The following is a 144,179-nucleotide window of genomic DNA, read 5'->3' as shown; positions in this document are numbered from 1 at the left end:
TATTTATTCTGGATCCTACGTTACACCATTCACGTCGAGATGAAACTATTATTAGTTTAGATAAGTATCCGAATTAGGAGTTCTGATAAGACATAAGTTCCAAATCCTCAAAATGTGTTTCAAATTCACCATTCAATAGTTTGACTGTATGTCTGATGAAAAACATTTTCATGTGATGTCGGGAAGAAAGTCATGTTTCTGAAATTCATCTTTCTACTTACTAATTGTTAATGATATTCGTCAATTGAAGAGAACTTTCATACATAATTTATAAGTTAATTACACACTTTAACATGCAATAAAGTTTGGGTTCATGTGTATGAAATCATGTATCGTGTATCATGGGATGTACTTAAGAATGCATAAAAAAATTAAATACGTCCATTAAAGTTTCCTTTGATGTACTGTGAGCCTTTTTCCATTATATTTGCTAGGCTTCGTACATCTCTTGGAGAGCTTCTTCTTGAAGTCTTCCAGGATAGTCTATAATGCCTCTCGTATAATATTCCATATGTAACAACTATCGCGAACCTTAACCACACTTTCAGAGTTTACACCAAAGTGAAAACTATGCGTATGCTTCCACTCCTACTCGCAGGCAAGATCTTTCCCTGCAGAGCTGTACCGCATAGAGCACAACGGTAAGTTTCATCAGTACGGGTATCTTCATCTCCTCTCTTCCACTCACCATGAACCGATGAAAGACGCGAGTAATTAACGACAGACCAAGATGATTGGCTTTGCGGTAAGCCGATAATCAACTGCTGCAGGAAAAACATGCTGGCTGGAAGTGGCACCAGCGCCTTCGGTGGGATGATGATACTTCGATGGGGGCAAAGAAAAAAAAACACACACACACAAGTTGTGCCGATTGAATGTACTTTGAAGGCGTTTGAAGTTTTGCCTAACTGTGCGGCACCCTCTACCCCTGGTGTGCGTACACCGTGGTGAGTCATTATCCGGATTAGGCTACTTCATGACTCCCGGTGACGGCCACCGGGATGCTGATGGGGTTGCGTTTCACGGCGGGACCGGTACGGTGGCTAATCGATAATGGACCTACCGCCGATTGGAGCAGGGCCGGTTCGCGACACACCGTTGCGTTGTTACAATGTCCATCCGTGCCGCGGGACGAACACGCAAACTCGCACAATGGCGCCAGTGTGTCTCAGTGGGTGGTGTCGGTGGTGCTGCACGCGCGTGTCATAAAACGATGGTTTAAAAATTGAATTAATTATTTGTCTCTTTCTGCATGCATCTTTCGGTGTCGCTGTCCATTTTTAAAGCGTCTGGGAAGGGTTTGCTTTTAAAAAAAAAATAGAGTGTCTTGCATGTGACAAATGATTCCACTTCAATGATTTAAACATTTTGAATTGAACTGTTTACATTAAACAAATTAGATATACTGTTTACGTAGAGACAGCATAACAAAGTAAAGGGTTAGTTAATCCACAATTTATCACTACGCACTGGTGCCGACGTTCGAGACTTTCTTCGCTTACTATTTGCTACTGTAAATGGATTGACGTACGATTATTTCCACGAACGGACGATTGAACGGCGGGAAACCAATTTAAGCGGGATAATAATTACACTCCCCGGTTCTTTCTCCCATAGCGCTCAGCCCCAGTTAAGTGTTGCCGAGATTGCCGTAAGAAATCTTTCTCGCGTAGGTCGTTGGAAATGGGTTGGTAGGATGATGTTAATCTTGACGTTTACATTCACCCGGCGCCGGAGGATGAGCTGCCATTAAGCATCGAGTGTGGGTTTTCTATTTTTTATCATCGCTTTTGATTGTATACCGCGTGTGGTGATCGTTACCGTACTCGTAGCCGTGCGGCGTTGCGGTGTGCGTTTGCTATTGCAAGATGAAAGCGGGTAAGTTCGATTCTCGATGAGATGGAAGAGTGAGAGATAGAGAGAGGGAGAGAGAAAGCGCTCCTTGAATTCCTCGCTCAAAACTTTAATCATTTCATGCCAAAGCGAGAAAGCATTATTTGCGTGCAATATTGACAACATTTTCATAACACGCACTGTCACATCTTACCTTTCCGTTTGGATGCGAGAACACCTTTCGCTGTTGGTGCGTTGTGTTTAAGGATCTATTTTTTCCCGGTCATGTCGTGAGGGCGATTTGATTTGACAAATATCTTCACCAACTGTCGTAAAGGGGTCGTCGGATAAAAGGCTTCCCCTCACATGTTTCATCTTCCCTCCCGGGAGAGATGCATAACCACCCGGTTCCGGCGCCCTGCCCTGTGGACATATTTATGGTTTTGACTATATCGTAACAGCTGCAAAATATGTGCCGAGTGCGGGTGACGGTTTTGCGCAATGGTTTTGCTTTTCCATCTTTGTTGTTTTTCGATATCCATTCTTTTTTACTTATCTTTCCACGTGCGTCATAAGGGTGTTAAATTGTTATCGTTATTAAAAAACTGCTGCCTGCGCTCATGGTGTATATTGTTTTTTTTTATTATATTTTGAAGGTTTTGTACCATTTATTCATATATTCGGGTGTATAGCTCGTAACATAAATATGCGATGACTACTTTTATGACTACTGCGATGAGATTACTAATTCCCTAAAACTAGTGATGGTATGGCTATGTTACTTATTGTATACCATTGTTTTGTCGTTTTTTTCTTAAGAATATTAACAAAGAATAAAAGTTCTAACAGCTTTTGATAAAATAATTTTATAAGCATTTTTTATTCCATATATTCAACGAGTTTAGTTAGTTAGAGTTATTTTTAATTCATTTTATAAACTCAAATAAAGAATATTAAGATATATGTAGATATGAGAACAGTTTACATTCAGTTTTAGCTTAAACATCATGGTCAAACGTTTACGCAGGAACGATATGTCTTCAACCCCAAAAGGTTTAGCAAAATTAATCTAACTACTGCCAAACGACCGGAAGTCTTTGCGGTTTTGCAAATCTACCGCCCAAGCCTACGGCAGGAAAAGGGGACACTAATAGATTTGCTTTAATAATGCACTTTTCGATGGCGCACGTACACGTAAGAAGATCATATCTTAGGTGCGGCTTACGGAAAGGAGTTCGAGTTGGGGAAACATAAAGGGATAAGCTCCGGAAGCATAGGAACGCCTGATTTGACCCTCCCCGATTGCAGCGTTCCAACGGAATTGCATTGTTGCAGCGCTCAGCCGATGCAAGGAATCGGCAAACGGTTTGGTTGGAAAATAATTTATTTCTAATCCCAAAGCAATCGAAATCGAGAACGAACCGGCTGCCGTTATCCGGTTTTGTAGTGCGTTGCGCACATGGGTGGTAAACCGTCCCCTCCGTTCTCCGGTGGTGAATAGCAATGGAAATGCATTCTGGCAACCAGTGGTGCGCCAGAGTGTCCATGATTTTTTTTTTCCATTCCGATTTTCGATCAGATTTTATTTGCCCACCGTATTATCATCCGCTCGAACAGGCTACTGATTGGTTACAGGGCCTCTGATAAAGCTTTCTATGTTGGGAAAATTATTCCGATCACATGGTAACCCTTTATTTGTGAATAATAACGCATTGTCTCTGCTATATTTTGAAATATTCATTTTAAACTTTTTTTTGAATTATTAACCATAACACTTTAATAGCTGGCAACGTTAGCCTTGATGTAGTTTTACTCTATATCATGTTTTCTTGTTGATGTCGATTTTTAAATGTTTTATCCTAATATTGTCTAACTTACATTATTATAATTGCAGAAATATTTTCCTACTTCCTCTACAAAAAAAATAAAGCACAGTTTTTATTCTCAGAAGCGAAAGGTTATGGAGTATGGGAGGCAGAATCTATTCGCTTCTCGTTTCTTCATCCCTTCCTTGTTCCCTTCCTCCTTCTCCTTTCCTTTTTTTCGGTCAAATGCGTCGATGTGCCAAAGCCGACAAAGGCGTTTGAATTTAATTACTGGCAAACAAAATGAATTTTAATGAGTATTCCGAATTTTGGTTTTTTATGCGTTCTAACACTCAATTTTTTCCCATTTTCTCTCAACTTTTCTTATGCTGTAGTATTGCTTTTCTTCTCTTTTCGATGGCAACGCCAAAGCATCTTTAAGGACGATAAGGAAATTTTGGTTATTTTTTGCCGAGCTTTTGTTCGGACGCAAAATGGGACGCATCTCACGAAGGAATAAGTTATAAAGATGGTATATAGAAGAGAAAAAAATCATACACCTTAAACGCTTCTATAAGGATATTAAAAGAGAAAGGTTAAATACATGGAAATGCATTGTTTTTCCCTCTACCGCTTATCGAGCGCGCCGCCATTGGCAACCTTCGGTTGGATTTTCGAGGAGGTCAGGCTATTGTTTTTATTTTGGTAACGGTTCCGTTTGCTTCGAGCCGTCCCCAGCATGCGTGCTTTTTCAGCTGGGGTCGATTTTTTGTGGATCTTTGTGCCTGCGAGAATGTACCAGGACCGGGTCCTGGGGGCGAAAAAGGCGTACCGTTAGGGTGATGGATTGCTGATGGATGTTTAATTAAACTTTAACCGATGGTCCCACCAGCGCTTTTAGGATGTTTGTTGTTATTGTTGCAAGTTAGACTAGGACAAATTTTGCTTCTACTCAAGGAAAAAAAAAAACTTGCTAAGGATGGTTCGGCCATTTTTCGTTTAGGTAGAAAAGTTGCGAGTTAAGAAGAAGAAAAAGAGTATGTCCGACCGACCGGATACTCAAAATCGGGCGACTCCGGCAGTATGGAGGAGTGCCACTCTCATTTTTTTAACCGTTTTTTTTAGTTTCGCAGCAAGTTTGGACCGGCGTGCAAACCTCCTTAATGATGGCTGATGGCTCTGTCGGTGTTTCAATATTTGCAAATAAACAAACGCTTAAGAAGCGAAAGGGATTTATAACCCAGCATCCAACCCTGCTGTAACCCTGGTGGACGCAGAGGAATGTGAAGTGTGGGAAAATGGGGTTTCCATATTAGAAAAGGAAAGCGATTTGGTTCCATCAGAAAATTAACCTTAAAGTTTGAAGTAGTAGCTGACTCCGTAGTGGTTTTCGGAACTGGAAAGGCGGGTTAGATTGAAGCTCATTATAAATTAATGGCTTGCTTCTGTTGTTTTCCAGCAGTAGGAAATTGTTGGTACCTTCCTAAAGAAACAAATAAGTAAAACATAAAAGAGTAATATATTACAGGGCTCTCGAGTCCACAATGTAAAATCAGAGTTCAACTAGAACTGGAATCAAATTGAACCATGGTTGTTCAGGAATTCTTCCACTTTCCGGATCTAGTTCAAAAAGGAAGATCAGTCTGTATTCACATTAAACATGTAATGTAATTAAGAAAGCTTTGAAAATAAATGAATTCAACTACCAAAAGTCTATAAAAGTGGGAAGAGTTCCCGATCTGTCTCAAATTCTAGTTCAATTCGTAACTTCTGTAATTAATTACAACTTGAAATGACTCTAGAGCAACGTTAACAGAACAAAGTAATGGTTGGCGAAAAACCGGAACGAAAAAAGAAATCTTTAACTTTTGAGGTTTGAAGAGCACAAATGGCCAAAAAGAATACTTGTTTTGCTGGAAGAATGGAAAGATTTCATTCTCACGACCTTTTTAGATCGGTTTCGAACCTCGATGTTTCCAAGTGTTCCTTGCTGAAACAATTGTTCCGCCTCGGTGATCCTTCGCAATAAATTTGAGATGTTTTTTTTACAATTCCTTATTATCAGTTTTCCATACTGATCGAACCGACAAAAGAAATCATTCAAGCATTGCGTGTGTATGTGTGCTCAATATTTCCAAGTCACTTGACCGTCACATGAAAAAAAAGGAAGAATACACACCATAAAACATTACTACCTTCCCGAAACCAAGATCGCAGAGAAGATGCATCAATGTTGTGCGAAGATGTTGTGTACCTGCAACGGTTCCCTGTCACTTTATTGTGCTAAATATAAGAAGAAAAACTAAAACGCAACACAAAGACCGTTTTGCCGACACCGGAGACACGCTGTCTGGGTGGAAAGGTCGAACAGATAATCGGTGTTTGGCTGTGCATAACGAACTGTGCCCGAATCTCGGCGTAGCATCCTTCCCATTGTGCGGGTATTCTGCCGAATGTCCTTTTCCGTTTGCCGCATTTGCGTCCAACACGATCCCGGCCACCCCTTGGCAAAAGGTGTGAAGGTGTGTTTGGAGAGAAAAAAAATCAAGCAGTGAATCTATTTCATTTTTCCCTGAAAGAAAGCCGATATATGCATACCCAACCGTTCGTTAAGGAAAGGGGGGAGGAAGCGAAACGGGATGCAGCAGGGTGGTTTTCGTCCTTTCGGGTGTCCCGGTTTCTCCTTCCATCGACAGCGGGTTTTTGTTTGATTTTGCATCGAAAATAACGGCATGTCCTTTTCTGTCAGCCCTCTGTTTTTGGTCCTTCCGTCCATGCATATTGGATGTTTGCCTTTACTCTCGTCCTCACACCCTGTGGGGGTTTTCCTTTTCTTTTTGTTTGACGAGTACTACCACTGTTTATTAAAGTTAATTCAGCCAAGGAGGACTCCAGGCGAGTGCATGATTACGTGTGAAATGGAACTGTTTTTTTTTTCGGTGTTTTCCAAGCGTGAGAAATTCGTTTTTTCGCCCCGTCACAAACCGTTGGGTGTGTGTGTGATGGAATGTTTCCACATTCCTTTTGTTTACACAACTTTTATTACCTTCGGCTATGCTCCTGCTCTGTGGGCTATTCTTTTGGAAATCCGAAAAAAAATAGTTATTGCTTGCAAATGGGTTGTTTTTTAAGCAGATTTTGGTATTGGGGGCCAAACATAAAATCCTTGATGGTGATAGAAATTACATTATGGACATATGATTATTGCGATAGTGAGCAAGAACAAGAGCAAATTATGGCACGATACGATTTTATTTCGTCTTATTTCGTGTCGGCTTTATCTTCATTTTGATGCACAATGTCATCTTCTTTAGTAACTGTTACTGAGCTGTCATTCCGCAGTAGTGTAAACAATACAGTTTATGTGTTATAGTTTAAGATTTTTTTTTTATAAAATAGCTCACATTTAGGAGTTTGCATAGAATTCACAGCAAATTTTGCTACTTGATTATGATTACATATATAGTACATATGTTGTTAATCATGGTAAAATAAAAAATATATATAAATGGAACATTTTAATTTTAATTAATTTAATTTAAATTCCAATATCAACTTCTTTAGTAGCTGGCTTTGAGCTGTCATTTGGCTGTCATTTTACTGCAGTGTAAATAAGTAAGTCGCATACACTTTATAATATCGTTTATATTCAATATTAAGTGTTCGAATACTTCTTTTCACGTTACGAAGCACACACAACATTAATATTTCTTCTTTTATTTGGACAATTAGAGTAAAATTTTACCAAAAGTCATTTTTACAATAGGAAATTATAGAGAGTTTTTGGGAAATTTTTAAATTAAGCAAATACAAAATTTTCATACAAAATTGCAATTTTTGCAGACCTAGAATATTAAAAGCACTACAAAATATTTACTGCTTCATATTTCGTGTTTTACTTTAGGAAAAAAAATCTTACAAAAAGCTGCGTCTTGACATTTGCAGCAAGTTTAAGCGTTCAACTTTACCAACTGTTGTCGTTGAGAAATCAGAAAAGAACAAGAGCGATACCGTAAGTAAATTCACCTTGCAAGACAACAAACCTTTACGCGGGTGAAAATTGTGTAATTCAATCTGTGATAAAGGATGACGAGAATAAGTGGAAAAGAAACAAATAAAGGAAAAAAAACACAACAACAATTAAAGAAACGAGAAGAAACCGTTTAGTCTTTGCTCGGGTCGAATGGGGTCGGAAAATTTCTCCACTTGGAAGAAAAAGTAAGCAAAAAAAAAAATATCACACCCATATTCACAAGGATGTGTATAAGGAGAAGTGAGTTGGAAGGAGGCAAGGAAAGCACGGATGGAACATGCTCGAAAACGTCTATTTTCATGTCACAAAATCTGTTACCAGTCCGTCCCAGTTTTCCCGTTTCCAACGCAAAGCCTCCTCCCTCCCCACCCAGTTAAAAAAATCACCCCACCCGGTGCGGATAAGAGAGTATGAAAAGTGCACACGAGCACCGAAGATGGACGATACCAGCGTGTAAAGGCACGGAGCGCGTGGTGGGTTGTGTTTTTTGTCCTGCAAATCGTTAACGCCCGCGCGGTTCTGTAGCAACCGTCACCGGTATCCCAAACCATGGTGTGGTTGGGGGAGGCCAGTGTTTTTCACGCGCATTCGAATCGTCACTTTTTTTTTCGGGAAACGTTTTTATTTCGCTTCGCAGCTCGTTACGCCGGCGGGGCTTTCGGGGCTCGCGCATCGACAAACGGTTGCTTCCCTTGGCCTAATATACGTGCTCTGCAGCAAAACCGAAAACCTTCCACGATCCCGCCACGGGTGATGCCTGTGCCGGGTGTCGTTCTGGGGGCGATGGCATAAACATAATGCTATGCCGTACCGCGCGGCACTTCATTGTGAGGCGGGCGGTATGAGCGCTTTTCTATGCGACGCGGTAACATCTTGAAACATTGTACCAGCGTGCGCGTACAAGTAACGCTGGGGTGGTGCAGTGGAAAGTGGTGGAAAAACTTTGTCCTGCACCCGTTTTGTTACAAACCGGGTGCCGAGGTTTAGAGATTACATCGGAAGTTTGCCATTGCTGCTGGCAGATACTTTCACATTTCTTGTCGGGTTTCGAGCTGAATTCTGGCGCTGGAGGAAAGCGAGCGCGGAAGGTGGTGAATGAGTAAAAGCACAGGTGTTGGGTGGGGTGGATGGGTGTGCGGTACAGCCCTACCACTGTTATTGGGCGAGATCTGATGCTGAGTTTCGAAACAAAACAGAACGCTGCGACATGTGAAAAGATAAATTAAGAAGAGAAAAGACAAAAACAACACTTTGATTTATCAGAAGCATAATTGAAACAAGGACGATTTTGCAATTTTCACGAGAAGTGGTGACAGCACAGATACACTGTATTGTGTCAAATGGAAGTACGTACACGGTGAAGAATATGTACCGAATGGGATGTTAATGTCATGGGATGTTAATACTTCATTTTTAAAGCCTGTTAGGATGGTCCCATCAATTGTCAACAATTCGCCTCGGTATCATGTTGTTGACAATAATCTTGTGTTTTTTTAATAAATCTTTTATAGTATAAAAAGTAAAGTAACCCAAAAAGTACAGAGTACAAATACTCGGAATAACGTTGTAGTTGTAAAATTTATAATTGATTTTAAAACAAACTTTTGTATGCCTGGATGTCGATTATTAGAGGGCTTCAGTCATAACTTCATGTCATACAGAGATCTTAGTAACTTAAGCTGCTCTAAAGACTTTTGAATTATCTGAAGACTAGAAGTTCTGAGCTTCATGATTTTTTGACGAAATTGATGTTGGGTACTGTAAGAAACCTAGATCTTCAAAGAAAACTTTGCTCCTCCCTCGGAGACAACACAGGTGAAGACTAATGTGCTTCAGTAATTTCTCAGAACAATGATTCTCCAATAGGTGCGTAATTTTGGACTGAGGAGACGGCACGAAGAATGCAATTTATTCTCCTCTTCTGATGTGTCTACATCTATGGGATAGTTGAAACATACCTTTATCTTCGAAAATCTTTCAGGATTTGCTTTTTATAATGGATGATCTGATTAATATAACTCCCTGGGACCTCACTATCGAGGAATAGGTTTAGACACCAGATCTTAAGTTATTCATTGTCACACGTACCTAAAACATTGGACCTGGAATAGTCCGAGTGAAATATTTCTTACTATTCCTTTGATGTAACGTTAGCGACTTATTTATTAGTACCTCCTTTGGGCAGTAGTAGACAAGATTAGATATCTTACAACATGTCGTACAAATAACGAAACAAAAGTGGCTGCTATTCTCAAACTTCTTTAAAGTAGCTATTCAACGACTCTCTTATTCTGGGAAAATACTTTCAGTCTATCCGTTGTACCTCGGAACATTTTTCGTCCCATCCGGTTCAATTATCCGTCAGGTCTCCGGTGTCAGGTCAGGTGTCAGGTCTTAGCAAACAGATTTATTACACGTCATTTATCGGTTGTAAAGAACCACCCCCCCGAAATATATTGTCACTTTACCTTCATTATCCATCCTAATGCTGCGTGCAAACGGTTTCACTGTTTATCGTTTCGATCACTCAACTTTACGAGCTGCAACTCTGCATTGATAGGCGCGATGAAATAGGTGTCTCGAGGGAAGAAAAACAGCCTTTTGCTGAAATGAGCTCCACACCTAATCATACGAACGGAGACAAAAATTGAACAGTCGAACAAATTGAAGTGAATGGAATAAACCTCAGCAAAATTGAAAAGAAACAAAACAGCACTGGCAGATGAAGAATGAGATGAAATATTTTACGTCGGGAAGCAAGTTTTTTTCCCCCCGGTGGACCGTTGGGTGGGTATGAACAGAACGAAAAACACATCACCGGTGGTCGTTGGGCATTGGTGTCAGGGGTGGGAAAATGCAACCCACCGCCCGGGCGGGAATGGAATTTATTTTCGGTACGAGTGAAGCGCGAGACCGGATCATAAAACTGTCGAAACGTGAAACAAGTGAAACGATTCACGTTACCCCAGCGTGGCTGTGCCCGGATGGTCGCCCGCACTGGAAAAATGCAAGAAGTTTCGTTATGTGTGTGTGTGTGTGTGTACCTATATTTGTTACTTTTCCTTAGGTCTGTCAAGAAAACTCGCTCGTTTGATGCAGCCGTACGTCCGGAGAGAAAAGGTTTTCATTTTCCGGGAGGAAAACATGAAAGAAAGATATGAAAAGCGAAAGATAAGGGGGCTGGTGGGAAGAAACACGGCGTAAGGAAAAACCGAGCCGACCAGAGCAATTCGATATCCGGTGCCATAAATATGAAACGAGAGATCCCGGACACAACGGTTGGGCCGGGCATTTGCCACCACCGTGGTACCGGGTGGCGGTATGGCCCACATAAAAGGGGGAACCGTTTTTCGCCTCCGCCCGTCTTGGCAATAAAATGAAGGAGTGACGGAAACACGATGGTGGTCTATGGGTCGGTTTCGCTAAGGAACATTATTATTTTCATTTATATTCATGCTTGGAACGTTTGGTGGGGTAGGAGAAAATTTCGGACAGTGGAGTGAAAGGTTATTACAACTGTTTCGTGTGCGGGGAAATATGCACTTGGGAAGAGATTGTGTTGCCGTCTAAGGTGTGGAACGTGGGTTTTAAGATATTAAGGTCATATGCGACAGAGAAACATATAGACTTAAAGTTCATTAACACTTCCGGGCGTTACAGAGCAGCAGAAGCTAAAGATCGAGTACATTTTGAGCACTTCCGAAGGGCATGGGAGTTGGGTACTTACATTCTTCATGAAGAAGATGCGCCTCTACGTTAGCATCGATTTGTTTTACGATCAGTGAAAAGGAAATATATGATTCTTCAAGGCTTTCCGAGATTTGGAATGTGGTCACAAAAAGTCTTTCAGAATTTACTTACATTAGAGTTCGATGTTAGCTGTTAGATCTCTCTTTTGATCCAGGCTCAATATACCAATATACTAAACCTCAAAGAGTCCCTGAGATGTCGCTATCTGCATCTTATTTTATCGGGAAATCTTCAATATGGTTACGAAAAAGATTACCCAAGTTTTCCAACATTTTCTTTTTCGTCGACCATAAGACCATGAAAAATGTTTTTCAATCATGTATTTTAGTGCTTTTTTATTGAGTTTGGAGTATTTGTCAATAGATATTCTTCTAAATGAATACAATCTGATGCTAAATGAAACACATTCGCGTATTCTCATTATGAGTCATCTCAGCCCCAGTTTTGACACACTTGCCGCATCTTATCCCTCATCGCCTGGCCGGTAATACTTTTCTTTCAGCACCTACAAAAAAGGTTAATAAATAAACACTTTCACAGCCCCAAAACGGAGAGGTCAATAAAGCACACGTCGTTACGCGCCGGCCGAAGAATCCTTCCGTAAATGGGAAACCGTCCATCGCGGGGACTCCGGTCGGCCATGCCCGGTGAGCTGTTGAAGTCGATGTTTGATGTACGACCGGGCGTGGGGTGATAAAACCCCCGACAACATTGCCCCAGGACCGTTTACTAGCGCTTTGGCGTGGATATGCCCACGGCCGAAACAGCAAACGGCAGAAGTTTTACGAGCAGCAGCATCCGCACCGATTCTGGACATCAACTTTCCCGGGGGCAGGTATCGTAAAAGCTCGTCCGGCGAAGGTAAGTGAACTCGGGTTGATGGTCGTCCTGGGAACTACGAGCGAACGACGCTGCGTGACGTCCACAGTGCCGGTTGGATCCGGTGTGGAATCCTTTGGAACCGCGTTACAGCGCGTAATGAAGGGTAGTGTTTTGGGTGGGTTTTATGACGCCATGCATTTATTCACCATAAACTGAGCGGACCACGGGAGGAGTTCGTTTCTGATTTTGGAGGCCCGGGAATCTATGTTTTCTCCCCGGATCCCTTTTGTATTTCCCCTCCAAAAAAAGGAAAAGAAAAACATGGAAAACTCCAAATGAATAATGAAGAGTGCTCCATTACGAGCGGCACTAATTAGCGATGTTTTACGAGTGCTGATGTCGTATCCTGGCAAAAGGTGTGTACCGTTCGAATTGGCGAGATGATGCTGTACTGTCGTGGCGCAGTAGAACCGTCACGCTCAAGGTCGGGTAGGCTACCGACCCCACGGCCTACAAGCCAGCGTGCTCGTCAGCGATCCTAACTAGTAAAATGAAGTATCCATAAATCGGACCGTTGTCTGTCAGTAGCTGGTGTTGGGATGAACTTCCGAAGAGGCAAGTAAGTATCATCTCGCTGTTCCGTATTAGCCGCCCTGCCCGAAACATAATCAAACAGCTGTGTTTAATTACCGGCACCGCTTCGCATCCTTCCAGCGGAAGCACCATCGTTTGCCAACCGAAGGGGGAAAAAAGCAGGCACGGGTAATTGTGTGTCCTCTCGACTTTCGCGGTTTTGCCCACTGGCGCGGGTGAGCATGGTAGTCCCTTTACCCGGAGAGATAAATTTAATTTACATAAATACACACACACGCACGCGAATGCCACACAATAAACCAAAAGCAAATCGGCATGACGGTGTCTTTTTAGTGTCTCTACCGACCGGGGGTTTTGTCCGGTGACAGATGACATGTACTAGGTTGATACGATTGTTTTGCGGGGCTCTAGTGCGTCAAACGGGTGGTTTTCCCTGGGGCAGTTGAGGTGAAGTTAGGGACATGCAGCTGGTGCAGAGAAGATGAATAGCTAGAAGGGGAAATTGAACACAACGATATTGTCTGCTTGAGAGGGTTAAGAGGGAAATTTAGAGTAAAAATTGAAATAATTAGAAGAAATTGTTTAAATATCTGGGATCTTCAATTTACACATTGTGCAAAACTTTTCCATGATTAGTTCAATAGATTTAAATGCAGAGAAAAAAAGACCTGATGAAATGATAAAAAAACTAATGGTTTTGTGGCGGGGTTCGAATTAATAGCCTTTAATCTTTGGTTTCTTAAGGAATTTCCTTCTATTCTCCATGAAAAGCTCACTTCTAGTCAAAAACTAGGAAGTTCCTCATAAAGTAGCGCTTGCAACCTCGCCATTAGAAACTTATCTTTTGATTTATTATATATATTTTAAATCAAATGATTCACTCAATTGATTTTCTTTTAGAATATCCCGAGTTCTTGTTGATTTTCTTTCATGCATCTAGAAACACTTGGTGTTGTGTTTCAAAATGCGAAAGCTGTTTATAGTTTTTACGTCAATTTCAGGATATCGGTGCTAGATTCTGCGTATGATCGGTTCCCGTAATATAGTGTGCGTTCGTGCAAACTCGCTAGCACGCGACACAAATTTCGTTAGCATCCGCTCTCGAAAGCAGGAACAGATGGAACATCAACTAAGCTGACAATACGGCGTGACGGAACAAGGCAAGTAAAGCTGGGAAAGTATTAAAAAAAACCCGTCCCCACACACACATACACCGCGTACAGCAGGATGTTGGATTCGGGAAGCGCACGGACCGTTTTGTCCCCTCCGCACCGTACATCCTTTCCAATAACAAATTTTGCTCCGAGCAATTTGCAAAACAATCTGTTGACGAGCGTCCGCGCCCACGTTTCACCCATGTTTTGCTGTGCCCCGCCATTTTTTGTACCATCCGTGTGGGGTAGATATTTATATATATGTATTTTTTATCACTCAAGTGATATGTGCGTATGTGTGGTTCGCGTTTTGGATTATCCGTTCCAATTTTGTGTGCCTTCCGTGGGGATCAATGCTTTCGCTCAGTAACCAGGATCCGGTTACGGCAAACGGCGGTACCTTGACGGAGTGGCTTGCGTGAGCAGATTGCCATTGTCATACACGCACAGTTGCCTTGCGGGCTTTGTATTGCGGGATGTATGTGTTCTCAATCTCTCTCTCTTCATCTCTTTCTCCCTTTCTCTAACTTACACCGCACCGATTCGACATTGTCAACCCGTTGTGCTGATGATTCAGTTTGAAGGACAATTGCGATGGGCCAGCGGATGCTGCAGGCGATGAACATTGCCCGGCAGCGGTTCCATTGAACCGCGGTGAAATGTTACAGAAACGGTTGGAAATAGTGTTTTCCAGAGTGGATGTTCTGCCTAAGGTAATGGAAGATATTTTAATTAAGTCTCACTATTTTGAACTTCAGATGCTGTTGACCAAGTGGTCGCACATTCTGCTAGGCGTTGCGATAGGGCTAAAGCTTAAAGCATGTGCAATGTTCATTATTCTCGCGGACAGGCGATCCCAACTAGCAAAATATTGTTTAAAACTCAGACATCAGCATATCCAGACTATATTCTACCTCCATAGAACCTCTGCATATGTTTTTGAAGTCGTCAGAGATGACTCATTTTCCAGTTCTCCAGAAAGATAATCTCGTCTAACACTGAAATTTCAGGTTTCAACTCTTAGCAGCCTCCCTTCAGCTATATCTTTAAACCACAACTTCTTCCATTCGATAAAGTTTAAATTAAGGTTCTAAAAATTGCTCTGAGGTGGATTGAGGTTCTAAAAATTAGATATTCAAATGAAATATCCCAAGTACTCCTAGAACTCTAGGAAGAAAGACTTATCTTTTGAGAATCTTTGACCCTTACGATAGAGAGGCAGTTCGGTATATTGATTCATTCAGATTCAAGAATCAAATCCTAAAAATAGTGAAGTATTCAGCTACTTGCTAAAGAGGTGAAGATGAAATTAGTTTATGATTTCATGAATTTCCAACTTCCACCTTTCGCAAGCTCAGATATTCACTGAAGGAATCTTTAAAGAATCAATGTCGTTGAATTCTTAGCAACATCACAGTACATTCATCACGATGAACCGTACCGTCAGCACGCTGCACAGTTGATTCGGAATGTCCGGGTGTTTCCTAGAATTTCAGCAATGAGGGTGCGAGATTATTCCAACTTTACGCCAACATATCCTGGCCGCTCCCGGCAGGACGTCGCTCGTTTCCCAGTACCGTCCACGGTCCACGGTGTTACTGCTGCGATAAAGGAGTGCTTGTGCCGAGCCCAAACCAAAACACGCCGCCAAGTGGCGTGGCGGGTGTCTCATGGGTCGGCGCGATAGGTCCCTGTCGGGATGCGTTAGCGTCCGAGCGGTTGGCAGCGAACAGTAAACGTTGCGGTGTATTTGCATCCTCCGATGGCGTCCCATGTTGGCAAATGTCAGTGCCACAACAGCTGCTGCTGCCGGTTTCCGCGGCGGCCAAAGGGTTTACCCGCGGTTGTATCCGCTCCGCATCGGAGCGCATTCATCAGTCTTCCTCGGTTCGGTTGGCTATGTGAACCCCCCTCCCAGAGCGCACTCGTCCGGAATTGTTGGAATGTGTCCAATAGCCAATGGGTCCCGGGGCATGCATCCTGCTGGGTAGACTCACTCCTGTCACATGGTTGGCGCGCGAAACGCACGTACACGCACCGGCTGGAATGTCCGCGGGCAACATTTCTGGATAGTGCACCTTCCTCCAACTCCGCCCCGGCAAATTTTCCACCCGGTTTTCCACCAACCCAAAATTTGACTGTGACGGACGAGCCTCTGGTACGGCTTTTTGTGGCTCGCGGTAACCATTGTTACCGGTCCGGTTGCCACGATGGGTTTACGGGTTTTCGGGGCCAGAACCCGGGTCGGTTTCACGCACTGATAAGCATCCTGGGCATCCTGGGCCGCTGCACATTGGCACCGAAACTGCACCATCTAATCGAGCGTGACAGCGGCGTCGACTGCAGGGCGCTCCAGTGCAGGCGCTGTACGCAAATCGATACGCTCGGGATGTTCTTTTTTGGTGCTTGGTATACCATAATTTGCCTCCGGTGTTTGCTCCAACGCAGAAAAACGGGGGAGGTAAAAGAGGAAGGTTAAAGAAAATTTACAAATGCAACACTGGGAAGGTACCGTCAGCTAACCTCATTTAACGCGAGGCAACCATTTGTCCGTCCCGGTTAGCTCGGTTGAGCAATGATGTGGCCTTGGAAAATGGGAAATGTTTTTCATCATCACACACACCCCCAAGAAAAGGAACATTACGTCTGCGGTGGGGGTTTCTTTTTGTTTTCGATTAATTTGAAATTTTAAATGGAAAAATAATAGATGGCACTGTGTCGCCGGTGCCACTTTGTTTACATTCCATTTCACCGGATCCGGATCATGGTTGCCGTGCGCGCGCTTGTGTGTGTGTGTGTGAGTGGGTATTTTTCCATTTGTGTCGAGGTTTTTGATTTTTGGTTCATGCTGTACTTCCGTTTCTGGTGAGCGGTGCAAGGATTTACGACGCTTCGGTTGTTTCGTTTGCAAACGTTTAGGATTAGAATTTATTTTGCTCGCTATTGTCGCTGTTCAAAGGTTTGCAATCTCGCGGAATGTTTATGTTTTGTTGGTGTTGGTTTGTGTAAATTGAATGTTGAAGGGTGCTATATTGAGACTGGAAGTATTAACTGGTTAAAGTATATAATGCTTTTTTGTACATTTAAATCTTTTTTGTATTTTTTGTTTAAACATTACGCTAATCTTTTCAAAAGAAAAGAATAGTTTTGTTATTATGTTCATTGTTTTGTTGTTTTATTTGTTGATCTTTGTTTTCTTGTATAGTATTGTTATTGTCTTGTATGTATTTTTTGCTTGTTTGTATACTTAAATTTTTTATGTATTTTTTGTTTAAACATCAAGCTTCTTTTCTTTTGATTAATATTGTTTTTATGTTTATTGTTTTGATGCTTTTCTTTCATTAATCTTTGTTTTCTTTCTTAGCGCATTGCTTTTTTCGCGTATTTACGAACAATTCTTTGCTCAATTATATTGAATTTTATGTTTTTTGTAATGCCATAATTTATTTTGACACATTGTTTTTAATTGTTGCTGTAAAAGTTATAGCTTTTTTTGAAAAATAATTGATTGTTTTTCCTGGATTTTACTTACGTTGCAGAAATTCTTCAAGGCAGCTCGCCTTTGCATTCCTTACTTTATGTGATTTGCTCTGGCTGGTCAAATTTTGCAATCATCGTAAAGCATAATTAGCAGTACCGACTGGCTCGTTAGAAAGGAAATATAGGAAACGGCGACTATCCACTATAATCTCATAAACATTTCAGGGCCACGGTCACGGATTAGCGACGAAGAGCAACATTGGAAAACTCTTTGCCACGTGCCGGTCATTATGTGCAGCAATCACAAATTAACTTTTATTCACACTTTTACACACGTACTCACACAAGCAAATGCACGCACACATAGACGCACATGGTGTAGGCAGCTCCAAAGGGGGATGGAAAATGTGTTCCGAGGGCTGAAAGAATCAGAGCGCTTTTCGCCTTAAAAGGATGGCAAAAGGCGCAGGATGTGCATCGTGTACGGTTGGAAAATGTGAATCCCCGGGACGAACCATCCGGACCGGGGCGTCCGGGGCCCGGGGGTGTAATGCGCATCCCTTGTTGTTTATTACATTTTATTGTAATTTGGTTCATAAATTACGTTTCCCCTTAGCCGAAGCAGGGCGGAAAAGGAAGGACATTCCCGCCGCCTGTAAATGGTGCCTGATTTTATCAAAAGGGCCAATGCCGGTGACCGAAGGGAAAACAGGGTGCCGGCGTTGGTGGCAAAAGAAAAAGCGGGGATGAAATTACGCAGGGGATGCTCTCGAGTTTTCCCTGCTACCTTCGATGCGGCACTGTAACCGAAAGTGCCATCAGCTCACCTCTACAACGCCGAACAATGTCTCTCGTGCAAGCATCGTCTCAGGGGGAATCGATCAACTCCCGTTGTCTTTCCTTCACCAACCTTCTTACACGCACACACGCGCACGCAACGATAAACGATGGAGTGTGCGAAAATCATAAAAATAGCAATTATCCACCCTGAAAGCCGGTTTTCCACCCGGTGGGTAAGAAAAAACAAAATTTAGGCCGGGAAAACGGTGCACGTCCCGAAGGGCTCGTGAAACGATGATCGATGCTGGCCGAAGGTGAGGCGGGATAGGAACACGAAAAGTAAAACACCAATGAAGAAGACGTGATGTGCGATTTGGCCATTTGGTCGCTTGCTATAAACAACCACACCGTGCGTGCCACCCGGGGTCATCCTGAGCGTCCTCATCCCGAGTGTCGTCCTGAGCTGTCAAGTATGGCATACATGTCGGCAAGGACACGTCGGAGCGTAGCAGCTTATTTGATTAAGTCTTCTACCAAAATCGAACGTTGAATAGCATTTTTAATTGTACGAAAGATCATCTTGGGAAAGAACATGGAGTGGTTTACAGTGCGGTTTAGAGAACTCCCAAAGCGGGCTCAGACCGTGAAGCAGCTAGGAGTAAGAAAGCTTCCTCCAACTTAATTCGTATTTTTGTAAACTTCTTGCCATTTCTATTGCCCAGAAGATACTTTCGTAAAGTGAGGTTGTAAGGTACATTTCAAACTCTTACAACTATCATCTGTTATTGACATGATAGCTATCGTTGACTGATTTGCTTCTCGGATTTGAATTATAATTTGCATTGCAATCAATTTTTTCGACGCGATGACACTGTTCGAGCAATCTGGAAATTCTTGGCGTAATAATTGATGAAAAGTACCGCACGAAGCGTTTTTGCAAACGAACACAGTCAAAGGAAAAAGTTCCTCTGGCACAATAAAAAAAAAAAAACGAATGCATCTGAGCTTACTATTGATTTTGCTTTTACAACTTTGACAAAGAGGAAATGCTAAAGTGAGAACACTCCGTTCCGGCGCGGTGCAGTTTGTCTGGCACTGTCAGGCATCCTTACAACCTTCCTTGTAATAAATTCACTTCATGATTGCAGTTTCGGTCGGAAGTGTTGCCCGATGCCGGACGGGGTTCGGCTCACACTTCGGGCGGAAAACTGTGCGCCCGTACCCCGGCGGGAAACACGCTAATGCATTCGGCATCCATTTGAATATCTAATAGAACACCATAATTATGTTTCCCAAAATTGCAAGTCATCTGTCGGCGGTTGTGCATTACACGACACCGCTAAACCCCACCGTATTCTCATGGGTGTACATCTGGTGTACACGCAGTCCAATGCGGGTTGATGAAATGAGGTTATGGATTTTGCTTTCGGTCGATCGTTAAAAAGGAGTCCTTACTGAGTTTTCCCCTAAGGAGGGGAGGGGTGGTTTACAAGGAACCTTTCTTCCGACTTAAAAAATAAGGCAGAGCGAAGCAGAAAGAAAGTAGAGAAGGTGTCGTGTAGAAATAGCTTTCAATTTTGTGTGTGTGTGTGTTGAAAGTGCGTCTCCCTAGAGGGAACCTTCACCAGTGCCGCAAGCAAACAGTTGATGGTCAAGAACCCTCTCGCATAAACGGAACTTGTGAGATTTTTGTGTGATTGCTGATTTAATAAATGTCATGGCTTGGGTGAAAGTGCGTGGCCGGAAGTTATACGGGCGCACGGTTGCGAATCCCCAAAATGTTCGATGACGTGGCTAATAATACGAGATACGTTTTGATCGTGGGCAATGGTTGGTGTTTTTCTTGGGACTTCAAGTGAGAAGGGAAAGTTTTTACTGTGCTCGGGAGGGTTACAGTGCAGTGAACCCCTCTTCCTTAGTGAGGTTATTTCGTTTCATTTGTTCTGCGTAGGTTGTTGTCTTTTTGTTTCGGTTTTGCTTGCTTCCTATCAGCCCTTCCAACGGCAATAAAAGCATGTCCAGAAGGATGGACGCTGTAATTGCCACACGGTGGTCGTAATATAGAAGGGCCGATACCACCACGAAACCCCACGAAACATGTGCGAAAAGAACAGCGCCTGCTGGCGAAACATCCCGCACTGAAGAGTTTTCCTTTTTCGGGTGCCATCGAACAGGAAAACTTAGCTCAAAAGACATAAATTAGGGGTGTAAACAATAAGGCAATAACAAAAAAACGCGCCCAAGTAAGCGGGAGTGTTTTGTACGGGGATAGTTTTTATTTTGAGTGCTTCAAGCACGTGTTTGTTGTGCACACAACGAAAAAATCCTGATAATAATCGATCGGAAAGCACGGACCACCGGACGCTAGATAACGCTTATTGTCACCATGGTTGATCTTTTTTTTCTTAACTCTCCAAGTAAAGTCCAAAGGGTGCGGAAATCAAGGGAAAAGCCGGACATCACAACGGCTCACAGCTACCAGCACCTGCTTTCAGACTTTTGGTGGGATTCGATTTACTTTTTATTGGCTGGCAGGGCTTAGTCCTTCCGGACATCAATCAAGCGGTATGCGCTTGATAGAAGTCTAGTGCAAACTTTCCAAAACCCACTGAAGAGTGCTCACAAAGAGGGGGCTTATTCGCAAAACTTCGGAGTCAAGATGTAGCAAACGATACCGGGATCTGATGATGTAAGGTAAGTGTTTTCTTTCCCCATTCCATAAACCCTACTTACAAAACTCATATCAAACATCTGAAGCAAACATATATGCGAGCGCCAATGTGTGTGTGTGCATTCGGAGGGTGGAGGATAGAGTTTCGCGAAATCGAGATTGAAGGGTAAATATTCATGAGGCGATATCTGCTCGAAGTTGGATAAAGATGCCGTCAACCTCCCTGGCACACGCCCGGCTAGAAACTATTGGATTCGAAGATTGTTGGTTTTATTGGGTTTTTTTTTGTGTGTGTGCTTCTTTTCCTACACATTTTCATCGGCTAGAGGGGGAAAATTCAAGTGGACAGATTGGATGTGGTCGATGATGAGAATAAGCGCTCGGAGGTTTTTATTTCTCGTTTCACCAGGAATGGTGATTGGAGGGTGACACGAATGTACCGAGGGAGCAGGGATATGTTTTGAGTGAAAGCATTACTCATCGATTGTGAAAGCATCTTCCAGTACGGGTTTTGATTTGCAACGTTGCAAAGAATATGTAATCTATTCGAGTTCACGCAGAGTGATGCGTGGAAACTTTTCAATGTCAGAGAGAAGCAGTGTTTCCTTTTTGGAAGATGGAGTTTATTTTCTATCTGACGTCAAATCAGTGTTCCTTTAAAATAAAATTTCCTTCAAGCAATGGTGCATTAAACCCCTTGGAGGCCCTGGACGGAATGATAGTTGGGACCTCTAATTATCCCGGGAGGGTGGCCATGGTCTAATTTCAGAAATTACAGTTCTGGGAGGAGGGACTTGGGTTAGTACGAGGCCCATCAAATGAGACGAAGCTAAAAGCGTGGTTGAATGGGGTCGCCCGATAACATCCTTATCGGGCTGCCCGATAACATCCTTATCGGGCTGCCCGATAACATCCTTATCGGGCTGCCCGATAACATCCTTATCGGGCTGCCCGATAACATCCTTATCGGGCTGCCCGATAACATCCTTATCGGGCTGCCCGATAACATCCTTATCGGGCTGCCCGATAACATCCTTATCGGGCTGCCCGATAACATCCTTATCGGGCTGCCCGATAACATCCTTATCGGGCTGCCCGATAACATCCTTATCGGGCTGCCCGATAACATCCTTATCGGGCTGCCCGATAACATCCTTATCGGGCTGCCCGATAACATCCTTATCGGGCTGCCCGATAACATCCTTATCGGGCTGCCCGATAACATCCTTATCGGGCTGCCCGATAACATCCTTATCGGGCTGCCCGATAACATCCTTATCGGGCTGCCCGATAACATCCTTATCGGGCTGCCCGATAACATCCTTATCGGGCTGCCCGATAACATCCTTATCGGGCTGCCCGATAACATCCTTATCGGGCTGCCCGATAACATCCTTATCGGGCTGCCCGATAACATCCTTATCGGGCTGCCCGATAACATCCTTATCGGGCTGCCCGATAACATCCTTATCGGGCTGCCCGATAACATCCTTATCGGGCTGCCCGATAACATCCTTATCGGGCTGCCCGATAACATCCTTATCGGGCTGCCCGATAACATCCTTATCGGGCTGCCCGATAACATCCTTATCGGTTCTGTAGTGAGCTGATCTAAGAGATTCAGCATTTGTTTTAAAGTAGAACAAGTGAAATTGTAATCTGTTCAAGGAAAATAACACCAGGAGACTCTTTTAATGTCTAAAACTCTTTGAACTCCAACTCTTCACAGAAGATTAGATAATTTAGAGTGTTCAAATAACTTCAAGATCGGCCGAGCACACCCGGGATAAGGTGACCTTTCACGGTTTGGAGAAGGAAATGTCTTCAAACGTTTGTGAATTGTATCTTAGATTAAGCTTCCCCATTAGTTGTAAGCAATACGGCCTGGCCGTTCTTATTGAATAAAAAAAAAAAATAACTTCAAGATCTTCAGTGGTGTGATGTAATAGTAAATCGGCATATGCCACAAATTCTAATTTGTTTCAACGAATAGTCATCAATATATTTGGTGACGAAGTTACTCTCACAGACATGGTGGAAGGGACGTATCTCATGGTACTCCTCCAATAGAAGCTCCTCTCAAGAGCACCAAAAGCCAGATATTATGAAGCGTAAAAATACTTGTTCGATTTACGCTCTGTTGTGAAACGCCACCACATGCGAGATGCTTCCCTGCACGTGGTGTCATCGGAATGCTAGCGCAAATGGTACCGGCTGACACGTAGAATGAAATGTCCGGGCTAGATTCTAGCCAGCAGGCGAATGTACCGGTTGCACCATGAAATGAATGCAGAAAATTAGGACGCACTGGAAGGAACGCTTCTCCAAAAAGTCTTGTTCCCGTGTGCGCGTCGGGAGCTGCAGTCGGTGAGAATTGCAACAAATTGCACCGACAGCTATCCTCGGCCGTGACGGCCAGATCGACATCCCGTTCCATCGCCCGACGGGATGCAAGAATGTCTGGTTAGTTGTTGGAGTTTATCCTCCAATTCGAAATTCCCTCCCTCCCCCCCGGTACAACTGGCTGACCGTATCGAATTGAAATTTATATACATGCTCCGGGGCGTTCTGGTCCAGCAGCAGCATCCCAGAGCTAGATTCTTCCGGCGGAAGCGCCCGGAGGGGGTGGGCTATGAGCAGCAGCATCGTCTATTACGCTCGCGTTTACAGCGCTCATTTGCAACCGAAGCGAGCCCCGGCATCACAAACTGCTGGTGAGAGTTGCTTTATTTGAGTTGCTTTCCTTTTTTCTTGTGTTTCTGCCCATTCGTTGCATTCCATCGGTGCATTGCATCGCGCGTATGCCAGTGTGTGTGTGTGGTGGTGGTGGAGCTGGCACGGCTGGAGTCTTCCAGGACGGGTGTCCAAGTGATTAGAGACCGGAACGAACGACTTACGTACGGCAAATGGTTGGCCGTGTCTGGTGCCCGGGATAGAGCAAATAGACAACGGTGTAAAATATTTCAACCATTCTTCTTCCACACTCTCGCACCACGCAAACCGGGACGTGTTTCTAGCTGCAACTGTTGCAACTTCGGTGGCATCCGGATCGAAAAGAATCGAGCACCGACGGGTTGGTTGGCCGGATTCGGTACGGTATTTCCTTAACTAACCTGTCCGCCACACGCTCTGGTGCCCTCTGGTCCCCCTTCCCTCGCCGGCTTCCAAGAGTTCGGAGACTCGTTAGTTTTTTTTGCTGTGCTCTTCTTGGTTTCCACACTAGAAGGACCTGCACATCACAAAAAGACCACCACCGGGCTGGCGACGCACGGATCAGGGGATTTGCCGCCGTCATTAGATCTGTGCAATAAATCTAAATAAATGAAGTGAGTACTGGAACTAAATGATAAATAACTCGCCATCGTTAGATCCTGCCATCCGACCTTCACCGACCGTACCGGGGGGGGGTACCGTCGGGATTTCACTTATTAATGGGACATCCCGGTCCGCTGCCAAGGATCTGCCTGTTGTTGCTTTTTTTTATGTTTTGCACGGAAGGCAGACGGCAGGACAGCAGAACAAAACATACAACAACAGAAAAAAAAGCGAACTTATCTCGATAGTGAGGCAGTCGGCGGCTTGGGGCGGATCAACGATCCGGACCGGAAACGATGCGAACCATGGATGCGAGCGGAACCGGGCTGGCAAGCTGTTGTGCTGAAAAATTGCACATTCATTAGAAGTCGCGTCCTCTGCCGGTGCCGGGTTCCCGTGTGCGTCGGAGGACAATCGGACACGTAAAGGACGGTGTCGTTTACACTGTCTGCTCGTATGCACAATTTATTCCCAAATGGGACCAAAGGTACGCAGCAGCATACGTGGGCGAAACGCGACTAGAATCTATTCCAGTCAAACCGAGGGTATGTTTTCAATGGAATTTTTACGTGGTATGCTAATAATGATAATAATTTAATACCTCTGCAGGTGATGATTGAATGCTGGAGAAGAATTACAAAATATTTGTTTTATTAACGGCTATATTTTAATCGAATAAAGCTTAATTCTTAAGCAAATAAAGTGTAGATGGAAAGGAGGATGGCGAGGGAAGCTGTACATAAAAGCATCCTTAAGAAAAGTTCGTCTCTTTTAGTCGGTGGATACGAAGTATAGATATTTTTGAATAAATTATATTTTAACGCCAATTTCGAAACTCATGACGTTTCACGCCTAAAATTATGCAACAAAAATACATTTTATCGCTTTTTATTATTGCTGTTAAATGATTTTAGCTGTTAAAATATAGCCTTAGTAGAGGGAAACTAGCTTTAACGCCTAAATAATTGAATATTAATGAAAAGAACTCGCAGAATCATTGGTACAGGCTCTTTTGAAGGGAATGTCCTCAAGTGTCATCACTTTAACGTTAGAAGAATATTTTTTCTTCTTTCTTGGCTTCATTGTAAACCGCTTTCTATCTGCAATCGAACTATTGATTTCGCAGCGAGTCAGTCCAACAGTTGCTTGTTTCCCCCAATATCCCTCTCGAATTCGGACTGACAACACTTAATCTAGGTGTATCCACATGATTTATAGCTACCGAAGAAGGCATTCGGCCAGATGGCAAGGGATTTTATCTATGCCAATTGTCAAGCACGGTTAAAACGAGGGTCGCGCGAGGGGTTTCAACGACGAAAAGTAGCAATTTTAGACCAGTCGGTTAATGGGAGAGAAATATCACACCCCGATTGCACTGGTTGAGCTCACCAATCAACAAAAATTGGTCTTATTTTTAATGCCTTTTGAATTTATATAAAACTCAGAAAGAAATACCTGAGTATCATAACAAAAATGTCTTTCTTTCAACTAAGTATTAAACCGTTGATTCGAAGCGATGCCAGATAAGCTTCTGTAGAGCTTGAGTTATAGACATCAATTTAGTGCGTTAGAGTTCGTTATACTTTTCCCTAACATCGCACTTTGGCAGCTCGTCCAAAGAAACCCATCCATCTTCGAAGCCAAAGTCAGTATAAGCGAAAAGGGAACTTCCTTGCGTAAATTGCCAACACCGAACAGTATGTCTCACTTTCCGATAACGAGCGCTACGTGTGCCGGCCAACGGAAAGCAAAACCAAATGTAAGAATCGCACCGGGCAGCGCCCGGAAGGACACCGAAAGGACACCGCGGCCAAGTATCGGTGTATCGCGCCAGGTTTCGCCACCCCATTCGATGCGATACGCGTGTGCCGCATTGGAATGATTTATCGAGCGGGGCGCTTTGATTAGCTGGTGTTGCCGCGATGGTGGACGGGGATCGATTTACTTCGCCCGAAGGGGTGGTTTACGTGAGCCCGAAATGAGCTCACATTTGTCACGGGTTTGGATGTGAACGTTTCGCCTGCTACTTGTACGCTTCCGCGTGTGGGAAACTGGCACCGAGATTTTCCTGTGGTTGACTACGCAGCCGTTCGGCCGTTCGCAAAGAAGAAACCCCGAAGCAAAAAGGTGTTAATGGAGCTCGTGTTATGACAAATTGAGTTCGGTTTTTCCCCTTTTTTTCCACCCGTGCTCGTGTTGCGGAAGTAACTTATGGAAAAAAGGGGTTAGCAAAGTTGGGGTTTTTTTTGTTATCGTGAAGAAACAAAAAATGCGTGACACCCGATCAAACCATACCGAGGTACTTTTGGATGTTACTAAATCAATTGAAAGAACCAAATACATCCAAGCTGTTTGCGTTAAGGTCTGTTAAAGGAGAATTATATTCTACTGCATAAGCCTATTATTAGTGAATTCTTCGTTTTCAAATGAACCCATATTTATGTTGCATCGCAACCCCTGCGGTAACATGTATCACTGCACGTCCCGCCTGCATTAGGCACTGATCCGTAACGTTCCAGGGCTATAGCTTTACAGGGGCGATGCATTTACGATGGTTCGGCCAAGTGCAAACCGAAGTGCAGCTATGGGAAAGCGAGATCATTGTAGGGTGTGTGCTTTGGGGTACGAATTGTGATTTATTTCGACAATTTTGTGTAACATTTGTTTCGGGGAATTTTATCATTGACACTGTTTCGTTAATGGAAGATTTATCTGACCACCGTAAACACCGCGAAGCGAGAAGCTTTTTGTAAATAGAGCTAGCTGTATTAGGGGACGGATGCGATTTTTTTTGCATCGTAAGTAAGTGGCCTTATTATTATGCTACACACTGTAAGGGTAATATGGATGAGCAACAGATAATGTATAGAACGTTAATATTAAATCACTGTTGCTGAAAGAATGCTATGCTCATTTAATAAAATATGTTGGAATGTAAATTTGCAGCAATATATCATAACTGTCGCTTAATATGCTTGAATGTTTTGAGGTTTACAAGGACTTTGAGAATTTGATGTGGAGCTGGAGCATCCTTTTCCACCAGGGTTTTCTATAGAAACTAACATCATCACTATTACTGCATTATATCCACTCATGCCAGCATTGACTGTCGCTACAACTCAAACCAATTCCACCATCTATGAACCCGGGCAAAAGCACTCCGGTGCTCTTTATCCCCTGTTGCAAAGAATGCATTACAGGCTGATCCACATCCGGACGCGCTGTACGTAAAGTTTCGCCCCACAGGAAGCCCGCATGCCGTTCGAAACCAGTGCGCAACAGTCCGCTTTTCCGCTTTCCGGCAAACCAGTTGGTAAAATACCGATGGTGAAATCTGAAATTTTAATGATGCTACAATATTACGTACGTTACTTCAGGCGACGGCCACCGCTAGGGGAATTTCTTCACAAGATGCATCGACGGGCGGCTATTTGTGGTGCCCGAGAACGCATCCAGGGAATACACCTTAAGTGCGTTGAGTGCCCCTCCCCCCCCCCCCCAAAAATGGGTCTGAGTGCATCGTCGGTTCGCTGTTCCGTGCTTACCGGGCCGGAAATAAACAAGTCATCCAAGGCTAGCACCGATTCTGAAACGCGGACGTACAACCCATCAGAACCATGTCCGGGCGACTGTGCGGACTGGGCTCATCGGTGCTGCGATATGTACCAACTTTCACGAGTTCGGTGGTTCGTTTGGGAAACACTCGCATCACCAGCAGCGTTGGATCATGCCCAAGCAGTGTACTTGAAGCAATTTTATTTTCGACTGTGGGGTGTTGTGGCGGTTGGAGAATTCGTGGGCCTTTCTCGGGGCGGTGAAATTCATTTGGCGAAAGTTTCCTTTTCATTAAAATATGCGGAAAAATTGACCGGCAGTGTGCTGGTGCAGTTGGACTGTTGGTTGGACGTTTGTTTCCTGCGCTGAAAGATGAAGGAATGTTTTGGGCGTATTCCACCGAGCGGTAAAGAATTGTTGGGTATTTCTGAGAGTTTGCTGGAAATTTCACTCTCAAGATATACACATCTTCAGCAATGTCCTTCAACATGAAATGTATGACCAAAGTGAATATTATTATTATTTTTGGAAAGGAAAAAAATCTGAAGAAACAAGAAGATACTCAAAAGGTTCTCTGGTTTATATCCTATATGACTTCGAACACTGGCTAGATAAAATAGAAGAAAACTTCAGAGCCAGTGCAACTGTTTTGGGTTCAATTGTATTGTCATAGCTCAAAGTATTTTTAAATGCAGTAGTAAGGATTGTTCTTAATAAATTTCTCCTTATGTTTTGACTCTACATCTTCGGTTTCAAAGGTCGAGGCAAAGAGACGAATAAAGCTGCCCAGCTCAAAGTCTCTATAACAACAACAACAAAGGTCGAGGTTGTGCCTGGGGATCTCAGACGGGAATAGAGTAGCTCAGATTCTCACGATCGAGCTCATTATTGGATATCTTCATAAGTTGAAGCTATTCGTGATAGACTCATCGAACAGCCTATATCTCTATGGACATTCTGCAGAGAAGATGCTAGAAGTTAGTGTTGTCTTCTAGCAAAGTTCAGTATACGAAGACTGATACATCAGTAGAACGATATTCAAAAATATGTGTGAAAATACGCTACATATGACCAAAAACATTCATATATTTCTATGGATATGTTCTTCTCGTTTATATTGTCCAATGTCTAAAAGGGCACCTGGTTCTATAGGTAAGACTTTTAAATCCATTTTCTTTACTCTTATGGGGGACATGGATTACAATGCCCAAAAGCTGCTTCAAAATGAGTAGTAATCTTTACTCTTCATACTCCGAACTAACTCATACACCCAATCAATAAATATCAATGGACCTTGGCCCTTTAGCATCCGAATGACTTTTATTTAGATGCAGCAGCTTGTCGTTGAAATTCATTAACTGTGCCGTATGTGTGTTTGCGCTTCTAGTTAGAAAGCTGTATGTGTTTGTTTGTTTGCTTTTTTTTGTTGTTGCACGCTTCCTTGCATGCTCTACACTCGGTGATGTCCTTGCTTCATACGGGGTTTACAAAGTAACAGTGACGGTGCGCTCGTAAACAAGTGTCCAGAAGGCAGTGGAGCATAAATATTGATAAGCTGGAAAGAGCCCGGAAGAGTTGGAGATCTGTGTAATGGAGCTACTTTCCTGATCGAGCTGTACGGTGGATATACGTATATGTGAGTGTGTGTGTTTGTGTTTTAAATGGAGCCGTTTCATGTTGCTCCGCCAGCTCTTTCTCGTGTGTTCTTCGCTTGAAACAATGCATCCGGGCGCCTCCGTATATTGGGAAAATGGTCCGAATGGGGATGGATCTCGTTCGCAGGCGGCTCATTAGTGTGGAGTAAAAACTGGACACCAACATCACCGCATCCCCCGCCCCTTCTCCCCCTACCCCCTCCTCATACTCCCCAGTCCTTTTTCTTCTGGCCTGTTTTGTTACGCTTCAGCTCGTTCGTCTTTACCGGAGTTTGAATTTCGGCTTCCGCCATCTGTCGGCATCAGATCAAAACCCACAACCGTCGGCTCGAATTGATGTTCGAAGCCGGCACGAGGTGGTGAAGGGAAGGGTTTGGTGCAGGCCGCTAAAGAGGGCGAAATAAAAGGGCAAACGTGGGATACAGAACGCCGCCGAAAAGGATGTCACCGCAAGCGCAGTTCGAGCGAAAACGAGAACAACGTTTGCGCGAGGTTCTAAGGATGGCTAAGGTACCGTGCGTTCGTTCTACTTCGTCGCTTGATGCCCATGCCCAAGTGCCCGACCGGTACCGACAACAACGGAGAGAAATGGCCGCAGCAGCTTGAATTATAATTATATGCATATTGAGAATGATTGACGCATGAATGGCTAGCATCTTGTGCAAACAAATAAATAAATCTCATATCAATTGAATAGTTACCCCCACCCGAACCACCCCTTTTTGCCAACCTCTCATTTTGAAAAGAGCGTTTCGTTGAACCGAGACCGTCTTCTCCACCGCTACCGGACGCGGCTTCGTTTTCGCATCCTTTCCCGAGCGCATTTTCCCTTTGACTTTCCGATACGATCCCATTCCCGGCTAGACAGACGAAGAAAAGGAGAGAGCGAAAAAAAAAGAACGGAACCGAGCGTTTTGTTTCTCGTGCACAGTGCAACTCTTCCCTGCTCGTGCACGCATCCGCATTGCCGCTTCCACCTAGCTAGGTCGTGTACTTGATTAAGCGCATAATCGCAATTGCGTATGCACGCGACCATCCGCGGCTGACCGTTGGTCGTCTTCTAAGGGCATTTTGCCGACTGACAGCACCGGTCGGGATGGGGAAAAAAGGGAACGACGGAAGGTACAGCAGCAGCAGCGGGCACGGCACGCGGCAAACCTTTAAAGTATCGTGCTGGGTGCGTGGATTCTGTAGGTGGTGCAATTTCAGTTGCAACAAAAAAGGGAAGGTTGGAAAAGATTTGAAGCGTTGGATTGATTTCATCTCGGTAGAATTTTAATTAAAAATGTCCTAAACGTTTCAAACTTTTGGAAAAAGTAGCAAACCCTTATAGAATCTTCGAATTCTTCGGATTCAGAAATGTTTACTCTAATCCAGTGTCCTTTGTTCAACTAGGGTAAATATCAAACCTATTGCACCCATAATAGCTTTTAAAGGCACGTAAAATGTGCTAGTTTGTTCTGAAGGTGTAGACTAATTCTAACAATCGGTCCTGGATACATATTTCCCAGTGATGTGACCACTGCTGGTTGAATGACTCATAGTCATTCAAACAGATTTCCTGTAAGAAATCACTCGAAACAAGAGACAACTCACAAATGCTCTTTGGAAGTTTTTGAATTTGTAATCAAAGCTCCACAAATCCTTAAAGAATCATGAATCTCCAAAGTATTTTAATCGTTGAAGATGCAAAATTTCCTGGGGTTTTAAGAAAACCTTATTCTAGGATATCTAACACCTCATGGTAGAAATAGAAAATTTAATTCCTAACTCGGATTTAACTCCGAGTTATAGAGTTCGAATAACGAATTTTCTAAATAATGATATAAAGATATAAATAAAGGTTAAAGAAAGTCTTTAATTCAATCTTAAAGATTTGATTAATTTCAACTCATGATTTAAATAGTGAATTTACTCTTGTGGGAGTTAATTAGGGATTTAATGCTTCACGGCGACTTTTAACTCATGATTTAAATGGTGAGTTAACTTGGGCTTCAACTCATCACGGTTACCTTTAACACATGATTCAAATCGTGTATTAACTACTCTTCACTATACTATACTCTATATTCTATGCTCTATTTCAGTACCAGAGTATCTCAGTTGGATGCGGTCCATAAAGTCTCATTTTTTAAATGAATTCTCTTAAGCTCCTAGTCACACAGCTAGGCAGAACATTGTTAACAATGGCATCGGAATTAAAATGAAGGTACCGTTTACAAAACAATATATGAAAGACAATTGAAAGAAGAGATAAAAAACTCGTGCACAAAAAAAAAACCGAATCACATCACGGTAAGAAAATGCTATCTCCGTGCAGTAGGAAGAATGAGGCGTCATACCGACAAGCGACTCGCTACGCTACTATAATATTAAGGAAATAGGAAGGATTCGGGTTTCCCTTCCCACTGGTTCTACCGACCCGCACAATAGTAAAAGGCAAGGAGGAAAGTGTCAAAAAAGAAAAATCCTCACACACACACACACACACACACACACGTACATGCAGTGTGCAGAAGGGTTAAACAATTTTAGTTTACAGTTCCGACTGTCGGGATGTTTCAACTTTGCGGCTAATTAGCCCTTTTTAACACGTTCTACCAACCCGGCCCGAAACGGAAGCAAATGGAAACCGGATGTGGGGTACTTTCGTCGCGAATCAGGTTCCGGGGCTTTTGCAACACTGCGGCACAACGTACAACGACCGTGCCATAAGGATGGCATCAGTTTTGTTTTTTTCTATTTATTTTAAATTTTTTTTTGTGAAGATATTTCTAGCGGCTGAAGAGGAGATATTTCGTTTGCTTTTAATTTTTCCTGTCGCGTAGGGAAAGCGGATGGAGAAATTGGATCTTGCGAAAGGGGTGAATTTTCAAGCTCAATTTAAATTGTGTGTAGTTTTTGTTGGTTGCGCTAACGCAAAAGGATTCCCGCTTGTGGAGAACGATAAGCCGCTGTGCAAACGCGTTGGTGAGGTATGGGGAAAATGAGTTGGAAAATTCATTTAATTAATAGTGAATGAAACGATCAAGTGAGAGCAAAATGCCAGCAGGGAAAACGTCCTGTAGCTGGAGTGGTATTTACCGGATTTTGGGTTATGTGTGTTTTGTTGAAAAGTTCGGTTTAATCAAATATAAATATGACACGTAAAATTGCTATTAACGTGGAAAAGCATTTTAAAAATTTGGTTCGATTTAAATTTGGTCGGAAACTTTAGATATTACATCTCAAACGTTATGTAGGTTTCGCTCATATATATCTTGTCCGTGGGAAAAAGACGCCACAGACTACATTCATTACCTATCGGTGTAAAAATGACATTTTTGAACCGTAACGGAAGCAAATAAAAACTCGAAAAGGAAAATAAAATGTGAACATACATTAAGCACAATTAAGCAAACATTTTTTATCCACCCGGGGTGTTTTATTTTTGTATCCTTGCCCATAAAATGTGTTTCTGTTGAACCTTTTTGGTCGTCCTTTCAATTAAGCTTCAACAGCTCCTTCCCGTTTAGCCTTAAGATGAATGGTGATTGAATTTAATTTCCCAACTCATCGTTAACGAACCGCAAAAAGAAGGGCCACTATCCTTACTTCTAATGGACATTGGATCGGACCCCTTTTTTTTGTTGGTGCATGTAACGTGCGTAACGCGTTTTTTGCTTCCTAGCTCAACTCATTTGCCTGCCGAGTTGACAGAAAGAAGGCGATAACATAATCGGTTATATCAATGCTGAACTCTGAACTCGGCTTCAAGCAAAGCTGGGCAATGAACCATTGTACACTCGAGGTTAACACGATTTTCAATCATCTTAGTCACCTGCTGGTAGGACGCTAACAGCATTAATGCCCGCTGTCAGCACAAATCACCCATGAAATTGTGTCCTGTAGGATTATTGGTTTGGCTTATTAGTGTTTCAAATCCAAAATAACAAATTCCAGCTGTGAAAACAGCCCATGATGATTTGATTTGCGTCCCATCGCGAGGAGCAATGTTCGTTGGGATGGGATTTTTCATACTCCCCCACCGTAAGGTAAGAGAAAAAAAGCCGAGAAAAAAGGAAACGCACGCACAAAATGCATCACACTGGCTTTCCTGTTGCCGTCCTGCTGCGCCAAAGGTCAGTGCTTTGGTGCGTGAAATAGCTTACCGTTGATCCCGTTTGACTCTCGTTTGAATCTGGCCGTTCTGGCAAAACCGTAACCCACTTCAAACAAACATCAAACGCAATGTTTGCTTCTACCGCCGATACAAGCGTGCCGCAAGCACCGCAGTAGGGCCAGAGAAGATTGTAGCACATTTGGAGTGGATTCAATTTTCAGCCACAGTAAGATTGAGTGGTGTGAGAAAATGCTGAGGGGCAAATGAAGATGAGATAAAAATATAGGAAAATTGGCGTAAAATAAAAAACAATAGCAAATGCCAGGGGGAACCGATCGCAATAGAAATTCTCGGTTCGTCGCCTGTGCTTAGTTGAAGTCTTTCGTTTTAAAAATTAGAAAATTTAATTTCACGCTTTAATAGAAGTGAAAATTAGCTTATTTATGTAAAAAACTCAAAATTAGGTAACAACAAACATCAATTTGCGATGGTTTTTATTGTAACAAAGCACTTAATTAGATGTGAATTATATTTAAATACAAAATTTAAAAAAACCACAAAATATACAATTTTTAAGCAAGCTTCCCTCATCAGCGTACCAGACAGTTACACGTTACGTGAAATGCAACGTTCAAATTATGTGACATATCACCATATTTTGATCCAGTCAAACTTCACCGCACACACACACGCGCAACCACTGAGCACCGGGTGAATAAATCATTCAGCCTTCCTTCGTGCTGTTCTGCCCCGTGAATTTGCGTTGTTGCCTTTGCCCCCGGTGCCGTTCGCTTTTGCGAGGACGAAGTGACAATCGGTAATGATGGACAGCGGAGTTTCAGCTCACAAATTCGCCTGGCTTTGACAGCTGGTGCGAGCGATTTGCATAAATTTGTTCCCGTACCGAAGAGGGAAGCGTGTGTGTACGGGTGCCGACCGGCGAGGAACGGACAGTAAGGGAAGAACGAGACATTTTCCTTCTCTCATACCCATCCATACCATGTGGGGTCCGCTGGCATGATGTTGCATGTTACTCAGAAAGGAGGGGGGGGGGGGGGGGGGGGGATGAGTTTTATTTCATTCTGGTTGCACCTTATCCATCCCTTTGTGGGGTTGAGCGGTGCTGCGACGGGGTGGATGGACCGCTTCGCCCAACTCGAAGCAATCTGTCGAAACTGAACAAATATCGTGTTTGAGGTTTTATTTTCTTTAACGAGAGCATATGCAAATTTTCGATTGCTGCATCAGCGGTCTTTGGCTGCTGGATAAGTTTTGCCAGTGCTTATGTTTATTTCGCTGCGGGATGGAAGGCAAAGCGTAAGTTTTTACTAAATTTTTCCTAGAACAAGGTTTCATTCGAAGGGAAAGAATAACTGGTTTTGTTAATTGAATAATCACGATAACTTTAAGCATATTTAATTTTTATAAGCTGTAATGTTAAATTCATTTTATATGAGTAATTTAACTTAATTTATTCAACTACATCAAAAGGAGTTAATGGTGCTTGCGATAGTAAAGCGAAATATACTATCCCGTTCCAGTTGCAGGACCATTTCTAGCCAAATTCGTAGCAAATGCGCAGCACAGCATCGAACATACAGAAACAATAGCAACCCAACCCAACACACACGTATGAATGAAATAAATAAATGAAATAAACTATGCTGAAGGTGCCGTACGGGTACCAGAAATGTCGTCGGCGGGTTCACCGTAACGATGCCCGGCACCCGGGCGGCATTCTTAATCAAGGGTTCTGCCCGGTTTTCTCCCTTTCCCCGCATTCGCAGAAAACCTCTCTCCCCGTTGCATCAACAACAACAACCGCACCGAATGGGTGCTGCATTTGCTGCCCGGACCGAAACCCAAGAAGGGCAGCAGAAGATAATGTATAGAGGCATAAATACTGCTGCTATATTTTATATTAATGAATATTTAATCACATTTGCATGCATAATGGTGCATCGCGCGAAATGATAGCACTGCTGCACCCCGCATGCACTACGTACCTTCCCCCTCCGCCCCCTCAACCCCTTCCCCTTCTCACCCCATCATCCATTGATGTTTGGGGGTAGCTGTATTTCTTTTTGTTTTTTTTTACCACCCTTCCATCTCCCCACCACCAGCTCTTCCACCCTTCTTTCAATCGTTTCGAAAAACGGGACGTTTGCTGAACGTGTGCTGCCAGCTCGTCTGTACTGGGATGGAATGGGTAAAACAAAACAAAACAAAAAAAAATGGAAGCTACACGCAAAATACACACACTTTTCTCCACATTTGCGTGGCCCGCGCCAGGTTCTAGGTGGTTGGCACCAAAAAAAAAAAAGGGTAGCACAGATAACAGCGATGGGGCATACAAATTGTACCGCAGCGAAAGCAAGACAGCGTGCGCTGAGGTAAGTGATTGGGATACAGTTGCAATCAAGGAGAGCGCATGAAGAAAGGGTGGAAAAAAAGCGATGGTAAAATACAACTACACAAAACTCATAAGCGGTTTTCTCCCTAAACGGTTCCCTCTTTTCTAGCGCTTCGGGAAGGGGTTGGCGGGCGTAGTACAGCCAGGGCCAGTGAGGTGTTAGGTTGGAATGCATGGCGAACCGTCGGCTGTGCAAGTGCATCTCGGCACGGATCCATCCGCTCCCGATGCTTTTGCTCGATTCTGCTTGCATTCCGGCGCGTTTTTATGCTCCTTTTATGGATGTGCGTGTGGAAGGGTTTGGGGTTGGTGCAGCAGGTGGATCTTTTATGTTTATTGTTATGCGCGTAATTGCAGGGAGCTGCAGTTTGGGTCCGTGCGAATGATGGATGGATGACTGCAGCAGCCGTCCGTGCAGCGCCTCGACGAAGCCGAATGGGGGTTTTAAATGTGTGTGGGGTGCGAAGGGGAAGGGCAGGAGGGGATGAAAAGAAGATAGAAGCAGTAGAGAGAAAGAGGTAGTGGTAAAAAATAAAATCAAAGCGGTAAAAAGTTCACATGTGGAATTTATAACAAAAAAGAGCTAGGAGATGGCCTGCAATGGCACGCCGAAGGGAATGTGGAGCAAGTCATCTTCGGGAAGATGCTCTCACGCTTGATATTAGATATTGGGTGTTGCTGTACATGTGCGTGGTTTTGAAAGCAAAAATGAAGAGATAAATAGTTTTAAGCTAATTTTATCACTACAATTATTCGATTAAAACTGTAACGAAAAAGGACTTTTTGGGAATAAATTTTAGGAATAACGTCTGCAAGAAAAAAAAAAACGCTGGAACACAGAGACTCCCAAGGGGGCTAAGCATCCGTGAATACTTTTTTATTTGTATAAAAGAATATTTATTTCTATTTTTTTATTGTTTCTTTAAAACTAACTTGTACACCTAATGGACTTTCAAAGCTGATTTTGGTATCAATAATTTAATTAAATTATCCAAAAATAGCCCGTTAAAACTATTTCCAGTAAGCAAAACCGATAAAAGGTAATAAATTTTCATGTTTTTGCTGCATTTCGCCTGGAAAACCATAACCTGCAATAAATGATGCCCATTTTGTGTAATAGCCGTTCGATAATAGATTGATGCGGCGGTACTAAACTTGCGAAGCTGTTTAAGCGATTTGGACGAAAGCAACTGTCAGCGTAGCAGTACATCTCGATCGATGACTCAGTAGTGCTGCTCCCAACCACCCGCCAACCCACACCGATACGGTTCGAATGCGGGAATTCGCTCACTCAATTGTACGCTTCGTTTCGTTGCTTTTTCTCCCGGTTTTTACTAATGCGACAACAGCAACGAAAAATCGTGCACTGATGTCGAAATAAGCCGTCAGCCAGAGCGGTCCCCGTTTTTGCGTGGGGTTGAGATTGTATAAGCTGCTTAGGGAAAACCACCCGGCAACCATGCTCTCGCCACCCCGTTCCACACCACACCGGTGCGATAACAATTGTTTCACGAGCGTCCAGCGTCAACCGCAAGCCGGACGAGAAGTGGAAGTGGCAGTCCGGTGGCCGAAAAAAAAAACCTTGGTACACGGACCCCATCGAGCGGCGTGGACGGGTGAGAAAAACGTCATAAACGTAAAAGTCGAAACGAAACCGAACCGGACCGCACGTACAGAACGTTTTTCCCCCCGTTGCACGGATGGGGGTTGGTGGGGCCGTTCGGCGGGCGGTGGCAGAAGTTTTCTCTCATTTTCATCTTCAATTTAATTTTATGACCAATTTAATAAGATTATCTTGCCGGTCTTTCGTTTCGCTACCATTTCTTTTGCCTTTTTTCCGTGCTCTCACGCTCGCTCTCACTTGTTCTTTCGCACCGTTTCGTATCTTATCTTAGTTGGTTTGGTGTCCAGCCATTGAGCGCATCGAGCTGAACTGTGTACTACTGGACGAGATTTTTTTCCTCGTCCTCGAAAGTACGTGGAGGGGGGGAGTTCATTTGTCGATGAAGAAAAGAACCAAACACCAAGGCTTTCGTGTGGTGGGAAAGGATTTTTCCCATCGTTTTTTTTTTGTACCGCTAGTAACCATTCCAAAGCACTAGCCAGCGTTCTTGACCTATTTGATTACGTACATCGAGGTCGATTTTAAATTGAAATGAGTATCCTTTCGCGAACAAAAAACCTCACAGGGCAATAAAAGGAAAAGAACTGCAACTGGATAACGCATTATGTTTACGACCGACCGAAACAATTCCACTCGAAAAGTTGTATGAATGTTAGCAAAATGGAATGAGCAAGAGAATTCTTATTTTTTGTCATGTACTTTGGCTACGTTTTTTGCTCATTTGATGCTGATATTTTTTCAAACCATTGTAAATATTCTAAGATAAGTATCTTGCATCTTTTGTTACCACATAAATTCGGTTTATTTGCTTGTGAATGTATTAAAGAATATATAATATTCATGACGCCATTTGAACTCAGTTTTGGTGTCTTTAATAACTACATAAACAGCTACTTCGAATGCCCTTTAAGACAATTTGTGAGCTTCGTGTTGTTTGAAAGCTTCTATTTCTTAAAAATATTGTTTGTCACCGAATCTTCCGTTTGCTCTTTTTTTTTAGCAGCTTCGTGTTGAAAACTTTTTGATCGAAGCAAGTAACGAATTATTGAACAGCGCTTCAATCCTTTCAATCGTCTCGCCGTACACGTGAAAAAGCACATCGATTGTCGCATGCGAAGCGGAAGCAACGGTTCCCGGTCCTGGACTGTTGTGCGCATTTTGCTAAGCAACATCGAAGTAAAGCATTTTCCACCCGATTTCCCACCCAACGAGCCATTGTGTTGAGCAACCGCAACGGAACTGTATCGGGAGGGCCCCACTACGGTTTTATCGTCCGTGTTGGTCCGATAAAATATTTGCGACACCGAAAAGGATGGTTCGATTGGCTACGGGGCAGCTAGCCATTTCTTCCTCCCCATCCCAACACCAACCCTCACCTTTCCTTCCCCATTGTCGGCTTCGTCATCGTTGGCTACGAAACGCATTTGTCAAATTATTGGCCGCACTCGGAGCACTCGGCCGGTTGGCTGGATGCGTGAACTTTGCTGATAAAAATTTCCTCACTTGAAATTGATTACCCGACCCGTTGGTATGGGGCGGTGAGTTTCCCACTGCCATCACCAGGAGTGGAAAAATCGTGAACCGTAAATAAGCGAATTGCACAACGGTGGACTCGGGTGGACGGGACGGTTTGCCGAACACACAATCTTTCGTGCCCGCTCTTTCGGGTGCGGAAAGTCAATTGCTATCAGCATTGGAAGGTTTTGCGCTCTGGCAGTAAGAGCACATTTTCCTTCCAAGTGACAAAAGTTTACAGTCAATTTGAGAACAATAATGCCGACAAGTTGGCCGATTGCAGCGGTACCTTCCAGTTCGGTCGCTGACAGCCGGTCGCACTAACGAACGGCTCTCGGAAGTGGTCTTCCAGTTGGGTTGAGTTTAAGAATCATAAAATCAGCTACAGTCGATGGCGATGTGACTTGATTTCGTGCCAGTAGCACAAACGATGTGCGATTCGTTAGTGAAATATATTTTACACTTTATTGAGCGATTAGTGTGTTTTGCGCAAGTTTAACATTACTAACTAAGGATTTCTAATTTTAAAAATATCTAAAACTAATTGTTTTTCTCTCACCACTGTGACATGAAGTCTATAAGTTATCAATGTTTTGTTTCAAAAATTTTGAAAAAATATTTTACAATTTATCGAAAGAAAACTAAAACAGTTGACGAGAAAACTTTATTAGATATTGAGGGTTGCATATTTTGTTTCATTAGTTTCATTGGTAGGAAACATTGAGGTAACATATGAAGTGTTACACTGATTTGAAAAAACATTAAAAAAATTCAACTCAATAAATGAAACACAAAATCTCAAGGAAACTATTGTCATCAAACAAACAAATAAGCAGCCCTTTTACGCGGAAAAATCAATAAAAAACATAACAAAAGAATAAAAGTTCAATAAATAACATAAAAACACCGTTTAATAACAACAAATTGCAAACAAATACAAGCTGCACAGGAAAGTTTTGTAAACGAATTGGTGAAAAATAAAAAAAAAACTTAAAGCTTCATTTAAAAAAGCAAAAAACGTAAAAAAAATATATTTAAGTGAAATACTGGAACAAAAGACATCTTATAAAAACACAATACTTACATAACAAATTAGAAACCGAATAGTTAAGGAAAATAAATTCAAAATAAGCTTGCAAATAAACAACTTAAATAAGAATTGAAGTAATAATATCTACCTTAAAAAACCAAACAAAAAACAATAGAAATTGACAGTAGAATATAGAAGAAGTAAAACTGACATACAAACTTGCAAGCAAAACAAAAGGGACACAACACTAAAAATAGAAAAAAATACGACTATCCGCTCTGGACAAACCATGCGGCTCGTTCATCAACAGACCAAACTCATCAAATGGAGACTCGTTGCGATTTGATTGGTTTACTCTAAACTCGCTTCCGGAATTTAGCATTTGCACACCGCACACAGCCACAGCGCATCAAACGCATTGATCTATGCCTTTCCCGGTTTGTGAACAGTGCGTCCGTGTGTATGTGTGTGTGTGTGGGAGTATTTGTATTTATGTTCTGCTCGCACAGGTTCCGTGAGCGCTTCTTCCGTTCGCTTTTATTAGCCTTAGCCTCATTGTTCGCACCAAAGCCAAGACTTTGAGACCATCGTTTGATCTTACGGGGCAGGTAGCTGGTTTGCGTTTTCACATCCGCATCCGGTTCCGTCGTTACGGGTGCGCACGGTTTCGGTACATACGCTCCGGTGTGGAATAGCAAATCAGTGTGTAGCAAAACTTTTGATGCAAGGGTTTTGTTGGATCGGTTCTGATTCAAAGCTTACTCACATCCTTCATGTTTGTGCGCCTGTTTTATTTCTATCCTGTCCTGTTTGTTGTTTTTTTTCTGTTCATTCATTCTGTGTTCTTTTGTGAAGGCTAATGCGTTTGATTCGGGTCCCGTCAATGGTGATAGGTTTTGTAGAAATTTTGTACATGTATATGTGTGTATACGTGGGTATGTTTTTTTCTGTTTATAAAATGGTTCTAGAGCAACGAAAGGATCCTTCGGGTAAGCTTAGAGGCTTAGCAAACAAACCCATCCTTTCGTGACGGCATCCCTGCACATGGTCGGTTTGTTAACGGATCCACCAGGAAAAAAGCCGACAAGATACAAGCCAACGAAAGCAAACCAGAACAAAACAGTAAGAAAAGCAGAGGGCAACAATGAAAAAAAAAAAAGATTTCACCATCGTATCGATCACAATACGCTGTACTGTCAAAAAAAGGGCCCAAAAACCCAGCACAACGTTCGTACCTGCTCGTATCTCGTTACCGGAGCAGGTCGCGAAAATGAAACGCAGATCCAACCATCCAGGGAGTAAACCCGCAAAAAAAAGGACAAAGAAGAGCTAATTTTGCTAATTGAATAGTGACGGAAAAAAAAGAATCTCCTCAGAACAACCGAACGAAGAACGCGTATGGCCGGGAAGGAGCCCCGGAACAACGGCCTACAAAAAAAAAAAAACTACACACCGCACATATCCTTAAATCAAAGCAGCACGAGGTAAGATTTTTGCACTGGAGCAAAAAAAATGGCAAGATTGCAAAAGGAGAAGTAAAAGCGAAGGAAATGCTAAGTCCTGCAAAATCCCCGTCAGTTTCGCTGATGGATCGATAGATCTTTTTTACTCTTCTTCGAGAATTCCATTCTTGAGAAATGGGTCAGAATGTACAGTGTTGTTCCGTCGCGGTCTACACGGCTTGGGCGGCGAAACTGTGAGCTAATCCTCCCGGGGACAGGTGGATCACCGTCGAGGCTTCGAGAGCGTGTAATTGATTGTAATTTCAACTTCAAAACAGTTGGACGGGAAGTGCCCGGATAGGCTTAGGCGTTTGAGCCGAGCATGAGTCGGACATGGTTAAGCTCATTGCAACTTGCTGTTGCAGAGGCGCTGCGTTTTGAGAGAAATTTTCGAGGGTTTGTTGTCTCATAAGGTACCATAATGTTTAGAAGAAATTCAATTGATTGTTAGAACTTCTGGTCTAGGGTCTAAGCGCGTTTGTTTTTAAGGTTCATATTTTTACAGATGGGAGTGAAAAAAATACCGACAAAGTAGAATGATTGTTGGCAATTATTATTCTCACTATTTGCAGCTTATTTGTGGCTTATTAATAGGTTCACATTGCTCTTACACTACTTTTATGGCATAATGAACAAAAGTCATATTTACTCTTCAAAAGGAGCTTCATTTAAATTTCATATTTGTGCCTCAATTTATCAACGCTCACTCACACAGACACACCTTGAAAACCCATTACAGAGCTGAGCTTCATCGCTGAATACGTCCAAAAAAGCCGAAACAGGAGAGAGTACGGTAAAAATAAATAAATAAAAAAAAACCTTTTAATAAACAACATTCATTTGCATTTTAATAAGCAAAGTGTGAAAAACCTCATTAATGTCACCTATTAATAAACATGTTGAATGTGAAGCAAGAAAACGAGGCGACGAGTACGTTGCGGTAGAAAGAGAAAACAAGAACTGTTGAAGAAAACCACACGAGATAAGAGAAAGGGGTTAACAATATCAAACTCGTAAGCAGACAACGGTGAGAGAGAAGAAATCCGTGGGACACAGGACACAACGTTGAAGGTTGTTTGGTAACAATTTTCTGGAAGTTTGTCTTTGGAGGATGACTACTCTGCGAACCAAAAGATGCATCAATACAATTTACTTTCCGCTGTGCAGATGGAGTCACTTGGTGATAGTGAAGGTATGGGGAGACTCTCCAAAAGAGACGAGTCTAGATATTCAATATAGTTATGGACTGTGTCATCAGCAGGGCTCCGAGATCCAAGATTCATTGAATCCTCAAAGAAGTGGCAATAAAGCTTGGTACAGTAACAAGCGAATGCGATCTTCTTATAGTACTTACAGTACTGCTGACGACAGGAACTCTTGGACAACGGAAACCAAACAATGCTCCGTCTTCTGGAAGACATTCAAAAATTATTCTGTCACTTCTCCAATAAAAAATTCCCCTTCTATCGCGCCGGGTTCTGTGGAATTTCCATAAATTGTCGGGCATCCGGGTCTCTCTTCTCCGCAAGGCGAGCAAGAAGCATTCCAGCTATTTCGATTCTAAATCTGGGATTGCTCGGGAATGTGACGCGCACGGCGACGGTGATTGCGTTGCGTCCCGGCAGCCGGCCACTAATGGAAGGTTTCAGGTGTTCGGGCAATGCGATGCAATTGGGTCAATCGGGCAGGTTGTAGCATGCCCGAGCCGTCCAGCGTAGCGTAACGGAAGTGGACTCCTTTCGACCGGATCATCCTCGCCATCGGTGCCTCGATAGCGGAATATCCAATTACTTCACGTACCGATGGACTCGCAGGTCGACCGTGGAACTGGACCAAGCCCGGTGTTAGAGCATAACCGGGGGAGGACCTATCCACCTACCGCCGGTTGGATGCACTGATGCATGCTTACACACGAGTAAACCTTTCCATTCGGTTGGCGTGATGTGGGGGGGAAAACGATGAGAACGAAAAAAAACGTATCGATTTCGGGACACGATTCACATGATGGAATACCGAACGCATCGATCCAGAAACCCGGGGAAGATGTAATCAATGTGCGTGTAGCTTAAAGCGTACCCAACATGACAACGATCGATCGGCACCGTACAGCCGTAAGGGAATCTTTAGCTCGTCAGGGTAACAAGCTGTACAGCAACCTGTTGACGGGTTTCAATAACTCCCAAAAGAATATCCGCCTGCCTCCTTTTGTCGATGAAGCGGACTGGAAGCAATATTTTGACAGGTGATAACAAGTGTCTAGCCGTGCTCATCCACTCGACTGACGTTGTCCGGACGTTTGTCTTCCTAGGGTTGTTCACAATTTGGTGCCCATGTCACAGGAAACTCGAAACCAGCGTTCGGATGTAGTCGGATGGTAGACGAGGAAATTCTTATCCTCGCAGCGCCTTGAAGGTAGGGAGATCTTGCTGATATTGGTGATTTTATTATAACCAAGCGTAAGCTATCCTCGCGCGGGAAAGAGCTAGATTTGTTCCATAAATGTCACCGTTTTCCAATAACACTTTAAATACAAGCACACCATCCGTAAACATCATCGAACATTATATAGGCTAGTCTTGATGGGAAATTTTTCAGTCCACCTCAAATATGGGCCCCTAAACTACATTCTGACACCTTCGGTTGTGTTTTGCTGATCGTATCGATTACCAGTAACGCATCCAACGGGCAGTTTATGCCATCATTTAGTCTAATTTCATCCAATCGCAGCGCGGATGCCTAGATCAGATCTTCTGAAGATACCTCAAGAAATCCCAACTCTCCCCCAAGAAGCAACAGCGATGAAATCCAACCAGCTTTTCCTGTGTTTTATCGTCATCCAATGTCCAATGGTTCAAGAGCGTTTTTTTTTTAATTTGATACAATACCTCGCCCTTGTCACCGTAACATCCCAAACACCCGCCCGGGTACCACCAACAAAGGCACTGCGCGGAAAGAACCACGCGCGCGTGGTACGGCCAATCGGCATTAAAAACTCGTCATCGACGTTTTCGGACAATCTAACCATATTTTCTCTGTCAGCTTCGTTCCTTCCATCCCTCGCAACCCCTTCCCACAAGCCCACCCGCCCTCCACATCCCGTGGGGCATTCCATCACTCCCGGGACGATAACGATCACGTAACCGCCGTGCGCCGGTCGTGATTTAATCTTAACCTTGCGCGAGTTAAACTTCCCGTCGGCAGCAGCAGGAGTTCCTGCGCTATTCCCGAAACTTCCCCACCTACCTTGCAGCACGGAACGCACGGGAGGTAATAAAATAAAAATAAATGCAATAAAACTGTCTCACTGTGGAGACCCATTTCTCGTCCCTGTGGAAAGGGGTGGAGGGGGGGGGGGGGGGGGGGGGGGCTAGGGGGACTATGGGGGCTGTGTATGTGTAATTTTCTTCCACTCTTCCCGATTGGCATTTTCCAAACATAAAGGCAGCAATGGAGCATAGTGCACGGGTATGTTGAGATTTCCGACCCGGGGTCACCCGTCGCCTTGTTTTGGTTTTTGTTTTCGGGAGTTACTGCACTGTGCATCCTTCCCGCGGGGACCCGGTAAGAGCGTCCAGCTTGTTGTTTTTTTTTTTTTGGTGGGAGAAAAATGGCGTCATAAAAATCCTAATAAAATCGTACCAGGAAAACAAAACCCACCTCCCAAACCCACCGCTTCCCAACCCGGACGAATAGAGCGAAAAGGGGTTGAAGGTTTTCCCATAACTCATGCTTCGATTATGGGTGCCACGGGGCGATGTCTCCGGTGTTTCGTTTGCGAAGAAATTCCACCTGAGCGGTGCAGAGAAACTGATCGCTATTCGAAAAGTAAGCAGGCTAGAATGAAACAAAACCGTGAAAACAAACCACAACAGAAGAAAACAAAAAATGCTCGAAACGGAATAGAAAACCCAAAACCAAAAGTGATTGACTAGCAATTAAAATGCGCTGCCCCATCAACGATGGCGGTTCGGGGCGTCTTGCTGGTTTTATGTTATTTTTATTTTGTCATAAGTATTCGCTATCGTCTTTCGAAAATTTACGAACCGAACGCACACACCGTTCGTCGGTGGCCATGTCTTTTCCGGCAGGGTGATGATAAAAATCTCGAAAAGCACAGCACCGTCAACATTCCCCAAAATCGCTCAAAAACAACGGTGACAATGTTTTTTTTTTCGGAGAGCGAACTGCGTACACTTCCCGCCCCGCGATACGTTCGATTGATGAACGTGAGGTCGGCGAGCGCCCACGATGGAGCTGATTAGATCTGCCACAGGGGAGTAGATCGGGCCTCTTTTTATTGATCGGACCGGACAAATTGACTCAGCGGGCGTTCTGGTTCTGGGCTTGTTTCGACGGTTTTGGGCGGTGCGGGCGTGCGCCGGCCAGTCTCACGGTGTCGCACGGTGTGGGTGGAAATAGTGCTCATAAAACATGAACTTCCAATATTCATGCCGAATGGTTTTATGAGCGAAATTGGATGTTTTAGATATAGTTCAGACCGTTTAGATTTTGTTGTTGTTGTAATGATTTGTTCGCCATTAAATTATTTTGTTTTGACTTAGAATTGGTTTGAACTTTACCTGTTCTATTGCTGATGTTCAAGTCTATTTGAGGAACCTTGAGAAGAAATAGCGAAGTTTTAACCGTTCCGAGAACTCATCGCGGGTTTTAATTTTATTTTGAGAAGAGTATGGTAGTTGTGGAATCTTTTCCACCATAAGTGACCTTTTGCTATGCAATTTTACTCTAGTCTTGTCGATATTTCTTCAATTAGTTATGGGAAAGTTCCATTTTTTTCGGAACGGAACGGAATCAGATATTTCTTCTTAAAGGAGCGGAACGGAACCTAGTAGGTTCGGAACGAGATTCTCATCATTATCTTGCACTTTACTTGGACTATAAGTCTGGGGTTTAAAAAGACACATTACTGGAGGAGACAGATAAATTTCCGGATATGTTTTTGAAGATCATGAAATCACTGTACATGCTAGTTAATTCATACTTTACTGTGGCTCAACGAAAGATTGAAACTGTCTGCAACAATTTACAATGCTTCATTTAATTCTCTATAATCTAATCGAATGGCTATTTTTGAGGGTACCCGGTAAATGTTCGTGATAATTAATACAATTTCTTGAAAAATTCTCTACGGGGTATTATTCACCACCGATGAACAGACCGCTTTCGTCAAAATGCTATTAGCAGTGAAATGTTCTTTGCAACATCCTGTCCCTTTCCATCCCTTCCGGTTTCTCGCAGTAAATCCCTGGTTGCACCGAACCAAACTCCAAACCCGGTGCTGTGGCCCTCAGCGCCCGGAGGCGCTGGTGTTGGCCGATCGTGCATCGTGCCAACATCCGGCACCGGAAGTACGAAACCCACATCATTTCCCATCGCACTGCACGGGCAACCCGGGCAAAGAGCACCCAATATCCGATTGATGAATTAGAAATGAGAAAATACGTCAGCACAAACCCGCACCGGTACGAGGCAAACCGACCAGGGGGGGACCATTTCGAGACGGGGCTAATTTATGCTAATTAATATTTCACCTGCACAGGCAACGGTGGCCGGATACGTGCCGGGGCGGAAATTATGCACACTCCTTTACGGTTTACATCCAAATTTCTCCACCCGATCCTGGGACGGTGCTGAGAAATGTGCTGCTGGAGAGGATTTTAATCCCTTTCTCGCCTTCCTTGCGATGGTGCAAAATGGTTCGGGCATGGTGAATACACATGAGACTTTTAGGCGAGTGGATGTGCTTCATTCAATCTTCTGGGTTGGCCGTATTTTTCCTACTATTTTTGTACTTAAATAAAAATCTTCTATTGAAAAAATCGCTTCTCATCTCATACAACTTCATGCCCAATCGTAGCACTGCTAGCAGTTCGGGTAATCGATCGAGATGATGCACAGATAGAACCATCTAACCGCTTCACGTAATCAAAACTCATTGCTGACGAGTTCGTTTTTTTTTTTACAAAAGGTGTTCATCGCAGGATTCCATAGGGAATGGTGACTTACAATGTATAACAGTGGGCAGCTTTGGGGATCGAAGTGCAGGAAGTGAAATCTGTACATATTGGGCAAGCGAAACGGATATTCCTCCTGTTCTCTGGAGAGGGAGAAGAGTTGATGTGAAATCGAAGAAGAACGAAACTTGATATTGGGTTGTTTTGAAAGTTTTTTATTATTATTTTTGTGTGAAATATGATTAGAACTTAACTTTTTATTAGAACGAAACGGATTGTCTTATGCCAAGTATTAAACAATTCACGATTTGTTCTTCCTCTAGGTTCAAATTGGTGCTAGTGTCACGAAAATTTTCTTGAAAACTAAAAACACACTTTTTGCAACAAATTTTTCCAAACAACCAACGCCAATCTTTCCTCTGCCGGTTGACGAAGAACACGAACACCGGCGACGAGCCAGTGGGTCCGACTTTTCGCAATTGAAAATTTAATTTATTTCCTACCCCCAAAAACCACCTCCCAATCAGGATGTTCGCCCTTCCTCTGCCGTGATAACCGTATCCGGGTGGAAAAGCTGATCATGAAGAAAAACTTTCCTCCCCCAAAAAAAAAAAAAAACCGGTGAGAAACGCCCGGCGAGCAGTGAAACGGAACCGATAACAAGTCAAGGCGAAATGGCTGAAAGACATCCTTTGCGTTTCGTTCGTGGTTCGTATGTGTGTCGTCGTCCGCAACGTCAAGTCAATCGCTGTGCGCATTGTTCGTGTGTTTTGGTTGCCTCTTTGTATTAATTTTCAACTTACAGATGCTCCACGGTACGGGATATCTATTACATAAAACATATCGAATGACGTACAGATCGCCCTTTCGGTTCAATTTCGCCTGGTTCGGATCAGGTGCAGCAGCAACGCACCTAGCTTTAATCGTTCAAAGAAATACTTTTACGTTGTCCCACGTCCGTTTTGCAGGGTTTGTTCTGGTGAAGTCCATAACGTTGCTGTAAATTTGTTTAATTAATTAATTTATTTATTTAATTTAACATAGCGAAAAAAAAATTAACGGTGTAATTATATCTTAACATAATTATTCGTTAAAGATATTGTAGATGTTTGTGTAGGAGATAAGCATTTGTTTCAATAATATTTTTTATTCAGTTTCTTTCCATCAATTAACTACACTCAAACGAAAGATTTCAATAAGCGTCACGCGAAACCCTGCATCAGATTGAGGAACACTCGTTGCCATTTGACAACCGGCGGAACTGCAGCTTGATTGCAAGATATCATGCACTGTCGGTTGCTCGGACCGTCCAAGACGTAATCGCATTTGTTACGTGCCGGAGGGACTCGTTGCATTATGGATTTCCCGAAAGGAATAGAGATCGTAAGACGACGAACCCCCTTCCGGCCGGGCCCCCGGTGGGAGCATGCGCTAAATGCGACCTCATCAGTCGGTTGTAAAGCTGCAGCGCGCGGTTAAGCCGCCGCTGCGAAGCGTGCAGGGCGATTGGCAACCCCCGGCGGGGTTCGTTGTTCGTTGGTGGGCGACTCTTCCATCGGCTCGATTCGCCGCATCCGAACAATTATCTAAGTGGACGTCGGACGGTCGGCACTTAAGCCGGTCGCAAAAATAAAAGCCACCCGGCGAAACCCGGGTGCAAGCAAATGATTATTAATGCATCCGAACTACGAAGAATCCGTTCGGCGCAGCAGCGCCCCATGCTACCCCGCCCTGCGAGTCGGGCGAGGGTGGTTTTTATAATAAATTTTTCCTTCCCTTCATGGTCATCATTATTAGATCATGGGGCTGGGTGGGGGTTCTTTCGCGCGCTGCTTTACACCGCGTGACGATTGATTCGAGACGCATATCGTCTGGTTGCTGAATTATTCAAATGGCTTTGGAATACATTGGTGCCATCCTGCAAGCGGCAATCGAATCATCCGTCCGCTTGTTAGCTGTCAAGCGAGCGTGCGGCTTTTCTGGTCGATCGAGCGCACATGCGAAGAGGGTGAATGATTTAGCCGGTGCTGGTTGTGTTAGATCGATCGGTTCGCTTTCCGCCACATGTGGAACGATTAACTGAACATCAAATCGGTTCAAACGAGTGCATTGAGTAACCGATGCTTGGTAAAAATGATGTAATTTCATAATGAAAGTTTTTCTGCAGATTTAATACAGCTATGAATAATGTGTTTATTACTAAAGTGTTTCTAGTAACTGTTGACCTTAAATAAAATAAAAATATCTTCTAAAATGTAGGAAATGAACGAAATGGAACCAGTATTTTTTGAAAGTTGTGAGTTATCTGCAAAGTTTTATGTACTTTATTGAATTTTTCTTAAATAATATAAACTGAAAAATTTGCAGAATCAGTAACAAATGAGCTTGTTTGGTGGGATTATCTGAGAGGTTGTTCGTTGTGAGCTGCTAGATATTTTTTTCCATAGAAACGTTAAACGTAATTTAGTACAGTACGTGGAAAGCTATGAGAATATCATCTTCGAGCAGGATAACGATAGATGATACAACCATTTAAACGACTCACATTTTTGTTGAGTGGTGGGAATATCTTAGAGATTGTTCATTGTGAGCTACTAGATAAACTTTTCTTTTAAACGTCAAATGAAATATTATGTCTCACTTTTCTTACCGATTAGTTCAGACCCACAACAACCTCACGATCTAAAGCTAATCACGAGCTAAACACTAGACAAATTTAACGTTCAACAACAATTTTTACAATTATTTATGTTATACACCTTAAGGCTTTTTCATAAACAGATTTAATTTAGACACATAACGTTGCAGCAATAATAACAAATTTAGCCCACAAAGGGCTTAATCACCAAAGATGCCTATAAAACCAATATGGATGTCATACTTGACTCATTTCGAACGTCGATATTTATCTTCCAACCGGCGGTTTACATGTTGATTCCGATAAGTCCACAACCGAGGCTATTAATTTCCTGGTTGCAACAAACCGACAAACGCTACGCCAAGCTAAACCAACGCAAACAGAAAATGAGACCCGAAGCGAAATGGGTGGTGGGGTGTGGCCAAAACCGCAACAACCCCCCTCCCCCCTCGATCGATCCATCCATCCGATCCGTCCTGATGTGTCACTCGGTCACTGCTCGCGTCGCTGTAATTGGATAAATGGCGCATCATGGCGAACATGGCGGGCACGGCGTCACGATCCGAACCGAGGGCTGCAAAATCCCGTCGGTGACCACCGCCGGCGTACAAACAAATAGATGTAAATTAATTACAAGCTTAAGTTCAAATTATTTCAACTATCAAATCAATCACGGTGCGATGTTAATCAATTACCGGCGTTCGCTTCGGGGCGTCGCTTTCTCTCCTTAGTGACATCCCGCGCTCCAGTATGCCTTCCCCTTCGACCCCGACGCCAGACAAGGCCCGGTAACTGACAGTTCATAATTTTCATAGCCCGTCTCGCCGAGAAAGCGGACCCGTTACGCTCCTGCTGGGGTTGTTCGATTCCCGGGGCAAACCGGGGATTGATGGAATGTAATACCGCGGCGTTTTGCTTTTTTCCCGCTTCGCTCGAGCGCTGCTGCTGCTCGGATACGGTTTTTGTGACGCGGGAAAAGCTCGTGGCAAAACCGATCGTGGACCGAAACCCCGGGACCGGGAACGTGTTCGCGGGCCGACCGGCCGGAACACCCGCGGTTTCAATGTCCCGGATTTCGATTCGGTGTGTGATTTCCCTCTGTGTGAAGGTGGGTGAAATGTTAGTTCCGAGATTTTGCTACGGTTTGTCTACGATGCGTGCGGACAACGGTGTTGGTGGGAGCGGCCGAGTTCCCATGATCGCGAGATAAGATGAAGTAATCTTTATCGCACGTCACAATCTGGCTCACGCCGGGAACCCTTGTGTGTTTGCAATGATTTATCGATGCATAGCAGCAGTTGGAAATTCGATGCCCTACATACACTCTGCCACGCTGGTAGAAACTAAGTAGTTTTGGTTAGTTTTTGCTTTTTCGCTAATAAATGTATCGAATGCTCCGAGCTGCTCTTCAAACATCTTGACAGGCGTATAACTTCAAGAAGAATTCTGAGATATCATCAAATAAGCTGAATATTCTGAGTTCTATAGACATTGCGTACAAAGAAGCAAGGTACTTCTGATCAATGTGCCAAAAAAGTAGGAATGATTCTCATCTGATACGAGTCATTATGGGATCTAATCGGAAGCTCCTGTACTTAGATCTTGGACTTGTATTCATTAGGAATCCTCAAGAGATATATTTTTTGAAGTAATTCTCAACAATTGGGCCTTATTTTTCGGAGCCTACGATAGACTTCATATTGGCTGGGAGTCATTTTCGGCTCCAAATCCTGAAAGGTCACTTTATTCTTGGTACTCTGTGCCGAATCTTTTTATTCACTTTAAATCTTCAAGAGAATGTAGGTTGTTTTAGATTAATATTTACTGTTTTAGATAAACAACACCATTTTTGGCATTACTTTTGAGAAAAAAGAGCTTTGATGTGTTAAAGGATCGTGAGAAAACTTATGATTTATTTGAGTACTTTAATGTTCTGATATTTCGTCCTTAACATAATATAATTTCTTAATATCCAAAGTACCCTATCAAGAACGCTCTAAAATTTGTTTGGCTAATTGCCTCAATTACTCACAACTCCCACTTCACCGGAACCAATCGAACTATTGTAAGTTGCAGTGCTCGGCCTTGCATTTCTGCCACTTCTTCGCCTGTTTTTATCCCACTAACACACGCATGCATGCAGGCACTAAATCAAGGAAACCAACAAACCAACACAAAAAAAAACACACACAACCCCCAAACCAAAGGAAGGTCGAAAGGCCTCGATTATGGCTGCACATCCTTCATTTTTATCGCCTGACCGCCGGGCTCGTATTTCCACCCGGTAGTGGTAATCGTGCCGTGCGCATAACTCATGCCAAAACCCGGTGTCCCTATTTTATATTCTTCCCTAAGTGTGTGTGTGTGTGTGTGGGCATGTTGGGGACACCTCAGTTTTGTCATACAGACACCACCACCGGTAAAAGGGGCAAGCCGGAAGCGGCGGAACAGTGATCGAATTTATTGTACACCGAATGTTCAATGTCGCCTTGCGGTGGTTTGCTCTGCCCGATGACAGGCTTAGGAAAATTGGGTGCAGGAAACCATCTTCTAACCTCCCGGCCATTTTCCTTTAGCACACACACACACACTGGGACAAAAAAACCACACTTAGACACATGCCCGATGGCGGATGGAAACATAAAGCCAATCAAAGGATAAAGCGTACCGAGGGAGTTTTGCCCTTTTCGGAACCATTTCTTTTTGTGGGGAACGTGTAAAAAAAAAGAGAAGGTTTGTCGCTTCTGTCATTTATTACCCGCAATGCACACAGGATTTATACGTAACCGATTTTTCGTGCGCTAGCTTTCACACGGCCGTTGGAAAAACAAATTTTCCCGTTCCGGTGCTTTATGGGGACTGGGCCGTGTGTGGGACACCTTTTTCGGGTGATTATTTCTGGGCGGGTGGTGATTTATGGTGTGAGTAATTTTGAGCGTCTTCAGCCTCCCCGCACCCCATGACGGTGATGTCCACTCCACGGTATAAAGGGGGAGACAAAAGAGGGGGGGGGGGGGGGGGAGTTAAGGAAAAAAAACAACACGTCCGTTAAACGCCTATTAAGCGCTAATCGGTACTCGAGCCGCGCAGTACCGCGCGGTGAAGTGTCCGTCCATCAAAACCTACGCGCGAACCGGAGCGCCTTGGCAACATTGCTCCGAGCTGTTGACTTAAGCACTCCAGAAGGGGGGAAAGCGAACAGGCAACAGGCAGCCAAACGAGAAATCCATCGACGACCCACTCCAGTAGTCGCTTCCGAACGTGGCGGTAAATGTGTTGCCGTGTCTCCTTGTTTCGTTTGGATGTTTCTTGGTGAACCGCTAAAGTAGGCAGGCAATTCCACTAGATGCCTCGGTTTCGGCACTCACGCGGCCCCGCGACTCCTGGCGGGCTCAACCAGGAGACACCCAAAAAAAAAAAAAAAACGGCACGTCTATACCGCGCGATGAAGTACCCTCGACAGCCGAACGGCTGATTGCCAGCGGCCGATAAACGTCGGTACCACTCCACAGGCCACGGAACTCGGCAAGTTCCGAGGGGATCTGTTAGGATGAGCAGGGAAGTGGTCGGCGTGTGAGTGCAGATCGCTATCTGCTCGCGCTCGTAAGCTCGAATTAAGATTACAAACTACAAACAGTGAGGGACCCTAGTAAAACGGGGGCCGGACACCCATTCGGAGTTGATGGTCATTTTTGTTGTGGTCTATCTCTCCCATCCCGAGTGCTTCTGCGAAGTGTTCCAGGTTCTCGGACGGCCCCTGAGGGCGCAATCTCTCGAAAAGCGGCCCCAGCTTGGCAGCTGCCAACGGTTGATGGGTACGGGACTGGACGTCCGATTTGGGCATCGGGCGCATAGTTCGCTTCTTGAGGCAGCCGCTGGATAGAACTGGAACACCGTCCCGGTGCGAGCGTGGCGGGAGTCACCGGGAGACACCGCGCGAAAACTATTGAGACGAAGGTTACTCAAGATGTACGGTTTTGTCCGGTGCTCTACCGGTAAGACTACCACTTCCAACAACGCTGCCCGACCGATCCGACAATATTGTGACCACTGGTACCGGGTCGGTGGCTGTTGCTCACCGGCACGCCCAGTCTCTCAAGAACCCTTTACCGCACACTATCGGGATCGGTGTTACCCTACTGGACTGGCGCACTACCCGGACAGCAAACAAGACTCGAGTACAAACGTAGCAAAAGTAAACAGTGCGAGTGTTCCTTTGGCAAACGATTTGATTTTTATCTCGGGCACATCACACTTCACACACAGACACTATGCTTTTTTTTTTAGTATTTGTTTTGAAGCTAGAAGCCACCGCTTCCACTCGGTGGGCCTCGATAAGATAATCTCTCAAAATGGATAACACACTATCCACAACTACGTGCAAGAAGAGGGAAAGGAAGACAAGAAAAATCACACACACACAACGAACTAGAAAACGAAACGTTCTTGCCGCCTTGACCGTGTCGACAGTGGCAGCAAGTTCGTGACTCGTAACTTTAAACATTTATCACTCGCGCCGTTGAAGCGCAGAAGGTGAAGGAAGAAGGCTTCTGCTCGCGGTGGAACAAGTATGATTTCCTCTCATAATGGAATGGTTGGGGGGGAGGGGGGGGGGGGGGGATTGTTGTAAGCTGCACTTTTGCTGTTGTTGTTTTGTACCTTTGCTTTCTACTCCAGCGAAGCGTTTTGGTGTCTCGTTTTTTTTCCTTTCGTTGGTTGATTATTTCCACCCAGGAATGTGAAGGCGGCGACCGGTTGATGTTTTGTTCGGTGGAGGATTCGGTCGAGCAGTGGATGTGGATTATGTTTAGACTTTAATTCCTTCCCTCTTGCTCGAAATAAAGAAGATTAAATGGGTAACAGATGATCAGCGAGGGACCATTCTTAGCGAAACGGGTCCGCACTCTGTACAGCGATCCGTTTAACCTGAAGTAGTATAGCAGTAGTAGAATTGCGTGTAACAATTAACAATTAGACATGTGCCACAACTTCAGCAACTTCATAGTCATCAGTGCTCAACGCACATCTTCAATCACTGTAAGATAGGCTAGAATCAATTGTGAAACAAAGCAAAAACCCCTGCACGCCCCACACCCTCCCATCTGAAGACACCTCCCCAGGTCCTGTGAATGTCTTGTAAGCCGCGATTAAATTCTTCCACTAGAAGATGGGAATTTTGTTTGTATTGTTTTTTCTTTCTATAATTTTGTTTTTGGTTACACCTCACCCGCTGACGGTGGATTATGTCGTTTGGTTGTAAGTCTTGCGGGCTGGCTGCTAAGAATGGCCCTGCATTCTACGCGGTGTAAACCTGGGTTTGCGGAAGACCTGTGGGAAGTGCTGGAAGATTTCGTAAGGATTACATCTTCCGGTTTACGGTGCCTGATGTCGCTGGTGTTTTGAGTGGAAAGTGCGACCAGCCGGCTCGAGCCGTTGATAATGATGAAGATTACAGCGAAGAGCTCAAGAGCCTTCCACGATACTGAGATGTTTGGTCGGCGGGAGGTTTTTTTTTTTGTTTCCCCCAAACGCTTGTACCAAAGCTGATTAGTGAGCTGCACGCACAAACATAAGATCGTTGGAGCTGTGTCAGACTGGATTTAATTAAAGGCCCATCCGTGACAGGTCCTCGTCATCGCTGGGGATTACTGAGCGCGTTCCGCGGGAAGGAGGGGGGGGGGGGGGGTAGGATGGTGACCAACGATCCAGCGCTCCCGGTCTGTGGCTCCGGCAAACACGTGTTGCTGCGTGTCGTCAAGTGGAACCACTCCGCACGCGGGAAGCACCAAAGGTACTCGACCGGATGGACAAGACACACATTTCTTCTTGAACAAAACATATTAACACTCAGCGCTGACGAGGGCTACGGTATTCTCGCATTTACCATCCGATAAAGCTCTAGTGCCATCGTGTTTAGAGGTTTGTTTTGCTTGCCAGTCTGAGGTTATCTTCAATTTTGTTTTAAACAATTGTACGATTACGTTGGTCCTTTTAGGTCCTTTTTTTGCAAATATAAATTTACTTAACAAGGGTAATTATTTGGAAAATTCTTTAATTAATTTATATTATATTTTCAATTCACATTAAATTTGTATACAAAAAAGTTCAAGTGGATAAAAAATCTTCAAAATTATCACCAAAGGCAATGTTCAAAAAGAAAGATATCCTGTGAGGAGTGTGAAAATGACATAACTGAGTCACATCCCAAACTTACTACAGATAGCAGAGCACCTCCATCATACAAGAATCCCGCTCAGAGCACACTTCATACGAATCAAGCACCTGATCCTGAACGGTAAACAAGACTCGAAACGCGATTGCTTGAAATTCAAAAACCTCCAGCATCGTACGGTGGGCCCGCGGTACACTTGGCCGTAAACCGAGCTGCAAACGGATCCTGACAGTGGCAGGTCCTTCTCGGCGAGAAAGAAAAAAAACGAAGCAGAAGAAATACTAAACCTTTCCCCGTCGCCTGATGCTACTTGCGTGGATGCGTGTACGAAGTACGGTCGTTTACTGAGCCCGTCTTCTTCGCCTACGAGCGCAAAGAATGTACTTGATATTCAATTATTTTCATTTCAATCAATCGTTCCCCTTCGCTAAGCTGGTAACGTTGGGTATGGTTGCGTGTATGGCTGTGAATCCTTAGCCTCTCGGTGGAGAAAAAGTCACCGGGAAAAATTGAAAACGGAAACCGAATCGAATTCGAGTCGTTCGTATCACTTTCAACGCTGAGATGGGTGACGGTGGGAGTGGTTGTTCTAGGGGGGAGGGTGTGGGGGGAGGGGGGTCCTCCAGATGAGGCTCCAGAAAAGCTGATTCGAATGTGATCCTTCGATCCCGGGAATCAAGGATGAGACCGAGGGTTTGATGCAAAAAATAAAAGCGGGAAAGTAAGTAGGGAACCGTTGGTACCAAAAAATGCGACAAAAGCAGTGAAGAAGTGAAGAAAAATATTCCCGCGAGCGTTTTAGTAGCGAGAGTATATCGGGGTTTTTTTTCTACTGCTGCTCCTTTCCAACTCTCGATGAAGCAGAGCAGAAATCACACCGATGCATCAATTGGATGGGTAATTTGAATGGGCAGAAAGGCGAGAAGACGGTCGAGAAGGAAGGATGTAGATTCGAGCACAAAAATTGGCATCCGGCGACTGGCTTCCATAACCAAATTACGTACCCCGATAAGAACCGGCAAACGCGAAATTCGGCATGCGGAGTTTTATGGGGCTGCAAGGTTAGGGAATACATTAAATAGAAGCAAGAACCTTAAATAAAGACGATCTCCTAGATGTTATAGTTTAGCAGCTCCTGTAATATACCTGTTATATGGAGAGCACTGAGGAACTATTTCCTGTTGACTTCCTCACTGAGCTCCACAAGTATTCAGATTTACTTAAAGACATTGAGAGCCATAACTTCTACGAACTTTCAAGCTATGGTTGGGCAATGTACGTTCCAAAAATCACACAGTTTCATTTATTGCTGCAGTTTACGACGATGACGAAACTCTTCTCGCCGTTGTTTCATACACAAAAAAAAAAAACGTAAACGCACAGCGCGCGTAAAAGTCACAAGAAACGCATCCGGAGAAATTCTGAGGTCACCGCGACCCACTGTCGCATGCGTTTGGAGTTTTGGCTTTTCTTTTTTTTGGTTACTTTACACGGGACACACACTCACCCCTCCCTGGTTCCATCGTGCATTGATGCATGGAAACTCATAAACCGAACCATAAAACAATTGACGCATAACGAGCGACATTGCATTCGCTGCTTGGTTTGGTCGGTGGTTCGGTTTTGCGGGTGGCAAACCGTGAAGGTGAACGTTGACGGCACTCATATAAGGAGAGGGAGTCGTAAAAACGCCCCGAAACCCTGGGGAACAGCATTTGAAGGTGGGTAAATATGTAGGCAAAAGAGAGAGAGAGAGAAAAACGAAACATGTTACCTCGTACCGTGGAGTTGGAGCTGTGTCGGTTTCTTTCTCCAAGTGGGCGCCAAACCAATGTCAATGTCTGGAAAGTTTACGATCACCCGAGAAAGGTTATTAAAATGCCGGAGTTCTCTTCTTAGCAGGAATTGGAACTTCAAACCACATCTAGTTGTCACTTTATATCCTTAAAATATAAATCAAGTATAAACTTCAATCAAAACACATCATATAGGTCTTTTCTTTAAGCTCATTAAAATCCCTGGCATTTTAATCCAAGATTTTGCAAAAAAGGTCTTCATTCTCCGTGGAAAAATATCTCCATTCGTGGGACAGATCAAGAGACTGATCGATAGGGTAATGAAGACAGTTGAAGAAGAGTATATCCCTCAACTCGTTTATTGATTCTACTGATGTAGAGACTGTACTAACTATTCCTGACATAAATATAACGAAGCATTTGATCAGAATTCTGACATAAGTACTTAATGGTAGTTGTTCATTGCTAATCGGGTTTTTGCCGTTTTTTTAAGGATGTGGTGTGAATCGACGAATTCAAAAGAATTAAAGATACTCTACATAAAGTCTAGCTTCAGGCAAACAAACAATGAAACGCTCGCTTAATCAACCATATTGAAATTCCGTTTCCAGTTCTGCCATATCTACCGCAGGAGTTCATGATGATGTCTTTAGCTCATTGTTTTCGACTGCTGCTAAGCTCGTCTGGGAAAATATACCGCTTCTCGAAACTGTCGATTAGCATCACAGTCAAGTATCGTTTCGTAGTGTCGCCCTTGCATTTCCCGCCCGCTTGCGCCGACACGGTCGCCGACTGTAGGAGATTTAGTTTTATGGCTTTCCAACAGCATGGAAATCAAAACCGAACCACAAACGGCAGCAATCATAGCGCAAACAGCATAACAAACTCATAAACCGTATCCTGCGTCCGCATCCCGACCGTCCGTCACCGTCACCAGCAAGAGGATTAGACCAAATCCCGTACCGTCCATGGTAGCAATAGCACCATGGCATCGTCCCGTTGTGTCCTGATGGTTAGCTAGAAAAAGGGGTACTAATTAAAAAAAGAAAACAATCGTCTCGTAACACACACGCAAAAGCAATGGAAAGTAGAAGGAAGGCTAGTTCATAATCGGGAGCTCGGTATTGTGCCATCGGGCCAGGGGATCTGTATCAGTGCGTGGTGGAGAGATTTCCTTTTTATAGCGCTATGATTTCTTGGGAGATGCGTCGGAATGGCTGTAAAACCGTGAAGGGTGACAATTTGATGTTGTGGCAGTGGAATGAAAATAGAATGAAGAATTGAAGATGATGCTGTACCAGTTGCAGTTGGATGGACGGGTGTGGTGATAGAGGTTTTTTTTTATTTTGTTGGGACAGGGAAGATTAGGCATTATTATTGACTATTCTCAAACTTCTATCCATGATCTATCATAACACATTGACGCACGGATGAAGTCATCACGCGGTGTAAGGCGGATTCGATTGATGCTGGTTTCGGATCAATTTTCTGGTTGAGTTTCCAATTAAATCTTCCCAAACAACCGCCATCAAAACGCCAACCACCGATCCAGACAGCTCGTTTATGATGCTCACGACCATAAACGATGCGTTTATGTGAAATATTTTAAAACACAAACACACACGCGAGAATGCGAATGGAAATGAGCCGGGTGCAATGGGGTGTTCCTAACGCTTGCCGAAAGCATTTTAATGTATTCGCTTTAAGGCGCAAAGTCCCCATAAATCAATGGCCTCGGGGCCGTCTGTAAGCCGGCTGGAAGTTGTTGCTTCCAAACGTTCGAGCGCATCGCAGACGGTGAGTCATCTGGTTTGATTCTACCCGCCCGAGAAGCGGCACGTGTGGATTGGAACCGTCTTCTATTGCGTTTGCATTGTGTGCAGTTTGCATCCTTGACACGGTCAGTCACATTTTCACCATCGAACGGCTGCAACTCAGTGAAGGAATGCATTTAAACCCTTCTACTGCCCATCTTGGATGGAACGAAAAAGTGTTTTTATGACTTCTGGAGCTGCTCGTGATTTTACTTGGAACGGTCAATTGTAAAATGTACAACACGTCGAAAGATTTTATCACCGTCTGTCGATCTTAAATCATTATGTCTACCTTACCCAGACAAATTTTAATCTGCTTTGAATAGCATCCTCCAATAATCTTCTTAAAAATCCAGCCTGTATTAGTCGGGTTAGTTTTCCTGGAGCATGCCTTCGATCAAGTTTCGTGTTTTTGTTTACTATTATTAACCATTCGCTAGTTATCTCAAGGAGCGGCCCAGTGGCATGATGGTAGCAGTGCCGGTCTTCACACGAACTGACTGGACCAAAATCCCATCCGGACTAATCCCCCGTACGCAGGACTGACTATCCGGCTATGGGTAAATAAAGTCACAAAAAGCCAGAAATAGCAAGCGTAGACCTCTTGAGGTTGTTGTGTCGATAAAGAAGAAGAAGCCATCTCAAGACAAAAGTCATCTTTATCTTTATTGTTACTATCTCTTTCTCACAGCAGAGTCTATCAAGATCGGGATTAACCTAATCAAGCCAGTCAGCCAGAGTTCTTCATAAGTCATAAGGGTTCTCTAGAACGTCTTCTTAGGCAAAAGATCTCCTTTATACTGTCAAACAACTCTAGTTTCACTTCCTTCATTTTCTAATATCTCATTGGTGTAGTACATCAGTTAAACAGTTCATTAGCAGATTACCTCTGCAGTGATTCTAAATATAGCAAAAGCTAGCAGTAGTGTATCAGTTGGATCTTAACTGTAGGTTCTTTTTGTCTATTAGAGCAGGAACTAAATCATCCTATGTCTGGCTGCACTATGTCCATCCGTCTATATTCAGAGGCTTACCCAAGCTTAATAATGCCTCTCGACTTCTGAGAGTCATAATGGCGCCACTGTAGGTTATTATTGCTAATTGGTTCAATTTGTGACGTTCACAAGTCCATAACGACTGAGGACCTCCAATATTTTTGAAATAAAATTCAGAATCGTAACATACGAGCCTCAACATAGATGATCGATCTGGCGCACACTCTCATTTGTACTTCGCGTTCCTTCTTCGACATTTATCGCTCTCCTCTCTTCGTCTTATCCGTGATTGTACCCTAAAGCTCGAAGACAATGTATGACCTCGTCACCGTCGGGGCGAGGTTAGACTTTTTGTCTTTCGTAACCATAATCAACCACCAAGAATACCTCCAGCGGTTTTTCAGAGGTGTATGGTGATGTAGGCGAAAAGAACGCGAGGAAGGAAAGAAGTGTAAGTCAAGCACACGGTACTACGGCACGGAGACGGTCGATTGGGGGTGAGGGAAGGAACCTCCCGAGCAAGGGCGAAACCCACGTCACCACACCCACACGCGGTACACAATCAGCTACACACATCGAAACTTCATCTCGCGGGTCCGATGTTGCACCGCCCGCTGGGTTGTATCAAACTCACCCCACCCTCCATCCCTAACCCCCACTGCCATTAGTTGACCCCATCAGAAACGAGGGCCCTGAAGCGTTGGTGGCTTTTCGGAGCAAAAGCGCGCGGTACGGATTGTTTACACGATGTTTCCGCGAGGTCCTAGAGCTTTTCCCAAACTCGGCATCGGATCTCTTTCACTCCTCGGTTTGCAATCGGGCAAAAAGCCCGCTTTTTTGTTGCAACTCTAACGCGATGCGACCTACCGGGACCGCCGAGTGGCGGGAAACCCCTCCCGCGGAAGGAAACACACCGGTACAGAGCGATCCAGTTCATCTATACCTTCGGCACGCCGTCTCGCCCGCCCCAACTACTCGGGGGTCTCCTATTTCGGAGATCGGCCCCACCCTTCGATTGGAGCACGGGCTTGCGGCCGGGCCTGGGAATTCAACAATCAAAATCAAATAATAATTTATAGTACATTGTTACGTACACACGGGCACACGTATCGCCACCATCACCTCCTTCCCCACCTCGCCTTCCATTCCACTGGGCGACAGGCGGCAAGCAACACATAAACATACGTCCCACACTTCCCGCGCACCGGGGCGGTCCCGGGTCATCGCGCTTACCGGATACAATGAGCGGTGGACGACATACCTTTTGGTTGTGACGGCGAAGGAGTCCGGACAGTGGGTAACCACCCGCGGGAAAGCTGAGCGCACTTTTCCGCGTACTGTCAGCGTGAGGTCGGCCCATTTGGGTGAACGAATTATATCCGTACCGGGATTGGGCAGACACCATGAAACCAGCGGAAAAGAAACGTGGACGCAAAGAAACGACTAGCAGCAGTAGTAGGAGCAGCAGCAACAGCAACAAGAGAAAAAGCGAACGGAACGGACTGTAAGAAGGGATACGAGGAAATGCTCATTGAATTGTGTTGGGCTGGAACCGTTGGACGTCGGTGAAACGTCACATATTGTAAGGGTGTTTATATTTCTACTTCTTCGCAAGTCGTCTAATAGGCTCCAAACTAAGGGGATGACTTCAAGATTCGCACAAAAATCGCGCCTGGAGTGGGTGGATAAGGATTGGGGTTGCTTGAGAACGAGAACCTCAATTGTTTCAGGCTGAGTTCACTTTCCTAAATATCGGAAGCGTCCCGAAACCCGCTAAATGGTTCGAATGGGGAATTTAACGTTTAAGAACATTTAAACTTATTGGACTTTGCAAGGAAATTCCTCCTGGGCCAACTCCAGACAACTGAGTTCTTTAAGTCTAAATTGGCACATCTTCAAAGACTCTCAAAACTAGCCTCACAAAAATCGGTAAATGGCCTCATCAGTACTGGAATGAGATCTTCATCTTCATGATTACGCTCCAAACTCGTCTATTTCGTATCATCTTGCAGCTCTGCTAAAGCCTCAACGCGTCAGTGACGTGACAGATCTTGAGTTCCAACATTGTTTGATCGGTAGCAGAGACTTTGACGCCGTCGACCACACTTATTCAGCAGTTTGATTCAACACCCTTAAGGTGAGGAAGGCACTTTCATTATGCCTGATTTAATACATTCCAGCTGAATGCTCAAAGATTCATCGCTTATTCAAGGACTGAATTGAAGCAGTTCTTCCCAAATCCGTATTAGACATACGTAGGACTTCTGGAAGATCAAACATTCGAAGTTTCTATATTCGACCTCTTGTTCCTTCATCATGAGAATTTGTCGTTATCTGGTTGATTAGCAGCTGTGTTTTCAGTCTAAGTAGAACTCCTCTTCACTTCACTCCTCATTCCTGGATTCTGGTTCGACTTCTTGTTGCTTCACCATGAGAATCGGCGTTATCTGGTTGAATGACTGCTGGTGAATCTAGTCTAAGCCGAGCTCCCCTTCACATATTTCACAGCTTCTCGAGCACCAGACATTTCCAGATTTTACGTTCGGTCCCTTCCTTTTCCACTATGAGATCTGGCATTATCTGATGAAATATCAGGTGATATATCAAGTCTAAGTAGAACTTCTCAATGTCTGTAGCAGCTCTTTAAATTTCGCAGTTCTATTTTTTTTTCTCTTGAAGTAAGGGCTTTTAAATATTTCTATACAGACTTTTATAAATACTTTGTCCATTTTGTTTCCAAATTTGTTAAAATTTGCGTATGAGGAAGACATATTTATTCGCGCTTCTCTGCTGCTAAGAAAGGGAAAAACCATAAAAATAAAACTATATGACCCATTCGTCATGCGCTGTTATATTGGCTTATTGACAGGAAGTGTTAGCCAGAAACGGTTGGCCTCGCATCGTGCCTCCGTTCGTACGCTTATCATGCGCTCACAGTCCTGCACCTAGAGAAAAATGCATCTCTCACCAACACGGTTACCAACGATGATCATTGTAATTGCTTTTCCCGCCATTAAACGTAAACCGTCCCCCCCACGGGACGGCTCGGTCGTGGGCGGTTAGCGTCAATCGAAACCGTACCGTTCGGAATGGCTTTGCGCCGCTCGCTTATAACCAGCCAAGATGCATCCCAATTATTGCATGAAAAGGGCTCATAGTTTCATCTCGCAAAAAAACAAAACCTTCGGAATTCCGCATTTCGTCGTCTTGCCGGGCTCGTGTCACGTTTTTTCGCTTTGCGCATTTTCGCTTCACCTCCACGGTGTCCCTTCGCGTGGCCCTGCACCAATGGACCATTTCACGACAATTAACACCTCGCGCTTTATAGCGGGTCCAAGCAACCAAGGAGGCAGCGATCTTCTGCTGAATGCTGGTAATGGGATAAAATTAAACAGCTAGAGAATACACCCCGGTCCACCTTCAATGTCCACCGCCCGTTGCATTACATCAGCGGGAGAAACTCCGCTTTAGTGCGCAGCGACAATCGGAGACAAAACCGCAGCAACCGAACAACCGAGCGGATTCGCTTTTCGCACTTAGCCGCAATAGCTGTTGTTTTTCCCATAATGTTGTTTTATTTTAATGCTTTTCGCTGCGCTGTTGCCATCCCTATCGCGCTTGTACGCTCCCGGCACGCTGGCTTTAAAACGCACCCATTTTGCATTAATGCTGGCAACAGGCTGCAACCCTTTTGTCCACCCATCCCCATCCCAGGGTGAACGAATCTTTAGCAGCACAATTAAATTAACACTCAAACGATTTGTTGCGCGCCCGGCCCGGGGAAAAAGGGGTGCAGGGTGCAGCCGGTACGGTGCTGGGATTGCATGCGATCGGGATGCATTGATGCATCAATTCTTGGCCAGGGGATGTTTTTTTTTTTTCGTTTGCCGACCTTTCGTGCATCGTGCCAACACTAGCCCGGCCCGCTCTCACTCGTCCGGACGCGTCCAAAAGCGTGGAGTGTAGTCCACGAATTAGCTTGCTCCAATGCAAAAACATAATACAAAAAAAAAGCACAACACCACCCATGGCCATGGAAGGTAATTTGGTGTTTTTAATTGAAACTCCTGCAAAGCGTTTCCCTTTTTGTTTTGCTCTGTTCGGGAGTTTTCGAAACATAAAGCAGTACCGAAGGGTGTAGGAAAGGCGAGCAAAGGGAAAATGGAGTACAAACATCATAAAAAAGGGACGGGGTGTGGAGTGAGAAGGAGGCCGGCTGGGGGAGGAGGTAAGGGTTGACGATGAAAGATTTTAATGCACTCGTGTCCATGCACTCGTGCAACATGCATATGCACACTCTCACCCAAAACCAACGGCAACTGCGAGCGATAATGAGCAGCCGAGTGGGCGTTGGATGCGGTATGCAACGGCGAGGGGTCGGGGCACAAAAGGGGCAAGCAAGTGTTGAGAAAAATTTAAATCTCGATAAGTACGGTGCAATTCATTTGCAACAACGCGCGCGCCCGCATACAGCAAGCAGACACCGTACGGGTACAATGGCCGATGGGAATGCGCGCCATTGGCGATGGTGGCGTTCTTGCACATTTACAAGCTTGTTATGCAATGGTTGTTTTTTTCTTGTTTAGTTATTTAAAAAAAAAATATTTTAAAATATAAAATAGAAATTTTGGAAAATTTTACTAAAAGCAAGAATAGAAAATGGCAGATGATTCGGAGGCTCCTTATTTGGAGTTCGGCTCTTGGAACACTACTCGAACACGGCTTGAACTTTCTCGCACCAACGAATAAAAAGAAACCCCACACTCACGAATCACACAACGGCAACGAGGGCACATTTCGAGAACGTGCGGGTGAAGATCAAGATCACCGGACACGATCGCGTACACTCCAGCGAGGGCGAGGGAAGATTTCTTTCGCGCAGAACGAAATGCACTCAAATTTGTACATAATTAAAGCGAACCGGGGCGCACGGTACGGGCAGTGAGGAAGATTTAAATACGGCACATGGGAAACAGAGTGGTACAAAACACACCCGCTACGGTGCACATCGATAACCTTAAGCACCCGCTAAATCGGCAACCGTGCGTCTCCATTTGTTTGCGCGAAATGCGTCCAGTTCGCAGATAGCGAAAAGAGAGAGAGAGAGAGAGAGAGCGAAAGAGGGAGAAAAAATGGGGGGCTATTAATCCAACAAAAGGTGAGGGAAAAAACAGAAACGCTACTCGCTTTGTAACTTCGCACCAAATCGTGAAGCTGAACCGGCACGGTTAAGGTATTTTGCCAATTCCGCGGGCGACACGCGACTCTCGACGCTGCTCGCTGGGCGCAAGGCAAATCGATTGACGCAGGTCAGGAGAGTGGCGCGGCAAGGTGAATTGTTCTTTGGCACTTAACGTCCTCCTTCACCAAGGAGCTTCCTTTACCCAAAACCGCATTCAAACAAACATGGCCTACTAGGTGGATGTTTTGTACGGTTTTTTTTTTGTTTTGTTTGTCGTATATTTTCCCGTGAACGGTAAGCTTGCATGCGCTACCAACATTAATGACTGCGGCTGTGCCGGCATGAGCACACACGTTTTGTGCAAGCATCGAAAAAGATGCCACCAAAGACACACACACACACATGCACATAAATTAGTTCGTTCCTGTTGATCGCGATGTTCTATCCCCGAACCATCATCAATCGTGGGTTCGTCGCTTACGTGCGCATTTCTTCGCTCGATCTCTTACAGCCGAAGAACGCAACAGCTCTAGGCGTGGTGTTGTGGAGGAGGGCATGGTGATCAGTTTGTTTGGGCATGTAAATTAATTCCGGGAAAGTGGTAAACTTTGGCACGATCAGTTAGCTCATGTACACCGGCTAAAGGTGGCTCCTGTTTGCCCGACGAAGGTGAACGGTTTTATGAATGTTTGAAAATTATTCGATCATTCTTCGCAAAAGACAAAATGAACTTTATTTATGTATAATTAACTTAAAAATCCAATTGTAATTAATTTATCAGATTTATCAGATTAAATTTCTTAATGTCGGGAAAGTATATTTCTCAAAAACCTGAGGAACTCTGGAATATAGTGAGGCAATTGTCTAAAAAACATGCTTATTTTATTTTTTTGTTCTAATACTTGGCCCTCAATTACCTCATGAAAAGGCATGTTATTTACGGTATGCTCGGGAACTCAAAGTAAAGATTATAAGTATGACGATGAATAACGAAGTAAGAATATTTTAAGCCTTCTTATAACCTTCCATTGTAAAATGGACTACCTACCTATCTCCATTCCTTCAACACACCGAGTATCTCTGGAATTTCACATCTTCCATCTTGCGAGCTTCATCTCTATATCATATTTAATGCTGGCTATCCACCTTTACCATTGACGTCGAAATAAGCAGTTCTTACACTCCCGAAAAGGGCTTTATTCAGTAGAAATTGCTGAATATTTTAGCTACTTTTTTCGCCCAATCCCCAAGGTGAAAAGAAAACAGCGACACTTGCTAAATCATTTCGTTTCCCACGAACCTTTCCGTGAAAGAGTTAACACAACAGCAGCCCACACAACAAAAAATCTGCATAGCAAATAACTTAAAGTGCCGCAAAAGAATCGCACAAACAAAAAACAAAACCCCATCGTCACTGTCAGCAATGGGAGACAGTGTCCCGCACCGGAGTCCCGACCTAATTAAGCGGAAGTTTGCTTCCTTTGCCACATTAGAACGCCCTTCCGGGCTTTCGATTACATCGGTTCGAGAGCGTTGTCCATGGCCCAAGCCCTGGCGAATGGTTCGACATCCGGATAGATCCCGACCTGGGGCCTCTTGGTGCATGAAGTTGAAATTGAAGGAGGACAACAGGAACAACAGCAAAAAAAAACCCTTATCATAAACTAGTGAAGCGACCGGCGAGCGAAGGTCAAGCTGCTTTTTTTCTTTGCGTTTGGTGGGTTTTATACGACCCGAGGATTTTGGAGCGATTCGCCTTTTTTTTTGTTGTGTCCACCTTTACCCAGGTCAGATTGCACATTCTTCCCGTCAAGGACTATTCGCAAGAAGCAAAAATGCGCATAAGAGAACCACTTCTCCCAAGCAGGATGAAATGCGCGACACCGGCCATAGTTGATTCCGGGAAGGAGTTGTGCCCGAATTTGTGAAAACCAGAATGAAAACCAGCCAACGGTGGGATTAGAACGTTGGACAAAAAAAGAAAGCTCAATCGCAATGCAAACCAACGTTGAAGGACCTTCAGCAGGCAGCGTGAGCGATACGATACCGTGCCAAGTTAACCTGCTGCAACAAGAAAAGGAAGAATGAACGCAACGAAACGGTTTCTTTAAATAAATAATCTGTAAGGACGATGAGCGTTACCCTTCCGTGGGTTTCGGCAGAACGGTTGACCCGCCGAGATTCGTTCGTGACCTCGCGGTCGCAGCTAATGATGGCCAACACTCAACACCCGACGCCATCCATCCATCATCTTTGTTTTTTTTTTTGCGCGCCCGGATCGCGGATCGTCCGCCAATGGGGCAGTCACGGAACATCGCTTACCGCGCAAAATGGCTCGCGGTCACCGGTTGGCGGGCAACTATTCGACCGGCTAGGAAGCGAAACAATCGCCCTCATCCATCGCTAATGAATCACGACCGAAGGCACGCAAATTGATCGACGGTGGATCCCTGCGCTCTTGATGGGGAACGGGCGCGGCGTGTACAGCGGGCTCCACGAAGATACATTAGAATTTAAATGATTATGTTTTTTAACTGCAGCACAATTTTTGAAGTATCTATCATTTGTCTTTTCGGCGCTGAAAGAAGGAGCGAAGATGGATTGGGACAGCGCTCCAGACGCCCAATCTATATTGTGACTCCATGTGTCTAGAATGCGTTACAGATACAGCTAGAAGAGAATGCTCATCATAACTTGTACTAGAATATAGACAAACTGATTCTGTTTTGAACAACTTGCCAGTAAATTTCTGGAAGATATCCCTAATGGAGAGCTTTAAGCCTTGATTGTTCCAATAATCCATTCAGTCAAAAGATCTCCAGCATATGGGAGACTACCGGGGCGAGTCTCCAGTAATGCCTTAGAATTACTGATGGGATGCTCCAACATAAAATTCTTCAGAAATCAGTGCAAATGGTGGGTCTGAAAATTTATTCCATCGAGTGTAATTCTTCAAAGTTCAGAGCAATTTGACGTCAATAAATTGATGACATTTTTGCATAGCATCAAATAAGCAACCTCAACATCAAAAAGAATTCTGTTAGGCCCAGCCGGACTCCAGTAATCCAGTTCCAATAGGAAATGGTTTGAGCGTGCCAGTGCTAAAGTCCTTCTCAATTAGACCACTACTCCAGAAGTGCTCAGTATCTCGTTCACTTCACCGTCCGCCGTCAAATCGATGCCGTGTCGCGAGTTCACCGTAAAATCTCCCGCATCGATTCGGCTTCGGCTGTCTGCTGCCGAAAGGTGAACTTAACCCCGAACACCGGGCTGAGTACAAAAATGGGGTAAATCCCATACCCGGCGCACGGCACAGGCACAAAACCAGTAGCACCAGTAGCGTACACCCGGCATTAGCTATGCTAATGTGCGGCAGAGACCGAAATGGGATAAAGTTTCCCGGACGTCGGATATCCTGGCACTCCTGAACCCTTGGCGGGTGCCTTGGTGGTGGTGCAACAAGATTAGGTTAGGTGTGATGAAAGAGAATATTTGATCACAAACGAAATCCCCGGAAAATGGCCCCGGATGTGTGCAGTTGAGACAGTACGGATGAATGTGCGTCAGCCACTAACACAGGCCCTCGGTCGGTCAGGTTGTCTTTCGTACTGCTGACCGACGGGGTGCATTAGCACATGTAGACCTTTCGGGGGACGGGCTGAACCTTGTGGTTTCGATGTTGAACTGCTGGAAGCAAGTTGCCAGCACGTTAGTTACGAGGCAGATGCGATTGCAATCAGCTAACTGGACCTACGCCTAGGCGGATGTGAACGAAATCTTGATATTCCAAGGCAACTCCTCACTTCTGTTTGCACATACAAGATGCATTGGCAATTGCCTCAAACGCACTTTGCAAAAGAAAAAAAGTGTATCATCCTTTCATGGGAGAGCATTTTAATGGTGAACTCTATCGAATTTACTCACCATATGTTGATGGTGTAGTGATAGTTTCATCCCTTCCCACCACGGCCCCTCCACGGTGATGGTGGTACTCGAATTTTGATAGCTACACCGAATTCGTGCCGATACCGAACGATAAGCTCGCTGCGCCCCTCAAACAAAACACCGGCCGTACGGGTGGCCCCAAACTGGGTGTCTTTCGGTGCACCGTCTGCTATGCCAACAAGCTCCACATTCTTGCCATGGCTACATGTACGCCGATGCGCTTCGACCATTAATGGCCAGCAGCAGGAAGCGACAATTCCACCCCGAAACCCCTCCCCCCTCGCATCTCAACACCGTGGTGCCGTAGGTGAGCGTGAACATCCGCGAACGACCACCACTTACCGGGCAAACACACACAGCAAAACCCGCCCAACAACAAACAGCTTCCGAAGAATGTCTTCGCGCGGCTTCGAATCGAAGGTTGGGTTGGTTTGGCGAGACAGGGGCTAGTGAGGGGGGGGGGGGGGGGGGGGGGGGGTGGTAAACATGATTTCCGTCGCCATCTCAATTCCGCTCGGTGCATACCGTCGGATTGCGCGAAGGTGCACGAAACCCATGGAACGCAATCCACCGAAATGTTGAGCACACACACAGGCAGTGAGCAAATGAGAAATTCCAGAATAAAATCTTTCTAATGCAAAACAACCCCGTGCCGGCGAAGGTTCTTTCGGAGACTTTTGGAAATTCTTCGACTCAATAATTGATCAAAATAGTTTAAAAAATAAAACACTTCACCTGTAATTTGTGTGCTGGCATTCGGTTAGTTTGAATTAAATTTCTTTGAAAGATGTTGAGAAGTACTTCAGAAACGAGATGAATCAGAACTTTTCAAAGTCTAATAACCAACAGAGCAACTATCTTAGTCTTTTAGGAGTTTTCCCATTAATTCTGGATGATATTTGTGGCAATATGGATAAAATCTCTTGAGCAGACCGCATATTGGCAAAGGATTAAGGTCAAACAATGTCCCCATCGTCACAAACATCTGATGAGTGGAGCTAGAGAATGTGAAAGAGAATTTTTGTGAAGACCAAGAATTATATCCTACATAACATAAGAACCATAAGTATCATATGACATAAGAATCCTACTCTGTAAGACAGTTTTTAGAGTACCGATTTTGAAGATCTTCCATAAATAAAAGAATATAGCTCTAATTCTTGAAGTTAAAAGAAGTTGTTTTCGATAACCAAAAAAAAAACAGTTAGACTTTGAAGAACTAGAAAAGGAAGACTTTTTCGGTTATTTTTGGTTGAGAATTTGTTTTAAAATACTTTTGTAAACATGTTGAAAGGCTTCACGTTGTTCAGCATCTTCCTGCCATAATGCTGAAATTCAACAGCACTCTGCAATCGAGCAGTTACAGCTCGAATGAGTTCCATACATTTCTTTCACCGACCGCTCTCTCTCTCGCCCGCTTTCGTTGAAAGAGGATAGAATAAATTCAGAAAAGAAAATGAGACCCACCGGCCGCACGAACGGGAGAGTGAGTGCCGGTATGAGAGTGAGTGGCGAAGCACGTGCGAGCGAAGCATCGCGATCACTCGCGCTCCGTGCGCCGTGTGCAGCCGTAATCGGAGTCTGCATCGTTCGGCGACCAGCAAATAATACGCGGCGGAGCAAAAACCCCACCGAACTGAGCAGGCGAGAGCATTCAAAGCACCCCGCAGCATCCAATCCCCGGTTTCGCAGCAGCCCAGATATTTGCATGCCTGTGTGGGAGCGTCATGCGTTCTCCAGGGCCGGAGCAAACCGATCTCGGCTGGGTGAGTGTGTGCGCTGTTTGTTTTCTGTGCGTCGATGCTGTTCGACCTCCTTCGTTATTCCCTCCGTTTCGATGCTGGGTCCTTCCGCTTTTCTTTTTTGGCATGCTTGAAACATGCTGCACGTAGAATGAGAGGCTTGGGAGGAGCGGTGGAAGGGGAGGATGGGGAGAGATTCGCACGGGGTTGGAAGAGGAAACGGTGGGTGGCCGAAAAACAGAGCGAATAAAAAAAAAGCAGGTCGGGAGCAAAATCGCTCGCCGCACACACATCGAACGCCGGAAGGTGCGCTCAGTTCCGACCGAAAGGTTTGTTGCTCCGGACGCGTTTTCGTGAAACTCGTAAAAGGCCGCGCCGTTCCGGACGAAAGGGGTGTGTGTGTTTTTTTTTATTCCACCGTCCGTGATCGTGAGGGTGTATGGTGATGTTTTGCTTCTAGTGCATGTGTCGTTTAAGCTAAATAGTGTGAAACAAGTTTACAACCGATTTTGAATTATAAATTAAAGGTAAATTACTTTTACTTTTACGTCCATATTAGTTTCCTCCCTGAACAACAACAATGTACCTAGCAACCTACAACATTACAAACACACACACACACACACACACATGCAAAAGCCTTTGAAAGGAGCATTGAGATAAAGTTGTCGAATGTGTTTGTGTGTTTCACGTTTTGTTTGGCTTATTTTGGAGGATTTTTGGGGGTTAGGTTTTTGTTTTGGCCTCTCACCATCTCACGGCTTCCATCCGACGAGATTAAGCTGGAGCATCAAAGGAAGAGAGCGAGAGAGAATTCGCTGGACAGAGATGGACGGAACCACAACGCAAGCAGTGCGTAAGAAAGAGAATGGAAGCATGCTGCTTTAATTTTCTCTCCGCTTACTTTCCCACCTTTAGACACAAACACACACACAATCGGAAACACTCACACACATTCTCTCACTCTCTCTTGTACTCGTCACAATATGGGGTGGCTTTTGTTTTCGGGTTAAAAAAAAAACACACACACACACACAAACACAATGACAGGGATCCTTAAAAAGCAAAACCCATCCGGGTGCGGTTAGGGATTTTTCGCGCGAGGAAAACTTATCTTAAACGTCTTGCAGAGATTCCAAAAGTGAGGGAAACCAGCATATAAAATGTGTTTTTATATTGAAAACTAATACAAAATGAAGGTAAAAATCTAAAACTAATTAAAAGTAAACTAAAGTAAGGAAAGGTAAACAAAAAACATGTTGTTTTTATGTAGAACGAAGCGTGTATAACATGTACCAAACAACAGCAAAAACGAATGAATAATTCACCTCATCAGTGGTTCCTCATTGCGATGTTTATCGCACTCTCTCATACAGCCACGCGCGTTTTTTTCTTCTGTGTTTTGAATCAATCTGTACAGTCAACACAGACACACACACACAGGGTTTTCCCGATTGCTGCTCTTCACCTTTCCCGCGTACCGGTGCAACCCCCGTTGCGAGTTTCGATGAAAAATGATGCAATTAAATAATTAAGCAGCCTTTCAAAATATGTCTGCGCCTTCTTCGTTGCATTCATGTGTATTTTTTCCCCAAGTCCTTTGTGTGTGTGTGTGTGTTGCTGGTGGCAATTGTGTTTGCTGTTACCATGTGTTTGTGGTTTGTTTTTGTCGCATTACGGACATTTCAAGCTGGAAGCTATCCGTTCGCTGTACGCTTGATCAGCAGAATTTTGGCTGGGATGCTTTAAAGGTTTGTTTGTTTTCGCTGTTTGGCGGTACACTAAGCCAGCAACGGAACGGTAAAAAGTGCGGCAAATTACCTTTTTTTTGTTTGTCAATCACATGGAGTTATTGAACATTGTGTAACTTTATTTTCTTTCTATACATTTATCTCTCTCCGTAGTACATTTTCCAACATTTTTATGCGGAATTAGTGTAAAGGTGAACTTATCGACATCTTACCAAGACCGGGAATGTTCTTCCATTCTGCCAGTGTAGTTCAAAACACTAAATATAAGGTGGAGAAGACGTAGAGCCTAGAATTCAAGTGTTTCAGTCCATAACTTCAGGACTTCTAGTCTGGAAGTTACGCAGCAGGAAGGCAACGGGAAGGAAATGGCGCCAGTACGCGACACACGGTGGCTAGGGTTCGGGGTGACATTACTAACCCTGGCGGTACTGGTGGGTTTGGGTGTGGAAGCGACAGAGACAACTGACAGCTACCGACTGACGGGGAGCAGTCGCAGCAACAGCAGCGCATCGACAGCGTCCGCAAAGGAGACGGTGTCAACATCAACTTCATCAACCTCAACCGACGCTACTATCAACCGCTGTCGCGAAGCCTGCCTGACAAAGGTAATTATAATCTCATTAAATTATAGCCGAACTAGGCATTCGCGCCCTCCGAACGGGCGTCGGCGGGGGGGCAGGGGTGAGGGGAGGTCCCTTTTGCGCTGTCAACTGCGGCGCAGCACGATCGTACGTGATCTGTACCAGAGCGTTCCGATACTCCCGTGGGACATCGGCTCAGATCTCGGCAGCTATCATTAGATGCCGGCGAGGCATCCATCAAACCGGGGCAGTGATGTCGAGAATTGATGTCCCCGAAGTTTCCGCCACGTTCACGGAAGGAGGAAGAAACAAAAACTCCAACAACAACCGCAATCGATTGGAAGCGAGATGCTGTTTAAGGATCTGTTGAGCTTGTTTTGTTTTTTCTTCTTTCGATCAGTTTGCTGCTACCATCATTTCATCATCTTCCAGGGCTCTGTATGTTTGTGTGTGTGTTTGCTCAATTCCCAGCTGGGAGGGAGACGGTTTTGGAGTGGCCTTGCTGGAGACCAGAACTTGCCGGACATGATTCACCGTGATTAACTAGTTTTCTGATTCAATCAAGATGCTGTCTATCATTTCGATTGTTGTTTTATCTCGTGTGCCCCTCTCCAGTGTCTTTTTTTTGTGGTTGTTATTGGGAGTGTGTGCTTCTTCTTCTACCCGCTTCCCTGCCCAACTACTGGACAAAATCGTCGGCTGTCGACTTTCGTTCTTTCAGCCGCAGCGCGAAGGAGGGCTCTCGAACCCGGGGACCAACTCACAGCGGTACGCCTCAAGCATTGTTTTGATGAGTTTTCTCCGTTTTGTTGTGCAGTGGAAAGAAAACAGCAACAACAATCCCAACACAAAAACCTCCACTTCATTCCGGCCAGCAACTTCCGAAGTCGCGTCAGCACTGCCCGGAGTGCTGGAGAGCCCTCGACTGCGCCATACACTTAGCATCGGAACGAAAAAAAAAAAACAAAAATCGAAAGAGGAAGAAAAAAAACGAAAACCAAACAAGAACCGCGCGACCGGTTCGACCGGGCTAGGAGCGCGGCCCCCAAAACCCGGCGAACGTCGAAGCGCAGAATAAAGGCAGAAAAAAAGGCATCCCGCTTGATCCCATTATTAAATTTTTCGTTTCAACCGGTACATCATTACGATCAGATAATCAATTAAATCGCGACACTAGAAGCAATTAAGAACGCGAAGAAGATTGACAAAGCGACCGTTGCCGCCCGGACGGTGCGGGGACGGGTCGGTAAGGTGCGGGGGAATTCTGGAGGGTTTTCGCTTCTTTGCCTTCTGCTGTTTTGTTGGTTTCCCTTGGCCTTCTCGTGCTGAATGAACTGCCAGAAGGAAACGGTCGATCCTGCCCGGGGTTCAGACGGAGGTGCAGACGTCGATGACGCTCCGTGCCATTGCCTCAATGTCAAGATGCTAAGACCCGGGCCGGGAAAATGGTTTTACTTCCGTTTCGATCGGTTTACTTCGGTGGCAACTGGGACATTTCTCTCGTTTTTTTTTCTCGCTGTTGGTTGTGTGTGATTGTTGTTTGCTATAATTCTACCTTTATGCGGTGCTACTTTCGGGGATTGCTATTTTACAGATATTTTGCGGAAGGATGGAACGAGCAAATATAGTAAGCTTACGATAAATCCCAACTACCGTGAAAGGTGTTCGATTGTTAACGGAGTTACTCACATTTTACGGTGAGTTTCTACTCTAGTTGTTGCACCAAAAAGGAATAAAAATGGAAAAATTTGTCTCATTTTAGAAAACTTATGATATCTGCAATAAAACTATTTGTGTTGAAAAGCTTTAGTTGTCCGGTATCATTCTCATGATATAACCGACATTTCATGATTAGGTCGTTTTATTTGACAATTGAACTTCAATGCTTTTTGTTACAATTCTAAAAATATCTTCTACTTCAATACTTTTATAAAATTTGGAGGATTTTGTGTAGATGTCTAAATGTTTTTATATGCCCTCATCATAAGTTGGCTGGGCAGAAGAAGTCATCAATTTCTGCAATAAGTTGAATAGGTGTTTGTAGAATATCAACCAAGTACCTCCGATGAACTCTGTCGAATTCTTGAGAATTCTTGGAAAAATTGGATTTCTTCTGTTGATTTACAATGATCGAATTTTGTTTGCAGATGTGAGTTACGGTAGCACACAGAATTGCTCACATCTGATGTCATTTTCTATTTCAAGATAGGAGAATGCACGAACAATCTGCTCTGGAACGCACATCTGCACATCTCGCCATGAGATGTTTGCACTGATTGTACTGGCAAAACGGCAGCTAATTATATCTGAACGACTCACTCGCACGCTATTCATTTTATCGCTTCACAGTATGGCTTCCAAACAATCGGCGACTAATCGCTTTGTCGCGCCGGACCCACGACACGACCATATTTTATCGCTTCAGCTGACCTATCCTTCCAGTGCTATCTGCACGGTTTCCGCAGATGACTCAATGGTCTCCGAATCGATACCCGCGCAGCTTTAGCGACTGATGATGCGGTGTGTTTTTTTTTTAATGTTTTGCCACGCACGGTTAGCCAGACGCTCGTTAAACCGACCCTTTCTGTGCCACAAAACAATGGCATCCACTGTGTGTGCATATGTTTCGCGGTTTCGGTCGCGACACGTCCAGTGTCCGCGCCGGCTGCGCGCTGCTACGCACGATGAGTTGTCTCGTCGCGTTGTGACGCGCCCATCCAAAGGGTGACGCATTCACAGGTTCATCGGCCCCGATGTACTGGGGGGCCGTTTTCCAACCGCTCCGGTTCGGATCGAGTAGATCATCAGCGCAAAAGCAAAAAAAAAAAAAAGATAAAGAAATACTGATCCACCATTTGGGAAATAGTTTATCAACCACCAAGCCATGCCCGGGTTAAGGCTGGGAAGATCGGTATGTGCGGCCGGTGAGGCAGGGGAAGGTAATTACAGGCTAGCGGTAGTGGCGTCCGTGCATGTTTGTTGGTCGTCGCACATCGACACGCGGCGGAAGGTGCGAATTAGATATTGTTGCAGTAATTACAATGATTAGCCGTGAGACGTGCCGGAATGTGGTCGGACTAGTGGACGAACGTGCGAATGACGTCACGGAATGGGGAAGAACTGGTGCAGCTGGACGCACACGTCGGTGGCAGCGGTGGTATCACTTGCGCACAGTTGGTCCAAAGTCGGTTCGAGCACGCGTTAGAATTAGTTTTAAAATTAAAAAAAAATAAGATTTAAAAAAAAATTCAAGACAAAAAAGTCGATTTCGATTATTTGAAGATCACTTGGATTTATTCAATATTTTTACATAAATATTTGTTTTATGTTTTGCTAAATTGTACAACCAGTATGAATGCTCATTGCCGAGTAAATTTTATTGATTCATTTGAAAAATGACATGCACTGTTTAGCTAGATTTATGTTAGTAATTATTTTATCTATACAACTTATAGAAAATACCATGAAAGCTTATTCCATCCGTTTAATAATTCTTAAAGAATATTTTATTCAAAGATTAAAATAAAATAATCGCATTCAATAAAGCCAATGTCCAACATTCATCCCACCGTTTGATGTTACCCGGTCCGGTAGCTGTACAAAAGCGTCCACCTTTTGAGCCTAATGGCAGACGACACTGCGATGCGCATCCTTGACTTTAGCCCCGGCTGCACTCGGTGCGCGTCCAGCCAGCGTCGCTAGCTCTGGATTAATGTTACCTCTTGCCTGATGGATGGATGGTTGGATGGATGGATGGATGCCGCACTAATGTTTCCACTCGGAATGTGGACCTGGACAATCGAACCCGCTCCACTGTAGTCTATAATTCTCCCTTCCCCCAATTACCTTTTGACCCCTTCTCCCCTTTGCCAACCCTTCGTGACAGTGTTCAAGATCAGCTGAAGGCTCACGTTTCGCTCTTCAAGTTTACCGCATGTAAGTAACTTGACATCTTCCGGACGCGCGTCGTTAACGTTTGCGGTGCGTTGTGGCAAACAGGGAAAATTCTTCTCCCAACACTACCATTGGGTGGTGGGTTTGTTTCGATTGCAGGAAGAAAAAAAACATCGCCCCCCCTCCCCACACCCTTCAAACTACTTGCCAAAGAATGAAACCTCCCGGCGGGCGTTGGGCGGCGAAGGGACAGCAACAAAACACAAAAACGCTATATATTAATAACGCTCCCCGGGACTGGCTCATAAATCACTGTGCCCCTGTGCGGCCGGGAGCCACGGTGCACTTGCGCGAAACGGTAGTAACCCGACCGGACACGCCTAAGTCCAAGCGCAGTTGCTCGACAGTCTTTGAGGGGGGAAAAAAACGATTAGGAAAGGAGTTTCCAGCAGCGAGCTGAACGTTGAGACAGAGCAACTGCAAGGCATTTTCAACATGCAGCATGATTCAGATGTGTGCGATAGTTAGTTTGTTACATTTTGTTTTAAATTATTTTACTAATATCAAATATTTTTCTGGAAGATTAGAATTAAAATTATATTAAAATATCGCGAAGGAGGACTATTTAACAAAGGAACTATTTAAATCTCAATTAATGCTCCAAAGTGTCTTGGTAAATCAAACTCAGGAATAATTGTTTAAATCATTATGCAAATTGAATGACGCTAAAGCTCTGTTATGAAGCTGCACAATTCATTGAATGTTGAATATTGTAAATTCATTTCCCTCCAAGGATTCGTCCAAACGATGAAGAATTGAAACTGCATATATACATTAACATTGGGACATTTCTTATTCTTCAGGAAGTCTTGAATGTTTTTCCTACGAGAGAGTCTTGCACGTTTTGCCTAAATTGGTACTTAGCAGACCAATGATTCTCCAAAGATTCATGAACCTTCTAAGAGTCGACTTGACTTGTTGGACATTTTGTCATCGAGAGAGTTTTGAATGCTTTGCCTAGCTTGACTCTTAGAAGATACACGAATCTCAAGGGCAGATTCCTGACTTCATAAATAAATCAAAAGACTCATGAATCTTCTACGAGTCGACTCACGATTTGAATCACTCCTCACTGAAGATGAATACGAATGGTTCTCCTGAAATGCGCACGAACTCCGTCCACTGTACAACAAAATTGTTTGATGTGTGGCGCGTGCAATCGTTCGACCGTAGCTAAGTCGGATCGTTTGTCGGCTCTTTGCAAGATGCATTTTCCGGTGCATCCGATGCGTTTTGGTGTCGCGCGCGCAAGCCACACGCAACCGAAAGCGATTAAGTTGCCGCCCCGCCGCTGTAACCGGAGGCGTATCGGGCCACCTTTCGCCTGGCTGTCGTTCCAACCGGGTAGATCCAACGCCCGTCTAAACCGTCATCCGTATCCGATCTGATTAAAACCTAGGGCAATAGACATTAAGAAAACACACACACACAGATGCTAACAAAAAAAAACATTAAAGTAAACTACTAAAACAAACCAACAAGACGCAGTGACAAAGTGACGTTGCATTGAGTTGCTTCAGTTGAGCGTGCGGTACGGTAAAGTACGACGACCCGTTTGACGACGGTTGATGATGAAGTGTCTCCCCCATTGGGCCCCGGCACCCTTTGCCCCTTTTGGAACGGCGTGGAAAATCAGGAAAAAATGTCTTCGCCCAGCAGCCGCCATTGCCTACGATTGTGCCGCATTGTGGGTGCGCGATGACACTGATTAGATTATGCGAGCAAAATATTGCACGAACGAGCCGGATGGTCTTCGCCTTATGTCGCTACATGAAAGCGCCAGAAGTCATTCGGGAAGTTCGGTCGCGTTCTCCCAATTTTCCTCCCCCTTTTCTTCCCGAGCGCCCGCGGGCCCTTGCGATATGGTGCGGCCATCTTTCCTTTTGGCGCGGTACACACAATTTCATGCCTCGGTACGGTTCAATGGTGCGGCTTAAGTCAAAGGAACGGTTCCAGCCCACCCAACCCTCCCCGGCAGTGGCTGGCGGTGATGGGAAAAATCAAAGAAAAGCAACGAAATCGAACAAAGCCCGCCGGAAGAGGTGATTGAAATTGTTTTTTTTTTCTGTTCGAAGCGCATCGCAGTAAGCTCGTAAAAAGGGTTTTGAGTGCTGGTGGGTGGTGTTTGGGGTTGGGTTCCCCTTCGCCACCTTTCCACCCCTCCGTAAGCGAGCGTGAAGCAATAAAATTATTATTTCAAATAAAATTAATTTTGAACTCGTTCCGCTTCCGGTTTCTTCTGTGATCTGGTTCATTTTTTTCCCAAAAAAAAGAAAAATATTTCCCAAAGAAAGCAGGAAAAGAGCGCGGAAGACAGAAGGAGAGAGCGCGAATGCGCAAACATTCCATATGAAAAAAGTACGGGAAAATTCCGATACACGCTTGTGCGGTCCTAGCAAATAAAAAAAAAATAACATCATGGCTTCATTTTCCACGAAAAGTGTCCATCAGGGGGAGGTTTGTTTCGTGGGGTGGGTGGTCGATGTTTGTTTCGTACGTTTGTTTGTTTGTTTGGTTAGGGCCGCTTCCGTCTTACTTCCTCTTCGTCTCTCCCTCACACACATCACACGCACAATCGCTCCTTCCCTTCACGAACCGATTTATTTCCCACAATTTTTCCCGCTGGCAACACGCCCGACCAACTGTGTTTTGGCCGGGAATGGGAAAACGGTGGGAGGAAAACCCGTTTTCCACCGGCAGCAAACATCAGCCAGACAACGAATCGCTTTCGCTGAAATTGATGAATGAAATTTGGTTGAATTTTTTTTATGGATTTTCTTTCATCTCCTGCGGGCAGAGTGAAACATCACAATGTGTTAAAGATGGATCATATTTTTATATTTATTACTAAGTCGCGGAAGTTGCGAGCCCTGTATGTAAACCACTCACCAAAGAAAAGTCACATTTGTCCGCACAAAACTCTCGTTGGATGTTGGAAAGATGGTAAAAGATGAAAACTCACGTAAATTTTTTAAAAGAAAATAAAAACGCCAGCGAAAAAGTGAAGAAAATGAGCTGAAAATGCGGGCAGCCTGGTTTTCTGTCTTGCCTAGCAAGCTTCAAAACATGGTGCGGAAAATCAAATTATCGAATTAGGTCATCTGTTGGTGGGAATTGCATCAAGTTTTGACTGGTAATGGCTGGCGTAAATCTTCAATTTGTGCGTGTCAGAAGTGCGAACAGATTAGTAATGACTGGCCATTGAGTAAAATATTGGGTAGAAATGTATCCTGCAGCGTGCCAAATTTTAAACTTCCATAATAATTAAAAAAAATGAAGTTCACTTTAGTACAAAATGTAGAAAAATACGTTAATTTTGTAGCTTCAAAAAAATAATTTCGCTATTGCATATTGCTTTTGTTTCATGTTTATGTGACTACAGCTGGAACCTTTACCGTGGCCATGTACATCAACATAAGATTTAACACATAAAAGACCCTAAATTGATTCACATAAAATTTTTCCTTTAATCTTCGCGATGAAAACAATATAAGAAAGGAAGAGTAGATTCAGCCAAACACATGTGTTGTTGTTAATAGTGTTTTTACGCCTGACAAAGGACCAACCTGCGCTGTTCAAATTTAACAGCAGCTAAAGTAAAAATTGAACAAAACTATTCATTCTTGCAAATACATATTCGAAACGAAATAAAAACACACCCCGACAGGCTCCAATAGCAACGGCATTAAGCGCACAATACAGCAAACACAATTGCTTTTTAGTAGACATGCTGCGAACATCGCAATTCGATGCCATCACTCGTAAATAAATGATGCTGCCCAATAAACATGTATCAATTTAATGATCGATTTCATGGACGTTTCTTTTGAAATGCAATCGCCAGTTTGTTGCATTATTGTTGGTCTGTAATGCTTCTGTTTTAATTGCGTGTTCAGTTTCAAAGGCCATTGCAGGGAAGCGTTGGATGCTATTGTCATCGATTAATCTCCCCTACCTTCGGGCTGTTCATTATCATGTTACTTGCATTTAACTTATGTGTTTTTTTTATCAAATGTTTATAATGTAAAATTGACGATCAATAATGACACCGGATAAAGTTAAAAGCTAAAATGTTATGGTAGGAAAGCTGACTTAAAAGCCTAGCTACCATGTGAGGTGTTTAATGTAACATAAATACATTAAAAATCTTTAACACTCACTGAACGCTAGCGGAACAAATCGCGGTGTAAGGATGTGTTGGCGGGTTAGGAAGCACGTCCCGAAACCACACAGCAGGAGGTCGAACTGGCATTAAGATCTCAACCCCGCGTTTTCGGACCATGGCATGGTTCTCCATTTCCTGCGCCCGTCATGCATGCCGATTTCTCACGCGATTAGCCCTAGCGCGATACATTCATTAACACTCCGCTCCAAAAAAAGAAAAAAACCGATGGCTGAAGCGGTACGTCATGTCTGTCTTCTTTTTTTTTGGTGCCTGTTTGACGACAAAACAAAGCAAAGCATTATACTGGTCGCGAACATGTGCCACCCGAGACGGCGCTTTGCGGGCGAAACATAATTGGAACATGTTGGGCACGACAGGGCGAGAAAGACCCGAAGGGGCGAAAACGAAACGAAACGTGTCGCATAGAAATTTGTGTAGGAGGAAGAAGAGAAATAAAAACCGGGACCAAAAGGGTCGCCTCGCATGCTACGAACGGACCGGCACGGTTGGAGCATTTCGATCCGCTCCAGAAAAGATTCTCAAAAAGCCCGGAACCGAGGGGCACACCGAACCAGCTACCGATCGGTTACGCTCGCTCGAGAATCGCGCGCGCAGAAGGCGAGTTTTATGATCAATTATAATTATCTGATTAAACCTACTTACCCCGGGCGTGATCTACGTGGCTTCGTGCACCGCGGGTGTACAACCAGGGGTTGGCAACCGATTGGAAGGGAAGTAAGTAAGGAATAGTGATGGAAGGATTTTTTGTGTACATTCTAAACGCTTTTTGAAACTTGATAACATTGAAAACAAAACAAAAATATCAGGTGAAAAATATAACAGTCTGTTTTATTTAATAACACAAAAGTGTCAGCCATTAAGGCAAATGAAGCAGATGATAGTACGAAACTACACACGTTGATCATAACAGTTTGGGATGTTGAGAAATCAGAGAAAGAATTGTTATAACATGCGCCCACAGGGCAAACATCTGCTATCGTTCTGCAGTATCTTATCATCTGGCACAATTATCTTATCATCTGCCTCAGTAGCGTTCACAACTTGAAATGTAAATATTGGACAACAATTTCTAGCGCAATGGGTAATTCTTGGTGCAACGAAAAGATAAATCTACCCATCCCTGACACCAGCACGATCCATCCAGACACAACATGACGATGACAATGGGCATTCGAATTTGTTACGCTATCGCGGGCACGACGGACGGTACGCTCGGTGCGCTTTCTCCTATGCGCACGATAATCCGGCTACCGGCACGGCCGACTTCTTCATTACTCAAACAGCGTGAAGTTGTTAAGCTTCCGTCCCGCACCACCCATTCCCATCACCCAGGTCTTATCGCTCTGACACTCCACTTTCCACTTTCATCGGGGGAAATTCTGGTGCGGCTGGACAGCAAACACGCTGGAGAAGGTTTAGAACGAACGCCGTACCGTGCCGCTTTTTGCTCGTCTATCGCTGTGTGTGTTTACTTTACATGTTCCCGATCAAGTGTGAATGCATGCTCACGACTATCTATTCGACCCTTGCGAGGCACGTTGCGCTTCTTGGAATAAAAACCCTTAACAGTGAGAAAGCGTTTGGTTGATTCATTTCCGGTACTCGGTCAAATGTTTTAGAAACCCTTCAATTAGTTTATACTGCTGTAGGCTCATAAATTTATAACCATGCTTATCACAAAATCAGAGTCCGTACAGCTCTCCTCGACGTGTTAAAAGTGACTCTGCGCTTAGAAATATAGTAAAAAACAAAGCAAAAACACCAGATGCAAAACTGCTCCACATGCAATGGATAAGCAAAACTCCAACGATTTCCATCTCACAAGCAAACAGCAATGCTTCCAGCGCAAACAAAACCATCACACCATCAGCACGGCGAACATTCTCAATTCTCGCCCCGGCCTCCACTCATCACCGGCCAGCAGTCGGAAGTTTTGCGCCAACTGTCAGGTTAGCTGTCTGTCGGTGCCGTTTAGAAAAGTGGACGTGTTTGGAAATTGATTTCGAAAACGCTTGTCCAAATGTTCTTCCGGTGCCAAACAGCGAAAACCTGGCACGTCGTGTGGGCACACCTTTGAGGTGAGACTGATGAGTCTGCCTAAAACATAACTAGAAATGTTTATTATCTTTGTGACTGCCGATGGGAGTGGGTGCGTGTGTATGAATAAGCTCTCCATAGAGAATATCTTCCTGAAATCCTTCCAACAATATGTCTAGGATGGATCGCTGAAGGTGCGTCAGTTGTTTTTTCTACTGTTCCCTCCATTATACGTGTTTGATGACTTGGTTGTCTCATGTCTAAGACTAATGTTTCAGCGCTCTGAGGGTCTTTGCAATCAGCTTTCATTGTGTAGTATTTTGAAGATTTCTTCGCTTGGAAATCTTCAAGGATTTCAATAGACAATTCTGAAATTCTTGTGTTCTTGGTAACTACCTGATCTTAAGCTAGAAGGAATAGCCTACATCAATCCTAATTCTTCTGCGTCTAAACATTTGAAGCTTAATAAAACTCTTCTTCAAACCTTTACCTTTCTCCCAAAAAAAAAAACAATCATCCATCCCAAATGTCATCATCAATTAAGCAGTAATGTCAACCAACCAAACCGATTCGCAATGGTTCACCAGCCGAAACCAGACGAACGCGTGTTGAGGATTTATTTTAAGCACGTAGCCGCGGTTGCTTCGCCGCAAATAAACGCACTCGCACAGCTATTTCCGTCAAGTCTTTGTGGCATGCGCAACGGCACGACATGTTCGCACCGGTGCGAATGTGAAATTGGTGTGTACGAATGGTAAACACCCACCTGGGACGCACTTTAGCACCGTGCAACCACGCCCTCTGGCAGTTGGACAGCATGAAATTATAAACGCAAACAAAACAGATATAACTCCGGCACGGGACAAAACCAATAGGCGAACTGCGAATCAATTTAGAAACGGGGAGGGAGAAGCAAATGCTAATTGCACACCGAGCAAGGTGGTCGGAACGGTGGTTCTACCGTACTTCATTTTCATTGTCTCACAAGAGACAATGTCTCTTTAGCTTTTCCAAGGATTTGTGCGATTTTAAAGAGCTGAAGTCTTGGGCAAACCTTGAAGATATCTTTCCAATATCTGTGACATCTCGAGTTATCTCTGAATGTCTTTAAATATAGATCGTTTTCATGTTACAATCGTGAAGCATCACTCACAACAAACGAAAGCAACCCAAGATCTTAACAGACCACCATCAGCGATCGTCCGAACCGGTGATGCGTTCCGGCAATAATGCTCTGGCGTTTGTTTCTCCAATTAGCATCGAACGCTCCGCTACGGAGTCACTCGTGTCCGGGGTGTTAAAGTCACGCAAGATCTCCCGGACCATAGCGTATTCCAAACAACCTGCTCTGTTGACTCTTCTCACCTCGGGCCAGCCACTGAGTTCAATGTGGTTGGTTTTTTTTTCCTTTACCCTCGGTTTTTTTTTTATTTTACACGACTCACCGAGGTCAAAACAACACGCGGGTGCTTCGAACACATTGTAGAATATGTTACACCAGCTGCTAAAAACAAAAAATTGAGAAGAAAAACAAGCGACCCGGGAGTGGGTGCGTGGGTGCACCAACCAGAACACGGACCAATTCGTTCGAACAAGCGTTGGAGAAACTATTTTCTAATTTCGCTGTCACCTCGTCCACCGATCAGACATCCAGGAAACAGCGCTCAGAACCCATTTGTTTCGGGTGGGCCGCAAAGGAGTTGGCTGGAATATGTCAATTGAGGGAATCTCATGGCCCACACGCTTCGGGATGATTAGCTGCACAGTACCATACCATTGCGATGCTGTACGTGTTGGTATGCGGTTGAGCCGGGCTCTGGACGGATAGGTGGGTGGCTTCCGATTTGTACCACGCACCAGTATCGCATAGTTGTGCAGATGATCGGTCGCTTTCGGTGCGAAGATATTACACATCTCGGTATTAGAACCGCGCAGTGCCGAAAACTGTCCAAATTCACGACGTGCCGATGACGATGATGACTTTCACTTGGCTGCCATTAATCTTTATTTCGGGCCGCGATCTGCGAAGGAGGAAGCGATCCGCGTCCCTACAGCCGTACAGCGTTACACGCTCGGTTGCCCCTCGGTGAGTAATTGCCGGGTCAGAGGAACGTAGGCTTAACCCTCCGCCACGCGAAGACTTATTTGACAGTTGGCTATCGTGTGGAGCGACCCGCCATATGCGATCGTTCCTGACGTGTGGTACGCTAAGGAAGGTTCGGCTCTGTCCCCAATACGGGCCATAATTCTTTCACTTAAAGTGGAATTCCTACCCCTTCGGGGGTGACTTGCATTCTATGACGCTTCGTACTAGCAGTTAGTGTCTCAGTGATACATTCACCATTCCGAGACGACCCTTCAGTCTCATCTGTCAGGTGTGTGTTTCGTGTATAAGTGTGCGTTTGTGCAAGAAGGGCCCGACAAACTAGTAAAGATCGTTTGTCGTTTTTTTTTAGCTGCCGTGCAATATTATCCTCCATCACTATCGGGGAAAAACGTTACCAAATTGCATAATTATACAGCGATGAATGTTTATGGATTGATTTAACGACATCTTTTAACGACCCACGATCGCTCGATGGAGATGGGGCTGGTGGTCCCCGTTTTTTTTATTGAGCTGTTGAGTAAATCGTTGCTCACTACCGAACGCGTCCACTAGGATGATGGTCGACTATTGAAAACAACATGAACTACACGAGAGGAAAAGAGCGAGAGAGAGACTCGAATAGATGGTTATGGTATACAAGGGCCATTTGATGGCAGCAAGTCGCAATTTTTCGGTTTGCTTCGAATTCGAAATTTTATTCCACCATTTTTCTCTCCCTCACTCTGCCTCTTTTTCTCTATTATTTTTTGTTGTTGTTGAAAATGCCTCGTCCCTTTCCTGATTGCCCAACCCAGGGGACGGCATGCTTTTTTGTTGTTTTGGGGAGAAATAGTAGCAGAATTTATTACGTATTCAATTGAGCTAATGGGAAGCGATAGCTTCATTATAGAAATGAGCGTAATAATTTAGCGGCTAAACTGCCAGCGCCTAAAACCATCGCTGCGAAAAAAAAGAAGACAAAAAAGCACACACACACAGAAATGAAAAATAAAGCAGGAAGAAATCTACACCCGAGCGAAGTTCCCCCCGGGGCTATGGGATTGGGTGGAGGCGTAAAAATGCTCAATCGCTACGCTACGCCAGCGCAACGAATTCAATGAAGGAATCACAACAGCAGCAAGAGCGGGATGACGAAAATGGGGGGAGGAAAAAAAACACACACACCGAGACGAAACACAACCCCCGAATGAGAAAACGTCTCATTCAAAGCGAACACTAGACGCTTCGAACTAGGCGCTTCAGTTTCGGTTTTGTGATTAGTCTCCGCTTACGGAGAGACCCCGCGACGCAGTGCAGTACCCACCCCAGAACCCGGATAACCGCTGCAGGTGGAGGAGGTGGAGGGTAACGGTGGTAACGGGTAAAGGGCAAGCCGGGCGCAGTGGAATAATACATTTTCCGGTCGCTTCGTATATCTTGTTCTTTATTTTTATTTCCTCGCTTTGAGCTGTCAAACTGCCGACGCCATTTTTCTTTCGTATGGCGCGAGACATGCCGTCAGCTTAAGTTACTGGCTGGCGGAACGCTTCTATCATTCGGGGTGTGTGTGTGTGTGTGTCCATGTGATGGACGACCGGCAGCGGTTGATCGTTTGAGAGGCGTTTGACGTGCAATTGGAGTTCGGCGCTTGCAGTGCTGCAGAGCCGCATGGCTCTCGGGCCCGAGATGAATGTGTGCGGGAGTGGTCGAAGAATGGAGTGTAGCATAATTGGGTAAATTGGTGCTGTTTGCTTTGTTTTTTCCTCCCCAAATACCACCAACAGACAAATTGGAACATTTTCTTTCGCGAGTACAGGGAACTTTTGTATTTCTGTTGCCGTTGAGAACTTTGGAACCTCTATCTTCCCCCAAGAGACAGAGTAAACCCATTGAAAACGAACCTCAAATGTCAACGATATGAAAGTGAAAGTATTTCTAGCGCTTCTGGGCGCACAGACCGTTCCCCCCACATGCACGAATGTGCAGCAAACCGGACGACCTCCATCGGATGAAGGTGATGATTAACCTTCCGACTTCCGGTCATGCTTCCGATCAATCGATTCCGGTCTCCTTCATTTCACACTGCAGAGGGGTGTTTTTCGGTGTGCTCGCTTCTACACCGCGTCACGATTCTAGACCTGATCTCCGATGGCCTTTCGTATGTCACGGTAGACTTACCGAGTGTGAGAGAAAGTTGATTTTAGATAGCGTTTCGCTGTGATGTTCTACTTTTCACTGTTGTGGGCTAGGAGAAGTCCAACATGTGCATCTTAGAGCAATGAGATTCTAAGACCCTGAAGAAATTGTCCAAATTTTTTAGAAGTATTGAGCGAATAACAGCTTAAAGTAGTTAATTTAGAGGTATTAAGCATCTAAGAGATGTTCAACAACTGAGTCGTATCAGTAGCCAGGTTAGACATTGAGCAAACACAAGAATTATTTGTGCACAAACATTCAAATACCTGAATTCTTGTCATTTGTCTCCAAGAATTCTACGTTCTCAAAAGTCTTGCAACCCCCCCAAGGAATGGAAAGTGCTACAGATCGACAGTCTCCCAGCACGGCAACAGCTTGAAAGTTGTTTTAATTTATTGGTGCATATGAAAAGGCATTCGGAATGCCACTGCTAGACTCCATTACAGAATGCCCAACCGGCGTGTATGCTCCACCTTAAGTATCAATTAGCCCCCTTTGCGAAACGTTACATGCACGGAGCCTGTCATTGCTTAAGGTTTTTGGCTTAAATTCCTTGCTCCGAACGAAGTGGCAAACCGTATGACGTGCATTCCGCACTGACCAGGCCAGGTAGGCAACTGGCATTAGATTCGACACTACCGGTGTCTCTGCTCAGGTGTTTCGCCCCTTCTTGTCCTGCTCGCAACTCCCGGAACAACTGCGCACGGTGGTGGGATGCTTTAAACTCAACCTTGAATGCGGTGTACGCAGCGTGCAGAGTGGGTGTGAGATTTCATCGTCCAGTCCACGAGGTGATGGTTTCCTGTGCTAGCCCTTATACCACGGTTACACCACGGTTAAAGTGCCGATCGGTAGAATGAGATATGGAGGTGAGATAAGTTCGTTCGCCTTATCGAGATTTTTGCTCACTTAACAGCGTTGCAACAGTGACAGTTGCGAGGGTGCGGGTTGCGATGTTACCGGTCCGCCGGCTTCTGGTGAACCTTTTCCCCGGACCAGCGCTCCACACCGTCATAAATAACTTGAAGCTGCATTGCGCGCCACAAAAGGATCGGCAGGATAATGGAAACGCACAGTGAAAAGGGCACACACCAACACGTACATCCGCACACACGGCTAACACGAGATGAAGGTAAAGGTTCACAATAGGCAACATAATTAAATTACACCTCGCCTACCCTTCCGCAACCCATGCCCAGTTCGCCACTCCCTCCCCCTTGGGGGGCTTCCAACACGCCGTGAAAGGATACAACGGAATCCGAACACATAACATGCGGGGTGCGCACTGATAATGCTGCTGCACCACTGTATTGGTGCCGTCCTCGCCGGCATCACCCATCCACCCTCCGGGATCGGTGAGGCGTAAATCGAGCAAATTTTACACCGATTTCATGGGTGTTGTGTTTACAGAAGTGAATAATTAATCTAATTAATTAGCAAACCCCTTCCTGTACGCAACCATAGGGATGGAGGACAATGCGGGCGGTGTGGGTAGTGTGGATAAAACCAACAATCCGATCGAAGATAGCAGTGAAGGATTTTTGGAATGTCTGTACAATTGGAATGCTTCGAACAGCCCGACCCGAAGCTTCCGAGAATAATTTCCTGCAAGTGGGCGAGAAACAGCAGGGAGCACGGTGTGAGCAGATGATGTAAAAGGACACACGCTTCTGGTCAGATTTATGGCCCGAATCCTTCCAGCCTGTTGTGGAAAACGAGCACCGATTCGGGTTGTCTAATGTGTGAGGCTTTAAGGGAAAGTTTTTGCACATCCCCCCCCCCCTTCCCCCCCGCAATCCCAACTACATGGGGAAAACTCACACTCGCATTGGAAAACTTTGCCTCGCCTTTTGCAGGTGGAAGACACAATTTCAGCAAACCATCCACAACCGAGTTTGATAGATGTTCCGAATCAAAATTCGCTTTTTCACCACCCTTCATATCATGGTGTTTGCTTCACATTTCGGGGTAAGCTTCCGAAGCCCTTACTATCGCGTTAGATTTATCTCACATCTTCCAGTGCTAAGACGCCACCCATTTCCTGCAAAGCATTTTCGCTGCTGCTCCGTGCGTGCGTTACTGTCACCGATAATCCTGGACACGGCACCAGTCATGGTATTGCACTGTGGAGGTTAGCGTGTATTATTTCGGGAGGGGGAGGGGGAGGGAGTGGGTTCTTACGGTATTTCCGATCCCGGAATCCATAATCTAATTTATATGCATATTAACCCCCGAAGAAAAACGACCGAATGTGGTCGGAATATTTCATCGGAGAATGTGATTACGACCGGATCTCTTTAGCACTAATCATGTCTATCTTTTAGCAATGGGGAAGTCTTCACGCACCCTCTTTCGAACAGGCGATATTTGAGGATTTTTTTTTTTTGGTTTTGCTTGCACAAAACTGTAGTTATTCTTGAGGTTCTTTTTAACTGCTAAATGAATCAGTGTGAATGAGAGCAACAGAATTTCCAGTCAGCAGCTAAAAGTTAGTGTAATGTTGTGAGTAAAAAAGAGTTTTCCTGGCAGAATGAACGTGGCTGAGAGAAGTTGGAAAGGAGCCGTCATCTTTCGCCTGCCAACAACCCACCAAGTTTGTCTGGCTTCTGACGTTCGGCACCAAACATTCAACCCTGATTTCGTATTCCGTTTGTGTCCGGGTGCCGAACTCCTTGATTGACACGGTACACCATCCCCGGCCCCAGCCAGCACGCGTACCGGTTCTGCAACGAAGGCATTTTCGGCAGCGTAGCTAATTTCCAGCACGAAATAAACCGCAGGACGGTACGCAACCTGGACCGGGGTGCACGTACGGATGTACTTTCGATTATTCATCCGTCTTTTTTTCTCCCTCTCTTTCTGTTTTTCCGCCCCATGGTGTGGAGAGTTTTCCGCTCGACGAAGCACCAGCGGTAAGTTTGGCCGACGGCCATTCGGTACCGAACCAAACAGCACTAACAACAGGAACCAAACGCCGGTTCGGGTCCGGCATTGCAAGAGATACATTCTTACGCAGCAGGAACCGCCTGTTAGCGTCCTTGTTTTTCAACGGGTACGGTTCGGCTAAAAGAATTTTGGCACGTTTCGCCACCCGAAAATAATGCGTTCTTTGTTGTTTTTCCTGTTCTGTTGCTGTGTGCTTTCCCTTCGAAAAAAAAACTTCTCCAACAACAGGAAAAAGCATGGCTTTATGTGTGTGTGTGTTGCAAGGAGGGGATAAAGGAAACAAACAACGAAATGCGGCCAGCCAACTTTAGCACTCATTTTCATCCGATGCGCTCCAATACGCATTCATGGCCATCGTTGGAACAATGAAACGGTCGGCAGAAACTTCTTATCAGTCCTTTGCCCGCTGAAGGGAAAGAGGGGTGGGAGGAGTTTCTTATGTTTTTTGCCTCCCAGTTTGGCGCTTTGTTCCGTGCAAACCGTGTCCGGGGTGTGCTTTCGCTTTTGGAAATGCGCGGAAAAATGAATACGGCAGCACTGCGTTGTGCATGATAAATTGGTGCGGAATAAGGAACGCGAAGGTACGTGAGATGTTAGACAGAAGATTTTACGTGTTATTTCACGGGGAGAAATGAAGAAAAAAAAACAATACTCGAGCACAAATAAAATTGGAACACGAAACAATAATGGTCCAGACGCGACCGGAGGTGAAGGTGTTGAAAGTGTATTTTCCCCTGTTTTGTTGAGGACAGCACAGTGGTGCGAGTTTCGGAAAAGACTTGTAAGAAAGTAACGAGTTTATAAGTTCTTTTTTTTTGTATAACAAAACCAAACAAATGTTAGAAGACGGAAATATATTTCCTGTCTTTGGAAGCATCTTTAATATTCGAAGGATCTTCAGTAACTTTGAAAAAACCATCAATATCTTAATGGCTCGCACGTGTGAAGCTGACAGGTACGTCAAGTATGCTTGCTTTTTTTAGCACCTTCTAATACGCATCCTTCTCTTTGACCGGAAAGTCCACTACGAGGACCATCTCCACCATTGCGGTACCACTCCAAGTACCCGTGGGCGTCAACTCCCTCTTGGCAGGTGCTTCAAAATTTCCAGAAAGACGCTTTTTTATTGCCTTACCACCGAATGTAACTGTTCTTTGATGTAAACAATCCTCTTGCACAAGTTAGTCGGACACTTTCCGAAAAGCGATTTTCTTTTACATCCCTGCTTCCCCCTGCCCTTCCACCTACTGCTCACCTGTCCAGACGTCATCATTCTCGGTAACGCGAACCTTCCTCCCCCCGTCCATCCTGGCAGACCCGCTCGAAAATGAAACTGTTTTTCAGCAACACATCAACATGAATAAAATATAAGCTGCTTTACTTCGTCACACTTCGCACCGTGTTGTTCGCCGTTTCCTTGGGTGTCCTTCGCCCGCACCGATGCAAACCAATTCTTCTACGTGTCCTTCGGCACGGTTGGTTTTGGTTTTCGGAGGTTTTTTTTATTTATTTATGGCCGAGTTGGTACCGTTTGCGTGCTGTGTGCAACAGCGGAATTCGGTTGAGTGGCGGGCGGCAGAAACAGTGAAATGCGTGGGGTGACGTGGGGTAAGATGAAAATCAAAGCCGGAAGAAGCGATGAAACAAGTAAGGAAGCGCACCTCACCCAATCAAAGACGGGTCGACATGATGATGCGGTTAATATTCCATTCTGCACTTTGTACTTGGTCAGGAAACAAACAAACAAACGCATCTTTCGAGTCTGGAGGTAAAACTCAATTCTTAGGCGAATTGATGAAACTACGTAATTCTTCGGTAAAGGAATTATTTTTTTGTTTAAGAAAATCATAACCGTTTTAATAGTTTATTTAATAACAAACTGTGCCAAATATTAAACTATGAGCTACTATAAGCAAGCTCAAGCGTTTAGTTCTTCGAGTTGAAGTGTGTTACCGGTGAAATAACACGCGCTAGTGTGAACAACCGCTCGTAAAATCTTTTTTCATGTGGAAATTATCTTATCTCTACTATAAATTTTCGTTTACTTGTTTTATATTACTTTCTCTAAGCTGCCATACAGTATCACGCTGTAGAACGTGTAATATTTTCGTTTGGTTCGTACCAGCTCATAATACAACACACCTTGCCTGGTCCCACCAAGTCCCGCCAAGTAATATGAAACAATGCCTAACATTTGCATGGGTTACAATGCAATGTTAATGCCCTTTCATCTTTGCCGTAGAAGCAGTGGCGCACAAGTCATCTCAAGGTATGCATTGTCTCATGGGTTCTGTTGGAATGGAACCCACATTTCTTTATCCTCTCCATTGCTATTTTTAATGATGGCAAACGTCTTGATGAGTTACTCCAAAATACTTTGTGGGTTATTTTTCTATTTGTGTACGATCTTCCTTGAGTCATAATTCTAGTTATCCATTTTAAAACTTTCGTGACCTTCCAGAAGCTTCTTCGTCTTCTAAAGCAAAATGATCCCTTCCTTCTTGAGGATTTGTTGCTTAACAGGATTTACAATTCAAACAAAATTGCATTTGCAACGCCATCTGACGGCAATTTCAACTCAAGTTAAATGATAAATTACATTTACAATACTCAATTGGTTTCAATGTACCACCAATGTTCCAATTAAGCAATTCAGCACATAGAAATGATTAACAAAAATATTGCATAGTAAATCTAAAGCACAATCTCTCGAAAGTACAGAACATTTTGATGAAAGTCTCCACAGCACAACACGGTGGTATAAATTAAAGCAATTTATTATTGTTGCACGGTTCAACATATAAATGAATAAATTTATAATCCCACCGTCACCCAGTAGAACCATCACCACCGCCACGCCCCCACGTTCGTCGCAATCCGTTCAATGTGTCCCGGGGTTTTCTTTTTTCGCTTTATCTTACATTTCCATTTCCTTTCACTGGCACAAACCGACCTATGTAGGTCGTGGTAAACAATGGGCACAAGAGCACAACTTACACTTGGCCCTATCCAATTGATCCCAGTTTGCTTGCTGATACATTTGCATAAGCTCACGTTCGTTTGGTAAAAGGGGGCGCAAAAGTAGGAGTGGAGGAGGGAAGGGTGAAACAAATACAGACAAAAAAAAAAAACCGACCACCCATTCGTTGCACATCTGGAATGGAAATCATCATCCATTTTTTTTTTGCTGCACGCGCATTGTACTGCCCTGTGCCGGTGGATGGGACGGATAGAAGCACGGATCATTTGGCCAGAACCTGTTTTGCCCAGTGCACGAGGTAGCTTTTCTTTCGCAGGATTTACTACCGTGCGAGGCGGCAACAATGACCGGCGATGATGATGATGATGGTGGACTGCGTTGCATAAAAAAGCTAAAACCGTTTACACATTCCGCGGTTTTCACTGTTTTTTTTTTTGTTTGTAGCTCCGTTAGAAGGAGAGTGCATTGGATGATTCATCCCTTAGCAGTGGGTTGGTGTGCGTGTATGCGTTTTTTTCGGGGGGGAGAGAAACCCTTTCTACCGTTTCCTAACCAGAAAATTCCAATGGTTGTACCTTCAACAACGTGAACAGCTGAGCCATTCGATCCGGTAAACGCGAGAAAGCGTTTGTTACACTTCTGCCGTCACGTTTGGTACCTTGCATTGCATTTTTTCTCCTACTCATTGTGATTTTCCACGTACACGCATCAGACCGTAGCACTGTACGAGTCAAAACGAGGTAACTTTTACATGGTCGTTTAGTGGAAGAAGAGAACAACCAGCCCGTTTTAGAAAGATGAACAATTTTTCCGCACCTGTTTTCCTTTTTTCTTCGCCATTTTAGTCCTTTTTTTCATTGACTACCAGTGTTTGTGGTGCGCCTTGGTTCGTTCACCATGGTTTTTCCTATTTGGTATTCCATTCTGTGTTACGCTTTCCTTTAAGTTTGTGTCCATACGTGTAGCTTTTCTAGAACATTCTTTTTTTTTTCTACAGTAAAAAACAAGCAAAATTTAAATTTATCCATAGCCCTTTTCGCAACGGAAGCTATGCAAACCGATTGCCACATCGTATCAAGTTGAGTGCCCTTCCTTCCGCATCATAGACCGCACCGGCATCGTAAAATTCCTTCCCTTGGCCAGTGGCACTTTTTGTCTATTTGTTTCGCCTTTACTGTTTTTTTTTTGTTTGCAAAACTGTTTCCCTAAACGCTTAAACGCTGCGGCATTTAGCTGTCCCGCAGCCGATTTTCATTTTACCGTTTTGTGCATTTTCTTGCGCTTTTTTTTACACACTCCACCGTCCTATTGTTCCTTGTGGCCGCGGTTTTGGGGCATGAGTTATCGACACGACACATTTCACCACGAAAGGATTGCGGTATCGGCTTAAAAGTGAACGAATGCACCACCGGCAAGTTTGTGCCCGCTGCACTTTTCACTGGCATTGCTAAGTGTCGGTGGATTAGTGTGCAGCACGTATGTAAGCTCTTTCTTACGCTCTGTACGGTGCAACAGTTTCCATTGAGTGTGTGTTTTCTGTGTTTTTTTATACTTGTCTGCACGTCCTGTAGAATGTACATTGAAAATGCTACTATTCAATTGTTTTTCTAATTTTAACTATTTCTGAAATAATCTGAAATAATAATAATAAAAGCGTGGTGGAGACGCCTGGTGAATGATGCGTTTATGGAGACGCCTAGTACTTAGTAAGTTACACGGAACTGGGCGCCTCCATTTTACGTTGAACATCAGCATGCGGGACGGTTTCGTCAAGTCATTATTTGCAGCTTGAGTGGTGTACTAACGGTTCCATTCATATGCTTACGATGACGATAATTTGACTGTTTCGCATTCGCTTCGGGACGCTTCGAATCGATAATCCGTCTCGCAAAGCTCCATTTTTTCCATTCCCTTGCGTAACGTGTCCCCCCTGTGTGAAGTAAAAATAAGAAAATAGAGAGAAAGCGACACAAGCAGACCAGGGGGATAAAAATCGAAAAGTTTGCTCAACTACACCAACCCAGCGGGTTGCGATCGACGGAAAACAACCGATGCGTCTTGGTGTGGCAGCTTGTACGAAAATTTATTTTCGTCCGCCTGCAGGATGTTCACTTCACAACTTCTCATGCCTCCACAGCCTTCCGCGCGACACGTCACCAGGCGAGTGCCACGTTCACTCGACGGATTGTCATTCCTCCCTACCCAGACCGTAACGCTATTGGTGGAAACGTTGTGGAAAATGGAAATGAACCCGAGCGAAAGAAACCAAGCACAAAGCACAAAGAGAAAAGCAAGAAACCGAAGGCCAGATTGGGATTTAAGATGCAAAAGAGAAAAAATATATTGCAAATAGAAAGAGGGTAGAGTGGTGGTTGCGGGAGGGAGGGGGAAGGGGGTGAAATTTCGGAAATTCTTGCTTTGAGAGTTGGGAGCTTGCCTTAACTCCCCGGTCAGTCAACTTTGCCATCGGCTAAACGAGTTTTCTCGACTGATTTTTCACCATTTTTCCGGTTGCCCCTTCCCACCCGAGCATTCGCCAATACACCGTGGCAACCATGCCGGCGCACTTGAGTTAAACGCTCCAGCAGATGCAGCTGCTGCTCCGAAACCCTCTGGAACACACAAGATGTAGCCACCATCATCATCATCATCGCCCGTCATCAGCCACCCTTTGAGAATTACCCTCGTTAGCAGTGTCGTGGCAGGGCACCCGTAAGGCCAAGGACCTTGGGAAGCGAGCTTTCACCGTACCGGCGGCCCACCTGCCGGTCGACGGCAACCATAATCCCAAGCGCCACCATCGGGGCTTATCGATTGTGAGTGTTGCGAGCTGTTGTATTTCGGCGGAGACGATGCTAGTGCTGGCAGCCTTCGTCGAAGATGTTTGGAGAGATCGATTAAAATAAAGTGCTACGCTAATGCACCCTTGAACGGGGTAAAGGTAGCATTAATGCTGCTGTACGTAAACTTTTCTCAGGAGGACGAGATTTTTAAATCACATCAAATGTGAGTTTCTACCTGACGAATATAATGTTTGGAAGCCATATTGAAACATTCATCAGGAAACGAAATTTAGACCCAGTAAAGTTTTCAAATCCTCAACTATTCCACCCACCTGAGCTCCATTAGCGAAGGGTTCCAGCTCGTACCAAACTCGTCACCCTCATACCCACACGTATGACAGATGACGCGGAGGAGGTAAGGACTACGCTTCAAGCCGATCTTGGGATGAGGATGGAAAACTTTTCCCCTTTCAATTAATGGCCAACGCTTGATTGGGACCGTTGGGCTGCTAATTGACGGCAAACATTGGACTTTTCTTGTCGCGCGCGGGGTTTAATGAGCTTCTAACAGGCCTAAAAGCATCATTTGTTGGTTTAAATTGCAATTCATTCTGTTCAGCAAAACTCACCCATTCTGTTTTTTAATGTTATTCTCAACTCAAGCAACCAATAATTTAATTACTGACAAATCAAGTTAAACAATGCAGGGGTTTCGAGCTACGTACGCTTATTAAAAGCCATTAATCAAAGTAAGTGAGCATCTTGGAGTTCTGAAACTTTGGCAATCGGAAGTTCAATTCTTTTCAATGCTTATTTATGGAATATTTTTCAAATTTACTTCAAATCAATCCAATTCAACTTGAAAATCCTTCAGAATTGACTTTAATTTTGTAGCTTGAACTCGCAAACCTTGTAGTTGCGACTTCAAGTAATTTGTTTAACAGGAGATCAAGCTCAAATCATGCGAAGTCTTAGTCATCCAGCCAAAACTCCATGTTACCAACAACAAATGAACCAAAACAAAATAAATTGTTTTAAAATATATTTTTTTCATTTATAAAATGTCATAAATATCTAATATTTGTTCAAATGTTGATAAAACAAATCACAATGAAATATATGCAATAAAGAAATAATGCAATGTAAAATAATTATAAAAATAATGCATGATAATAAAGTATTAAATTAAAGTTTGCTGTAAAGCTATTTGAGCCAATTGCTAGTTGTTTTCTGTGATAAGAATTCCCTTATTCATTTTCTTCAACGAGAATAATAAAATACTTTTATAAAACCCTCATATATGTAACTGAACTTATCAAAATAATAAAAGCATTCTTTGTCCAATAGGATTAAAAACATTTTAAAAACATAATATTTGCACTTCTATCTCGTACCAAAAGCAAAAAAAAAACACCCCGAAATTCGGTATTACGATTCAAATCTCTCACCAACGGCAACGGTTCAAAGAAATCGATTCCGCAAGAAATGTCTAATGCCTGAAGTGTAAATTAGTTTTCGCCACCGGTTACGCCACCGAACGCACTTCGCAAACGGAAGGGAATCAAACGAAACCCGCAAGATAAACATCATCAACAGCAGCAACATTCGGCGGGGGGGATTTTTTTTTTTTGTAAATTGAAATCGCTCCATCGTACACTGGCGAGGAAGCCGCAATTTTATTTACATTTTTCCACCGTTCCGTACGGCGCAGTGGCGGCACATCGGGAAATCGGGTTACTTTGAGATGATTACAAAGAAGCGAACGACGAGCTGTAATTTTGTACTTCATTTTTTAAAGTGTGCTTTCGAGGTTATACATTTCAATGCTTCACAATTCAGCCAGTAGTCAAGCGGAGGGATTTTTTTTTATTTCGCTTAAATTGAATTAAAATGAATAAAGTGAAGATAGCGATCAGCGCGAGCATCCTTTCCACGTGCCATCGTTTTCGCACATTGATTATGTGTGTGTGCTGTTTTTTTTTACTTCCCTACACCGTGTGCTAACAACCATTGGCACATTAAACGAAAATTAACATTTCTCACCTCGCAAACACAGCCACCTTACGCTACATTACACGGTTTCCGGTTTGATTTTCTACAGCCCTTCCAACTCACCCCATGGCTTCTCCCTCTCTCTCTCTCTCTATTTCCAGCATGCCGTGCCCGATATGGCGTGCAGCCAAACGCGAGCCTGCTCCACGGTAAGTCTCGTCCCAGCGCAGCATCTCGCCACTCTTTCCACAGAACAGCAACACCAAGAACGGTTACGGGGCAACAACAACAACAACAAATCCCCACGCTCGATAAAATGCTAGGCGTTGATGAGCTAACCGGCACAGCGAAAGCACAAACATTGAGAACGCACCCCAAAACCGTATATAAAACACGCCCAAGAGGTGTGATGGTGCGAATGAGCTGCGCAAACATTCGCTGCCCGATCACCGCTTAAAAGCATTCCAAAACCTCCTGCAGGCTGGGGGGGTAGGAGAGCGGGAGGGATGAAGGAGGCCAGGAAATGGGTATTGGAGTGGCGTTCAATGCGGCTTATGTGCAGGTGGGCTTATGATGGAACGGTTGTTTGCCTTTGATTTGTGTTTTTTTTTTGTGCACACTCAAATTCGATACAAACAACCATATCTGGGTTATGTCGTTCGAAATGGGGATGCTATTTTTCCGACGAATGTATATTGGATGGAAAATACCATTTTCTGTTTTATGCTAGTAACATCCGACCCGGTCGTTTGTGTTGATAAAAACGAAATACAATTCAAAAATTAATTTATTCAGTAGCATGGTTCTGGGCGCTTTTTTAGTCACTGTTAAAGTGGACGGTTGAACAATATTTGATTGAAAATGGTATTTTTATTTGGTGGGAAAAACTGATTTTCTTTACGAATATTGTGTTTCTAAAATATATTCTAATTCGCTCGTAAACAAATCAATTTACTTGTTTTGGTACACAAGGTCATTAAATTTAACTTATATCATGAAATATGTATTTTAGAGTTCACGTATAATCAGTCTCCCAGTTTTTCCGGTCTCGGATCATCATTGTTTATTTGTGTAGAAATTACCCTCCACATGGCCTATTATTAGCCTATTAGATTTTACATGGCCCTATACTAGATCTGGTGTGAAAAAATCTATTCACGTGGATGGGATTATTCGAACAAACAACTTATCTTCACTTTGAAAATCACTTCTATACACTTGTTATATGGAACAGAAGAAATATAGGCTTATAAAGAACATATTTAGTTCCAATACTCACTGGCCTTCAGTAGTACTGGCCCTGTATGTGTGGAAGGACACTTAAGGAGCCGCTATAATGACGAGCTCTAGCAGCTGTACGGCGAACTCCCTGTCGATCAGCGGATTAAACTCGCCAGGCTACGGTGGGCTGGTCACGTCATGAGAATGACACCGAACGACCCAGATTAAAAGTCCGTTTAGGTCGTCCACATGGACAGAGGAGAGACATGCTGGACCCAAATTGAGATGGAATGATGGCATTCATGCTCGACCGTGAGGACTCCTGCAGCAGACCAAGACCGCGAAGCGGTTGCTAAGTAAGTTAGCAAGTAAGTAAGTACACACTTCTGTAATGCTCAGGAATTTTTACCGAAGCATAATTCTTCAGGAGAGTCAGTTTGAGGGTTAATTCCTTCAAGTAACTCACTATGAGTTAACTCATCTTAGTGAGGTTGTTATTTCCATCACTACTTCTCGTATCTTGGCTAGCCTTCTGGAACCTGATGAGTTTAATTAACAATATAAACTTTTCTTTTCCGATAGTTTCATTTGAAAGATTGCTTGAGCCTTCATCGATTTGTTGTTTTTTTTTGTTGATGTACCAAACTTGAGAATTCTAGAATGTCCGGAGATGCTTCAATCTCTGCCACACCCTTCAGGTTCTAGAGCATGGTTAAGATCTGATCAGTAGCTACCTAATTAGTAATTGATACCGCTACTCAACAAGATGATAAAAGCCTTGGTAATTGGCCTATTTAACAACCTTAAAGCGGACTACGATATTACGTAACAGCAAGATGTACTCTTGAAGAATCTTAAAAGGCTTGGCTGACCGAACTGAATCCCACAAATTCGGGCTTTGTTTATAGATTCGGGATTTGTTTATTAATCGAGTTCACGCGCAGTTCAGGAGTCCCTTAGAGATGTTCCTATGGGCTACACTACAACATCTAGTGCTCTTGAATTTTAAAACTGCTAAAAAATCGACGGAAAATCGCAGAGACCACAGTTATAGCATGCTTAACAACATGGACAATTGAGGCGCCATCGCTGCTTTACATGGTCAGTGTCTGAGTGCCTCGTTAGACATTATATCAACAAAGAATGCGGTGTAAGACTACGCATACAACAGATCGCTATAACGAGTATTTTAGCCTCTTTGGTTAGAATTGGATCACTAGGACTTATAGGAATAGTATTGTTGCTGACTCTCGAAGTTAATAAAAGGAATTAAATAACAGAACACGCTAACATGCTCATCTCGAAGTTATAAATTTATTCTCTACATCTCAATAATCATTTAAAAAGCTTCATTTATCATTTTAAACTGCTGTACCAACAGCGTTAAGCTACCGTGTTGATGTTACCGGAAACGCACTCGAAACCGCCTAACAACAGACCCACAATCGAACACTGTCCATCCGAGATCGACCGCACCATCGCCATATTCAACAGGTCCGCCAGGCGGGCGGGACCAGCAGAAGGTGCGCAAAGGCAAAGATATCAATTACTAGCGCAAACAGTATTTACGGTTTTCATTATTTAATTTGAATCTTGTCGCTCCCACCCACGGACCGTGGAACAACCCCCCCCTGCGCCACGAAACGTGTCATCTCTTCTTAAGCATCTTTCGCACCCCGCTTCAAACTCCCTGTTTTCCACGTTGACCTCGCCCCTGCGGTCTTGCCGCGCCCCTTGTAATATCTTAATGGAAACGGAGCCGAAGGGAAAAAGGCTTCCAAGCCACCTTTCCAGCGGTCCCTTCAGCCAGGGCCGGTAACGGCAGCCCACTGTTTGCACTAGCGCACACACTCACACGCACTCCCATACGGTACAAGTGGGGCACCGTACTGTTTGTTCTGGCCCGTACGTGCGTGGCTGGTTCGGTGCCGCTCTGCACAATGATCGTGTCCGCCGGAGATCGTTTCGTCTGGTTTTGCGTACGATAAATGGCGGCGATCGCAAAACCAACACGCCGCTGCTATTTAACGCCCTTTTTGCATTTGTGTTTCTTGCTAATTTCTGTCAATCGCTTTTTAACACGTACCAGCTTCCTTTATTTTACCACTTTTAGTATCATAAATAATGTGACGGTTAAATATCTATTTCATGTGCGCTTCCTTTTACTGTGAAACTTATCTTTTATAACATTTGTTTATCTTTTCTTTTGCTGTATACAAACATCTGCATTTACACAGTTGTATGTTTTTAAGTTCTCGTTTAGGGTGTCTTCTCTACTCTCGCTTCATCTCCGCCTCCTCAGTGATTGTTTTTCTCAGCTTTGTTGCTAATATTTGTCGGACTGGCTTGTTTTCTGTTTACCATTCTCGCCACTCAACCATTACACGTCAGTTCTTTTCCTTTTTTTGTTTCGTCGACGGTGTTTGTACATATTTTAACCTGTCGGTCATACGCGGCTCTCACCCATGGGGACACACATTGGTCCCTTATATGTTGAGTCTACGTGCATGCCAACGTTCAAACTTGAACCTTAAAAAGGTGAAAGAAGCAGAAAAAAAAACAACCACAACATCCCAAAGTAAACAGCGAAGGTAAGAGCGCTGGGCGCTTAACCAATCACAACGGTGCGAGTCAAGTTGTTTCCACAGTTTGTCGGACTGTTTCGGTAATTATTGAAACTGATCGTTATGCACGTTCCGGTACCGATCGGGCACCACACAATGGCGGCTGTCTTGACCTTCATGGGTTACGTTTGTTCAAGCCAACAAAGTACGGCACTAAATGAATACCTTTCTGCTTTTTTCGTATATATTTTTAAATGTTTTTCAATATTTGCTTGATGTAATTAACTAGAAAAAAATTTATGCAGTTGCACCGTTGAAGTTGGTCAACTTATGTCAGATTGAGTTCTTAAGTTTTTTTTTCAATACGTTTTGTAATTACAATAACAAATGCAGTAAAGTATCTCTCACCTGCAAGCTGACAGAATCGCTTAGAGAAATCATCGCTTAGAGAGAATCTTGCAGCTTTGAAAAACGAAAATACTTGGTTAGTACACTATTTATGGATGGCAATAGTTTTCAACCATACTTTGTAAACGTTTCCATCATGAGCTGTCAGTGACAAACACCAAAACAAGGCTACCTTAGAGAAAACCTTAGTGTACAACCATCATGTGCTTAGAGAATGTGGTGTTTAGGAAGCTTTACAGCTTTGAGAGACTTAAAAAGTATTGAAAACGAAGGAGCTGTCAAAAATGTTGGTCTTACTGAGATTTGCTGTCTTTGAGAAATACTAAGCACTAAGCAGAGATAAAAGCACTAGTGAGACTTTACAGCGAAGCGTAGCTGAAAGATTTGGAACAAGATCTTAAATTGTGGAAGATTTTGCCAGATTTTTTGTGATACACTAACTAATGATGTCCAAAAACACCACAAATCCTGAAGGAAAGAACATCCTGATGACGAAGTCTTGGAGAGTTTTTTTTATTTTGCAGAGTTTCCTTCAGGTCACCACAAATTGTCCATCGCTTCCATCGATTTGAAGTGAACGGTGAGATCACTTTTTCCTGACCTTCATTATTAATCTCTACACCACCTCATTCTAGTCTTTTTCCAGAAGAGATATAACATTAAAACAAAATTACATTGGATCTTCTCGTTGGATACGAAGGTCTTCATGGGATTAAACAATCTTCCTTCTGGTGGTGTCTTATGGCACAGAAGCCATAGTTCCAGCAAGTGATGGGATGAGTTATTCATCTGGGAACTCCAATTCGTGGAATAGACACAGACCATCCGAATTCTCAATATTCTTTAGAAAGTTTTATTTTGTCGCACCTCAGATTTGGGAGAGTTTTATAGAATTCTATAGAGAATTGACTATAAAACCGTACTCTACCTTGCGTGATCAGTTGCCTACCCCATCTGCCGTAGTCCACAATTCTCGGCAAATCTAAGACCCCTAGTATCAGCTACTTATTAACCGTTTACGCATTGTTTGCAAACGTGATCTAAGAGCCTTTCAAGTGTTTTGTCAGCATTGTGACATTAAAGGGCAGCAATAGCTTTGCTTTCACTGCCTGCCGGACCGTACCACATTAGCATAAATGGTGCTCGTTACGATGTTTTGCCCATTCTCAACCTCCCCCAAAAAAAAAAAAAAAAAAACACCAATGGTCACCTGCGAATGATCCGGCTTTGGCAAGTAAACGCCAACCACCGCACCGGACCAGAAGTGAGTGGTTTGGTAGCCGGCTTCTAACTCTCCTGCTGCTCTACTCCAATCATGCCGCGCCAGCCTCAACTGGTAACGTTAAATTACAGTTCGCAAACCACTTGTGAGGGGGTGTTGTTTCCCCCGCTGAATGGGCGGTGAAAAACAAGTGGCCCAAACGCTGCCTGTTCGCTGTTAGAAATATGATTCTTTTCTTCGGTTGTTTTTTTTTTGCCTTCCACTTGACTTCTCGAGTGCCGTCACTTGGGACGCTTCGGTATCGAACGCCGAATGCCTGCGAACCTACGCAACGCCGGGCCCTGTCTAGCGGGGCTAGTTGCGAGGCGCAATTAAAGGAATGGGGGAGAAGAAGGTGAGGGTGGAGTTTGCAGTTTTGCGAAGCACTTTGCCGGTAAGTTCAACGCCTGGAGGGATATTTTCTTAACCGTGCTGCCCCAGAAGCAACAGCTATCAGAAGTACCCGGAGTGGAGCGGACCATCATGCTTTTGCGTTGCGTTGTCGCCGACCGTTGGCCTTAGCGTGTGTGTATGTCTCCTTCCCTCCCGTTGATCTCCCGCGCTGACCGGTACCGATGCGAGGACAAAGAATAGCAAGCAACAACACCAAAAAGCGATACAAAACACTCTTAGCAATCTATAGCGTAAGAAAAACAAACAACTTCATCCATAAAATGAGCATTCACTGCTGCACCACCGTTCAAGCACGAGCAACGAGGCTTGCTACCATGACCTCCGCCAGTGTGTATGTGGATGGAGTCCGACCCGATTGAAGGTGGAGCAGATATTGCACTGGGACCAGGTAGTGCCGAGACCTGGCGACGACTTTGCTACAATGGCCGGTGTGCACACTTGCAGCTTGTTTTAGCCACGTCCACCACGTTGCCCGGAACGCGCCAACATGCGCCGCCACGACCGGATCGGAGGATGTCCTCCGAATTGGGCGCACTGTGTGCAGGGCAGGCAGCGTGCAAACAGAAAACCTAGAAATAACATTCGCCGCAGCTGGCGGCCGTACGGTACACACCACAGCCACATGTTGTGGACCACCCCTGCTGCTGCTGCTGCAACCCCCGGCCAGTGGAGTCGTTCGCTGTTTATGGAATGTAATATATCTTATTTGTTTACATCCTAACCGGGCGGGCGATACGATGGAGACGCTGTCCGTCGGACGACGTGACAGTTGCACCCGGTGTCGTCTGTCTTTCAATTGGTCTGGAAGTGTGTGCTTTACTGCCTCGGTTACAATTCCCGGGGTCACTCCTCCACGTCACTCAGCAAGAATTTATCTCAATGTAACCGACCGGACAGTAAATGACTTTGAGTGACACACGTTCGTACGGTGGCTGTGTGAGGCGTATCCGTGGACTTGGAATATAGTTTACATAGAGATCCAATAACTGGAAACACCTGGAACCGACCAGCTGCAGGTGACAACTTCGCTCAATGTTTTCGTTGTATTTAGAATGTAAAATAGACCTCTGTTTTAGAGTGCATTGACATCCGGACTGCATGTGGTGTGTACTCTTTCCTTAACCTTAAAAAGTTGGTTAGACTTTTCTTACTCCCTCCCAGGAGATTACGCCAAAAATCGTCACCTTGGGCGAGAATATATTGGCTCACAGCACCAAACGTGGCCGGAAATGGAACTAGGCGCGCTGAAAAAAAAAACACCGCCAGCCAACTTGGATGACACGAGGTACAATAAAAAGGTCTACATGCACCTGAATACCTGATAGCTGAAATAGAGCGAACACCAAAAGCCAAACAAAAAAAAAAACGTTTCGCCGATGCAAAGAATGTACCGTGAGGAAAACTGCACCGAATGGGAACAAAGACCGAAGAAACGTTTCCGCCATCCGGTACAATAAATCACGTTCTATTGGGAAACCATCCGGGCCTTGGCAAACGGGAAGTCACCGCTGGCACGGAAAGGTGTCCTAACCAAACGAACAGGGCCAGAAAAAAAAAGGAAACACCATTCCGGCCGACCTCCTCGCAAGGTGAGGAAATCAAACATTTGCCTTTAACGCTTCTTGTAGCGCGTTCGGTGCCGCGGGTTTTTCTCTCTTTCTCGCTCAGCACCCAGCACTGACAGCACCCCGAACGGAAGGACCAGCAGAAAAGGGAAAGTGGCGATAATTTACGATCTTTTATTGGTTTTGTTTCGCTTTCCTCTGCGATGCGCTTCCAGAGGACACAGAACCCCGAACGGTGGATCTTTATTTTTATGAAACACTCTTCCGGAACTCTATTGTCCGGCCGGGTAGGATCTTGGTGCAGGGCCCTGAGGTTTGCCTAGCTTTGGCCTTACCCGCAGCGCGATTGCAATTTATGCTAAATGGTTCCTAAATAGCATCCGAGACCGTCAACTTCCGTCTCGCGTCGGCTGCACATTTGTGTCGTTTGACCTCAACGGGGGAATTGCCGTTCTGTCCGGGATCTTCCTGCACACAGCTGGTACGCTATGTATGCTGGTGGTAGGTCGTCTTCTGTCGTCCTCATTGACGTGATCTCCGTGCCGAGGGGGGGAGAGAAAAAAAAACCGGAAGAGAGCTGTAAATATTTACGAGACCTATTGCGGGCCGGATGTTTGAGGCAGTTGTCAAGATATCTTGCCCCGTAGGGTACGGTGCTCAAACCGGCACTGATGTTTCCTTTATTGTTTTCGGATCTTTCCACTCCCACCAGCGACGGTTCCAGGGACATCACTTAATGTACCGAGCATCCTTCAAACTTTCTCGACCGGAGAGTCTAATGAACAATTTTGGGCACTAATGATGCAGCTACATGTTTAACACTCAAGGCCCTTTACCAGCCGATGAAGCGGAGGGAGAGGAAAGCAAAAAAAAAAAACTTCGACAACGAGGGGACGAGCATGTTTTAGCACGGCACTCTAGGGATATGCCGATGCTTTCGGGAACGGAAACGAATCCTCACCAATCGTGCCGGAATGCAACAACGCCGCACTGTAAACAGTGTCGTATTACGCCCGGCTAGGACATGTGTGTCCTCTTGAGATCACATATTGCCATACGCCATTAAGAGCCTAAGTAGCTAATGACAGTGGAGGCGGTTTTTTTTAGACGAGATACACACAGAAAAATAAAGCCCAGATGAAATAACAAGGTAATGGTGTCAACTTACCCAGTGAGGTAACGTCAATTTGTAGTGAAGATGCGCTTGATTCATTCGGGATTAAATTTGGAATTCGACTTCACTTCGCCCAAGTTAATGGTGAAGTTGTCTGCTTTCTCAGTATCACGACAGTCCCGCTCAAAGAACCCAATTTCTGGTGGGATTTTTGCTGCTTTTCTCCAAATGGGTCTTTTGCCTAGGTCGATTATTAATGCTAATTTTAACCGTCCATTTCCCTCCTTTTGCTTTGGAAGAATAAGAAGGGGAACCATGATTTATTGCTGGTGCGAATGTGGCGAATGGACGGTTGTGCCGTGCTACTGCAGTCATAATTTTTGCAATATGAACATACGCTGAGAGGGAGAGAACGAGCGGTCACGAGTACCTGCGAAAATTGGAACCGCAGCGACTAGACTCTGGCACGCTATAGGTGCTGTGTTGGAACGGTTGTAAAATAAAAGTTATATTAATAGCACGTGCAGCTAACCTCCAGCAGGTGACTGTGTGCAAATGACAGCTAGATGGAGTTTTGGGTGGCTGTCGGAAGGTACTAAGGTAGGTGGAATGAACGAAGACCGTGGTGAAGATCTATGAATTTTGAAGCACATGCATACATTTATAGTACTCTTGCAGCTAACCAAACTTTTATTTGGTACAAGTCATCGAACTCCTATTTCTGTTGATATAGTCATTCAGTGTGTAAAACCACACACTTCATGTTTAATAAGTCCAAGAATACTTCTTCAAGAATTCTTCTCAATATCCAATTGCGTACATCAGACATTTCATCAGCTTTAACTGTCTAGGGATAAAACAAAAGACTGTCTAGTCTTTTCGATAACGTGGACGAGAGTTCCCGGAAGATATTCTGACACTTCGAATGTCTATAATAGAGTTCACCACCGTTTCTACCTTTTTTTTGGTCGAAAACTCATATCTGGTGAGGTGTTTTATGATTGTGGGTCATCCACGGAGACATTTCCAATATAAGACTCATTCGGTCTAATCGTCACCTTGCGATCTTATCGTACCTTTCTGTCACTTCACCTGTGGTGCTCAGAGCTCTTGTAGCTCTTACAATAACCCAATCTCCTTACATCTACCGTATCCAAGATGGCTCGGAGTTCCCCAATAAAACCTGCTTTATCCATCCGAGAATCAAATAACAGCAATGTTTATCACCACCTGTCATCGCTCGGTGTCAACCTTAGCTCGGATTATCCGGTACCGCTCATCGCCGCACGATTGACATTTGATTTGTATTTATGTTTTGTCGGCCAAATGACACAAGCCTCAACCATTCGTCTGTGTTCGAAATTTCAATTTTCCACCTGCGCTGTTGGAGTGTTCAAACGCCATCAAGCCGGATGATGACCGACCCTTTTTTTCCCCGCCCGAGACGCCGGATGTCGGCCAGCAGATTAACGTTCGCGTTCCAATTTGCGGCACACCGCACCAACAAGCGGAAACAAGAGAAATGAGCGTGTCAACAAAAGGCTAATCCTTCCCGGCTTCCGGTACACCCCGGGAATGTCCCGGCTGTTTCGGAAAAATTCACCAGGATGGAGTCGTTTTTTTTTTTGAAGTTTAGATCGCAGCACGAGGGCCGAAACGGTTTTATTTATTTATTCTAGCTTTTTGCTTAAGCTCCATACTTAAGGAGAGGAATGCAGAAGGGAAAACACACGCACACAACCGTAAAAGAAAAACCATCCGAAGCGGATCTCTTTATGGTAATAATATTTTGCCCGACTAATCCCCAATCATACTTCCAGCGACGGGGGTGGTTCGAACACCAGACAAACAAAATGAATGGGAGGATCATGGTAGGCATGTAACAAGGCATAAACCCTGACTCTGCCCCCTCTACCAGCCTCTTCCTTGCACCAAAAAAAGGCAAAAAAAAAGAAAGGACTTCAGGATCCCATTGCTGGTGACGATAGCTTCCTGCCATCACTTCCCGCTGCTTTCGACACCGAACGCCAACGGAAAACGGGGGGGGGACAACAAAATATAACAATCCGTGCGGCTACACGTGTGGCACGTTGCGCGATACAACGTAAAAGGAGAGCCCAACGAGAGCGAGACACCCAAGACAAGCAACAGCGAAAAAAAAAGGAAAACAAGAACAACAAAAAACCGGCTGGAAAAACCACGGCGAATCCTTAAGCAATTGTCTTCCATAAATCGTCTTCCATTATCGTAAAACCGTCCGCACCTGGGCACCGCACGGTTTGTTCGCATCGGAACGTTGGCCGGTTGCAGGGCTTTGTCTTTCGGATTTCCTTCCCCAACCATACCCAGTCCCTGCCCCGCCCGTTTTTCATCCCCCACCACAAGTCCGAGAAGGAGTTTTCGTTCTCGTCCTTTAGCAAAACCACACACTTTCGTGAGGTTGTGTTTGCGTGTGCGTGCGCCGTTTCGGTTTGGTGTTTGTTTTTGGGTGGAGGTTTGCTCTACCTTCTTCCTTACAAATCTCGTTACCGCTCCGCTAGTACGGTTGGGTTTCACCTTTCAACCCCCCGCGCCACCCCCATTCGAGGCCATTTAATAGATTGGGTTTGGGATTTCTTACGAGCTTTTCTGCTTTCATCGCGCGGGCCCATATCCTTACGGGATGTGCCTTCACGTGTCCCGGGTTTTTGCCCTCTCCCAAACCCCTTTCGCTTAAAATCCAACCTACCCCCACGCCCCTTCGCCCCCAAATAGCTCTCAAACGGACACTGGCGATGATATCCTGGGGTTTCTGTTGCTTTTATTTTTGCAAAACGAGGAGACTCTTGGGGACGGCTATCCTGCCCAGCAAACTCACCTCCCCCCCCCTCGCAGTCCTTCATTGCTTGTACTGAATTGCGTTGCGTCCGGGGAGCGGTGGGTGGCAAAGGCAAACAAAAGCAAAACACAACTCCCCAATGAAAATAGAAGCAAACAATCGCTTTGCCTTGGCGCAATGGCGAGATCAGACGGATGATAAAGATGAGCATCGGGGTTGGGGTGAAGGGTGAATAGTGAGAGAGCGGTGAGTGGGGGGTGGGGTAAGAAGGGGAGGAAAAGCTGATAGCTGGTAGGATTCCGCTAAACCTTCCCGGTATCCAGAGCGAAAGGAATTTTCGAGTTTATTTATTTATGTTTATGCTCTAGCGGTTGTTTTTTTTTTGTTGCGCATTCCGGCATCCCTTTTAACCGGGACACACGTTAGATACGTGTTGTTTTGCAACGTTTTATTGTTCGGTTCGGTGTTCGTTTTTTTTTTTTTTGTTTTTTTTTGCGATGTTAATGCCTTCCTTTCTTGTACCTATACACACTCACACACACGCACACATACGTTAGTGTGCAAGGGGTGGTATAAAACTCATCGCAAAGCATCGAACTACCCCCCCCCCCCCCCCCTCCCCCTCCCCCAACCAAAGCACATTTCATCTGTCGGCTTAATATTGTTTCATGTGTTATTCTCCCCTCACCCACCGGTTTATTTCCACCCATCTCATCACCTGCTTGCACATAAAAACATACACACACACATATACTAGGATTGTTGCTTCTTCCCACAACGAGAAGGAGCTTTGGCCGGGATATCGCCCAAACTCCACCCACCCCCAACACGGAGCAAGTGTTTTACGAATGAATGCACAGCGCACATTCCATCCCTTAAAAGGATATGCTTGATAGGGGGAGGGAGGGATGAAGGTGACAGGAAGAGGGTGAGAGTAGAGTGGGTGATAACCAAACCCGTGGGTATGTCAAATCCCCATGAACATCCGCAACAAACACTCAGAATCCTTCCAAAACACAAAAACCCATTCGGACCATGCGTGGCTCACACGTGGCACTGGGCCATCCTCCCATCCGGATGCGTTGCTTGCTGGTGGAAAGAAAGCAAAGCGCTGCCAAAGCCCGGTACGGTACGCCGCTGTGGTTGGTTTGAATTCTCACGCTACCTGAGCATCCGTGATGGTTGCGTTTGTTTCAGCCACCGGTTTTCGTGCTTGATCTGGGCGATTGGCATACCAGAACGACAGGGAAAAATTCTTCATCTCAGTTCTCATCACAATCCCCCTGCCCACCCTTCCCCCCACTACCCCTCTTTTTTCAGCCAGTCGAAAAAAGGGGGTGAAGGAAATAAAGCGGGAAGGTTTGTTTCTTTCTTGCATTAATATATTTAAAAAAGGAGAAAACTCTTTTTTCCTCACTTTCAGAAGCTTTAGGTGCCGACACACGAGAGCAGTTTTTTTTATTGATGGATATTGAGAACTTAAGAGCTTTTGCCGTGTGAATCTTCTTTGCAAGTAAATATTTGCGTGATTTATCGTAACAATTTTTCAAAAAGGGAACTTAAAACACCCTAGATATCAATATTGTTTTAATGCTTCATGTAAGAAATTAAAGTAACATATAAATTTATCTAAAAAACCTTCTTCCTTTTCATTACTCACTTCCTATGGTTGCTAGATAGGTTGGCCCTTTTTTCTGCCGCGCAACACCACAGACATTTGATTAATCGTCAGCGTTTATAAACGCTTGACAGTTGACATTGCACCGTACCGTCGTATCGTCGATGGGTATCTTAAGGCATTAGAAAAAAAACGTTGGCAAACAAACAACAACAAAAAACCTCCACACTCCACACCATAAGATCGCGAAAAAGAAGCAACACTTTCAACGTCTTTCTACCCTGCCGCATTCATCGGACAGAAGAGAATGAAGTGTACCGTTGGGACTTAATCTTATCGCCGAATCGGAAGGGTTTTCCAACCGCTTTTGCAAAGAAAAAAAAAATTAAACAGGGAATGGAAACCCTTGCCGGAGTTTTTCTTCGGCTGTTGTTGTTTGCTGCTGTGTTTTTCTTTTGTGCACCAGCAAGCGTCCAGGAGCGCTATTCTTCGACGTTTTTCCGCGCGGTGGAAACTGCACTGGCGCTGGGAAAATTATGTATTCATGACCGAACAGCGAAAGGGAATAACGTGGAGAAAAGACGAAAAGAAAGCGACGAAACAAACTCATCGGAAAGCAGCTTTTCCCACACACCCCCTCCTCACGGGTACCCGTTGTTACCTAGACCGGAGGTTAGGGCGAAACATAAATGAATACGAAGCGCAAAATGGCATGAAATATGCCGAGCGCCGTGGTGAAAAGAGACGGCAAAACAGTTATGAAATCATTTCGCAAAGCAGATAGGATGAGCACGGGCATCGGTCCCTTCCATCGTTGCCTTTTGCATACCGGTGACACCCGCTGTGGGTGGTTCGCGGTTGGCGAAGGAGCTTTGAATGCATTAACCGGAAGGTTTTGGCCCCCGTGCAGGCAGTAAATGCGGGAAGGAAGACGGTGGAAACAATACGATACCGGCGTCCAAGCCTCGCAATCGACCCATTTGCATTTGTCTTCAAATGCAAAAAGCATCTTCATGATTGTTTAAATGTGATTCCGGAGCATTGAGCGTTTGCGTAGTGGATGCGGTCAATTGGGTTGCTTCCGGAAAGGCCCTCCGAGTGGAACATGTGCGGAAGCCTTGGGTTGGCGCAAAAATGTTTCCAATAAACTTCCCCCCCTTCGTTAGTGTATGAAGCTCGGTCACCCCCGGGGAGTGGCTGCGTGACTGCAACAATGTTGCAACTTATATGTTCCACCAGCACTGCATACCGACACGCAAGATCGACCATCATGTTTACCTGCTTTCCGGGGATTGTCCATTAGGGAGGATTTTAAGGCAGGTCTTTTGAGTAGCTACAAAGTTATTCCCGGTCACCGGTGGAACTCCTGCTGCGAGGTAACAAGTTGTCAGGGCACTTTTAAGAACGACCCAACAACCACGCCACTGGCGTGCAGATGAAGTAGTCACCTCGTTTTTGGGGGTGTACAATGTTTCAACCACACCGGGACATTGCCTCCCCGGATAACGTAGGTGCGATGTCCGGTTCGGCAAACAAACAAAAAAGCCATGTTTTACAACGGAACAAGTGCTCCGTGGGTTGTTCGGATAGACTGCTGCGATGTCTGAAACGTGCGTCCGTATAATGACCCAAGGTACATGTGGATGTCGCAGCAGGTTCCGATGTTTGTCCGATGAGGATGCGGTTGCTCCAAGGTAGCTTTACTGACGAATCAATTAAAACGGGACGAGGGGAGTTTTTTTTTTGCTCGGAAGTACAATGCACCGGACGACACGAGACAACTTCAGGTTTTTCCATTTTCCACCCTGTATGTAGACATCCTAGAAGATGCCTCGAATATGTCCCTTTATAGAGTTTTGGGAACATCATAAATCATCTGTCAATACCCCGGACCCTGACCCATCTCCGCCCAGTGCGCAATCAAACGTCGGAAAATACCTTCGGACGATTCGGGATCCTATTAAAAAATGATTGATAACTTGATAACCCGCCCGGGAGTTTTGCGCCGGAAGTTGGTCTATTCACTGGCAAACGATAAAATGGCCCCCCCCCCCCCAGGAGAGGGATGCAATGGCATATGATCCCTGAGCAAATCAAGATGCCACCTGAAGTGCCCCGCGGGGTCACCCGAAACCTTGGACAGTTGGTCAAAATTGTCGCTCTCCGCATCGGACCGGTTGATTGATAGCGAAACGCACGTCCCTTCCAGTTACTGAGATGTTGCGATGAACCCCAAAAAAAAATACACACACACACACATCGAAAAAGGAATCTCGACCAGACGGTGCAAACCGAAGAATCCTTTCCCTGGTGAAAAACCCTGTACACAAAACTCCCCGCTCACCGGACACGCGATAGCAATTTATCAGCCACTCCATTAATCACTAGTCGCGCGCTCGTACGCGCTGTTATCGTCGCAAAAAAATTGCCATCGTTCGTCCAGTTCCAGTGCCAGCGCTGGTGAGCCAACAAAACTTCCCATCGCACGCTAGTTTCATTATCAGCTCCGGTCGCGGTTTCGGCGTATTGCGTGGTTTTGATTTAGTTGAGGGGTATTTTCCCTGGGCGCGGCCAACTTTATCATCCATTTGCACAGGATGCACAGTTTCAAGTTCAAGGTTTTTTTTTTTTTGAACCGCACCAAACCAAAAACCCGGCGACTCGGTGCCCATCTGTCATCTGCCTATCGGTGGGAATAGGTGACAAATTGTGCGCAGATAGTGATCGGCACTGTGTGCTGTGATCGGGTTGGAGTGTCGGGTTGCGATAAGACCACGTTAAAGTTTACCGAATGTCTGCACAAGATGAAAAAGCTATTCCCTGGGGTGAGCATAGGACGATATTGGGGAAGGCTAAGCTATAGAACGAATTCGCCTTCGGACATATTGGAATGATCTTCTCACTTCCAGGACGTAACTTCGAGATGCATTTTCATCTTCTGCTCCTTTTCAACAAGCAATAATAAAGAAACATTGTGATATAAACCTTCCCTGTTGGTGAGCTCAGGAGATGCGCTAGGAGTGATCATCCCATGACATTACTACTTCAAGTCAAACTCCTATACAACAACTCCTGGTACACTCTATTCTCCAACTCTCCATCAGGCTATAAGATAATCATAGTCTAGGTCATACAAACAGAATGTTAACAACTTGTCCAATAACTGGACTCCTCTCTGGACATAGACTTTCTAGATTTTAGGTGCTCTGCAACTTCAAATCAGTTAAGATATAGAAGAAGGTCGTTAGACTTTGATTTTTTTATGAATATATCAGTAATTCCTCCAGTAATCAACCATCTTGGGTAGCTTCAACTGAAGATATTTATGGAAGATTGAAGACATCGGACAGAGTAACCTGATGGTTAGATCCTTTTTATACTATTCTTGATACTGGGGTCTAACATCTCTCTAAACAGCTTTCTTTCTGTGACTTCAATAAGATTTAGACGAATTGCGGATATTGGAGAGCCCGTATCTTCAATACGAAATTTCAACCCCAGACCAGAGCTGCATCCAATTTCAAAAGAATGCCATTGCGACCGAACTGATGCACCGAAACACCAAACATAACCATCAACACAAATCAAAACACACCCCAAGCATGTTGATCACTGTTTAGTAATGACACCGTGTAAAGTCCGCATGTTCGACAAACAAAAAAGAAACGCTCCCGGACCGTCTATGGGAACATGAAACTCGCACGTCCGTGACGCGGGACAAAGGACGTCAGTCGCGGCACCGGAACCGTTCGGGAGATCCTGGCCAATTTCATGCATCAAGACCTTCGGCAATTTGTCATCGTCCAGCCGGCCGGGTGTGGGCTTTGGTTTCGGGTCTTTATCACGCTCGTTCTTCGCATATTTCGCATCGCCGGGCCGCCCTGTCCCGAGACTTCTGCGTCCCTTTATTAAACGGGTGATGAGCGCTCTTCCTGCCAACCGTACCCAACCCAACGCCACCCAGCATTGTCCTTACAAAAGCAACGCAACATCCCGTCAGGCATCTCTTGCAATTCTTCTTTCAATTCTCGTCTGGGTTTTTTTTTTGTTCTGGTTGGGACTTTGCTTTATTTTGGAAATGGATGTTAGTACCAGCGGTACAGATGGCCTTCGGATGGTTTACCTTCGGGCTGATGCCGGTTTCGGTGCACACGTTCCAAAGATTTCATTTCAGTTTTCTGGCGCTGGCCCGCTTACCCTTGGCGTCCCGCACCCATTACCGAATGGGTTCAAATCCATTTCGCAAAGCATAAATTTGTCAAAGTGACTTTATCGTTCTCTTTTCGTTGTGCTTTCGAAGCAGCACGCTTTGCGCTATTGCGCATACGTGTGTGAGTTGTGGGGGATTTCTTTTTTGTTTTTTTTTTTTCGTTCACTGCTGCCCAATTTTAAAATTCGCCCTATGCTCTTTCCTTTCCCGTCCGCGCGCAGGAACCGTATCCGGATGAAAACAGGCTCGCCAACCCAACGACCAGCAGAGCGAAGGAAAAAAAGAAACCATCGCTCATACGTATATGTGTGTTCTTGGGAGATGGTTTTTTTTTTGCCATGTTCCGTCCGCTTCCTGCAACCCCCTCCTCGGAGCAAGGGCGATTTGCTTCCCGTTGCGCCTGCAATTCCGGATCACATCTTGTGCGATCTTGTGCCTCCCGGGCACACTTGATGTCTCTCTTGCAAACGGGACCGTCTGCTGGAATGGTTTGCGGTTGTTCATGTTTTCCTCTTCTGCCGCTTGTTTCTGCGTACGCCGGGCTCGCGTGCTGTCCTGCGCCGAGTCCTTCATTTCCATGTCACTCGCTTCGTATGCCTTAACCGTATGTCACGGGGAAGATTTCGCATAGGTAACAGTGGTCCTCACCCGCAGAAGCATTTAAGACACGGCTCCGGCTACATCCATGTTCTAAGGCTTTTCAGCATAAGAAAGAACGACAGAAAACACACTCAACGGAGGGGAGCGAAAGAAATCTCCGAAAATAATACACACACACACACACATACTCATACACAAAATTTCAACCCACCAAGCCGGGTATACAATTTCATCCCCTTTTTTTTCTTAGCGCTCCATAAAGCAGACGAACAATGGGTATTCGCCCAGACAGTGGCCAGCGGCCATTCTTCCCATGGGCACGGAAGGAAGCTGCAGCCGTCTTAGCGCTAACGGTGGAGCAACTACCTTTTCCGTATACCAGCTCTGCTTTCATGTCGTTGGCGAATCGTTTTGTTCAGTATTCGAATTTTTTGGGACGAGCCGGCACCCCGAGCAGTGGTTTGCTTGGTTTTTTTTTTGTGTGTGTGCAATCCTTGGTTCTTTGTGTCCCTGTCTCATCCGATCCGGTATCGCATTGTCGTCTAGGTCGTCGGTGTGTGGTCCCGAGTCGCTTGGTAGGCGCAGGGTCGTACCGGAGTCATTCCCTCGCGAAGGGTGAGATTTTGAATATGTTGAGAACATTTTTCGAGGTGCATTAAAGGTGCGGACCGTGTGAGATAAGCATATCTTTGCTTCTCAAATATGTATGGGGAATGAAATTGAGAATCTGCATGCATCTCCAAGGGATGTCAGAACTAAAGAAGATCTTTAAAGAATAGTTAATATGATAGTGAACCAATAAGCAAATAATTAACACCTCTTCTTTCTCTTCATAACAACAACAATCCTGATCTTTCGGCCCAAGCACTACCCGAATCGATTCCTTCACGCGCTTGTGATTGTAACAAACTGTCACTTCTTGACATTGCCTCCATGAACAGCAAACCCCCTGCAACAACACCCAACCGTGCCATCTTTCCCCCCGCGTTGGATGACAATGCCCCTTAACACCGTCCGAGAAAAGAAAGCAGCACGCTAATAAATCAATTATACCGCAAGCTAATGCACGCACGCCCGGTCTAAACGGTAATCCGATTGGCTTTGGCGTATCGGTTTTCAGCACCCGGGGGCCATCGAGCGCGTTTTGCCCACTCGACCGCTAATGATATTTATCGGTGGCCAAACGGCGGTCCGTTCGCCGTCTGTTAGACAACGGCTTAGTCGCGCACGGTTGGGCGTGGTGAAAAGTGCTCGACAGACAACAGCACCCGAACATGGCTTAACGTAGCAGATCTGATTAGGAGTGACAATCCGAGCGAGCCAAGCAGCGGCGGGTTTGATGGTGTTTGGAGTTTCGGTTTGACCTTTGCAGTCTAAGCTGGAGGAATGATTTGTTGCATCCGTCTACCAACCACAGTATTATTCTCAATTAAAAATTTTCATCAATTATTGCCTTATTTTTCTAAGTTTACACGTACCTTAAAGCGTAATTATTGAAAATTTTGTAACAGAGTAATAAAATACTTCAAATTTTGAATGGCAACTCCTAATGAAGATTTTTTATACGGTCCCACCAAGATTACAAGTATATTACTTTTTACTAGAATTCAGAATATTAGAATACTGGATTACTAGGGATTCATCAGAAGATATCCCACCAATTCAACTCTATTCACTTTGAAAACTCATAATATACAATTTTTATTTGGTCCCGCCGGTTTCTGGTTTATAATACATTTATAAGTTCTTTTACTGGGCATGTCAATTCGTAAAAAGCTTTTCTTAACAGCGCTTTTTATTTTTACAGTAGCAGCGTGTTCGACTGTATTTATTTGCCCCACTCCTAGTACACAATTTCTAATTGGTCCCACCAAGTGTACAATAGCATCACCCCAGCTTTTACTAGAAATTTGAACACATCGAAAGTTATATATATATTATACAAACTCAACATTGTTCGGTTGGGCAATTCGTAGCAAAGGATTACCATCATCTGGTGTAATATAATCCTCGAAATTTATTTATTCACTACCCTCACTTTGCTAACTCTTAGTACAGCATTTCTGTAAAGTCCCACCATTTGAATAGTTACATTCCCTGTTACTAGAAACTCGGATTAATCAAAAATATTTTGTTTAAAAAGTAAGATGTAAGCAAAAGATCAAAACGTGTCTGCTGTACCCAAAAACGGTTAAGCAACACTTGCATCGTGTCATTCCACGTGGCGTTGAGCACCTGAACGGGAAGCTTTAAAGGAAGCTTGTACAGTAATTAGCCGCTTCACGTAATGGTTTTGTGCCCGAAAGGACCGTAACCTTCCGCACACAATGTATGGATAATCGCGATACTTACTCCAACTCCACCTACCTGCTCCCCTTAACCACTCCATTTGGTTTCGCTTTCATATCTGCTCAAACAACCGCACCGAAACGAAAAATCAATCCATTTTTCCGGCGAATTGCAATCAGCGCGCACTAATCAGAAGGAATTTTGCTAATTTTCGCTAGTTCCCTTATGTTCCGTTCCAGGGCGTTCCTTTCCGGTTTCGTTTCCTTCTGGTGTACCTTTTCCCTTCTCCATCCTTATCCCTTTCCCAGAGCAAGATGCAATGAAGATTATTACGCGTGTTGGTCTAACGCTGCGGTACCTAAAGGCACAGTGAAGCAGCAAAGGATGTTTCTGGGCTACAATCACCGGAATCGTCCTTAGTGGCATTGCATTATATTTGTTGCTTCCGTTGGCATTAAAACTAAAGCCCATTTAACGCATCTCCCTCTGCGGAGTGTGCGTGTGTATATTCTCTAAGTGTTGCGAGGCCGAAGGTTACATTCCTGGAGCCCTTTAGGCGCTTCGCGCAGATAAATGACGCAACCGGGAAAAAAATGCGTTTGCACACTGACGTTACGTACGTTGCGCCATTAGGCGACATGCAGCGATTTTGCACCGAAAAAAAAGAGAGAGAGAAAAATTAAATAACGACACCAGCAAATCGAACAGAACATGGCAATTGCGGACTGTTGTCGTCGTTATTTTGTTTATAAGTCGTTACACCACCTCCCATTCGCTCCCCAGATACGAACGGTCCAAACCATGGGGTTGCTTCCAACGGCGGACAGCAATCATTATCAGCTCCGCACCCAAACATCCTGTCAACACACACACACACACATACACATGTGTGCGCATTGAAGACGTCTGCTGCGTGCCGGTTCAGTTGCAACAGTCGACCGCTAATGAATTCACGATTACATGCTCATGCAATCGTTTATTAGCCTAAAATGTATGCTTAAATTTAAATAATTAATTAAATTGCATTTCGCCCCACTGCATCTGTGCGGTTCGTTCTGGGTTTTTTTTTGTTTTCTTCGCTCTCGAGATGTACCATGCGCACTTCTACAAAATGGCACTGCACACTATGGGTTGCGGAAACATTGTCAAATTAAGATGTTGGATTTTTTATTTAATTTTATAAATTGGGAACGAAAATCTCATCCGAATAAGTTAAAATAATCAACTTACAATTCAACTCAAGTACCACACAAGTGTCAAAATAACCTTCAAATAAGTGAGGATTAGAAGATTTTTAAATTCTAAACTAACAATTCTTAATCTTTACAACACGAATCTCTTCTTTGGTTATTTCCTTAAAATAGTTTTAAGTATTCTTGGCTGCATTCGTTTGGCGGCTTTGATCATTATTCAATTCAGAATTTCTACGCCTCCTCTGTCATTTGTCACAGCAAGTAATAAACAGTTCATGAAAATTCTTTCATTGCTCGCTTAAATATGTAGCTCTTTGCCATATTAGACCACGTCTATTCTTTGCCGCTTTTCATGCTGGTAATTTCCAGAGTGTCATGAAGATTTCAACGAACTTCACGCGAGCTGCTCGAACGAACTGCTCAGTACATCAAAGATATTCTCCTCAAAATACTGAAACGAACAGAGGACTTCCACAGAGTTTATTTTAATCAAGAACTGCTCATGATTTCTAGAGTATCATGAAGAATTCAACGAACTTCTCGCTGCTCAGTACATCAAAGATATTCTCCATAAAATACTGAAGCGAAAAGAGGACTTCCAAAGAGTTCATTTTACTCAAAATCTGCTCAGAATTAATCTCGCCGATCGTTGTCCATGCTACATACGAGGATCGTCCGTTGTCATTCTAGTAACATGAGCTCTCTAATGTCGACACACATAGGATAGAGATTGAAGTATGCTGAACACCAGAACATCTTTTCTTGATGCTAAAAAAAGATCACTTTTAGTCCACCAAACACTCCATAGTGTTAGCTTTTGCCCATCTCGTCCGTACATCTCGTCGGGAGAAACACATCGCAAAGCTCGCCTCGATCGGTGCAGCTCGGGTGCGCAGAAACTCCCATGCAAACGGGACCATTTTGCGTTTTTGCTACCGAAAATGCAGCCCGTGCTGGTAGAGGTAGCGTCAGTTATCGAGACTCCGACATGATCTCGGTCCCCGTGTCAAGCACCACCCGTCTGTGGTTTCGCGTCGCCTGTAAGCTTTGTCCGGGTGCTCTTTTGCACGTTTGCTTTGCTGGTGTAGTTTTTTTTTTCACCACTTTGCAATTACCTGCAGCGATCTGCAGCCCTCCATGGCGATCGGCCGATCGTGACAGTGTTGCGAGGGGTCCCAATTGCTGCGTTAGCTAGCGCAGAACAGCAAGAAGCATGGAATACAGAGATGAAGACGGAACGATTTATACGCTTTATAGCTCCAGTTTAACTGCGCTCCTGCCTCCCTCCGTGCTGGTGGCAGCAAAGGGCCCATTGGGGAGAGGTATAGGATGTGTCACCGCAGTACAACAGCGTCCCGTGTGCGAAGATTTGGTGGATTGTCCGTTGGGGGATTTCGTTTTGCTTGCTTATCTTGTCGATTTACGCATTCGATTATCGCACGTCGAGATCTTCCCGGTATCGCTGCAGGTTCGAGGATTGCCTGACGGTGGACGTACTGCAACTGCATCCCGTGCGCTGGTAGTATTTGTCACGCGCTGCACTCAAAAACCCCCAACCGGAGCAACCAAACACCAGCAAAAACGGAAAGCCTTCCCATCATCCATCATCGGCTCGGTTCGATCGGGCTGCTCGATATGTAAATCTTTTGCGCTCGTCACCAACGCCAGAGGCTGCCACTTCTTTGGTCCATCCCGTCCAGCACACACACACACACACAGCTGCATCGGTGTACGTTTTAAGCCGATGCGTAAAATGTTTCGCATGCATAATAATACTCCGCCCAACCCGAGTCACGCTCATCGCCGCACGGCCGTGCATCTCTATTAGCTGTGGCAACTTCGTAAAACCCGCGCACCGTGCTCGTGCTTCGGGTGGTAGATTGCAGTTCCGTTTTGCAGGCCACTTTTTTTGTTTGTCCACACCACCCCCAACCCCCCAACCCCCTCCCCCGTATCCTTCGAGACCTCCGGCAACGATGCTGCCGGTGCGTTTATCTCGTGGCCATGTTTGCAGATACTTTGCCGTGTAATAGTGGATGATAATTTTATTATTGCATGCGGTGTGCTATTTTTTTTTTTGTTAGCCGTCCCACTTGGTGGACGATCCCGGGACTCGATCTCAGGTATTATGGCTTCCCATCGCAAAACCCCGCAAGATATTGGCCGCGCATGCTCGGGCAGCGGTTGAGGTTAGTGGCAGCGACAAGCTATCGTAGAAGCTCTCGGCTGCGCTATCATCAACGGGAGATCCAGGAAGTTCCTGGAAGTTCCCGGGCACAGTGCGAGCACGCATGTTCCCTCCGGACCGTACCGTGATAAGTGATGGCTTGCCTGGAGGGTATGTGTGCCAGCGTATGCAGCAGATGCGCTGGTATCAGTAGAATTGATGCTAGTACGCTTAAATCTGAAGCATTAGTTGCATGTGATGAATGGCAAAAAATTAGATGTTTAATCGAGCAGCTAGTTGATTATTCATATCGGTGATTATCGCTATTTAGAAGATCCTGTCTTCAAATGATTTGTACATATTTGGACTAACTGTATTTGAAAGACATCTACGGGAGTTCCTGGAATGTATGATGAAATTAAAAATTAATGTAGGGCCTTGGGTCGAACCTCGTCGTAGGTGAGATATGTTTCAGTGTATAACTTCTATGACATCCATTACTTTAGCAATTGAACATAAATCAAGTGAGCCATTATTGAGGCCCTGAATTGAGGTCTGAATACTACAGGAGATGTCAGCTACTTACAAGTCAAAGTTGGATCATCTTGAATATCCTGCTCCTTGAAGCCAGAGCCTTGAATTACCCCAAGAAGAAGAAGAAACAGAAGAAGAAGATTCATAAATTATTAAGAGACTTCGCAATAAACCCTGATCCTTGGGTTTTATAAAACTGCTTCCATATTCGTGATATTCTTCAACAAAGTCTTTAAACGTATATTTTAATTTAATGCAATCAATGCTTTCCTGCAGTACCCTGGGGAAAGATTTAGTAAATCGTATCCACACCTTTTAATTAATCATTCCCAAACGTTTTGCCACTTGTAGAGGCAGGGTCCAGCAAGGCAGGCAGCTTCTTCACTCAAAGCCGAAAGAGCCAAAGAAAGGAAAGAAAACAAAAACCACAGCACAACCCCACGGCCAAACCGCACCGATGAATGGCGGGAAAAAATCAAAGGAATAGTTTAGATACATCCTATCTAAATTGACTTAAATTATAATGCATGGGCAATGGGTGAGGAGCGTTTCATTTTAATAATCTATTCCCGCCGCGCCCTCATTTTCACATCAACACCCCGTCTGCCCGTCTGCTTCTGCTGATGCGACGCCATTGGGCGGGATTGGGCCGTGGAAATGGAAGCGCATAGAAGCTAAAAACAAACGAACCTTTTGCCGGCTTAACTTATCGCAAACGTTCCGATGACAGCAAGGGTGTGTATGTAGAGGGGGTTTTTGTGTGTGTGTCTGTTTTTATTTCCTTTCTTGATTCATCTTACATTTCGGTCTTTGGTGCGTTTTTTTCCCATTTGCCTCTCGCTCTCTGCTTTTTTTTGTGCTCTCCATTTTCTCGGCCCTTTTTTATTCCATGTCCTGCATTGTAGTTGCGTATATTAAGCATATTTAGAGCACATTCCACAACCCGAAAAGCCACTTGGAAAAATACTAGTGCTCTTCAACGCGTCCCATCGGTCGCGGTGGTGGCGGCATTTCGGCATCGGAAAGATGGATCAAACGTACCGATTTCTACCGCAAAGGATTGCATCGCACCGGTGGGATCAACCGTTTCCGCTTCTTTTCTTTCCTTTCTCATTTTCCGCACACCGGTGAATGTCGGTTCGACTCCACGCAGTCGGTCGGAGTTCAACGAAGCCTTATCTCTCAGCTTCGGTAGCGCATCGGAAGCAAAACAACGTAACGCAAAAAAAAAATCAGGGAAACGGAGTCAAAAACTCGTTCACATCCAACACATGCAATGGGTCCTAGTTAGGGGAGGGGACGGGGGACGGAAGGGGGGGGGGGGGGGTTCAATCGATCCCGCGCTAACCAGCATAAGTATTACGGTAAGGGAGCGAAGAAAAAACACCCTCCGATCCGATTTTCTTCACTCTGCCCCAAAAGCTGCTACTCATGCGAGCTTCATCTCATCATCTTAACCGACCAAACAACAAGTGGAGTGGCATGTTGCGATGGTTCATCACAAGAGTCGTCACAGCGTATGAATGAAGCCGGTTCACCTCTCGTCACCCTTTTCGGTGCCGTCATTCATCCCCCAGAGCACGCTGCAACACTGCCGCAATTGAAGATTTATTTACTTTTCCACCCGACGCTCGATAGACATCAACCGTGCGTGATGATAAATGTTGCAGAACGGTCGATTCGGGCAAAGGTCGAAGCGAACGTGGCCAAAAAAAATGCTACTGTTTTCCTGCTGTTTGCCTTTTCTTTCCGCAAATTTTGGAAAAAAAATCACACTAAAAATGGGTGAAAGGTATCAATAAGATACTTTACAAAAAAGTTTGAGAAGACAAGCACAAAAAAAACGTGAAAAAAATGTAAAACTATGAAAACCTAAAACATAAATGATAAAACAGTTTAAAAGCGGTTAAGAAAATTATAAAAATAGACAAACTAATGGAACAAAAGCAAAAACTAATAACATAAATAAATGTACAAAAACTCATTCGAAAACAAACTATTCAAATAAATCAATATTAACCAAACCTTATACAAAATAAATGTATTTTAATAAATAAAACAAAACATAGAAAAAGTTGTAACAATTACACAACAAAAAGAGCCCCAATTTTTAACAATACCAAGCTGCAAAAGCATAACAGGAAACAGGCAAATTAGAAGAGAAAACTTCAACCTTAATATCCCATTAGCACAAATACCACCTTAAACGATGGATATTTAGCTCGTGTTTTCCCATCCCTCGGCCTCAACGCTGATCATAAATGTCATTCGTTCGAAAACGTTTTCGGGCCTGAACCTTTCGAACCGATCCATCCATCCACCGGGGGCCGCCCAGGTCGCGAAGATCTACCAACTCGCGCCGAAGATCATTTCGAGGCCCACCTGGCCATGCGTTAACCATGCAAAGAAGCCAGAAACGCCAGCAGCGCTTTGGAAGAACCGGGTCGAACAGGTTCTTTCCCGCGAGCTTCTGGGGTCTGCACACGCCCGGCGACGATTACCGCCGCTGATGATGATGATGGCTGCCGGTCACTTTGAGCCGAAACCGACACATTAGCCTGAGGCTTCTCCCGTTCGTCCAGGCGATACCTCGCCACGGTGGTTTTTCGGACGACACATCTGACGAATTCGCTGAACTTTCCGGCGGCACCCGGCTTAGATCTCGGCCACTGCTCGCGAGAGTTTCATGTTTGCTTCGCACCCAAAATAGCCCAACAGCCTCCGAAGGTTGGATGAGGTTGTTCTGAATGCGGAGGGAGAGGGAGTGGAAAAAGTGATTATTTATTGCCACCGCTTCTGCTTCACCTGCTGGTGAGGATTTTAGGATGAACCAAACCGTACCTCACTGAATTTGGGGAGAAAAAAAAATCACAAATCACAGCCAGAGAAATCGCTGTCAATATTAATCGTTTCCGGAGCATGATTATAATCTGCATCTAATCAACTCCGCACTGGATTAGACACGCAGACGAAAGGAGTTGCTGCGGGCACCCGAGCATCTTTTCGTGGATTGCTGTTCCGGCACGATGGTGATGAGTTAATAAGAAGTCAATTCCACCACTTAAACGATTGGACTGCCGAAGAATGGGATTGGCAGGTAGCTGAGCCCCCTTTGCATAGCGTTAGGCTAATCATTCCGACATTATGGCCAACCATGAAAACTTAATCGATTTGCAATTCACACAACCAACAACAAAAACCGATCGAGCTGGTTCGTCAAGACGCTACACCGCTCTAGCTCCGCTAGAAAGCTAATCGTTTGCTCTGTGTGTGTGTGCGTTTTTCTTTTGCTTCTTGTAAAGAATTCATCTTTCCTCGTTGTTCTTCCATCCTGTCCCGCGCAATCGTTCGCTAGGGGGCAGCCCATAATCGAACGGATTCGCTTATCAGTGGCCACAGATCGGAAGAAAAATTTAATCATTATTCATAATTATAACGCACCCTTCACTGCACTTCGCCACGTATCTACCGCGCTGGCTACACAAACCTCGCTGCTCGATTTATTGCTTACGCCGTTACGCCACTCATTTATCATCGTTGGTTTTTTTTTTGTGTGTGTGCGTGTATTGGTTGCTTTGTCTCCTTTCTCATGTGTGTGAGAGTCTTTTTTTATTGTGAGATTTGCTGCCGGCAAACTTAGTGTCCTTTCGATATGGCATATGCGTCTTGAGAGATACGTTCTTTCCACGTTACAAACATTGTCTATTCTTGGGTTGGTTTTTGTGTTTTGTTTGCTCTGCTCTTTATTAATATTTTTTACAGGGTTAACCATTGCAAATAATTAACATTGCGTGCAAGTTTTTTTAATCAATTAGGATAGAAGTTACAAGCTCACTTAAGTAACTTAAGTGGAAAATACACAAAATGCAATAATAATAATAATATTATCAAAACAACATTCAAAATTTCAAAATTTATACACTCGTTTAAACTACACTCATTTAAAAAAATTTATCTCATTTTTTTTTGGAACAACCTCATTTTTTTGCATTGTTTTTTATTCATAAAGAATAAAAATGGTTAGGAATATTCAATAAAAATTCTTATTTACAAAATAAAACAAATATACTTGCGCTTATGCTTTGTACTTGATAGATTTTCTACAACTAAGTATAATATAGTTTAGGTAAAACCTTTATACATTTTAAAATAAGGATTTAAATGCATCAATGAATCATTAATAACGAACGTGTTGAAATTTATAATTAAACAAAATAATATTTTAATGCAATTTCATATTATTTATTTTATTTGTGGACCCAAACTGAATAACAAACAAACACAATTAAATAATGTTTCAACTTAATCAATTAATGGTTTGAACTGGAACTTTCGTGGAAGCAACATCAATTTCACCTAAAAGAAACAAGCATAATTTCGTACTGTAAGTAACGTGTAAAACATTTTGAAACCCCTGCATTGAACACTTCTCGTTGAAACCTCCACTTGCTGAATGGCAAAAAGTGATTAAACGATGGAATGCCGTGCAGCATCCCTAAGCATCCCTTCTCGCCTTTTTGTTTTTCCTTACCCTCTTGACCCAGCCCAGATTTCCGCGTATGTTGACTTTCTTATTTGCCAGCGCTTTGCCGCTCTAAGCTCTTCATTTCTTGGGTTGGTGCCGAGCGAACGACCAACCGATGGCAAATGCTCGAACAAAACCATCATATCGATTACGAAGTGCATCTCGGGCGGTAATAAACATTCCGTGCACCAACCATGCACCGAGCGAAACGGGTCAACCGTTCACCACCGTGTGCGTTTATGCCCTTCGTTCCTCTTCTTCACCATCGCTGTGTTTTAGCTTGCCGGTTCCTTTCCTTCGCGCCAGTGAGGCAGAAAGGGTTCATATTCTACCGCAGCAACGCAAACCGCAAACAATTCACAATAGCCAAAATCTTTTTTCCACCCTGTCCCTGCACGCCGGTAAGCTCGCTGCGACGCATTGTGTTTAGTTCGTTTCTTTCTTTTTTTGTATTTTGGCGATGTTCCAAAAAATGCTAATTTATTACGTACGTATGTACGCCGTCGAAGAAAAAAACAACCCAACCTTCTAACGTATAACCCACCGAGAAAAGGGAGCTCGCCTCTCGAGGAAGCGAAAAACAATTCATGAAAGCGGGCGCACACATACATTACTTCACCTGCTAGATAGCACCGCTCTGTAAGGTGTATTGTGCAGGTTTCTTAAAGAACAGAATTCCACGTGACGCCGCAAGGTTTCACCATTTCGTAGCGACGGCTTTGGTACGAAAGGAATAATAAATTAAATTTCTTTCCCTTGCTATTCCTTCCAAAGTTCTTGCTGCTTTTTTGTTACTTTTCCAACCGCAACTTAAGCGAATCGTAATGACCACAAAAAAGGCAATAAAACAGTTTACTTCTGATGAATGCATACTTAGAGAAGTGTTAAATATTCACGGTATTTTAATTTAGCAGCAAATGTTTGACATAACAAGAATAATTCAAGAAAAAATGCGATTTGAACAATTTAAATTCTTTCAAGAAGATTTTTCTACACCATTCAATATTGGTAGCTAAAATTTTGTAAAATAACAAATTTCAATAAACCGGTAAAGTGGAGTACAATTTAAACCATTTTCAACAAACGAGTTCGTCGCTTCTAATGAAGTTTTTTGTTTGGATGATCGTTAGTCGTTTAATATTTGATTTTTTCATTAATTTATAAAAACGTATTTTGCAGTTTTTGATTTTTTTTTTTTGTTGAAACATTCATGTTACAAACTACATATTGATATTTGACACAAACTTATACAAATTTTAATACAATAAAAAAGAAATAATTAAAAATATTTTAAAGTTCGTCGCTTTTATTGAAGTCTTTTGTTTGAATGATTTATACTTCATTTCGTTTTTCGTTAGCTTATTGAAATTGTTTTCTACAGTTGTTAACCGTTTGAAAAGGGCTTATTATGTGCTGAAATCACCCCATTGTTTCACATCACAACCTTTTGGAGAGTCTTGTCGCACACTAACCACAAAACCGAAAGTCATTCACCACCGTCTAAAACGATAAACCATGTACCTAGCGTCGTTGGATGCAGATCAAAACCCAGCCGGGGGAAACCTTTTACCCGCTCACCTACAGCGAAACAGGGAAGGTTGCACAGTCGTGCAAAATAAACGGAAAGCGATAAACGCACGCGCAAAGCAGGCAAAACAGCAGCAGGCTTGGTAAGGAAACCGTCTCTTCGAGTGCCAATTCCATCTCGGTTTGGTTTCGTGCTGTCTCCCGTGTGTGGGTTTCCAGTCGCGCTGTGGCTTTCGATTTCGTACCGTACGGCCGGGACGAACCTTCACCCCAAACGGTACCGGTTGCGCAACAGTGCATATGTGCAACTGACTTATGCACATGTGCCGTTGCATAATGATGTCCGCACGCTTTGAGAAATGGATGAAGTTTGTCATTCGCGGCGGTGCGGCGTACCCGTAGGGCGGTTTGAAAAAATCGTCCCCGCACCGTTCGCTGGGCAAACGGTGCTCACTGTCTCGTGCACTGTTGCCATAACTCATAATGTTTATTTGGTCTAATTACGTGGGCTATTATTTACCGCGCATCATTTACCCGTGGCGTCCTTCTTCGTGGCTGTAATCCTGCGCTGGTGTTTCACGTTGAGCGTTGGCAACGCTGAGGTTTTATTTCGCTGCAAACCACGCTGGGTGTGTGAAGGAAAAAGGTTCAAATATAATCAAACGAAGGAGTGAGCATAACTTTCAATTCGGTGATTAAGTGGGAAGCGAATGTGAATGAAACTTTTCGCATGGAGTCATGTCTCATGTGTTTTTATAACGCTTGTAATCCACGTCGAATAGCTGACTACTTTTTTATTGATTCTATTTACTCAACAAAGTGGAAAAAATCATTAAAATCTTCATTTGATAAAGATTTGACTTCGGAAAAATATTTAAGAAACAAAAGACTTCAACACAATTTTTAAGCGACGAACCTAAAAAATGGGATTTTAAAGCGTTACATTTCCAAAAATACTGTTCCGTATCACATCATTGTTGTTGTACAAATATTTTGATAATAATTATTTACGCCAGTTATTATTTTGTTTTTTTTTTTTATTGAGCCTTTCCGAGCCACAATTGCTGTTGACGTTTTATGTCGTTGCTTACAGACAGTACTAATTACTCCCACTTACACCGAGCATTGTGATTCGTCATGATCCTGTTCGATTACACTAAAGTGTAAAAAAGACACCGGTACCGTACGGGATGGTTCATTGTGTTCGCGAAGTACCACACCACCATCCGGTGCAATCAAGAGGGGTTCGAACGCGAAACCACCGCACATCGGTTCTGCAAAAAACCGCTCTGTAAACAATCACGATGACCCCGATAATAACAACGATGATGATGATGATGATGATGATGATAATGATTACGATAATAACAGTAATAAAGGGTAGGCTCCATGATAATGAGGATGACTCTTTATCTGAAACAATGGTCACATAAATTGCTCCAGCACTGTGTGTTGATCCTGCGCCTACTCGACGGTTCGATCATGTTTTGCAATGATTATTACCGCAGCAGAAATCGTTCCTTTTGGTGAAGGTTGAAATAACATTCCGATTGCTTCAACATTGTCATGATGGGCGCAGTTGCTCTTAAGATGATTTCACGATTTTCCTTTCCTTATGAGCGATGGAGAATGAGTTTCTGGCAGGGTTGGATACCGTTAAGAGTATTAATGCCCGACAACTAGGCGGAATTCTGGAGCTGGGGAACGATTAAAGCGGGCTCCTTTAATGACTACTCTCAAGCTCACAATGAAAGAAACTGAGTTTTTACCGCGTCTTGAGAATCACGTCAGAAACCTTGACGTGTTCTTAAGCTATTCTGGAGAGATATCTAGACAAATTAAACAAAACATTCGCTATTTTTTCATCCACACAGTGCTGGAGCAGCTGTACCAATCCGGGAGCTCCACCACCAACACCACCATCCCGTAGAACCACTCTACCCCGATGTCAGCTACAGCTCACCGTGCAGCGGATGGTACGCAACGAGTCTCTCGTCACGGCGGACGTCAGCTGGTCGGCAACCCTGTCCGACATCTGCAATGGTACCAGCATCGGACTGCCCGGTTCCAGCCAGTGTCTCGTCACGTGGGAGGTGTCCGGCGGTGGGCTGATGGGCAACCTGCTGACTGAGTCCACCAGCGTGCAGCTATCGCTCTGGTCGGACACAAACTACCGCGTGCAGGTTACATGCCGCGGTAAGGTAAGCTACCCTTTAGAATGGGGCCGTTTTCCACCTGTATGGCTCACGTGTGCCCTATTGCTTTCGCCTAACCATTCCGCAGCATTCGAGCTCCCTGATCCGGTCGGCACCGCTTGTTCTCAGTACCGCCGGTGCTGGCACCACGCAGGAGGCAAATCGGGTGACGCCGCTGCCGGAAGGGACGGCCTCCACGGTACAGCTGCTGAGCGAAGTTGCCGAAGGTGATGACGATGAGGCGCTGGCGCGCGAACTCGACTCCTCCGAAGTGCTCGACCGGGATGGACACCGCAAGCGACCACCGAGTCCCCTCCATCCCTGGCCAATCGCACGAGAAAGCGAGAGTGAGATCGCTATCCTGGCGCTGTTTGTCGCGATGCTGCTCTTTCTGCTCGTCCTGCTAACGATCGTGATACTGGTCAAGTGGCGACCCGCACCCGGTGAGCCCGATCGGCACGAGAAAGACGTGCTGGTGGAGAACGACGTTATGGTTGAGATCCTGCACGTCTAGAAGCGCAGCGGGTGACTGTAAATATTCAACGATCGCAACCCAACCTGCCGCCGCTCGGTGCGGACGATCGGTTTAGCTAAATGAAACACAGTTTGGTGAGGTTTTCCCCTGGCTAGTGCCATGGGGTGAGCAAAACCGAAAAACCAACGAATTAATCTAGCTAGAATTGTTTAAGGCTGCGGTAACAAAGTGAGCGAAACAAACAAACAAACAAAAAACTACTCTCACACACCATGAAACAAACGAACAGCAAAACACCCCCGTTGATTTTTCCGTTGGCGTTTGCTTCTACTCTTAGCACAAACAAATGACGCTTAAATTTGAACTCTACGCACCACGACTCCAATCCTTCGCTTCGCCACCATTGGCTGCACCATTTGTAAATAAATGCCTCTCATTAGATTTTTAAAATGCAAACTACCAATGTTCTTTAGGGATGTCGTTTCGCAAACACCCCCCAAAAAAAACAACAACAAAACACCGACGCACTATGAATTAAATCTGTGTGTGAGTGTATATGTCTGTACTACAGTTTTTCCTCGCCTACGCTTAATTGGACCGTTAACGGACTCCAAATAGACGACGCCAGAACCGATGAGCGCGCACGTAAGCTAATTGGAAATAATTGTCTCGCAACAACAGCGTGTAACCTGTGCTACGGGAGTGGATAGTACGAAACATTATCAGGAAAATTACTCAAATTATACCGCTCGACGGTGGTGTGAATTGGCTGCCAGTAAGCTGAATGCTTGCTTCGTAAATGTTTCACACTCCGCATCCGCACAGTGCAAAACATTATCAACGAGGATGATTTAAGGGAAATTCAAAGGGAAAAATCAATGCCAACCGAGAAGGAAACGGCCTATTTTTGGAGGCAGCGTGGCATTAAAATGGTTGTAGAAAGACCTGCACCAACAAAAAAGTATCTTTAATATTGAGAAAATAAAATCATCTTTCCCTCCTCCTTACGCTTGCTGTGCGATTGTGTAAATATGTGCATTAAACATTGTTGCCAAGCTAGGGTTATTCGTAAGATTTTAAGAAAGAGATCTATATATAAGAAATGGGCAAAGATGTTTAGAATTTTTTGTTTTCTAAAGCTTGTTTACTAAAGTTCAAACAATAAGCTAGAATATTGTGCCAACTACAATACACAGATGACGTATCGTACTGCCGATGAGCGGATATACCCCTTTCTCCGTCTTATTACATCTGCACACAAAAAAAAAACAAAACTCAGCAAAGCGAAATACAAATAAGTAAAATAGAAGTAAAGAAAAAAACTACCAAGAAACATATACTAACCTCGTCTCGTTCAGGAAAGTGAAAGAAAAAGAAAAACAAACCGCCAACACACACAGCGCCGAAAACCTAATCAGCTTCCCTTCACAAGCAGGAGAGAGAGAGAAAGAGAGAGCCTTTTATACGGCCGTTTTGCCTGCCAGCAGTGGCAGTAATCATCGATTGATAGTTCAGCGTATCGTTACCGTGCCGGGTCCCAGCATAAGCTAAATTAAAACAGCAGCGAACAAAGACAAAACACAGCAAACGAAAGATGAATCTGCTGCGCTGACCGAGCACGCGAACGGGAGAAATGGAAAGATAATTGTAGCAAAAAGCATTAGCAGCAGTTTCTTGCTTTTTACTATTATTTGTGTTGTTTTCGTAGCGAGAAGGGGTTAACTAAGGAAGGAAGCGAACGGGAGGGATGATGGAGCAGCGAGGGGAAATAGTGGTAGGCAGCAAGCGGGAGGAAAACAATCAAATAATAATTGAATAAAATTGTAATAAATTATGTAAATGATTGAATCTCGATAAGTTTTTATTTGTTTTGTGTTGCTGCGCACTGACTTTTTGGTTCTCGGGCTGTTCTAGCCCCTACCGAGTGTTTTATTTCCTACTTGCTCTCTTGCTTTCTCTCTCGCTCTGTCTTTATCTTACTTTTCTCACATTTGTTTCAATTTCAGCTGGAACTGGCCGTAGTGGTCGTTTGTTAGTTGATTTTTTTCATGCTTGACGGGGCCGGCGGAACGACCTTGCCGTAGTTTTTCGGCTAGATCTTCGTGAGGATAGTGAATATCACAGAATTACACCCAAAAAAAATGAGAAAACGAATCAAACTGAAAGAAAAAAAAACAGCAGTTGCAAAAAAGCAATAATGAAACAAAGAACGAATATTCGAAGAGCGTCTCTTGGCACCGATAATGTTACGTTAGTTATAATTAATCGAATTCAACTCAATCACAGCAGCAAATTCGAAAGACTAGCCACGAGGAAGAAGAGATTACTTGAAAGGAAACCAACACACACTCACTAAGCTAAATAAACAAATCATACCACGTTGTCGTCGAGGTGGAGCAGTCCAAATTTCGAGATGCGCAATGCGAGCGCCAAAGGAGAAGCACACAAACACTACCATCCCTGGGGGCAGGGGCACTCACCGCTCCCACGGTGAAAGTGATGATGTTGCACGAAATTACCGGAGCAGCGTTTTGGAAGCAAATTACTCCAATTACGTTACGCTTTACCCCGAAACCTGTAGTGCATTTCGTGTTTTGTATAAACCAGTTTTAATTGGTTGAAGAACGAGAATAATCGCGGGAAAACTAACAACTCACAAACATCCACAAAACTGGCTACTTGTCATTGGGGTAGATCATCCCAAAAGTTAGAAAGCTTAAGCTTTAAGCCTGTATCTGTCAAATAATCCAGGTACCGGGCTGTATCATTCTGTACAGATTCGTAAAGGACATAGCATTTTGACATAAAGAATGACACAAGAGATCATTTTTGTGAAACTAGAATTTGAGAAAAATCGATTTAAGTTTAGTAATTTGATTTTAATTTTAATGTAATGAAATAATATACAAGTCTGATTATTAAAATAATCTTTTTTAAGTTGTTTTCGTTAAAAAAAAATTGTTTACCTTTTTCGTACATAGGAAACTTGGCCTAACCTGGCTCAGGCCAGCTAGCAACATTCTTTGTTTTGACATTTGTCGAGTTTGGGTTTTGGGTACTTGGGTACTTTCATTGAGAAACCAATCTAATCCTTCTTTCCTATGCTTAACTTGGCTTGCCATTTGTATGGCGAGCTGTAAGCGGATAAGCCTGGAAACGTCAAAACACATACAAAAAAAAAACTGGCTTAGACCGTGATCCGCCCCATTGCTGGATTATCTTGCTGCTAATAGATAAACTATAAACAAACATGGCTGTTCTGTCAAATGAAAGTTTCTCTGGAGTTCTCCAAAGCATTTAGTTTTCTTCTATTCTTAAAACTTGTGTCTAAATATTTTTTCTGCTTAAAGACACCTTCTTTATGTGGGTTATTTTAAAGATTTTTTACTGATTTATCTTCTCCGAGGACTTCTCGTCTATCTCACGAAACTTTGGATTTCCAACCAGGAGTTCCAACATATCTCGTTGTACTTCCTATAACCTCATGGATTATAAAATGACAACTCTACCTCAATGTTTATAACTTCAACGGCTTAATATCCGCCATTTGGATGACATTCAAATTTCTTTCGAGTCTTTCATTGCCCAACATTTTAAAACATTCTAAAACTGAGGAACTAAAACTAATACCACTGCATGGTATACGCCTGTATGTCATAATGTGCTTGGTACCGCTCAGTCTGTACTCCACTTGAATATCCTTCTATCTGGTAACTAGCATAGGGTGTGCATGAAATCTGCCCAGTCGAGTGACATCTCCTCCATTTAGCCCGTCTGTCTCGTCTGCTCTGATTTAGCAGTATAATCATTCCAACCGTAAGCGAATGACCATTTGACCGTTTCACGCCCGATAATGCTTCTGGCCGTCACAAAAACCGTCAAATTCAACTAGTAAACAGCGCACAAAGATGTTGGAAGCGAATGCACTTCGCGCGCGTGCCGTGCACAGTACGAAGCAATAATTAGTGCTAATTGACACGCTGCCCACTCGGTTTGCCTGACTTGATAGACTTGTACCTTCCTTTTTGCGCTGCCAAACTGCAAACGAAGGAAAACTTTTGCCGCGGTGCATCTTATCAGCCGGTTTACAATGTGTGCGTGAAGCGGTGTTTGGAAGCTGCCGAGCTAGTCGATCAATCAACACGCTGTGGAATGCCTCCTATTGCGGCGTACAACACCTTCTAGTGTGTCCGAGTCCCAGTGACCACTTCACTGTTGTGCGGATGGGGGACGGTGACGTGCGGAAGCGGACGACCCGTGCACAAATGCACGGAACCCAACCCGCGTCGTACCGTGGAGTCGTTCTACCTTCTTGCTTTAGTTAACAAATGGCACCATCATTAGCGTTTACAAATGACTCCACCATATTTCAGTGGAACGAGATGAGCCTCGGCTCAGGAGCTGGTCTCCGGACACCGAACGGGGCGCTTTCATAAACGCCAAATGAATATTAATTAATGCTAGCGTTTGGCCCGCATTCGGCGTAGGACGTTTGCCGAGCGGACGTACTACGTACGGATTCCAAATTTTGGTGTCGACCGAGTGCACTAGATGGCGCTCCGTACACCGCACCATTCCACACGGCGCAACGAACCCGTTTGTGGGTCACTGAGGCTGACTTCCGCGTACGGTTGCTTCGTACGGCGCAATTTACATACAATTGGCTGACGGTTTTGCGACTTCCGCCCGGTGGCGTGAACTTGGCAGTGAGTTGTAACAGCGCCCGTATGCAAATGCATCGCTACCGGTGCCGTTTGATTGCTCAGCTCCTAGCGCACCGTTGTGTTCAATGAGTCGTAAAAACTAACCTCAAAACTCTACACCTTGCAGTTCGTGTACGGGCAAGCGATTGGAACCTTTTGTACCCTTTTTTTGAGGTTAGGAGGTGCTGCGTTTGTTAGAAATGCTTGTAATATCCCAACCAGAGCTCAGGCATTCACATATCGTTGGCTACAACACAACGCTATCGATAACTTCTGCCGAAGCGAGCTTCCATTCTCGGCCAAGAATAGACGAACGAATTCCACAAATTCTACCAATCGGGTGAAGATTTAATCACAACCGTCGACAAATCCAGTCAAGTCACTCATGCGAGATTACGATTTCATTAAAACTTCCCAACAGTTCCCCCCCCATTCCGATGGGTCCGTTCCGATTACAGATTACACCAGCAAACGCTTCGCAACGCTACCCGAATCCAACCGGGTTGTTTAATTTAAATTTCCAATTTATTTGTCCTTCCTGTCAGTACCGGTGTCCTTCCCGGAGACATCCCAACACCAATCAGGTGCAGAATGTCAAGCGCAGCGTCGTGAAGACATTCCACAAAAGACAATGAAACTGGACGTCCTTCGGGGTAAGTTACGTTTGGCAAACGCACACACACGCTCACCCGCACAGACACAATCGAGAGATTGTCAAGAGTGGAGCTTAGTAGCGTGTGGAGAGAATACTTAACCTGACCTCGATGGGGCTTCCACTTGACATACCGACCAGCTGACAGGTGTCAACAGCCAGTTCTTAGTGCTTTGTTTTAACTTCGCCACCGAAAGAGAGCGAGGATAAAAAAAAAAGAGGACGAAAGTTCAACTGAGGTGGAATTCTATATTCATTTTTAATAGCACGACGAACTCCGCTTTGCTTGCAACCGAGAGCATCGAGCATGCGACGGTTGCTACCGCATTTCACTTGCTTTTTTTATTTTTATTTGGTTCACTGTGTGTGACGCAAAGGTAATAAAACACCATTTAAAAGCTTTCAACGTGTTGATTTAAAAACTTTAAGCGTTTGCTCATTCCGGGTTGGGCGGAGAGTGCGGTTGTTGTTGTACATCATAAATTACAATTATTGGCCGGGCTTTTACAGGCTTTCTCACGGTCAAGTGGCTTGAACGGTGCTGATGACCCTTGCGCAGAGTTGGTTTAGACTTGTAGATTTATTATCTCAACGAGAGCTAATTAAGAATCAATTGCTTTGGGGGGGTGAATATATACTGGAACTTGATTAGTTCTTGTTGAAAGACTGTTGTGGTAGTCTTGTGCTCGAGATATTGAAGGTTATACATCTTCGCCCACAGTAAAAGTTGCTGAAGTTTTAGCTAAAGCTCCAAACCACTCTCCTACCGGGCAACTTTCCCTGCACCAATGCAATGTACCTGGGAAATTGGCAAACCACGGTTGTTTAAACTGGTCGAATAAATGAAAAGCAGAACGCGAGAACGAGAACAGTGAACAGAAAAATAAGAAGAAAAAAAACATGGAGGCAAAGCTCACGAGAAACAGCGCGCACACAATGGGATTACGACTCATTCGAATAAATTAGCATCGGTAATAGATCGTAAACGAGCACGTGTGTGTGTGATACGGCAACATAAGCGTTGCTTCCTTTAAGTTCTGTTTTTTTTTTCGTCCTCATTTCTTCCCACAGTAGTGGCCAGTGGTGGAGTGGAAAACCCCCTCGGAGCAGAAGCAAACGGCAATGGCGACCTCGTGGTGTAAGCCGTCGGGCGGCGGTAGCAGCCGGCAGGGGCGATGGTGGAGATGAGAAATTAAACAGACCTCATCACCCGAAATCGCGTCTCCATCACAAAAATGGATTCTTTTGTCATGTATATGTGTGTGTGTGCGTACCTTTTTTTTCTATTACACTCTTCCTGTTGACGTAAAAGACGTTAATGAAGCACTGTGACGGGCCGGCTGGATTTAAGGAGATGCGGATCATCCTAGCTACCTGGCGCATGGTAGCGGCAGGAATTCATCATAATCGAACCGCAGCTCGGTAGCGAGCGCGCACGGTGTTCGCGCCAAACAATGGACGTAACATTAAACATTCAAATGCTCACACACTGTAACGCGAATAAAAGCCGCGTACAAAGCGAAGAGCTAACTGAGAGCAGCAAAAACACGACAAAAATAAGTAAAACAAGCATGAAGATATCATTAAGAAATTGAAGAACACAAGGGGGAAAAAACCCGCCCAAACTTCAGTTGCGGAAAGGAGAACACACGACGACTACAACGAAAAAAAAAAAACCCCGTACTCCAAAAGGCGGAGTTTGCGTTAAAAACCCCTGCCGACATTGTCCCATTATTGTTCCCAGGATTCGCGGCCGTGACACGCAAAGGATATCGAAACTGCATGCAAGCATCCGTTCGCATTGCGAGTGGCTTGTAAGGATGCGAATTATGTTTCTTCTTTCGCGTTTTTGATTACCAAACCGGGGCAAAGCCTACGAGCGCTGGGAAGCTGCACCGAAACGCTAAGAAAAACAGTATGGCGTCAACGTGCAGCGAAAACACAAACTAGGGGGACCGTAGCAAACAATGGGGCAAAACATCAACAAGGATGCACCGATGCACGTGAAGGATCCGCTTCGGTCGCCATTTGCGCGACTGACGCACCACGGGCATGCAGGATGTGGAGATGCATCTGTTGCCTTGCATTATGCACACTCCCCGTTCGCCGTTCTGGGAAGCAAACAAAAAAAAAGCATCAAGCAAGCTTAGTGCAAGGGTAGACAGTATTGTATTACGATATCCTGGCGCCTTACCACACCGAGCGTCTATTGCCTACCGGGACGAAAAAAAAGGGGTTGGACATGCTTTGTTTGGTTCTCCATTACAGCGGGGTTTGCACTTTCGAGTGCAGTCTGCCAGGATGCATGCGGATGCAACACGTGCACAACCCCGCAGCAAACGCTGAAAAATGCTCTCCCGAGAAGAGCCGGCGGTGGTTTTAGAGAACTACTTCAGCAAATGGAGAAGCAAAAAGGGAAAAACACACCCCGCAAACACATTTTTTTACAGGCGAAAGAGTGAGAACCCTTGCCCGATGCATCACAATGCGGGGCTGCAGTGCAACGGGGCGAAACTGGCCGGCAGCTCACTTTGGCGAACAAGCCAATCAGGATAATGATGGCGACAATGCACGGTACAGGCGCCTTGCATACAGGCCCACTTGCGTGCATCCCCAGCCCACCGTAAGTGGGGTTTACCGAGGAACCTTTTTTGTTTACTGCCGGCGGCTCTCAAGGCGGCGTCATACCGTTTGGTAACGTGATCCTACTCAATAACCCAGTGCTGCTGATGCTGCGGCTCCATCTTTGTTTTTCATGAGGAATCCTTCCCTTGCATGTAGAATAATCCGGCCACTTGGATGCTTGATTAGTTCTATTGGAAACGGTCGTTTATTGTCATTAAATGCTTCTTGTTGCTTCTATTAAAACTCTCTAGCGGAGTCTCCACTATATTGTGCAGCGATATATAAGGCTTGGAAGATACAATTACATCACTTTATTTGAAACTCCAGGAAGACTTTAATGCAATGACTTTATTTAAAAAGTTAAATTAAATACTTTATACAAAAATAAATAATCTAAGAGGCATTAGTGGGATCGAATTCTTCGCCAGCAAATCCCTAAAGGCAAATATCTCTAAAGGATTACTAAGTTATGTCGTAGTCTGAGGTATATATCAGTCGTCTCCATGCTTCTTTTCCTCCTATCTACTGCTACGATAGAGCCTTGTTTGAAGACCTTCACTACTACATCGATAGAACATACCTCTTAAATCCCAGAGCCTCAAACAGCAGCAGATACATTATTTTTGATATTTCCTGAGATCTTCTCTCTACTCCTTGGAACCTTACGTCCGAGAGTTCCAAATTCAACGAGAATATAGTTCAGTTTACGTTCAATTATTAATACATGTTTAGCACAATATCTTCCTGAGCTATATTTAATATTATGCAGGAAATTGAAATGTCTCCCTATTCTTATTAGGAAATTCCCTGATGAGATACAACCGGACTCCAACATCATATATAGACAGTATAATCAAGTATAGTACTGTTGAAGATCTATACTGATGCATAATCGTTTACAGATGCATTGCCGTTGGTGAATAGATGAGTGGATGTTGTTCAAAAATCAAAACAGTCTATGCATCCAAAAGCATCTTCTAGAATTCTATAATCAGAACATCATAGATAACTAGAACTCCTCCTCCTCGCCCTGGTTTTGAGAGTTGTTGTACTGCTACTATCTATCTACTCTATTCTCACTCTCCCGAATATCTTCTAGAATATCAGAATATGTTTAACTACACGTACCAAAATATCTACAAGAAATCCTTAATCTGTAATACCACATCTTACAGAACTCTGTAATCAGAACATCGTAGATGACTAGAACATCTCGTCACGGTTTTGAGAGTTGCTGTAGTGCTACTCAGTATGCTATATCCACTATCTACTCTATTCTCACTCTTGCGAACATCTTCCAGAATATCAATTATTATTTTGATTGAATATTTTGATCAAAACTAACCAAGCGCATCTTGAAGTGCTCTGTAACCAGAACATCGTAGATGACTAGAACACTTAGCCATGACTCTGAAAATTGTGTACTGCTCCGCAATATCCTATATCCAGTATCTGCTCTATTCTCTTCCGAATATCTTCGCATAAAGCATATGTCACATAATGAAAACAATATTCATTATAATCATTGAAGATGCTTCCTCTCCAAACTATTCTAGCCAGATTTAACGTCTGGAAATATGAAATAACAATGTACCCAGCTGAACAACGAATTCAGCTTCTAAATTGTATAAAGAAAAGCCTTCATTCCCACGGGAGTCTTAAAACTCTCATCACCCAATCTACCCAAGCGTACGATTTATCCAACTCGAAGGGAAGGGCAAGATGCTGCGGTTAATTTTCAAGATGAATTTGCAACGAAAATAAAGAAAAGCCTCCAGCCCGTTTACTACAAAAGAAATGGGAGCAATCGCGGAATTGCTTCCAGCACAAGAACCCACGAAGGATGCTCAGCATCAACCGCGGGTGCCGCAAGTTGTCACGGGCCGCATTTTCTTACCCCGTGAACCTTTACCGGTCGGTAAGCAGATTGCGGAAGCACACAACACAAACACTGGGGTTTTCTTGTTCCGCTTCACAACCCCCCGCCCGCATGCTACCCCCCTCAGGTGAGATAACAACAATGCGACAACGTTGGCCGCAGCGTGCTGCATACAGGGAGGGGAGTTGCAGGCCCTAGCCCTTTGCCGCGTTACACCGGGAAAACTAATTTTGCAAATGCGATTCGGCGATGCATCAGTCAAATGAAGGTGCCTCGAGATGCAAGTGGAAAGCATTTGCTTTTTGGAGTCTATTTTACCATTGCGGCATCCATCTTGTTTTTTTGCCATCTTGAGATGGGGAGGGGGGGGGGGGGGGGTGTTTTTTACATCTTCTGCGACGACAGTGTACGTATTCTTTTAGCACAAAATTGCAATTCCTGCTGTCGGCTAGCATATTTGTCTCGGTTGCCGTACCAGCATTGCTTTTACCAACATATGTCATCCTTGTGCCAGATTTGCCGGCAAAATTCACACTCCCTTGGGTCAGCTTTTACACATCCCCCCCACCGTTGGCTTACTGCCAGATCAATACGGTAGGCAACGCACGGGCACGTAATTGGAATGGACAAGGAAAATAGACATCCTAATCTCGGACGCGCTGCCCTCTAATGAATCTCAATCATTATCGGGGCAGGGGTTCCTGCGGGTTCCCATTAATTGGACTATTATTCCAAGCCGAGCGTACACCGATTCTGAATGGGCGCGGGCGTTCATAATCCAATCAACCGGACCTTTTGATCGGGGCGAGCGTGCGGGATGTTCGGTACGCGGGTGCGGGTGCCAAAGACGATGAAGCCTGTCTAATTGCACTTCCACACGCACTCGCGATTGAGCAGCGCCCGTGCACGGTCGAGCAAAATATCTATTCGCTGTGAAGGTTGAAGAATTTAATGTTTGATAATAAACGCATCGACCATTAAACCATCATTAACGTAGCTTACCGAATGCATGGCGATCGTGTCTAGCGTTTAATATTTTAAAAAAGCAAACGCACGATTCAGCTCGATGCAGCCCTAGCCGTTGTTCTTCCCCGGTTTCGGCATTCCAAACCTGATGCGTTCTGCTGCTTTAAACCGTTCGCAAACAGATCAGTTAAGCACGAGTAAACATTACTCATTGCTGGCCACGGGAAAGCTTGGTGCGAGAACGACTGGACGCCATGTTTGCCCGGTGCGGTCGCCCAGAGTGCGTCTCGATGTCGACGCGTACGTGACTTTCGAGCGATTGGTGGTAATTATGCATATTATCATTGCTTCCCCAAACCCCCGGACGGACAGCCCAACCGGCACGGGTCGTCACAAGACGGGTGCTGCGTTGCAGCGTTGGAAACAGCAAAGAAAAACGCAACTTTGCCCACTTGAGCACGTCCCAGCCTCGTAAAGCTCACAAACGATCCTTGCCGGCGTTTGCGTTTTGGGATGATTGATGGGCCCCTTTGCACAGTTTTAGGTGCGTGGTGCGTTTCTTTTCTCTCTCACTCCTTTCGTTTGTTGTTTTGTTATTAATAGTTGGCTGTCTTGGTTTGGTTGTTCTATCGCACACCAAAAACCCACCTGCCGGCCCGCATCGGTGCGAGATCACGAACGACCACGACTCCAACTGTCCAATGGCCAGACCGCTTGGTGGATCGCTCTGCGCAGAAAAAAAAATCCCCCACCATTGGTACCTTTTGGCTTTCCATCTCACCCACGCGGGAAAATCCGCGAAAGCCACGAAGGAACTCACCCCGGCTCAGTTAGCCCAATAGATCGACCATATCTTCAATTACGCCCGAAACGCTCCAAACGGTTGACGTCCAGCGAAACGTTTTGCTTCATCCATCACCAGGTGTCTACACCGAAGTACTCCATGCTCGCCGGGTCGCCTTCCTCGCCACGACTTGGGCGAGGAAAAAAAAATCATCCTCTGCTCCAACCGCTCCCGCGCCAGGCTTGCTTTCCATTAGCTAAATTTATTATTTCTTCACCACCGCGCCACCCTTTCCCTCCCGGGCAGATTCTTCAACTACGTCGCCGCTCAGCTCTGGATTCGGTTGGTTAAATTCCGGAAACAAAGCCACTAACTCCATCTCCACGGAATTCTTGAAACCCGGGGCTGCGACCGAGCCATTCGCTTTCGGGAATAGAAGCATTAACCAAAACAAAAAAAAAAGCTCATCAAGAGCAAAACATGATAGA

General features: G+C 44.5%; 1 protein-coding gene across 1 annotated transcript; it reads left to right on the top strand.

Annotated features, from left to right (window-relative positions):
- The first annotated feature begins 74,008 nt into the window (after positions 1–74,008).
- On the top strand, positions 74,009–132,121 carry LOC128712569 (transmembrane protein fend-like). Its single transcript, XM_053807462.1, has 4 exons — positions 74,009–74,248; positions 99,546–99,593; positions 131,287–131,613; positions 131,696–132,121. The coding sequence occupies exons 1-4, from the start codon at positions 74,009–74,011 to the stop codon at positions 132,119–132,121; spliced, it is 1,041 nt and encodes a 346-aa protein (XP_053663437.1).
- Positions 132,122–144,179: the final 12,058 nt, after the last annotated feature.

This window comes from Anopheles marshallii, chromosome X, assembly GCF_943734725.1.
Source record: "Anopheles marshallii chromosome X, idAnoMarsDA_429_01, whole genome shotgun sequence".
NCBI classification, from domain to species: Eukaryota; Metazoa; Arthropoda; class Insecta; order Diptera; family Culicidae; genus Anopheles; species Anopheles marshallii.
The sequence above is the reverse complement of the archived record's forward strand: the minus strand, read 5'-3'. Positions and strand labels throughout refer to the sequence as shown.

What these genes read in the sequence shown, in the direction of transcription:
- LOC128712569 (XM_053807462.1), top strand. Translation starts at nt 74,009, where the DNA reads ATGGCGCCAGTACGCGACACACGGTGGCTAGGGTTCGGGGTGACATTA. An exon ending in GCGAAGCCTGCCTGACAAAG is followed by an intron (nt 74,249 to 99,545) that starts GTAATTATAATC and finishes CTCTATTTCCAG; the next exon opens with CATGCCGTGCCCGATATGGC. An exon ending in AAACGCGAGCCTGCTCCACG is followed by an intron (nt 99,594 to 131,286) that starts GTAAGTCTCGTC and finishes TCATCCACACAG; the next exon opens with TGCTGGAGCAGCTGTACCAA.